The sequence below is a fragment of the Cetorhinus maximus genome, chromosome 13, assembly GCF_964194155.1.
Source record: "Cetorhinus maximus chromosome 13, sCetMax3.hap1.1, whole genome shotgun sequence".
Lineage (NCBI taxonomy): Eukaryota > Metazoa > Chordata > Chondrichthyes > Lamniformes > Cetorhinidae > Cetorhinus > Cetorhinus maximus.
Genome location: NC_135891.1, coordinates 53,958,983 through 54,103,161, shown reverse-complemented (window position 1 = coordinate 54,103,161; position 144,179 = coordinate 53,958,983).

The following is a 144,179-nucleotide window of genomic DNA, read 5'->3' as shown; positions in this document are numbered from 1 at the left end:
ATGTATTCACCATACCCCCTGACCTTCCCTTCTCTGATGCTGAATGTTCTGTACTCAGCAAAAGAGACAGTTTCATATCTTTACGCCCTCACCTCAATGAATTTTGGGCTCAGCATGATGCTGAACTCTTCTTCCGCCATCTTCATCTCCATGCTCACTTCTTTGGTCAGGAGTCCTCTCCCCATTCAACAGACCCTTTCACCTGCCTCCAGTTTTCTCCCTCCACCCAGACCCCCTCCTCCTGGCCTCTTACCTACTCTTGATAGTTTCATTGAGAACTGTTCGTGTGACATTGGCCATCTCAATTTCTCTGCTCCTCTCACCCACTCCAACCTGTCTCCTTCTGAACTTGCCGCACTCTGTTCTCTCAGGTCCAATCCTGACTTTGTTATTAAACCTGCTGACAAGGGTGGTGCTGTTGTTGTTTGGCGTACAGACACTTCTTCCTACCTCCTCCTGCACCTGACCCCACCAAGTCATTGTTTCCAGGAATGCTATTGACCTCATTTCCTCTGGAGATCTTCCCTCCACAGCTTCCAACCTCATAGTCTCCCAAACCCAGACAACCCGCTTCAACCTCCTCTCCAAAATCCACAAACGGGACTGTCCCATTAAACCGATCATGTCAGCCTGTTCCTGCCCCACGGAACTCATTTCTTCCTATCATGACTCCATCCTCTCTCCCCTTGTCCAGTCTCTTCCCACCTACATCCACGATTCCTCTGATGCCCTATGTCATATCAACAATTTTCAGCTACCCTGGCCCTAACCGCCTCCTCTTCACCATGGACATTCAAACCCTCTACACCTCCGTCCCCCACCAGGATGGTCTGAAGGCTCTTTACTTCTTCCTTGAACAGAGGCCCAAACAATCCCCATCCACCACCACTCTCCTCCATCTGGCTGAACGTGTTCTCTCACTGAACAATTTCTCCTTTATCTTGTCTCACTTCCTCCAAATAAAAGGTGTGGCTATGGGTACCCACATAGGCCCCAGTTATGTCTGTCTCTTTATGGGGTATGTGGAACAATCCTAATCAGGACCCCTCCCACAGCTCCTTTTTCAGTACATCGATGACTGTATCAGTGCCACTTCATGTTCTCATCTGAACTTGGAAAAATGTATCAATTTTGCTTCTAATTTCCAACCCTCTATCACCTTCACATGGTCCATCTCTGACACTTCCCTTCCCTTCCTTTTTTAAAAAATCAAAAAGAAACGAGGGAGCAGAGGTGCAGCACAGTGAAGAGGTGAACGATAATCAAAGTTTGACAGGAAGGGGCAGAAAATATAAGCAACAGAGTGCAGCAGAAATTAGAACTAGAATGAATAATAATGGTAAAAAGTCAAAGCTTAAGGCTCTTTATTGAATGCACACAGCATTTGTAACAAGATAGATGAGTTGACGGCACAAATAGAAATAAATGAATATGACTTGATAGCTATTACAGACACATGGTTGCAGGGTGACCAAGACTGGGGACTCAATTTTCAAGGGTATTCGATGTTCTGGAAAAATAGGCAAAAAGGAAAAGGAGGTGGGATAACTTTGTTAATAAAGGAAACTATCAGTACAGTGGTGAGTAGTGATATAGGTGCAATAGATCGTGATGTGGAATGAGTTTAGGTGGAAATAAGGAATAGCAAGGGAAAGAATTCATTGGTGGGAGTCATCTATAGGCCCCCGAAGAGTTGCCTCATTTTAGGACAATATATAAATCGGGAAATAATGGAGGTGTGTAAGAAGGGCGCTACAATTGTCGTAGGTGATTTTAATCTGCATATTGGCTGGACCAATCAGATTGGCAGGGGTAACATGGAAGACGAATTTGTACAGTGCATATGGGATTGTTTCTTAGAGCAATATGTTGCAGATACTACCCAGGAACAGGCTACTTTAGATCTAATAATGTGTAATGATGTAGGATTAATAAGAGATCTCATAGTTAAGGATGCTCTAGCGGGTAGCAATCACAACACAGTGAATTTCAAATTCAGTTTGAGGGCGAGCAACTTGGGTCTCAAACCAGTGTCCTCAACTTAAATAATGGCAATTAAAGAGGTATGAAGAAAGAGTTGGTTAAAGCAGGCTGAGAAAATAGACTAAGGGGAAGGTCAGTGGATGAGCAGTGGCAGACATTTAAGCAGGCAGTTCATAACACTCAGCAAAAAATTTATCCCGGTCAAAAATAAGGACTTCAATGAGAAGGATGAACCACCCATGGTTAACAAAGGTGGTCAAGGAGAGTATCCAATGAAAAACTAGGGCATACAGAGTGGCAAAAACAAGTGGCATGCCAGACAATTGGGATTTTTTAGGAACCAGCAGCCGATGACTAAAAAGCTAATAAAGAGGGAAAAAATTGATTATGAAGGTAATTTGACAAGAAATATAAAAACAAACAGCAAGAGCTTCTATGGGTATATAAAAAGAAAGAGAGTAGCTAAAGTTTGTGTGGGACCCTTGGAGGATGCGACTGGAGAATTGATAACAGGGAACAGGGAAATAGCACATAATTTAAACCAATATTTTGCATCGGTCTTTGTGGTGGAGGACACTATAAACATTCCAAAGATATCAGATAAGCAAGGAGCTAATGGGAGGAAAGACCTTGTAACAGTCTCTATCATGAGGGACAAAGTATTTGACAAACTGACAGGACTAAAGGCAGACAAGTCACCAGGAGCTGATGGCATGCATCCAAGGGTTTAAAGGAAGTGGCTGCAGAGATAGTGGAGGCATTGGTCAAAATACTCACTAGATTCCGGGAGGGTCCCAACCGATTGGAAAACCGCTAACGTGTCCCCCATGTTCAAGAAGGGAGGGAGACAAAAAGCAGAAAACTATAGGCCAGTCAGCCTAACACCTGTCATTGGGAAAATGCTAGAGCCCATTATTCAGGAAGAAATAGCAGGACATTTAGAAAAACTTAACAGAGTCAATGTGGTTTAGTTGAAAGAGAAATCAAGTTTGACAAATTTGCTAGAACTCTCTTAGGATATAACAAGCAGAGTTGATAAAGGGAACCAGTAGATGTAGTGTATTTGGATTTCCAGAAGGCATTTGATAAGGTGCCACATAAAAGGTTATTGCACAAGATAGGAGCTCACTGGATTGAGGATTCGTTAACACACAGAAGACAGAGAGTCATGATTAATGGGTCTTTTTCAGGTTGGAAAGACGTAACTAGTGGAGTGTCACTAGGATCAGTCCTCGGGCCTCAATTATTTACTATCTATATTAATTTGGAGGAGGGCGCAGAGTGTTATGTATCCAAATTTGTTGATGATACAAAAATAGGTGGGAGGACATTTTGCGATGAGGACATAAGGAATCTGCAAGGGGATATAGATAGGTTGAGTGAGTGGACAAAAACTTGGCAGATGGAGTTTAATGTAGGAAAGTGTGAGGTCATGTACTTTGGGAGGAAGAATCAAAAGGCAGATTATTATTTAAATGGAGAGAGACTCTAAAAAAGTGCAGCATAGAGGGATCTGGGTGTTCCTGTGCATGAAACACAAAAGGTTAGCATGCAGGTAATTATGAAGGCAAATAGAATTTTGGCCTTTATTGTTAGGGTTTTGGAGTTTAAAAATAGGGAAGTCTTGTTACAACTATATTGGTGAGGCCGCACCTGGAGTGCTGTGTACAGTTTTAGTCCCCATATTTAAGAAAGGATATACTGGCATTGGAGGCAGTTCAAAAGAGATTCACTAGGCTGATTCCTGGGATGAAGGGGTTGACTTATCAAGCACGGCTAAACAGGATAGGCCTTTATTCATTAGAGTTTAGAAGAATGAGGGGTGATCTTATTGAAATGTACAAGATTCTGAGGGGTCTTGACAGAGTAGATGTTAAGAAGATGCTTCCACTAGTGGATGAAACTCTAACTAGGGGACATAGTTACAGAATAAGGGAAAATTCATTTAAAACTGAGATGTGAAGGAATTTCTTATCTCAGAGGGTAGTGAATGTCTGGAATTCTTTACCTCAGAGAGTTGTGGAGGCTAGATCACTGAAAGTATTTAAAGAAGAGGTAGATAGAATTTTGAAATATTGGGGAGTTGAGGGCTATGAGGAGCTGGCATGAAAGAGGAGTTGAGGCCTGGGGCAGATCAGCCATGATCTTTATGAATGGCGGGCAGGCTTGAGGGGCTGAATGGCCTACTCCTGCTCCTATTTCTTATGTCCTTATGTTCTTATATTCCTTGACCTCCCTGTCTCCATTTCTGGTGACGGACTGTCCACCAATATTCATTAGAAGCCCACCGACTCCCACAGCTACCTCAGCTACAGCTCCTTACACTCTGCTTCCTGTAAGGACTCCATCACAGTCTCTCAGTTTTTTCGCCTCTGTCGCATCTTTTCTGATGATGCCACCTTCCAAAACAGTTCTTATGACATGTCTGCCTTCTTCCCCAACCGAGATTTCCCATCCACTGTGGTTGACAGGGCCCTCAATCATGTCCAACCTATCTCCAATGCCTCTGCCCTCACCCCTTACCCTCCCTTCCAGAACCATGATAGGGTCCCCCTTGTCGTCACTTTTCACCCCACCAGTCATCGCATCCAAAGGATCATCCTCTGCCAACTCCAGCATGATGCCACCAACAAACGCATCTTCTCCTCACACCCCCCCACTCCCCCAGTCAGCATTCCGTAGGGACCGTTCCCTCTGGGACACCCTTGTCCACTCCCCCATCATCCCCAACACCTCATCCCCATCCCATGGCACCTTCCCATGTAATCACAGAAAGCGCAACACCTGCCCCTTTACATCCTTCCTCCACACCATCCAAACACTCCTTTCAGGTGAAGCAGTGCTTCACTTGCATCTCCTTCAATTTGGTCTACTGCATCCGTTGCACCCAATGAGGTCTCCTCTACATTGTGGGGACCAAACGCAGACTGGGTGGCTGCTTTGCGGAACACCTTCGGTCTGTCCGCAAGCATGACCCAGGCCTTCCTGTCACTTGCCATTTCAACACACCACCCGGCTCTCATGCCCACATGTCCATCTTTAGCCTGCTGCAATGTTCCAGTGAAGCCCAACACAAATTGGAGGAACATCATCTTCCGATTAGGCACTTTACAGCCTTCCGGAATTAACACTGAGTTCAACAACTTCAGGCCATGAACTCTCCTCTATCTTCACCCCCTTTTTAAATCCCTTTTTAAAAAAATTATTTTTATTTCATTTTATTTTTGTAAATGTATTTATTTTTATTCATTTATTCATTGTTTTATCCCTTTTTTATCCCTTTTTAATTCCCTTTTCCCCAACCAATGCCCCTCACTGCACCACTTCCCCAAAAGGGCCATCTGTTACTTGTTCCATATTGTTATTTCACAGAGTACTGACCCTTGTTCTGCTGTTCACACATTCTGCTTTCTTACCTTTACGCGACTCTCAGCACATTCTTTAGCCCTTACCACTACCATTAACATTCCATTTGTCTTGTGTCCATCACACCTTTGTCAATCTCTCCTTAGCCCTCACCTATCACTGACCTTCTATCCTGTTTTAGCTGCTCCACACTCTACCTTAAACAGTATAAATTCCATCACATTTCTACGTCTCTCTAGTTCTGAAGAAGTGTCATACAGACTTGAAACGTTAACTCTGTTTCTCTCTCCGCACAACCTGTCAGACCTGCTGAGTTTTTCCAGCATTTTCTGTTTTTATTCCATTGTCCTCACACCTCTTTGAAACTTAAATCCTTCCAAATATAATATCTTTCATGTTTCTACTTTGTGTTTGCTTGCAAGTCAATAAAATATAACATACCCTCTTCTATTTACCTATGGAACTCCTGCCAGATGCAAACATGTTTCTTGGAACCTCTGACTTCTCTTTGATATTCAAACTAATTCTCAACTTATCTAAAAATGCAAATATTCGTTCCAGCCTATTCACTTGTACCTCAAACCTCTGTCCTTTTATGTTTTAAACCCCCCCAGACAATCTGTCTTCTAGTAATTTCTACCCAGCTTAATTAAATCATTTACACACACTCACAGACACACACCCCAAAAATATTTTTAAAAATAACCTCCATTTCTCACACCTCCCTTCTTGTAAAAATAGAACCATCATAATTTCAAAAGATGGTTTCATTTTTCACCCATTCCATGTTCCTTACTGCATTTATCTATACAAATAATTACACTATAATGAACATGCACTAACATGAAAATAGAGTTCTTTCGTGAAAATAGAGTTCATTCCAGTCCATTCTCCATTTGCCAATATCCAAGTTCTTTTGAATTTTAAACTCCTGACAATGTATCTGCAATTATTTTTTTTCATCCAAACACATGTATAATTTGTGAATTGAACAGTTGCAATAACAAGCTCCACTGAAACAGTCTGGAGTTTTTGTTTTGAAACTGTCCCAGAAACTTCAAAGGATTGTGGTCAGTGTATACAACTGTTTCTAAAGAATTGCTTGCAACATACACGTCAAAATGCTGCAAATCTAACACCAAACTTAGTCTCTTTCTCTGTAGTTGAATATTTCTTCTGATGTACATTCAATTTCCGTGAGAAATATCCTACCAGCTTCTCAATTCCCAGTTCATCTTCTTGTAGCAACACAGCACCAACACCCACATCTCTGGAGTCAATAGCTAATTTAAACTGCTTTGTATAATCAGGGGCAACGTTTTCCTCTCATCTGTGGGGATGTGCGGGAGTGGGCGCGGGTGGGTGGGTTCCCGATCCCGACGCGTGCGTAAGAGCGCACAGATGTCCCTGAGGCAAAGTGCCACCTCAGGGAAATCGCTAGATGTTTTAAACATTTGTGGAAGTGTGGAAAAAAAATTCCTGACATGTCCCCTTATGTGACACTCATATGAGCTGGGACATGTCAATTTCTTTTATTTCAACATTTCATTGACATTTTAAAGCCCTCATGAAACCTCATCCTGCCCACCCGAACTGAAAATCTAAATGACACGGGGTGACATTGGGACACACGTCCGACGTCACCCTGCATCATTTTACGCGTCAGTGAGCAGGCCCCGCCCCCACTCGCTGACCGGAAGATGCAAGCCCAGGTGCTGATAGAACAGATATAGTAGTTAGTACAACTTTCAAGTTGTCAAATGCATTCTGACACATCATTCCGATCTTCAGTTCAGCAGGGCACGCACTGGAGTGGGCTGCACACCTGCCGAACTGTCACAGGCCGATTAAGGCAATTTAAAAACCAATTGAGCTGATTGTCTGTGCTGCCCGTCCAACCTTAAGGTTGGCAGGCAGTTGAAGAGCCCAGGCAGCCTTCGCATTTCTTATGAAACCTCATCCACAGGCGGATGAAGGATTTATAACTTTAATAAAAAATTTTAATAAAATTCATAGACATGTCCCAGCTCATGTGACACTGTCACATGAGGGGACATGTTCGAATAATTTTTTTCAATCTTTTTTTCAGTTTTCCACAATCATCTTAATCTCCCTGAGGCAGCTCTGTGCCCTCTGGGCCTTGACTCTCCCTCCTCCCCCCACCCGCACAAGGAGCGCTGAGCGCTTCCGGGTGCGCGTCACGCTGGGTGGGCCTTAATTGTCCCCATGAAATTCTCCCCATGAAATTAGAACCCTGATCCAACTGTTTTTCTTTCAGTAATCAATTTCTTGTAAATAATTTGGTTAACCCCTCTACAATCGCCTTTGCTGTAACTTTTCTTAAAGGTAATCTCATGGACACATCCATGATTGTCTTAGGGAGAAGTCCTACACAATCAATTAGGTCCATGGTAGAAGGTTCCTCAAATGCTGGAATTAGAATTAAAGGTGCAGGTTTAATTACTGCTTGGAGTTATCCTATCACCTGACAAGTGTGACATGTTTGACAGAATTTGACTACTTCTTTATGTAGTGCAGGCCAATAGAAATGTTTTTGTATCTTAGCATGAGTTTTCCTAATTCCCAAATATACAGCCATTGGAATTTCAAGAGCCACTCTCAAAATTTCATTCCGGTACCTAGGTGGTATCACTACTTGGTGCACTATCACCAACTTTTCAGTGTTTGGAAGTCCAGCCTGCTTTATTCCAGAAATCCAGATGGTGAAGGATGGAACTAGAGCAAATTTTACACCACTTTATATTTATTTACAGAGTTAGACATTATATGCATGCACCTCCAATCCAACAATCATTGTTTTAGCCTGTGCCTATTGATACGGCTAAAGTTTGGCCCATTCATGGCCAGCACCTTCATACAATTAAGCAAATTAATATATAATTAACATAAGCCACTGCGGTATCTCCCTACTGAGGCCAACTAACACACATCTTAAGGCTTGGACATCTCACCTCATTTGGCTTCCTGACCTCCAGTTCAACATCAAATCCCAACTAGGCAACAGAAGCAGGAATGTCAACCACAGGAGGCCCAACTCTGACTCCACCCCAGGAACTGCGCTCTTGCCATTGTTTGTCATGTAAGAAGTGGACAGAGTTCCTCAGGCATTGTATTTAATGTTACACAAGATTTCCTCATTACTTCTGCCGAGTTGCAAATCTTCTGGTTTTGCTGCACACAGAAACCAGAAATAAAGACAAAAAGTGGTGCAAATACTAAGTTGACCATGCGGGCAGCATATATAGAATCAGAATCAGAGTTAACATTTTAGGTCGATGAACTCTGTGAAACCTGAAGAAAACAGATGTTGGTTGATTTCTTATTTGCTTTATCCTTATGTTCAATGATGATTTTATTCGATACTCTCTCACTTTTCACAGTAACAAGAGAACAGAAACAATAAACAGCAAGTTACCTCCTTCCCTAATTGAAAACTTTTCACCAGCTCTGAAGAAGAGTCACACGGACTCAAAACGTTAACTCTGTCTTTCTCTCCACAGGTGCTGTTAGACCTGCTGAGTTTTTCCAGCATTTTCTGTTTTTGTTTCAGATTTGCAGCATCCACAGTATTTTGCTTTTATGAAAACTTTTCTAGTTCTGCATCACTGTTCTTTAATACTATCCTATTCTTCCACTTAGTTTCAATGGCAGAAAATAAATGAAATATTATTCAACAATTAAGTGCTTGTTTGGTCTTCCACATTGACACTTCCTCAAATCAATTCATGTGCAGTGACCTGGAATTCAGATTAAACCCACCTAAACTTGAGAGGGCCAGTCTGTCATTTCTGACCCCCATAATGTCCCATGAGAGTGACCGCACGCAGGAGGCATTCATGTGCCCTCGTCACGGAGGGCTGGGCCTCCACCAGTATAGGCTAAATATGTAACTAATGGCCTGCTGGATGGTTGGTCAGGTTGCCCCGTGAAAAGTGTTGTACTTCTCCTCTGTATCTGCATGTGGGTTCCTGGCAGGCATGGGTAGCCATGTATTCAATGGATAGCCCTTGTTTCCCAGGTGAGCATATAGGTGGGGGGAGAGGGGAGCAGTAGTGGGTGCGTGGGGCCTGAAAAGCTATGGCATCTGAGACTGATGATGTATGCAGGCAGCATGGCTACTTCCCAGGAACCGGGCACGGACCTGAAGGATCCGCTTTTGGTGATCACAGACCAGTTGTACACTGATGGATGGAAGCCCTTCTTGTTGATTTCTTGTTGATGATGGCCACTGGCTGATCTGTAGGAATCTTGGTGACCACGTGTGCAGTTGATGACACCCTGCACTGGGGTAGTCCAGCGATGGCCCTGAAGCTGACAGTGATCTTCAGTGCCACTGGCATTCGGTGCCCACAAAGCCCATGTTTCAACTCGTCCTGCAGCATGATCCACAGATCAGGAACTGGCTCTCTAGGGAGCCACCATCTTCACTGACTCTATCGATTGATCATCTGGAGGTAGTGGAGCCTCGAATGGTAGATTCTCTCTTGGGGAAAGCCTTTACTGCACACAGGAGGCTGTTGGCATGTTCTTCTGCAGCCTTCTGTGGTGTGCCTAATTCAAAACTGACCCTCTTATTGGTCCTGAGATGGCTGATGTGCCTCCATGTGGCACCTGGGTTTTCTTTAGTCTTTGCTGCTTCTCCTCAATGAGGGCACCAAGGCTTCAGTATAGGAGGCCCATGGCTGGTGACCTTTCTCTTAGTGCAAGATTTTCTATCTAGATGCCCCTCCTCATCCCTTTTCCTGATTTGTTTCTTTGAAGCAAGTGCCTCTGCTCCAGTGGCACTCTGGCAGCAATCCCCTGTAGTTCTGGCACCTTTTCCCTAACTTCTGCTGTTGTTTGGCCATGTCCTCTGTGTCCTCTCACTGGCACAGCATGCTGGCTCTCTCAATGGGTGGCTGAGAGAGCCAGCACTGAATACCCACTTGCTTGCCATCTCCTTTAAGCAGGCGATGCTCTGGAGTCCCATGGTCCCCATGCAGCATTAATAAAGTCCAAAAGGTGCCATTAAATTCCAGTTAATTAGCCTTGAAATACCTTAATTACCATCCTGCCATGTCGATGTGCTAAGTCTGCCCTCCCTGCCCCCCAAAATGCCACTCACTTGTCTCAACATCACATCCCACAAAAGAATAAAAATAAAGTCAGCAAGCGAAGTTGTCAGAATTCTGATTCTGATTTTATACCTCTTCGCCCCCCCACAAACCACACTTACCTCCCACCTCCAAACCCATTCCAAGCATAAAATTCTGGCCTGTATTCGTAATGAAGTGGCCTGTTTTGGCTTATTCCCACAATCAATGGATAATGTTCTTTAGTGCACATGTGAAAACAAACTCTGTTCTCTTACTATACAATGGTGTCCAGTAAATGCAGGGTCAAGTACACTTGTTATCAATTTTCACATTATAACCAAACACCATACATGATTTTATATATATAGTGGCACTGAAGATCACTATCAGCTTTAGGGCAATCGCTGGACTACCCCAGTGCAGGGTGTCATCAACTGCACACGTGGTCACCAAGATTCCCACAGACCAGTCAGTGGCCATCATGTGCAGAAAGAGTGCCAGTTATAAATATTGCTGCACAATTCCACAATACAGATTATTTCCTAAATGTTTTATATAATTGGTCAGATTTTATATTATCATTTATTAAGAAGAGTCTTACGTTAGCAGGAGGCTTAGTATAGAGCACAGCAGATTGAAGGTGAAGACAAGAATGGCATCATTGACCCTGACAGACTGCTGACAGAGTATTTGTGGACATTTAACTCTGTTTCTGTCACTTCTGGTTTACATCTGAAGTGTAAGAAGCTTAGAATGTGGCAGATTAATGAATTAAAGTTTCGGGGGCTGAACATTTTATTTTATTAAATATAGATTTTTATTCACAAAGCACATTAAGTAGATGCTATCGTGGAGTATTTGGTTCAGTCTGTGTATTTTTAACACAGTTGTAAAGAAATGATCCTCTAATGACACAATACGCTAGAACCATAAAGTTATCTAATAAGTGTTCTACCCTATTTTAAATTCATGTAGTAATTGGAATGTCAAACCTTTATTTCTATATTTTTATGACCACAAGCAAAACCCCATCAGTATGTATTAAAGTTGACAGTTGCCTCCAGTTGGGAATGAGGGAAGCGCTGAGTATTTCAGCAGAATTGATGCTCATACTTCCTCACGCTTCAATAGTTTACCCTTCAAACTTAAAGGCCATATGCTTGCAGTGAGACAAACACTGTAACTAAGTCATGGCAATCAAATGAAAAATAGATTTTCATCGATTTAAAAGGGTGAAAGGAGCTATCTCTGTTGATGAGCTTATTTTAGGCATGGGGGTGGTTTACTGCAGCTGGAGGTATTGTGCAAGTGTGTGATTGAGGATTCACAACTAATAGGACTTGAACCCAACGCTGGCCCTGTTTATCAATGAAACCTGGCATCCAGCATAATCTCCCTCCAGCAATCATCTTGTGTGATTGTATTGTAAGATAAATGAGTTTAAATTAACAGTGTTTAATATTAAATTAACTGTATTACTTTTGTGTAATTGGTTGTTTTTGTGGTCTCTTACAGTCTGCTGCAACCATATTTGTTGAGGGTCTCGATGTAGACCACAAAGAATCTGTCTTTATGCTATCTAAGCAAGATATTAAAATTGACAAGGGTTCTGGTCGAACACAATTATATGAAGTTTATTACTTGGAATAACTATATACAGCTGTGGTAATCTGGTGTGTAAAATACCTTTAAGGATAATGTTATAATGGAAGATCACATGATCTTAGTATCCAATAGCAGAGTAGTGCGGGCTACCCCTGTAGTTACTAGTCTGTAGTCCGTAGTTAGTAGCAGCAGTAGTGTAGAGATAGAGTCTGAAGCGTAAGCACATGTTTAGTTGCTGCTGAGTAACTTTGTAAATAAACACAGAGTTTCTACCTATGAAGTGCCTGCTACTCAACTCTATTATTTGTACCAAATCGGCCACCCCTTACAAGAAGCATGCAAACAGGATCCAACAAACTGGTAACTAGGATTCAACAAACTGGCAATGAAGATTAAACAAGTTAAACAGAAACAAGCAAGAGAAACAAAATCAGCACAGCAAGTAAAAGAAGTTCCGTTCAAATCGTCAAAGTAACTCCCTCACAGCATGCCGCAATTCAGAAGAATTGATCATTTTGATTCAGCAATGGACAATTGGTCTCACTATATTGAGCGTGTCGTGTTCTTTTTCCAAGAAAATGAGATTTCAAGGAAAGAGAAGAGGTGGGTGATCCTCTTAAGTACACGTGGGAATAAGACTTATGGCTTGATTCGATGTTTTATGGCACCCAGTGCCCCAGACTGGAGAAATTTTGATGAATTAGTGGACCTGGCCATTACCAACCAAAGCCCTCAGTAATGATACAAATGTTCAAGCTTAATTCAAGAATTAGAGCCCCGGGGGAGACAGTTGCAAGCTATGTGGCAAACTCGAAGCAATTAACAGAACACTGTGATGTTGATACATCCTTAAACGATATGCTTAGAAATTGTTTAGTGTGTGGTGTGAACGAGGACATGATTCAGAAGCGATTGTTACCCGAAACAAATTTGGATTTAAATAAGGCGCTAGAGATTGCACTGGCCATGGAAAGTGCAGTTAGAGATTTGAAAGCTATACAGGGCACACAAAATGGTGCCTTCTTCCACATAGGGTGGGAAGCCCCATCCGAAAAGGACGCAAAAATGCAATACCCTACTGAGAGGCAGGAAACTGCCCCCCACTAGCAGAAAAATGAGAAAAAAATGACTCAGCAGTGAAAACAAGGAATAATATCAATAGGAGTGGAAACAAACAATGCTTTAACGATTGGCACTTTAAAAAAAATAGAATGTTTTTATTGTCACAAAAACTGTCACATAATGAGACAGTATAAGGAAAGAGTCAAGCAGACTTTTAAACAAAAGAAAAAAAACAGTGATAGCTACAATGTAGAAGAGCCTGAAGCAACAGATTCAGATATTTATTCATTGTATAACTTGAAGGTTGGAAGAACAGAACCAATCTATGTAACAGCGAAAGTGAATGGTAGACCTGTTCGAATGGAAGTGGATACAGGAGCTTCAGTACAGTAGTTGGGGAACATACCTTCAAATATCTGAGTAATGGTGAACATCAATTAAATTTAGAAGAAACAACTGCCCAATTAAAAACATACATGGGTGATAACATCCAAATCAAAGGCATAAGTAGTGTAACTGTTAATTATGGGAGCCAATGAGTAACGCTACCAGTGTTGGTTTTGAGAGGCAGCGGACCAAGCTTTCTAGGGTAAAATTGGCTAAGGGAAATCAACCTTGAGTGGCCAATAAGATCCCAAAGGAAGGTGGAAGCATTTCTGTTTTGGAAAAGGAGTGTGTAAAGACTCAGCAACCTGAAGAACTGCAGGCTGTCTTGAGCCTAAACGTGGAAGAACAGCAGGAGGAACTCGAAGAGACCATGCTTAAGGACAGAGTTTAAGACAAGATGAGCAACCTCCGAAAGGAAAAAGAAAACCTGCTGAAAGACCTTCACACACCAGAAGATTCCCTCAGGTCAAAGGTTGTACCACTGGAAAAGTATGAAGAGAAACAGAAAGAATTCAGCACCTCTCTGAATAAACTGAAGGATGAGTTGGCAGAAAAGACACAACAATGCTCAATTTTCCAGGAGGCAGCAAACAAATACAAAAAAGAAATGGAAAAGCTGAAGAATCAGTTACATGAAGCCAAAGAGACTTTGGAGGCAAAAGTTGCAGAATTTTATAAGAAGCAGACAGATGATGAAATTTTGGGAGACTCAATCACTGAGCTCACTCAAGTTGAGCTCGCACCTGAGAGTAGTCGGGCCAATATTGAAACCAAAAAGAAGGCTGAGATTAAAGTCAGTGCTAGAAAGAAGAATCACATAGAAAGAAGACACAGAAACACAAATAAGGCTTTAATCCTGGCAGCATACAAGTATACTTTCATACATAGGTCTGGTAGTCAAATTGCAAATACCGATGCACTCAGTCTTTTGCCTTTACAAGAAAAGGATGTGGAAGTCCCAGTTCCACAATAACTTATTTTGTTGTTACGTTTCTTAGATTCATCACCAGTATATGCTCAACAGATCAGAGACTGGACAAGTCTCTGGACAGACTGGACAGCCCTATCACAAGTACAAGAACAAGTACTTCATGGTTGGTCACAAGAGATTGTACCCGATGAAATGAAACCATAAAATAAATAGCCAGGATGGCATCTTATTGTGGGGAGCATGAGTGATAGTATCTCCAAAGGGTAGAGAGCCATTGCTAATTGAACTACACAGTGCCAATCCAGGAAAATCCCAAATGAAGACCATAGCAGTCTGGTGGTTTGGGTTGGATGGTGAAATAGAGAGTTTAGTGAAGAATTGTGTGTAATGTCAGCAACTGCAAAAGTTACCTTCAACCGCTCCTTTACACCCTTGGCAGTGGCTAGGAAGACCATGGGTACAATTACACATTGATTATGTGGGACCTTTCATGGGAACAATGTTTCTGCTCATTGTTGATGCCCACTCAAAATGGATGGACATATACGAGGTGAAATCACCAACATCTTCTACTACAATTGAGAAGTTATGTCAAAGTGTTGCCATTAACGGACTGCCAGAAGTAGTCATTTCTGATAACGCAAGGTATTTACAAGTGCTGAGTTTCAGCAGTTTATCAGCCTCAATTGTATCACTCATATAAAAACTTCCCCATACCACCCTTCCTCAAATGGACTGGCCAAAAGGGTGGTTCAAACATTCAAAGCTGGCATGAAGAAATTAACTGGAGATTCCTTAACAACCAAGCTAGCACGCTTTCTTTTTCATTATAGGACCACCTCTCACTCAACAACAGGTGTCACATCTGCAGAATTATTGATGAAATGCTGTCTCAGGATGAGATTGAGCTTAATAATGCCAAATTTAGGGAGTAAGTTGAAAAGGAGTCAGGGAAGTCAGAAAACTAGACATGACTGTCATAGTCGCGAGAGGACATTTACCGTGGGAGAAATGGTTTACGTGAATAACTTTGGAGAAGGACCAAATTGGTTACTGGATGAAATAAGCGCAGTGACTATCTTATCACATGGAGCTGGAAGGCCGAGTCATACGAAGACATGAAGATCATCTAAGGAAGAAAGAAACTATGCATCAAGAAATGATTCCAGCAGTGTTTGCGACCGGGTCAATTCAACCTACTACAAATGTGTCTGAAGTATCTGTTGTTTATTCAAGAGTGGAGGATACAGATCTGCAGATGTCCACCGAAGCACCTGATGTTCAGGCAACTCCGGAAAACGTGGTTCCTAACAAGGCATCTGAAGTTATCGAGCTGAGACGCTCTACATGCATAAGGAAACCCCCAGAAAGTCTGAATTTGTAAATTACTAATCAGTGTAAGTATTTTGCTATTTTGAGAAAATTCTAATTGTAAATATGAAATGTATTTCTGAGTAAAGGGGGAGGGATGTGTAATATACATGCTGAAGTGTAATATACCTTTAAGAAGAATGTTATAATGTAAGATCACATGATCTTAGTATCTAGTAGCAGAGTAGTGCAGGCTACCTCTGTAGTTAGTAGTAGTCTGTAGTCAGTAGTTAGTAGCAGCAGTAGTGTAGCGATAGAGTCTGAAGTGTAAGCACGTGTTTAGTTGCTGCAGAGTACCTTTGTAAATAAACACAGGGTCTCTACCTATGAAGTGTCTACTGCTCAACTCAATCATTAGTATCAAATCGGCTGCCCCTTACAACAAGCGTGCGAACAGGATGCAACAAACTGGTGACCAGGATCCAATAATAGGTCTGCACAGGCGTTGACCTGGCCTGGGTCCTAACAGTTACATAGGCTGATTACATGACTCATAAGGTACACATGAAGTCTTACTGATACAAAGGCTGGGATTTTCCAGCCCCATCATGGCAGAACCCACCTCGGGAGATTCAGCAGCCGAACCATAAGTCCATTGACTTTCAGCGGGATCGGATGATCGCGATGGCGGACGGGGCTGGAAAATCTTGCGCAGAGTCACAGGCATTAGTGGACATCGGCAGTAGAGATCATAGACAATAGTGAACATCTAACATGGAAGCTGTACCTTTTATCCTCCAGCCTTACACATGGTGATGTCAGAGTGATGTCACTATGCAGTTTCTTAAAGATATATGTCGTCTGCATAGGCATGCATACAATATCACAACAGTTGTGTGATTTGCTGGAATTGTTCAAGCCGGACTAGTAGGTACAGCTATCTGTGTTGTGCAGCAGTTTATTTAGCAGGGTTTCTTGATAATTAGACAAGCTCCATCACCAGCTTTAATGGTTCAGCTGTTCTGCAGCTTTTGCAGTGATGTAAGATCAGTTTTTGGCTTATTGGCATAAAAGCTTCAGTGTTACTGAGGAATGAAGCTACCAAATAGGATGGTACTGGCACTGCTGACCCACCATGTGGCCTTTGACCAGAGATTGGCTGACTTATAGAGTTGTTGCAAGAGCTGAATGCTGTGGCTGCTGGAAATCTGAAATGAAATCCAAAAATGCTTGAAGCACTAAGCAAGTCAGGCAGCATCTATGAATAAAGAAAAAGAGTCAATGGCTCTGAGAATATTCTGAGAATGTGATGGAAGCAGGGAGGATGCATTATCAGGTAGGAAACATGATCTGTTTGTGGTATTTTAACACAGCCACCTAATTATAACTTTCAGGTTTGTCATTGAATGTGCAGCGGCAGGCATGGTCTAGACTCATATAACACATTGTCAACTGAATCATTTCAAGGGCAATTTGTTGGAGTTAGGAGTTTGAACTAAGAGGACAGGTTCAGCATGGTCAAGGGCTGTGTTTCACTTTAACAATGCATTGCTTGATGCACTGCTGGGCGCAATAAGGAGTTGGAGATAGTTAGCACTTCCCCAGCAACAGGAGGAAGAAACCAGCTGCTAGAATAGGGAAGGTGTGACTGGAGGTAGCCCAGGAGGTCAGCAGCAGGAACACTGTGCTACATTTCAATACAGAAAGCACTTAATGGCCTAACCAAGTCAGGAATGGTAATACAGTTAATACAGTTGCAGTTCCACTGAAGCTTTGTTATGGGCATCATTAAACTCCACCCCCACTCTCAAACTGCCTTGCGAAGCCAACTCACAACACTCCTCACACCCACTTGCTCTGTAAGTGTATCCATTCTTCCCTTTCTGTGCACATCTGCACATTCCCATCTTTCCCTCCATCATTGTCAGTGGCCTCACCCTTTTGCAATTTGATGCCTCTCCCTGATACTTGGCCTTACCTAATGTGCTACATCCATCGGTGAACGCGTGCTATTACAATCACTCAGAGGTCTGTTCTTTCCCTGTCATGGACAAAGTGATGACAGAACACAAGGGGGAGGGAGAGAATCAGAGGTGGTCTTCCACAGATTTCCAAGTTGCCAACTGCAGAGAACAAAGCGCTGGAGATCATTGGCTTTTGAGTCTCCCTGATCATTGGAGTTGTGGACATTGGGATCTGCCAGCTATACGGTGACAGAATTAAATATCAGGAACCCAAATATCATACAACACTCCGTCATGTTGACTTGATTTCAGCAGAGTGAAATATGATCACCTTTATAATTCTACGTTACAACATTCTTACTTAGTGACCTAATTTATATTGTTTGTCTCTGTTAGGGCCTTTTTGTGTATAGGAGCAGTTAGTGGAGTCCTGAACAATGAATCCTCATGAGGAACTGATTCCTTCTGAGGGTGCTCTGTCACAGGGCTCATGCTTACCAGGTACCAGCTCAGATATTCATACTTTGGTAGATCCAGTTAAAGAGACAGTTGAGTTTTCACTTGACGTTTCAAGTGAGCAGAGTGAATAGAGGAGTCCAGCACAAGCATCAATGTATTGATGTTGCAGGGCATTGCAAGGATAGTTAAAGTGGTGAACTCTGTGGAACATCATAGTAGTCAAATGAGTCCATGCAGGCCTTGACCGCAGCTTTGCAGAATTTGGTGTCGAAGGTCTGGGCACCTTAAATAGGGTGGCATATGCCTTATCAGTGGTCTACAACACATCACTGATCTTCATCAATCTGCTCTTCAGCAGAGTGGTAAAAATGATCTGGCACCAGCCCAGGAGCAGGATGATGGTGAAAGGGAGAAGGAAGTGGGAACTCCAATCAAAGCATTCCCACTTCTCACCTGTAGCAACATCCCATCCCTCAATCCCACAGATTGTGCCCAAGGGGTTGTCTCCTGATGGCCAACTCTGTCTGTTGTGTACTTGCCAGTTTGTTGTATATTTTATACACCTGATTTACCTTAAGCAATGCAAAGATAATACTAGTTCTAAGTTTACAACAGGTTTATTTACAGTACTTTAAAATGTCTCAGCAATCATAGGATTTCAACACACATGTTCACAACTCTGGCTGCTCAGGTCAATCTCGGGAAGCTTCTACTTACTTTCGTTTTCAGAGGCTATACCCAGGCTTAATCAATCAAGCACAGTGAACATAGATCAGTCAATAGATTAACAATCAAATAATTAAACCACTGAACACTGCAATGCCTCTGCACAGTCTTTGGGCAGGGCCTTCCAGGATCCAAATCATCCTGAGGTGCTAGAGATCATTGGCTAAGTGTATTTCAGTTGTCAGAGTGGGGGGTTTAAGCAGTCTGCCAAGCCACAAAGGTTGTACCACATAAGGAGCAGTGGGAAAAGGAAGAGTAAGGCTTCATAGTTGCACCAGGATATGCACATGGGTGTACGTGAAAATGCTGTGTTGTTAAGTTTCTATTGTTTAGTACAAACATGTAAAATTTATTAGTTTGCATCAATTTTTCATGCTGCCCATTCTTGGTTGGTGGTAGCAACTGACCTTTTCAGCTGCTTGTTAATGATGGGAATTGACAGGGACTAATGGAGGATGTGCAATGGGTGGTTGTTTGGTTACAGTACTGCTTTGTGTCAATGGGATGGGGAGGATTTGGTGAGAGTGACTGTTGGGTACTATTGTATTATAGTGAAGTTAACGAACTGACTTTTACATCTTTAAGGGAATCTCTGTCATCCTAAGTAGCCACGTGAGTAGCAGGTGCCTTCAGTCAATCCTCACCTGCCTTCCCCTCTTTCTCTTTCTTTCCATATTTCTCCTTTTTCTGCTTGGATTTGACCACAGATGATCTGTGCTCAGTGCCCTGTTCCACCTGTAGCTCCAGTCCTAGCCGTTGCGCACCACATTCATTATGGAGCCTTGCTGGTGAGATTAGGGATCAGTATGACTGGAGATGCAATAATTTAGAGTTTACACATACTGTACTACCACCCTACCCATGCACCTACTAACCCTATAATCTCACTATATACAACCAAATAAAACAACACCCAAAATATTTCACAAATATACAAAGGTCCCACCTGTCACCATGTTAACAAGGGAATTTATTGTTTAACAGGGGAACTGATAGCTTTCCTGCACAGATCTCTTATTGAGTACTTCAATGCATTTATATATTTGAATACCTTTATATATGAATACCATTGAGCACCTCTATATATGAACATCATTGAATGCCATGATGTATGAATAATATAGAAAGCCTCAATGTATGCACACGTCTCGCTTTCTTATTAACCACAAAGTGGCCCAATTCCAATCACTTTGGAACATTTTTTTTACAGCCTCTTCTCTCTACTGGTGAATTAAACCCAAATCTATGGTGCATGGGAGGCAAAACATCAGTTGGTTTATCAAGGCACTTAATTAACTCTGACTTTCATAATTGAATTATTTACTCCAGTCAGGCTTCAATTAATCTTAAAATCACATTAAGATTATCTGCCTTCAGAATTCTTCTAAAATAATTAACATATTTGGGGGAAAAAGTAAATGATTCCATCTTGTATATAACGGTTTTGTTCTTTTTCTGCCAGATTTCTCAATATTCCCTGAAAAGGCATGGGCCCCTGTTGAGTTGTGATGTTTAACCTAAGTTAGGATCTTCAACTGTGAACATAGAGAGCGAGGGGGCTAAATTAGAAACGTCATGAAAATAGATGCAGGAATCATAATGTTCTCATTAGGTGTCTAGGGGTTATTGGGTTTCACTGAAGTATACAATGGGTAAGTCCTAAACAGGTCATATTTGAACATTGTGTGTATACACTGTCACAGTTGAAAATATTACAAGTAGAGGCACAATTGACAAGGACATTGAAATATGGGCATCTCCATTTATCAGTAAAAGCTTCCATTATCTGAATATTTGTAAAGAGGTGTTAAAAGAATTGACCTCATTTGAAATAATTTATTTCATAACTGCTAAGGAACTGATTCATTAATTAATCTGGCACGTGACCATTGAGCAATACAATGATGCAAGGCGGTCCCATTCAGTTCATTGGCTCACCATAATGCAATATGTGTTATCTCACCCTGTAGCAACCATTCCTCATTTCACATGTTTGATTAACTTGGTTGTGTCTGCAGAAGGAATTTCACCAAGTTTTCTCCATACAGGAAGTGGTACTTTTGTTTATTTGCATCCTTTTGTAGATTGTGACTATCCATGTGGGTATAAATTGCAAATAAATCATTGGAAGTGGCCTGAATAATCTTATCTCCTTTTACTGTTCATATTTTTTTTTCTTACAGTACTCAGAAAACAAATTACAATTTAATCTTTAATAGTCCATGTGTTTAAACCAATTCCAACACTTCTCCAAAATATAGACGATTGCAGCATTATCTACCAGTTGTGCCTAGATGGCAGCAGCCTCAATCTAAACCAGCAGAACTCCATCTGAGAAAACATTCAAATCAGTATAAATTGGATTTTTATTAATGTTTTAAATTAAAACATGAGAAACCTGGGATATAGACTAACTATTATGAATGCAAAGGTAGATGGCAGCCTTGAGGAAAATTTTAGAAGTACCTTTTGAACTAGGGTTAATTTTTAACAGCAAAGATATCCTAATTCAGCCTCTATAGGTATACTTTTGTTTTGTAGTAGATTCAATGAGCTGAATCTTAGCAACTTAGTCACTGCCATAACGACAGGATCATTTGCCAGTTGGGAACCCAACCCATTGATGTGCACACTTTGTGGTTGCTCTTTCCCACAGCAAACCAATTAGCAGTTCACCTCCAAGCTCCCTAGCCAGTCAGGGAGGGTAAGCAGGATGACGTGCCTAATGCAGCAATTTATTTACAAGGGCCCCACCAGGGGTCACAATGGCAACAGTGTCTGAAGGAACACTTCCAGCTTGAGGGAGGGAAGAACAGGATTGTGGATATGAGATATGGAAAGGCTGTGCCCCAGTTCACAGATTCATCCCTGGAGGAAATGATTCAAGCAGTGAGGGAACAGACAGAGCAAGTTTAAACAAGAGCAGACAGTGGTGACGGAAACAGCATTGGAAAGTCTGAAACAGAGGCCTAACATTGTCTGAGCTCTGCTCAGCTGGACACAGATGCTGTATCAAGGAGCGACAACTTGTGTTGCACTAGCAGGCCTTACAAGCACACCGACCTTGATTGCAGAAAGAACGGAGGAGTCTGTCTCAAACATTGATGTCGCAGGACATTGTATTGATGTGTTCTTGCAAGAATAGATTGGCCAACTATGTACACAGCTATTAACTGAGTCCATGTAGGTCTTGACGATGAGAGTAATGCAGATTCTGGATATCAACGTGTCTGGTGCCCTAAGTAGGATGACCTGAGCTGTTATCTTGCAGTGCTGTACTGATCTGCGCCACCACAGTGGGAGAAGTGAAATGTGGCTGTTCCATGAGAGGAATGATATGGAAGGGGTCATGGAAATGGGGACTGTACTCAAAGCACTTTCACTTCTCACTGGTGGCCCTGCCACTCAGTCAAGCTGCTTCATGTCCTGATGTCCAAGTCTGCTCCTGCACTACCCAACGGCTCCAAATCCCAGAGGACATCAGTTAATTGCATCTCAGTTGTCAAAGCAGAGATCAGAGCAGCCTGGGTTTAACTCTACTCAAGCCACAGCGGTTGCACCATTTAAGTGTAATAGGAAAAGGAAAAGTAGTTACACAAGAGTGTTCACATGGGTGAACAGAAAATGCTGTTGTAGCATTGTATCCAAGTCACTTTCTCCCAAGTCAAATCACAAGTCATTTTTTTTAAAGTGAAAGTCTCTATCATATCCTCTTACACTTAGGAAACAAGTCAGGTTTCAATCACTGTTGTTTGAATGCATTCGTAAATATATATCCATTCTTCACTGTGTAGCACGGTTTTTTAAATTACAAATGGGCTACTTGAAACTGATAAAATTGAACATGTATTGTAAACCACACTATTACATGAACCTTCCAAATTCTAATGTTTCCCTTGTTGAACAAAAGCACCTCTGGCAAAAGAAGCTACAAACTTAATTTTACAATATTCAACACAGCCATTTTGATCACGTAAACAATACATATTGTTTCACATTTGCACAATCGACTGAAAAATACTGTTAAAATTGAAAACCCTGTTGTATATACTGGACATATATTGAGTTTAGCTTGACAAATCATTGCACATAAGAAATATTAAATTGGACAACACCTTGTCATTAAGTTGAGCACGATGAGAGTGCACAATGATGCCACCAAGACTTTAGGTGCACTTCACTAATGGCCTGGATGCAGGAACAGCTAGAACCCTCATGGCAACTGGAAACAGTTTGGACAAGCTGTTCCTATTGACACTGTAAAAGCAAAGGCCTGCATTGGGATCACTGGCATCGAAGCCATCACACAATTCAAAGTATCTGCAAAACTGGGTCTTCACAGATGCCTTCCCATGCTTTGCTGGTGTTTCCACTCAAGCAATGCAAAAGCTTGAAAGTGCCACCAAATGCTCCAGGACTTTTTACCCCTTGGGCATAGACTGCAAATTAATGTGCATTTTATGGGGCAGCAGAGCAATTGGCTGACAGGGCAAGTTGTAGAATCCCCTTGCGAAAGGTGGCCATGGCACAGTCACTGGTGCAGGTGCTCACAGCCTCTTGCAATGTCTTTATTAAGGTTTGGACCAATATCCATTATGGTTCAAACTGAAAGGGCAGCCTTGCAGTGCAGTTTAGGAGAATTGTCACATAAGTATAATAATTTTTGTAATATTATTGTGATTTATTGTTAAAGTAGGTTAATAGTAGGGCTTGAATAGTTTGTTTGTCTGTGTGATTTAATTGAATTGAAGGCAGCTGGTCTGGAGGCTTTAACTCATCAAAAGAAGCTAGGTTTGAAATGCTAAATACGTAAACATGGCTGAAGTCTTAGAATGTGAGGTGAGGAGAATTTGCATATTTAGATAAATCAGGGTAGTTTGAATTTAAAAGAGATGGTAAGATGTTACACCTAGACAGAGAATCTAGGCCAAGCAGTGTGTTATTTTTTTCCCAAGCATTACTGATAGTATTAGCACCATGAAAAGATTTATATTATGAGAAAGATAAAGTTCCAAAGACATATGGAAACAATGGAATTTACATTAAAAGGAAGAAACATGTATAAAGGAGAATGAGGCTGTGTCAGGGAAGGCATTGTAAGCTCTAACACAAGTGTGAGAAGCCTCCAGTATTTGAGCATTAAGCTACTGTCAACAGAAACCGAAGATAGGAAAAGCCACTTTAAATTCTACTGTCCAGGGTATTGTGTTTAGCTTGCTGGTCTCTGTTTAAAATCTATTTTTTTTACCATTGCCTTAACAGGTGTGTAACTGGAAGCCAGATTAATTAGGGGTTTTAGGAGTTTTTATAGTAGTAATTTGTAGGCCTATGTTTGTGCTTGAAGTATTTTCTTTTGTTAATACATGTCTAATTTAGTTTTTAAAAAATCTCTGAGGTCTTGAAATAAAATACAAATTGCAAAACCATTGTGACCGCATGATTAAGTTTCCCTCATGGATTTGATCCACCTAGCACACACCATCTGCAGCGTCACAACAAGAATGCCTGTACCTCAGCTGAGAGTGCAGCATGCAGTCCAATGGCCAAAGCTTCCACCAATTGGTCAAGTGGAGTGGGGTGGAGGTGGGTGGGGTTTTGGACAGCCAATGAATGCAATACACACTGGCCACCCAAGTGGTGGCTAGCATTTTTCTGCATGCATTAATGGGCCTTCAGACTTAACCAAGAGAGGTTCTTAGTACACCCATGCTAACCCACATGTCTCTCTCTTTGCAGGAGGAGAACATCAGGATCATGGAGCCTGGTGATTCATCGGTATGCTTCTTGGCTTACAGGGACCAGAAAAGAAGAAGAGAGTGGCGGAGGCAACTGGCTCGACAAAGGGAGGAGCACCTCCCTCAAAATGAAGGGGCGGCAGGGCCTCCTGCGCATGCAGCTGAAGATCCGCAATGAGCTGTCGTTTTTAGGCACCTCGCTAGACCCAGGGTCTATAGATGGCATCTGTCATTCCTGCAGATGACTGAGAACCAGTGTCGCCAAAGACTGCGCATTTCTAGCGAACTGGTCAATCATATATGCCACCTCCTGCAGGATTTGGTGCCATGGGAACATGGAGGGCATCCACTGCCAGTGGCTGTGACAGTGACCATGGTGCTCAATTTTTACGCTAGTCGCTCCTTCCAGGGCCCCACAGGTGAACCGTGCAGGATATCGAAAGCCTCCACCCACAAGTGTATCCAGGAGGTCACGGACACCATCTTTGCGAAGGCACAGAACTTTGTGCACTTTGTTTGAGATCAGGAAAGCCAGGAAGCAAGAGCGCTGGGATTTGCACAGATCTCAGGTCTTCCACAGGTGCAGGTTGTCATTGACTGCACTCACATTTTGACTGCACTCACACTGTTAGGGAGGGATTTCCAGGATTTTGAACCAGTGACAGTAAAGGAAGGCGATATAGTTCCAATTCAGGATGGTGTGTGCCTTGGAGAGGGGTTTGCAGGTGGTGTTCACATGTGCCTGCTGACCTTGTCCTTCTGTGCAGTAGACTTTGTTTGTTTGGAAAGTGCTGTTGAAGAAACCTTGGCAAATGCAGGCCGTGCATCTTGCAAATGGTTACACATTGCTGTCACTGTGCACTGGTGGCAGAGTGAATGTTTAAGATCGTGGATGGGTGCCATTCAAGCGGGCTGTTTTGTCTTGGATGGTGTCGAGCTTCATGTGCGCAGTTGGAGCTGCACTGATCAGGAGGTGAGTTTTCCACTGTGGGATTCCCAGCCTTTGAACTACTCTTACATCCACAGTGTTTATATGGCTGCTCCAGTTAAGTTTCTGGTCAATTGTTACCATCAGGATGTTGATGATGTGAGATTCAGCAATGGTAATGCTGTTAAATGCCAGGCGAAGGTAGTTAAACTCACTCTAGCTGGAGAAGGCCTATGCCTGATATATGTGTGGATTGAATGTTACTTGTCACTTGTCAACCTAAGCCTGATGTTGTCTAGGTTTTGCTGCACATGGACACAGACTGCTTCATTATCTGAGGAGTTGCAAATGGAACTGAATACTAGCTAGCATCAGTGAGCATTCTCCATTCTGACCGTATAATTTGGGGAAGGTTATTACTGAAGCAGCCGAAGGTGGTTGGGTCTAGGATGTTTGAGAAACTCCTACAGCAATGTCCAGAGCTTCCAACAACTACAATTATCTTCCTTTGTGCTAGGTATGACTCCAACCAGCGGAGAGTTTTCTCCAATTCTTATTGACTTCAACTTTGTTAGGGCTGCTTGACTTAGGTTCTGATGAGACCAGGAGTTGAGTTTTCCAGCAAAATCCAGACTGTGCCTTGTTGAGTAGGTTATTGCTGAGGAAGTGTTGCTTGATAGCATTGTCAATGGCACCTTCCATTATTTGCTGATGATTGAGAGTAAACTAATGAGGCAGTAACTGACCAGATTGGATTTGTCCTTTTTTTTTGTGGAAAATTGGGCAATTTTCCAGTTTGTTGGGTAGGTGCCAATGGTGTGGCTGTAGTGGAACAGCTTTGGTAGAGATCCAGCTAGTTCTGGAACACAGGTCTTAAGTACTACATATGGGATGTTGTCAAGGTCATAGCCTTTGCTGTATCCAGTGCATTCAGCTGTTTCTTGATATCATGTAGAATGAATCGAATTGACTGAAGACAGATGTCTATGATGGTGTCAACGCAGAAGGAGGCCAACATGGATCAGTCACTCACCTCTTCTGGCTGAAGATGGTTGCAAACTCTTCAACCTTGTCTTTTTCACATGCATCCTGGACTCTGCCACTATTAACAATGTTCATGCTGCCTTCTCCTGCTCGTTGTTTAATTGTTTACCACCTTTCAAGACTGGATGTGGCAGTACTGCAGAGCTTTGATCCAATCCATTGGCTGTGAGATTGCATAGCTCTGTCTATAGCATGCTGCTTCCACAATTTAGCATGCATGTAGTCACACATTGTAGCTTCACCATGTTGGAGCATCATTTTTATGCCTGATCATCATGTATGATGCCGCTCATGACGTGGCCTTTTATACTCCTCATTGAACCAGATTTGGTCCGCTGATGGTAATTGTCGAGTGCAAAACATGCCAAGCCATGTAATTACAGATTGTGGTGGAGTACAGTTCTGCTACTGCTGGTGACCCAGCCTGCCTCATGGATACCCAGTTTTGAGCTAGATTTGTTCTGCATCCATTCCATTTGTGTAAAAGCACTATGAGGTGGTCCTTCCTACCAATGCTGTCATGCACAGATCCATCTGTGACAGGTAGATTGATGAGAATGAAGTCATATAGCTTTCTACTTTGTGTCAGCTAAAATTAAAGCTTATGGCCAGAATCTTCGGGTTGGTGGACAGGGGGCGGGCCCCGCTCACCAACGCGGTGACGTTGGGCATGCGTCCCGACATCACCGCACATCATTCAGATCTTCAGTTCGGCGGGTGCACACCGGAGTCGGCTGCACACCCGCCAAACTGTCAAAGGCCTATTAAGGCCATTTAAATAGCAACTTTAATAATTAACATAGCTGCCCATCCAACCTTAAGGTTGGTGAGCAGGCAAAGGGCCCAGGCAGCCTTCATATTTATCATGAAACCTCATCCATAGGGGGGATGAGGTTTCACGAACAATTTATAAATCAAATAAATTTTTTACGATTCATTACCATGTCCCAGCTCATTTGACACTGTCACATGAGGGGAATGTCTGAATTATTATTTTGTTCTTTGTTTAAATCTTTCACAATGAAACTAATATCCCTGAGCCAGCTGTGTGCCTCAGGGAGATTTCTGCGCTCTTTTGCATGCGTGCGCATAAGAGCGCAAGCCCCGACTCTGCCTCTTCCTCCTGCCCGCACAGGGAGCGCTCAGCGTTTCCGGGTGCGTGTCAGGCTGGGCGGGCCTTAATTGGCCCACCCACATAAAGTGGCGGCGCGCAGATAATTGCGGGCGAGCGCCCACTCCCGCTCCTGAAAATTCTCCCCTATGGAATTGAATGCAAATTATTGATCTGGTTAGGAAATTGGGTGAGGGTAGGAGACAGAGAGTAGAGATAATGCGTAAGTATTCGAATTGTTAGGATGTGATTAGTGGTGTCCCACTAAGGCCTGTTTGGGTCTCAACTATTCACTGTATTTATTAACACTTAGATGATGGGATAAAGAACTACATATGCAAGTTTGCCAATGACACAAACATTGGCGGCATAGCATAATCAGTGTAGATGGAAGCATAACATTACAAAGAGAGAATAATATATTAGGTAAATGGGCAAAATGGTGGCAAATGGATTTCTATATAGGCAAATATGAGGTCATCCTCTTTTGACCTAAGAAGAATAGATGAGCATACTTTCTAAATAGTGAAAAACAAGAAACAGTTAAGGTCCAAAGAGAATTAGGGGTCCAGGTACATAAATCATTAAAATGTCATGAACAGTGCAGAAAATAAGGCTAATGGAATGCTGGCCTTAGAGGACTAGAATATATAAGACAACTTTAAAAAGCCCTAGTTAGTTCACACCTGGAGTACTGTGTTCAGTTCTGGGCGCCACACCTCAGAAAGGATATACTGGGCATTGGCAGGAGTGCAACATAGGTTTACCAGAACGATGACTGGAATTCAAGGGTTAAACCATGAGGAGAGAATACACAAAATAGGAATTTTTAAGGTTAACGGATGATTTAGTCAAATTTTTCCACACATTAAGTGGAACTAATTGGGTAGATAGAGAGAAACTACTTTTGCTGGTTGGAGAATCTGGAACTTGGGGATAGTCCTTTCAGGCGTAAAGTTAGGAATCACTTCTATACATAAAGGGTTTAAGTGGTTAGGAGCTTTCTCTTCCACTAATGACAGTTGATGCTAGGTTAATTGTTCAGGTTAAAACTGAGAATGGTAGATACTTTCACCAAAAGTATGAAGGGATATGGTGCAAAATCAGGTGTTGGAGATCAGGCATGATATGATTGAATAGTGGAACTGGTTTGAGAGGAAAAATGGCCCACTCATGTTCCCGTAATTCTATTGCAAACCAGCTTCAAATTGATGGAATGAAACCTTGTGTTTGATGAACACTCCTGGCTGATCTGGCGTAATTTGATTGCCACACTTGTTCAGTCAATGCAGTCCTGCACCTGTAGGAAGGCAGTCAGAGCCAAGTACCCGAGCACCCATTCATTCTGACTGGCACTGCATTCTGGCAAGCATCTTAATTTAGTAAGGTTAACTGAAAATCCTGACATAGCTTTGTAGTCTGGTTATTTGTTTCGTACATATCTAGTCACTCTCCCACTATTGTGGCTTGTCTGACCATGGCTCCTTTTCAGGCTACTTGCAGCTGTCATGACCTTAGAACAATCATTCCACTAGCTTTGTTTCCAGAGAAACAAAACCTTAAACAGATTCCAATAAAACAAAACTTAAAGCACTAACTTATTCCTTTATCTATTTCAAGCTAACTTGTTTATTCTAAGCATATTTCTAATTTCTAACAATTTCCATTTGTCACAGGCTCCTTCTTGATGCAGGGATCCAGCTGGAAGCCCAACTTACATAAATAAGGATCCCCAACCCAAGAGGATAGGCTGGGGTCATTGTAACAGCTGGAAGTCCAACCCCAATGCACCTCATAATGGAAGGAGAATCATCTAGACCATTTTGTGCCAATAACTGTTGGTTTTGGTACTCTTGACAGGTATAACGTGCCACTTAAAGAGTTAGCATTACACCAAATCTTCAAACAAGTAGAAAATCATGCACTGAAATTAAAGCCTCTATATGTAGAACAGATCAATGGAAAACTAGACTATTCATAATTTATGTAAGAATCAGAGGCAATGCATTGCAATCAAATGGTCTTAGCCCTATGTCCCTGCTGTAAAAACTAGCCCTCAAGCCAATTAGCAAGACAGTGGATTCGTACATTAGTTAGTCTGCATGTGTCTATTTAAATCAGTATTTGTCTGCATCAGGGAAACAGAATCAATTTGAACTGAAAATTAGTCAAGGGGGATAAACATAAAACAAACAGAATGAGTCTATAAATTGTTTCTCGCAAAATGTCAAAGAGCCACAGAGACCAAATTAACAAGAGCTTCTCCAATGGGAAAGGTTTTTCTGCTTGCCAGCCTTTTACCCTCACGTCTCACTGCTGTCTTGTCTTGTCCTGTATTGGCCATGCTCATTTTTCAGTTCAGTTCATTTAGAATTCATAAATCTTTAATTTGACCCTGTTAAAATACAAGGGCTTGGGTTTATGAAATTTAATTAAGCACATTGTCTACATTTTAGTTGACCAGAGGTGGGATTTAGAAGGATTTGTCTGGAAGAATGAAGCAGACATATTAATGAAACATTGGAAAAGTGAGGCAGGGTTTGAAAAATGAAAATGAAGCAAATTAAATTGTGAAAGGATTTAAAGAAGAGAAGGGGAAAAAAAATGCAAAGGAATGAAAAGGAGCTGCTCAGCATGCAAGGAAGCAAAAACCTCCTGACAGCACACTTCACAAGCAAACATCATTCTGATTCAAAAAAAATAATGCGGATGCTAGAAATCTGAAATAAAACAGAAAATGCTGGAAATATTCAACAGATCTGGCAATGCCTGTGGGAAGAGACACAGTTAACCTTTCAGAACAAGAAAAGTAAACTATTTAAGTTATCTATATATAAATAAATAAAGTTATAATATTTATGTAAGTGAAAGCATGGGCTAGATTTTCACATTATCTCCCAGGTACAAAGCTGACCTGGTAGGTTGGTTGCCTGTTATAGAAAACATCCAACTTTTATTTCCATTGATTTCAATCAAAATGAAAATCAATCTTGCTTCCATAATGGGTGGTCAATCTGAATCATCAATTTACAGCTGGCACAATGAGTTGAAATGTTGTCCCTACTTCTCAAAATGAAAATTCGTACCCGCCATCTTCTCTGCTTTTTCTTTTGATACATTAATACAGGTGTTTACTGTTTCAGTTTTCCTTAAGCGGCAGCGCCACTCAGAACAATCCCGAACCTGCTGAACTGAGTTCAGCAAAATGTCACCCTGCGGCTGCTTTCATTTACAAATACACTGACCTTTCGTCATCCAGTCTCATAAAATGGCGACTTGGGTTGCGACACAGTTCCCCGGGTTCTGGAATCTTACCCAACAGTGAGAAGTGTAAGCCCAGACAACGGGTGCTGGCAAGTTATTTTACCACTGGGTACATGACAGTGGAAGCTAATTTTGGCTTCATCCAATACCCACACAGGTGTCTGTTCCATTGGGATCATCAGAAGCTGGAAGGGCCAGTTTTTCCACTTGAGTTGAGGTCATCTAACTAGGGATAGAACCCAGGAATTTGCTGGTCTGTCTGCATGAGACCCATTTACCAACTATCAAGAATGACTCCCATATCCAGTAGTAATACAATAGTAATTCCCACTATTGTTATCATCCCCCCTAGCTCTGGTATAAAAACAAGAAAGGCTCAGCTAGGAAAGTTTAACTTGCTACCACAAAGTTATGTTGAAAGGAAGTACCTTGCTAGGTCTTAGGAAAAATATAATATCCTTGAATTATTGAACTACAGATCCCCACAGTGTATTGTTCATGCTGCAACTGAAGTGTCAGTAAAAGTATGGGGTAATTTTAAAGATTAATATTTTATTTCTCCTTATTTTGTGGCACTTTTACCAATAGCAACCTAGCATTTACAGAAGAACTGTAGCATGAAACAGAGCTACTGACTCCAGAGGTATAGGGCAGAATTTTCCCAGGCCATTGGAGGTGAGTGAGGTGAAAAAGTCCCAGAAGTTGACATAAAGTTGGGATAACAACATGATTCCCCTTCTTCCAGCTTTCACCAGGACAGGATTAAAGGCAAGCAGGGAACCAATTTGGATCTGTCGGGTAATTAGTGAAGAAGTTGTTGAGGTTGTCTCACTGAGGTGAATGCATTTTCTTCAGTGAAACGTGCAAGCTAGGAAGGTTTTGATCATTTACTCTGAAGAGCTCCAGCCATTGTCATTGAGAGACTGCTGTTCAAAGCACTGCTCCTCTCAGGGAGGGCTATCACTGCTTGACAGGTCATTGTCAACTTCTTGAAAAACATTTCCCTTATCTAGCACTTCACTCACCTTCAGTTGCGTTTTCCTGCTGCCAGTCTTAACTACGGCATGGGAGTAGTTTATGTAGCTGCACCTTCCACCTCTGCTAAGGGTCAAGAGCAGGGGCCAAACCACCGCCAACAGTACTGCAGCAGCAGCAACAGCAGCAGCAGCACCAGCTGCCTTCTTCTCAACCACATGCCCCTCCACAGGACAGATGGGATGGACACTGAGATCCAGTTGGAAAGAGGCGAGACCCCCAACACAGGGTCTACAGGCCGGGGAACAGCTCTCTCGACGTGCTGAACACAATAGCCTAAAGAGGCTCAGGCTCACACAGCAGGTTATTGATGACATCTGCAGCCTCCTGCAACAAGACACCCTTCCAAGTGGAGCAGGCGATCATACATCGCCAATGGCCAGCATGGCGCTTGTGACCGAAGGGCTACCCACAAACCCCTGCATCCCTGCCTCCGGGTCTCTGCCTCACACCAATTTGTGTGCTCTCTTCCACAGCAAGGAGAGAAAGCTGAAAGATGTGAATGATCATAATGGCCTGTGTGGAGAAGAGAGAAGGCATTATTTGTGAGTGGTCACTGTGAGGTATGAGTGCCAGAGTGCAGAAGACTGTGGGTCATTGCAAGTGTTGGCTGCTTATTTGGGCATATGCGGTGGCTGCAGAGGGCGGAATGAGTGGAGCTGCAAGGTGTGTTGTTCTGAAGAATGCTGTGCAGGAGAATGTTTGGAAAGTCAGAGAGTAGGGCTTGGCACCTGAGGGTGTTACGCCAATCACTGCCATGCCATCCTGAGATCTTGCATCACCTTGGTGCCTTCAGATTGGAGGAACCACATTCCAGTTGTTGACTTCCTCAGCCATTCTATCCAGGACTGCTTGGTTACAGAGGTTGTCCTATTCCTCCCATTTTTGATGGCTCTCACCTCATGGTAGTCCCTCAGATTCCTCAGCAGGACCTGTGGGTAAGAGTGAGAGACCAGGGAGAAGCCTTCCCAGATCTCCTCCCAATTCCAGTGGTTTCTGCAACATCAAAGATCCCTGTGCTGGTAAGCCTGTGTAACACAAGCCATGGTCCCTCTAATTAGAAACCCTTCTTTTGATAAAATAGCCGCAGCATCCTGCCCACCCTCTCTAATTGGTCAGGGAGCCTGGGTGCAGGATGACAGTTGATTTGCTCTGATAAAGAGCAACTGCTGGGTGCGTGTTTCAGAGAGTCAGGTGCCAGATCTAAAAATTTCCTGCCACTCTGACAGGAACTAAACTATTAAAAATCTGCTAACAGAGAATCACCTGAAGAGATTATTTTCCATAGAAACATTCAGATCTGGCAATGCCATGGCAGCAAACGTAAACTTTGCCAGTGAGCACTGGTTGGCATATTTTTATTTACTATTTAGAGCCCCAGCATATTATAGAACTGGCTCTACTTGAAGCTGTACTATAATGTAAAGGGAACACATTAGTTATGGAGAAATAGTGACAATGATTTGGATATAGACTGAAATAATAAACTTGATGTAAGTAATAGGATTAGTGACAGTTATGACAGTGGTTGTAAACACAAGAGTATATGATTTGTCAGTAGGATCCAGAAATGTTATCCTTTCTCTCCAACTTTCATGAAATCTCTTTAAGAATGCAAGTGAAATATGAATTTTGGAATTTGCCCTCCCTCTGGCCAAGCCAGGCATCTGAAAGATCTACCTATGTGACAGACAATCTTAGCTGTTATCCTTCAAACATGCTTTTATCACTATAGAATTTAAAATGTTCATTGGGTAACTATCTAGCCTCAGACCAATGACTGTTGATAAGACATCCTTTAAAGACATCCTGTTGAACACCATTTCATTGGACATGGCTTTTCCAGCGCCCTGTATGCTTTTACAGTCCTTTGCATTTAGGTAGATTCTTTTCATTCATGGGCTGCGGGCTTTGTTGGCAAAGTTAACATTTGTTGCCCACCTCTTGAGAACAATTAAGAGTCAACCACACATTGCTGTGGGCCTGGAATCACATGTAGGCCAGACCAGATATGGATGGCAGATTTCCTTCCCTAAAGGAGATTAGTGAACCAGATGAGTTTTTATTATAATCAATAGTTTCATGGTCACTGACACCAGCTTTAAATTCCAGATGCTTTTTAAATTAAATGTATTTATTAATTGAATTTAAATTCCACCAGCTGCTGTGGTGCGATTTAAAGTATAAGTCTATTAGTAGAGAGTATTATTCTAGACCTTTGGGCTACTAATCCAGTGACATTACTATTATGCCACTGCCTCTCCATATATAGTTAGACCTGTCTCTGGAGCATTATGGTTGACTTTCACAGACAACCATGCTGAAGTTCTATAGATAGCTCGTTGTAAAAATAAAAAATGTTTTTTCACACAGGGTGGTCATTTGGAAGTGGAAATTGAACCATGAGACATGCAAACGTCACACTGAAGTAGTAAGTGGAGCCCTTTTGCGGATGCAGTTACAGGGAAACTCTCTCAATGAACATTTTCAGATTTGGAGAGGAAGGAGAGCCATGCATCATATTTGTCAAGATAACGTCACTAGCACATAACATCACGATAAATCTAATATAATTTATGCCATCACACTATGTGCCAAACATATTTTCATGAAGATAATGCTCTTTAGACATACTGTTACATTTTAGGCTCTTTTCCAACATGTTTACCTCAGATTATTTCAGTTTACATATCTTAGATCATTCTCAAGGGTGACTCTTTGAATCTTTTAGAGTGTCTATCCATGTCTTGAGTGTTAAGTAAAAAATTGCTTTTAGCTATTGGACTTATCCCATTGCTGTCATGTATTTTGAAAAGCAACAAATCATCATATCATCAATTCTACATTTAAACTACCAAGTGGATTTATTTCACAAAACATGAACAAGCAGATCGATAGTGGTTATCATTCGTATTATTTATCTACAGTCGATATCCTTCCACATATCCACGCAAGTGGACAAAATTATAAAAAGATCACAATTTAAGAATTAAGCTAGTCCTTTATAAATATCTAATGCAGAGTTTTTTGTTTTTTTCTAGAATTGCTTACCACAGTGAGACCCTTATTAACCAGAACTTTTTCTTAGAAATTCAATCCATTCTTTTTCATTTTTTTGAGTTACAAACTGATCAGTTCCTTCTGAGGTTCTTTAATTAGTAGTTTCATTTTAACAGAACAGTTCTACAGTAAACTTTATATTATCCTGCACTCTACAAACTGGAACTCTTTACCTGCCAGAATTTCTGATGTTCCCCCAACACAAATCATCATGTTACCAATCAGAAGCATGACAGCAGAGTAAAGGGTTAAAATCAGAAGCACGCATGATGCTGATGTAATAATGATGTCAGAGCGTATGACTGAGAAGTAAAAGAGATCTGGAAGGAGAATAAGCTCCAATCTTGTGTGGCAGCCCAAATGAGTAAGTACTTGCTGTAAATAAAGGGTAATGGTTTTGGGAAACTATAAACTTGAGCAGCATACTTTGAGAGAATAGAAAGTTCCTAAAACCCTATCTAGGCCCCAACCACACAATGAAACATGATGGCAATGAGTAAAAGACCCAGCAGACCATAAAAGGAAGATATAGGGCTGGCAAGAAAGAGACCCTCGTAGGAAAATGAAAGGAAAAAATTTAGGACTCACCAAGTCAGAACATTGCAGGAGCAACAGATGCAAGCTGAGGCACAGACCCAGAGACCAGACAGCAGTGAGCGCAGGCCCAAAGCAGCAAGCAGCAGCACAGAAGCAGGAACAATCCCAGGGCTCAGCAGAAGCATGGAATCCACACTACCGCTCCCAGAACCAGTTCAGAGTACAGGAGGTTCACAACAGGCCCAGAACTGGGACAAGTGGAGAAAAAGGCACAAGGCACAGAACTGCTTCAGGATTACACAAAAAGATCAAAATGACCAGGTCAGTACATTACTTTATGCAGTAGGATCTATCGCTGACAACATGATGGTAAGGCAGGGGGTTGATGAGACTTCAACTTCTTATGAAGAAGTCCTGCAAGCTTTTGCTCTTATTTCAGCATGAGTCGGAATTTAATAATGGAGGGATAAATTTAATAAAAGAAAGCAAATACCAGGCAAAAGCATGGATCTCTATAGGCTGGTAGGAAAGTGGTTACGGAATCTTATGGGATAAGATGATTCATCACAGAATCGTAGTCAGGGTAGTAGCCAAAGCATTATCAGGTTTCTTACAGACAAGAGAGGATTTAACATTAGTGAAAGTATTGCAGATTGTGTGGAAAGCAGAACTTCAGAATTGGGCATTTGGTCACAGGGAAGAAGAGGTCCTGTGGAGAAGATTGAGTGAGACCATTCAGTTTGTAGGCCATAAGAGAGAAAGCGGACCAAAACCTAAGCCTGTCAAACTGGGGAAAATCACATCAACCGCCATTTTGAAATGTCTTCGGTGTTGTGGGAACAAGCTACACAAGCAAGAAGAACATCCAGCAGAGGGGTGCAGAGTGCCACAACTGTGGAAAAATAGACTGCTTCAAAATTGTCTGTTGCTCGAAAATGCTGATAACCTGTAAAAAGAGAGCCACAAGCAAAGGAATTAACTTTCCTGGGGGAGGTAAATGATACTGAAAACAAATATTAGAGTATTAAATGCAATGTGGATGGATACCTCACTAGTTAAAACTAGATGCAGGAGCAGGGATTTCTGCTTTATCAGATAAAGTCAAATAGCTCAAACAGATTCCATTTCAGCCTTCGTCTATTAAATTACAAGGTCCTAGTGGGACAACTCTAAAAGTGAAAGGCCAAATCATGGCAAAGTTGAAATATAAGGACTGAGAAATCCTCAAATCTTCAGCTTGGTACGAAATGTTGACTCCATGATCCAGAAATTCAGTGGGAAGTCTGGGAAAGGTTAGAATTTCTATTGTTATGTAGATACGTCCTTCTTCCCAATCTGTGTCCTAGAGCCAAGGGTACATATTTAGAACAGACATTTCATGTCCTCTGCGTCAAAGTGGAAATAGCTGGAGATGCATCATATTATTCAATTTCATTAATTTGCACGATTTCATCATATTATATGCCAGCCTCCACAACACTCAGAATTCCTGATATGTGGGAAAACGAGTTGGAACACTGACATAATCAAGTCCCATCCCTCATTCTGTGCCTGACCATCAAGATAATGGATCACCCCTCATGCTCTTGGAGTTTTGTGACTCTTATGACTCAACTTCAAGAAACTAACACCAAACAAAACTAGACACAAGTCCCTCATTTCTATCAGAGTCGCGTTGTTGGAGAAGATAGGAAACTGGTGCCTTTCTACTAATCTGTGCTTTGCCTGACTTTGGTTTAGCACAAGATGATAAAATTCTTTCTTATGTTAGTCTTTAATTTGATATACAGAAGATTATTTGATGCAGTGGCAGACGAGATGAAAATTGGTGGGGTGGTAAATAGTGAGGAGGATAGCCTTAGATTACAGGAGGATATAGACAGGCTAGTCAGATGGGCTGATCAGTGGCAAACGGAGTTTAATCCAGATAAGTGTGAGATGATGCACTTGGGCAGGACAAACGAGGCACGGGAATACACGATGAATGGTAGGACCCTGGGAATTACTAAGGATCAGAGGGACCTTGGTGTGTATGTCCACGGGTCCCTTAAGGTAGCAGGACAGGTGGATAAGGTGGTTAAGAAGGCATATGGGATACTTGCTTTTATTAGCTGAGGCATAGAATATAAGAGCAGGGAGGTTATGCTGGAAATGTATAAAACGCTGGTTAGGCCACAGCTAGAGTATTGCGTGCAGTTCTGGAATCCACATTTTAGGAAGGATGTGATTGCACTAGAGAGAGTGCAGAAGAGATTTACCAGGATGTTGCCTGGGCTAGAGAGTTTTAGTTATGAGGAGAGATTGGATAGACTGGGGTTATTTTCCTTGGAGCAGAGGAGATTGAGTGGGGACAGGATTGTATAAAATTATGAGGGGCATAGATAGGGTAGACAGAAAGTAACTTTTCCCCTTGGTGGAGGGATCATTAACCAGGGGGCATAGATTTAAGGTAAGGGACAGGAGGTTTAGAGGGGATGCGAGGAAGAATTTTTTCACCCAGAGGGTGGTGGGAAACTGGAACTTACTGCCTGAAAGAGTGATAGAGGCAACTACCCTCATAACATTTAAGAAGTATTTGGATGCGCACTTGCAATGCCATGGTATACAAGGCTATGGGCCTAGTGCTGGAAAATGGGATTAGAATAGTTAGGCACTTGTTTGACCAGTGCAGACTCGATGGGCCAAAGGGCCTTTTTCTGTGCTGTGGACCTCTATGACTCTATGACACTATGACCCAACCTCATTGCCTGATTTTTTCCTTCTCAGAAAAAGGTCATATCGCTTACTCATTCCTGAGTTCAGATCATATGTTGGATGCTCTTCTGAGAGAAATTATTTGACTTAAAGGCTGAACTCGATAGGCATTAGGATAAGAGTTACTCCACCAAAAGGACAGGTACCTATTTTACAATATTGCAAGTGAGCATGGCTAAACTTACCCTTCTGGGCATACAGCAGAAAGAGTGACAAAATAGAGATTACAATGCTTTGGGCTTTTCTGGCCATAAGCAGGCATAAACATCACTTTGTACACACTATCCAGCAGCCGAAATGGCTCTCCCTACTAACCCGTTGCTGAAATTTCCTAATAGCATGGAAGGTTCAACCATCTCTGTAGGGGGTTATAGACTATTTGTTAAAACCTGGGCCTCAGGCCAAACCTGAATGCTAATCATGCAGGACATTGGATGGTTCTCACTGCTTCATGGGACTGGACTGAAATTATTGCAACCTCTTCATGCCCTGAAAGGATGGCCAAATTAATAACAGTGTACAGAATGTGGCACAGTATTGCATTGATAAGGGTATTAACAGGAGGAGGACAAGGAAAGACAATATGACTTGTCCCCTGTGGGAGAAATGGCACAGAATTACATTTATCTAATGCCTTTAACATAAAAATATGCCCCAAGATGATTTCCAGAGGCATTACCAGACTAAAATGGACGCTGAATCAAAGAAGAAGATATTACAAAGGATAGCGAAAAGTTTGGACAAAGAAATAGGTTCTAAATTGGGTTCAAGGAAGAAAGGGACAGAAAAGCAGAGGGATTTAGGGAATTAAATCCAGTGTGTGGGGCTTAGGCAAGTGGTAAGGTGAAGGGAGACCAAAGTTGGAGAAACAGAGGAAGAAGAGTGGGGCGTAGTCCTGGAGAGGTTACAGAGGAAGAGGTGAGACCATCAAATGATTTAAAAAAAAGGTTATGAATTTTTAAATTGTTGACATTGAGGACCTGGGAGCTTATGCACGTCAGCGAGCATGTGGAATGGTGAGTGAGGGGGACTAGGCAAAGGTGAGCAAAGTTTTGGAAGAGCTGAAGCATGGTCGATGTGGGTGGTGGGGCAGGGCTGGGGGGAGGTTGTGACCAGGAGGGCAATGGACTAGTTAAGTCTAGTAGTGATAAGAATATGATGAGAATTGCAGCAGCAGATGAGATGAGACAGGTGCGGTCTGGATGATTTTATGAAGCTGGAAGTAGGAGGAATTTGTGATGAAGAGTATATGAAGTCAGAAGCTCAACTCAGGGCTGAGTAAATTCTGAGCTGTAAACAGTCTGGTTCAAATGAAACAGTAGCTAGGGAGGGGAAAGAATCAGTAAGGTGGCTGGTAGTACAAGGGCAGTGGCCAAATTGATGGATGACTTTTTCCCATGAGCTGTTCCACTGAGACATTAATCTTGGGTTGGCTATAATGACATCCACCCTAATTGCTTGGCCACATTTACCCCTCAGCTTATCTGTGACTCCTCAACATGAGCAAGTGTTGATGTTCCTTGCGGTTTACAGAAAAGGCACCATAACCTATTTAGTGATGTCACGATGATGTGACTTCTGCATGAGTGGTATTAATCTTTAATTTCATCAGCTGATCAAACATATATCGAAATGTTTAAAGAGGACATTTAAAAAGAAAGAATAGACATTGATTTAAGATGGCTGTCAAAAGCCACCAGGCGTCTGGTAGTTTTTGGAAAGTTCCAACGTGAATTACAATTCAGACATGCCACAAATTCCTTCTATGAAATTCCACACCAGCTGGTGTCAAGAACCACTTCAAAGATTTACTGAAACGGTGCTGGACCTCACATATGCATTTTAATAAGGCTACCTCTCAAGTGGAGATAGAAAGTCTACCAAGGACAGAATTTTACATCCCGTGGGTGGGCACCTGCCCGATCCAATCTGGCATAAAATTGCATGCAATGACGTTGGGTGAGCATCCCGACATCATCGCGCACTCACGCGATAGTTCAGTCGGTAGGCACAGGCGGGTGCCGGAGCCACACCCACCATTAATTAAGAGGCCACTTAAGGCCATTAAAAAGCCAGCGACTTTTCGTTGCCTGTGTGATTTCACAATCGTCACACGGGCAAAATGGGCAGGCAGCCAGCCGACAATTTCAAAAACTTCGCATCCACAAGCAGGATAAAAAGGGCCAGCAGTATTGCCAGTGTGAGTAGTGAGGAGTTTGGTAGATAGTTTGCTGCTGGTGAATTATTGGTATTTGGCACTTCATCTCTCTTTGGGGCTTAATTGTTAGCATTTCCAGGCTTCATTTCGGGACTTCTTGGTGTCTCCAAGGATCCCGAAGAATTCAGACCATGTGGACCCTTCCAGGTATCACACAGCCTTCTGGGGATTGTGGTCTCTGCTGGAGGCACCTCCTCTGTGGAGGAAGAGAGGGGCAGAAGGGAGAGCAGGCCAGGAATCCCTATGCAGCTTCCAAGGGGGTGACCTGTGGGAGGAGAGGCGCAGGCACAAGGGGCGCAGGGCCAGCAGGAAGTCCAAGGCAGAAGGGGTTGCAGAAGAAGCCACTATCCTGCTGCCAGGGTATACAGGTGGCGATGCAGTTACCTCAATATGTCCGAGGTGTAATGCCAAAGGAGGCCTTGCCTATTAAGGGAAATCATGACCTCCATTTGTCAGGTGATCGGCCCTGAGATCACCTCCGACTGTGTGAGTGGACACCCCATGCCAGTAGCTCTGAAGGTCACTGTGGCCCTCAACTTCTATGCCTCGGGCTCTTTCCAGGGGTCAGTGGGGGATCTGTGTGGAGTCTCCCAATCAGCTGTCCACAGTTGCGTCATGCTGGTGACAGAAGCTCTGTTCAGAGCCAGAGGTTTTGCAACGATTGCCGGGTCCTCCCGCATCCAGGGTGCAATCAACTGCACATGTGGCCACCAAGGCGCCAGCGGGTCAGCCGTGTGCCTTCGTCAACAGGAAGGGATTCCACTCCATGAATGTGCAGATAGTGTGTGACCATAGGATGCATATTCTACATGCCTGTGCAAGGTACCCAGGCAGCTCCCATGGCACTTATATCCTGTGGTGCAGAGGCACTTCAGTGCTCCAGCCCGACTGGATGGATGGCTCCTGGGTGACAAGGGCTATCCTTTGAAAAGGTGGCACATGACACCTCTCCACCATCCAAGAACAGAGGCAGAGCAGCAGAACAACAGGAGCCATGCCTCCACAAGGGCAGCGATAGAGAGGACCATAGGTCATCTGAAGGCTCACTTCTGATGCCTGGACCATTCAGGGGAGCACTACAATATCCCCCCAGACCGGGTGTCACTGATAGTGGTTGCATGCTGCGCTCTCCACAATCTGGCATTGGCAAGGTGGGGATGCACTGGAGGAAGAGGATCTTGAAGCAGCTGTGGCACAGGCCACAGATGATGATCCAGTAGTAAATCAGAAGAGGAGCACGGTGAGGAGAACGGTGAGAGCATGGAGGCAGGAACCTCAGTAACCTCCAGGGAGGCAGGGACCCCAGGGACGCCTTGATCCAATGCTGCTTCAGCTAGGCTGCCAAGCAAGTGCTACCACCTCATGCCAGGGCTGCCTCCTACATCCCAGATGCCTGAAATGGCTCTTTCTTTTGGCCCAAAATCCACTCAGTGCCTGTGCAATAATGTTTCGAGCCACCCACGTCCGGTATTACACACTGGTGTACCCTGCACCACATTAAATAAAACAGCTGAAGCATACTCAGGCCATTACGACAAAATAAAATTTATCTCGTGTTGACAGTCAAAACAAATTAACAGAACCTTCTCTGATCTTCAACTCCAGACCAGTAAACATAAACAAAACATTGCACAACAGAAGATTACCCCTGACCAATCCCTCCTGTGCTCATGGTGCCTTAAACTTAAGTTTGCAAGTGCTACATCTTGGTGCTCCCCCCTCGCTGGCACCAGCATTGGAGTCAGCCTGCTGACTCTGCTGTCCTATTGGCCTTGATGACCCTGGCGGTCATCCTCTGGCCAGTGGAGCCTGTGCTAGCCCTGCTTAGGAGGGAGTGGCCAGTTCCACGGCTGCCATCTCCTCAATTGCCACAGCCTTATCAGATGCCATGGTCACTGGCAGAGGGGCGAAGGAGCTGCTGCCATCATCCAGAGTGCCCTGAGAGGAGTCCACAGATGCGACAGGCAGCTTGTGCGCCAACTTGAGGTTACTCTGGACCTCCCTGCTTGCCATTGATGGGCGGGCTCCGAGCTGGGATACTGGGTGCCTCATCCATCTCCTACACTGGCACTGACCACCTGAGGTCATTGCCAGTGTGAAGGCTTGCAGGTCCAAGCGCTACCCCAGGAACCCCTGATTCTGTTCCTGGAGCTGCTTCTCCATGAAAGTCACCACTCTTTCAGTGGAGGAGGCACTGCGCTTGGCCATGAGGGTCAACGCAGTTCTCATGCTCCACATGGAGTCCTCCATGACAGAGACAATGGCAACCATACCCTCATGGTTCTCCGCCAGATTCTCCCGCACATCATCCAGCATCTGCTGCCTAATGGACTACTCCAGAGGATCATCATCTGCCTTTGACTCAGCATCGTCCTGGTCTCCAGCAGTCCTATGACTGCCAGCACCCTGGGCATACTCTGCCTCCACCTGCTCCTCAAGCGAGTGTAAAGTGCTCTCACCGCTGTGCACCGACATTCTAGTCAAAGATCTAACACCCACCAACGTGCTGGTATCTGCGCTGGTGCCTGGTTCATAGAGCGGGTGTGGTGCAGATGCATGTGGAGCCTGGCAGTCCTCTGGTATCAGGGTGACTCTTCTGGGTCTTGCGGTTGAGTGCGTGGTGGCAAACCTAAGGAGAGAAGAAGGACATGTCATTAGTTTAAGTCATCACTCTGTCACTGTGCATGCCAGGCACCCTGGTGATACAATGGAGATCTGCATCATGGTGCCATCATCTTTTAGTGATCAATGGGGAATCCAGTTTTGAGACCTGCATCAATGACGAGACTACTCAAGATTGTTTACGCCATCCAAAACTCTCACCTCTGTGCACTGCACTCTTACCTTCACCTGACACCCCAGCCTCACCACAGCCGCTTGACCGAGGTACATGGCGCCTCTACAACTCCAAGGAGTCCTGCTCAAATCTGGTTAGGATTAAAAGGTTAGCAGGGCCTCCCTGGCCCGCGACCCTTCAATGTTGTTATGGGCCGTATTCTCCTGAAAGTACCGAGGAGCATGGATTAGTCCGCTCTGTACCTGCAGTGCCATTGCCGCCTGGCCAGCCCCAGCTGAGGAACACCTTGCAGGGCACATCCGAGTTGTGGCCCTCAAGCCGCAAGGCACTCAGTCCAAACAGCCAGGGCTCACCCCCTCAGCCAGCTCCGGTATCATTGATAACTGGCACTCAGATTCTCATACCTCTGAGCTCCACAGGGGGAACGGCCAGCCCTTAACACTTCTCCACACTGACCCATGCCAACGCAGTCCTCACCCTTCCTGAGTGCAGCAGGTTGTTAAACCTCTTGCGGCACTGGACCCAGGTGCGCCGCACAACATCATGGCTGCTGACCAGCACTGCCACCTCCTCCCAAGCTCTTTTTGTTAGCTATGGTGGTTTCCTCCTTCCATCCCTGAGGACAAGGGTGCCCCTCCTGGCAATGACCTTCTCCACGAGCACCACGAGGCACTCATCAGAAAACCGGGAGCCAAGTGTCCACCCGACCTGCCCTCCCGCCTGACGTCTGCAGTCTCATTGGAATCCATAATTTTTACTCTCCTGCTTACAACACAGAAGATGTCTACCATGCTGACAGCCTTCCAGGGCCTGACTGTGCCACTTTTAAACTGGACGCCTATTCACCATTGGAAATGGAAAAGGAACCCTGTTTCTTTGGAATCGAAGGACAGGGGAGTTATTTGTACAATCCTCAGGTGGCCACAACAGAAATTTGGGGGCTTGTCCAGGATTTGAATCCACAGACAACGAGATCAATTGTGAGTGGGAACTAAATTAATCCTAGGAAAAAGTCCATTCCAGACTTTCTTGTGTACAGTGCCACAGTGCTAACAAAAATGTCCACTTTTGATGCCAGTGCCTTTCTAGGACAGTTGGAAATTACTTTTGAGGATTTAAAGGTTTTGTCCGTCGAGAAGTTAAAAAGTGTAGCTAAGGAGTTGGAGAAAGAGTTACACCCAAAAGCCAAGAGATTTGGAATGTTAAACCAAGTGGCCAGAGATTTGGGCTACAAACTTGAGACAAGTGAAATAGAAAAAATAGCTTTAGTGACAGTTAGAATAGAGGCAAATAGAACTAGAACTCCAAGCACTGGAGAGGGAGAGAGAGGAAAGAGAAAAGGAGAGAGAGGATGACTTTCCAAAGAAGATAATGAGCAAGGGAGATAAGACTACGTGAGGTAGAGGCAGCTGGGGCAGGCTGGACAATGATACCCCCAAAAAGTCAAGAAAAGTCCAGAGAGTTTGAAAAGGCTGGAGAAAACCAACAGGAATCTGCTGAAATGCAGGAAATCGAGAAGGGTTCGGAACCCCGAGGGCAGCATTTTGCCCTTGGCGGGGGTGCTCAGCGGGGGTGGGTGGGGGTGGTCGAGAAGCCGACCACCACCCGCGATCAACTCCACACCATGATTTCACGCGGGCAGGCCAATTAAGGCCCGCCCTGCATGGATCGCGAGTGGCAGAGCTGAGCGCTGCCTGTGTGGGCGGGGGGAGGAGGGCGAGCAGGCCTAGCGCACAGTTCGCGCATGCACGAGAAAGAGCGTTTCAATCTCCCTGAGGGACGGAGCTGCCTCAGGGAGACTAAAGCGCTGTGTAAAAAAAACGAAGAGAATAAAAATTTAATAAAACATGTCTCCTCATGCGACTCTGTCACATGAGATGGGACATGTTTTTAATTCAAAAGTAAAGTTTTTATTTAATGTTTATTTGCTTTAAGAAACCTCACCCTGCTGGTGGATGAGGTTTCCTAAAAAAATGTAAAGGCTGCTTGGCCTTTTCACCTGCCCGTCAACCATAAGGTTGGACGGGCAGTGTAAATTTTAATTTAATTAGATTGTTAATGGCCTAAAAAGGCCTTTTAATTATCGGCGGGTGTGCAGCCGACTGCAGTGCGCGCCCACCAACGAAATATCACGAGGCTGCACGATGACATCAGAACGCACGCCCGACATCATCACGTATCATTTTATGCTCGGACGTGTCGGGCGGGTGCCCGCATGCCAAGCGTAATATTCTGCCCCTACTGTGGGTGATAGAACAGGGAGCTGCCAAAGCGCACGGAACTGAGAGAACTTCAGAAGCCCTACAGGAGGCAATAGAATCCCTGAGGGCTGGAAAGGCTAAGCGAGAGCCACTTGAATTTAACAAGGCCAAAGCCAAGCCAGTAGAAGTGAAACAGGTCAGGATAGAATCCATGAGAGTTGTGGTAGCTAAGGATCAGCTATTTGAAGTTAAAAGGGCTGAAGCCAGACCAGCAGAAGTAGTAGAGATCCATTAAAGGCTAAAAAGGATGAAGAAAGAGAGCCAGTGATCTGTTTAGCAGAAACGCTCATGGCAGATTTAAATGGGGACCAAGAAAGTTCCCAACTAGACTAAGAAAGTGTGAGGGTGATGCCCCACTCAATTGAAGAGCCACAGGGGAGTACAGCAGGAGCTGAACATCCACGTGGGGGCAGTAGTGTTCCAGGGCAAATCGAACGGGTTAAGGGAAAGCCCATTCCCAAAGTAAAAGAAGAAGAAAAAAGAACCTACCCCAAAACAGGCAATACGTGTGGCGGTCATAAGAGGAATATCAGTGAAATCCATGTCGGGTTAGCCATTGGTAAGTGAAACAAACCAGACCAAGTTTTAAACCTCAACCTGTATAGTAGATTTAATGGAAAATTCACTAAAAGGGAAGTGCCGATGCCAATCCAAAATTCCTACAGGAGGCAGAAATCAAATTATAGCCCACTAGGCTCCTAGAAAACAAATTTGTAAAAGTATCTGGGTTTGAACTCATAAATTTACAGGTTATAGAAGTGAACAGCAAGAGATTAAAACTGATCAGAACAAGCCAGGCTAGCAATCAGGAAAATTTTCATTTTCGTACTGAGAGCTTCTGTGCTAAGCAGCAAGAAAGCAGAGCCAATGGGAAGTATAGAATACCCCTACCCCTCCAGGTAACCAAGAGCAGCTTGACTGTTATCAGCAACCTGGGAGCTAACCCTTTAGACAATATTTAATCCGGGGTTACAGAAGGGAAAAGGCACAGGGTTTCAGACAATTTATCTGTCGTACCAAAAGAATAAAGCAAATTCAGAACCCTGATACAACTCTGATCTGTTCAAATAAAGACAGGTTTCATTTGTAACCATCACCTGGAAGGGGAAAGCAATGTAAGAGCATGTTACCCAGTGTCTAAACACAGTTTGGGATCATTTGGGTAGCAAAACCATGGTACAGCAGAATGGATGCAATTAGATTAAAAGTGTGAATGTGTTGTTTTAATTCTCTTAATATTTGCATATCTTTAATGAAACACTCATGGAAATTCATGTTTCATTCCTCATGAGGCGGAGGTGTCACAATGGTGAGGCTTGTGCATAATTGGTATTAATCTTTAATTTCATAGGCTGATCAAACATATATTGAACAGTTTAAAAAGGGCTTTTAAAAAGCAAGCAAAGACACTGACTTAAGATGTCTGCTACAAGTCACTTGACATCAGATATTGCAAGTTGACCATTTTCTGCAAAGTCCCAATGTGAATTACAATTCAGACATGCCACAAAATCCTTCTATGAAATTTCACACCAGCTGATGTCAAGAACCACTTCAAAAGATTTACTGAAACTGCACTGAACTTCACATTTGCATTTCTATAAGACTGCCTGTCAAGTGGAGACAGAAAGTTTCCTTGGACAATAGCTACATTGAAAGGTGTTCTTCCTACCTCATCAAGGATGATAATAGATATCCAGAAGTTAATGGCTGAGACATTATAGGCCATGGGACAATAGCCACAGTCTGCTCAGACATCAGTTAAGCAAATACCTTCTGAAATCATTATGGGGAGAGAGGTCATGTGACTAGAGTAACCAATATCTGAATGTATTTTAATACAGCAATCAAGCTACTAAAGCAGGAGGCTGGAAAAGCTGCCAATGAAGCAGTAACAAGCTCCCTCCTCTTCTCTCCCAAATTCAGGACCCTATCTCTTTACAGTTTAAAAATCCATATCAGAGATATTGAATATCCATCGAAAGGAGCCTTAGGTGCAAAACTCATCAACTTCTGGAAAAGATGTATTTCATTTTCTGAAGGAATTGTCCCTGGCAATTGCAGTTTTACATGGGTTTCAACTCCTGAAATCTCAAAGTCTGCCACAGCCACACATATCAGCCAAGGACTCCTAAACAGTGAACTATCTATTTTTTTTCCCTTTATACATTGAATTTTAATTTGGCTAAGAAAGTAACTACCTACTATATAATTTGTAATTCTGCATGTGTGTCTGTGACTATGTGTGTGTGTGTGTGTGTGTGTGTGTAGGTATGTGTGTGTGTATAGGCGTGGTGTGTGTGCGTGTTTGTGTGTGTGTTTAGGTGTGGTGTGCGTGTATAGGCATGGGTAGTGTGAAGGTCAGATGCAGGTTTACCTTTTTAAATGCTTTTACATAGTTATTTGGATGGGTTTTTAACTCAATAAAAACTAACCCCTTTTTGTCTTAAACTCACACTAGTTTCTTTACAACCAGCACAGAAATGGTTAAGCACAGACATTGAGTAAATGCCTTCATCCTTACGAATTCACAAAAAAACCCTGTTCCGGTCAGACTTGGAGTCGTAGGACAGGGGAGCCATTTGTACGATCCTCAAGTAGCCATAACAGAAATTTGGGGACTTGTCCAGGATTTGAATTCACAGATAAAAAGATCAATTGGAAATGGGAACTAAATTAATCCCTATACATAAATTTTAAAAAGTCCACTCCAGGCTTTCTTGTGTACTGTGCCACATTTGACACTAGTGCCTTTCTAGAACAGATGGAAATTACTTTTGAGGATTTAAAGATTATGTCCGTTGAGGAGTTTAAAAGGAGTTGGAGTTAGAGTTATGCCCAAAGAAGCCAGGAAATTTTGAAATGTTAAAACTAGTAACTAGAGAATTGGATTGCAAAGCTGTGACAAGTGAAAGAGAAAAAAATAGCTTTTGTGAAAATACAGCTAGAATAGAGACAAATAGAACTAGAACTCCAAGCATTCAGAGGGAAAGCAAAGAAAAAGAAATGGAGAGGAGGCTTTCCCTCCTCAGTTATTAGTGTTGACTTATCTTTGTACCTCTACATAAGTGGCTGAACAACTTTCTGACATTGCCCCATCTTTGGACAGTTAAGGATATAGTGTGCCCCCTGTTGGCAACTTCATGCCTGTTGCAGTGCCACCTGGCTTTAATGATGATAAACTTCCACACAACCGATGAATTGCTTCCCCTCTGCTGGACCATATCTGTTAGTCTGAATAGGCATCAGTCATTGAAGTGAGCTTTTCTCGTGTACAGCTGCGGCACAATAACCCTGGAACTGTGCGCTATGCGGCTGACTTAACATTGCCAGGTGTTGCACGTACTAGTTAAGTAGCTACTAAGTTGTATTACTAATGCAGGATCAGCATTACCAGAGGAAAGGCTGCGATTGGTGAAATTTCCAGTGTTAGCACAAATGTCAAAGTGAAAGACTGCTCCCAACAGAAAATAGTCTTAACACACTAAGACCCAAAAGTATAAAAATTATCTAAAGGTGAATATCACCCCACTCTAAAAATTATGTGACCTACTTTCACAATCAACCTACTTAATTTCTCCGGTGAACGCTCATTAATTTTCTTGTTCCATTAATATCTGAGACTGCCAGCAATGCGTATTACTTAACACACTGCCTCCAGCTCTGATTTGCCTCCTATCGAGGCCTTTAGGGTACATTTTACTCTTTCACAAGGGAATGGTTCTCTTCCAGGAATAGTTCAACATTTTAAGATGTACCAATCAAAATGGCAGCTGTCAAATTCCCACGAAATAGTGACAGGAAACTGGCCAATCATAACCCACCTGATACAACAAGCAAAACACTGCAGGTAGTGGAACTCTGAAGAACAGAATATGGTGCAAACACTCAGCAGGTTAGGACATATCTGAAGTGATATCCGATGGTTAAATTTCATTTAGATCCTTCATCAAAATGGAAGTTTTCTCACTCAAAACGTTAACTGTTCTGATCTCTCACTACAGCTTGACCTGCTGTTCGCTTCAGCATTTTCTCTTTGTGTTACCTGAAATGTCATTTTTGTAGTATTTAAGGCATTTTAGTATGCACCTAACCAGGCAAATTGACAAAAATGTTACTGAGCAACACTTAGTGCAAACAATTCAATGAAGATTTTGCTCAACCAAACTTAATGTCTTTTGGCTGCCTCATACTCAATCCAATTCTCTAAGTTAGCTTAAGCATCCCAATGGTCTGTTCAATGGCATCTTGTGCAGCAGAATGGATCTTGTTATTTGAATGCTGCCCAGGTGTGTGTGGTAGCACTCTGCAGTCATGAGCCACACGGTCAGCAGAAGCCAGACTGATGGTACAATAGACTGGCACAGAATAAAGGCAAAGTGACTGCTGCCAGGAAACCGAGCATTCATCTGCATGCTGCTGTGAGCATAGTAACACTCGAGCTCGATATCGAAGGAGTGGAACCCCTTCTGCTTATGGTACACCTCTGAATTTAGAGCACCCGCAAAGCAACATGCATGGAGTCAATGGCATACTGTGGGGAAGCCAACTATCCTGGGGAAGCCACATGCTCACTTTGTTTGCTTCTCTCTGCACTGTATTCACCCCTCTTTGAATACAGAGTGTCAGTGATCACTCTGATACAGCAGTGGGTGATGAATTGCAAGATGTTCGATATGTGGCCAGCTCCAACCTGGAAGGAACTCAAAGCTCAGAAGGCACTGTCTCTAAGGCACTGTTTCCTTCAGTACTGAATCGTATTAGCACTTTTATCAATGGAAAAAGTAACCTAAAGCATTTCAACACTTACACAATGCTGGATAATGTAATGGTCAATTTAACTTTGCAGGAAAGAACCCTATGATCAATCACTGCAACAAAAACACATCTAACTTATTATGCACCAACTTATAATGACATTTGAAATTGTCAGAACATTTAATGCTACCTGTCAGAAAGTTCCAGACTCCTCAGCAGCCTTCCACAAGGTCCACAAACTCTCTTACCTGGCGGGTTTTCCAAAGGCTACCAAAATCTGCCTGACCCGATGAAAATACCGGAGGACGTGAAGCACAAATTTCCCCTTGACCTGTCAATGGTGACCCCAGGTCACAGGACATTCTTGTAGTGTCGCTTCCACAGCTGACCCCGAACCTCTTTCTATGTATGGAAAATTTATTTGGCAGCCATTTGAGGGGGAAGTTCAAAGCTCTGGTCCAGCAGCCTCATTTTTGGCGATTGAACACCCATTCCCGACTTTTTGGGACACAAATATCCAGGCCTTAAGAGTTGTGTTTCTTAGCGGCGAGTTTCACCCATCAGTTGCACATATTAAGGTATGATGAATGCATTGACCGCAGTATTTCATTCATTAAAATTGGTATAAATTAGTCTGAACTGGGAAATTAATCATCTGGAGAGCTCTGCCCTCCTCACCTCACCTGACCAATGTTCTTCACTCAACCCAACTCCTGGACCAGGATTTTTCGGGTGGCAGAGCTTCCCTTCCTGCCGCCCGAGGACTCGGTGGCAAACACATTGCTGCCGATTCTTACTGCCCCGCAGCCATTTAACACTCCAAGGAGCATTAATTGGCTGGAGGTGGGACTTCCGCCCTTCATTTGGAGGACGTTCTGCGTCAGAGAGCTACCGTCCAATCTGATTGCCAACGCCAGAAGCAACAGTGGGCAGAACTAGGACTGCAAGCACCCCCCAGAGTCTAAGTCCCAGGAATCCAGGACCAGGCATGTTTTGGGGATCTCAGGGCAAGGAATGGAGCTGAGGCACGGGAATGTGGGAAAAGTGGGGTAAGGGTGTTGGTGCAAAGGACGGGTGTGTGGGTTGGTGTGTGGGAGGGGGCGTGGGGAGGAAGCACCTGCAGTGGCCAGACCTTTTGGGGTAGCACTGCTGATGGAGGTGCCCAAAGCCCTTCCTGCCCCAAGCCTGAGCAGGGTTACTTTTCAGGCTTTCCCCACCCCTAAACTCCTCCTGCCAGCCTGAAAATTGAAGCTGGGCAAGAAACGGCTCTTAAGTGGTCATTAAATGGCCACTTCAGAGCCTCAATTGGGGCAAGGTCATGGAGGGGAGCAGGGATTGCCAGCCTAGGCCTTAACCATCCCACCATAAAATTGCGGAGAGTTCGGGGCAGGCGAGACCCCAGTGGAAAGGCCATCCGAAGAATTTTACAGTCACGCCCCACCTACAAGTCTGCCAGTGGGGGCAAGCAAAATTCTGCCCCCCATTGTAGTCTCAATTTACTTACTACACCATGGTGGCAAATGCTTAATATAAGCTCATGTGTTTGAGTATATGAGCTTAGAGCAAGTGTTAGTTCCGATGAAATGGGCTTGCAGTTGAGAGTTAGGTCAGGTGATGGGAGCTGACATCAATAGTTAAGACAGGTAAATAAGGCTGACTATGAGAGGGGAACTGACATCAGCAGGTAGTTCAGTTGATGAGATTGGGCATGAAGAGTCTAGTTAACAAGAGAAACAAGGCTGCATCCCTTGTGTCACACTGAAATCCAACATTGATCATTTTTGAACAACAACTATCTGTGCTGATCTTGTCCTTCCTATCCCCCATTCTGAACGTTCTATGTATCTTCAAATCAACACAGTTCTGCAAATATATTGATTTGAAGATACAGTAGGCTTTTGCCTTCATTGCTGCTTAATAATTGATATCTGGAGGATGCCAAAATCAGACTTCTTTGTGGAACTGTATTGAAAAGGAGGAAAACAGTACTTCAGTTTTTAACCTTTTAAATTGACAGCACAGTCCAAATTTAGGTTTAAGTTTGTGGTAGGTATGATGCATGTCTTTATTAATTTAGTTTCTCCTGCATAACTCAGTTTCTGCAAGCTACAATAATAGCAGGAGACAGTGGAGTAGTGATATTGTCACTGGACTAGTAACCCAGCAATCTGGGGTAATGCTCTGGGAACCTGGGTTCAAATCCTGCCATGACAGATGATGAAATTAAGCCTAATGATGATCTTGAAACCATTGTCAATTGTTATAAAAAACCCATCTGGTTCACTAATGTCCTTTAGGGAAGGAAATTTGCTGTCCTTACCTGGTCTGACTTACATGTGACTCCAGCCCTGCTGAAATAGCCTAGTAAGCCATTCAATTCTCAAGAGCAATTAGGAATGGGCAATAAATACTGGCATAACCAGTAACACCCCCATCCCCATGAACTATTAAAAAAAACTTACTAAAAATGCATCTCACCTTGTGCTGTAATGACATTCTTTAACCAGCAGCTTAGATAGTGAGTCCTAGTGAGACAGGTATCACAGTGAAGCTCAATCCGTTGTTGCCTGCTATCCATATGTATAAGTTTTCAAATGGAGATCATAAGGTATTTATTAGGAATAAACCCTGGCTGATTATTTCTCTCGCTTAGGAATGCTGAGGCCAATTGCAGTGTTGAAAGGTCATCTTGACCTGAAATGTTATTTCTCTCCACGGATGCTGCCCAACCTGGTGAGTATTCCCAGCACTTTTTGTTTTTATTTCAGGTGCCTTGACTGAGATTAGCTGAGCCACGTACGCCTCACCTTACCCATACCGGTAGCACTGATGCATTCAATCACTAAGCCATCAGAGCTGAAGTCGTATGTATGAATCTACATGGGGGAGCTGTGGAAACGTTCCTGTATTAAACTACAATCTCTTCACATGAATTCCATCTTCTTTAAAGAATATTAATGGACACAAATTTGACACAAAGTATTCTTTAAAAAAATTAACATCTGGTAAAATAGTAACAACAAAATGCCTTCCATAATAATTAATGTTCATCCAATAGAAAATCTCAGGACATTAATAGTTCAACATGTTCTATTCTTGACTTTAAAAATCATAGTGTTTTGTTTCTGTAACTCTTTGGTTACTGGGATGGCCCAGAGAAGCAAAGAGTTGGCACAGTAACAGGCTGTGACAGAGAATGGGTTATAAGTTGGTGCAGAGTGGGACTGGTTCTAGGTATCAGCACCTGGCTCAAACTTGAATATCAGCTCGGGACATCTACTGTCAAATTTATACTCTGACTGCCTGAGAGTGCCAGCCTGGCACCAGGAGATTGCTGGCCAAATTCAATTCAATTCAATACACTTTTATTATCTATACGGAAATTTGTTTCAGGTACATGGCTCGTTCATTTAAAAAATATATATAAATGAATCATAACAATAAAAGAAAGAAAATTACCCTATCACAAAGATCTAATTTTAATTAAGTATATATTAAAAACTATTCCAATACACTAAAATAATCAGTCAGTGAATCCCGCCCTGAGTACATAACCTGATCCATATATCAAACTCCCTTATGGTGAAGGGCACAAAGGAGTTCAGGAACCGATTTATCCGGCATCTGTGGGATTATAGCCTTTTCCCTGAATGCATCCAACAGTAATACTGAGACAAGGGTGTGATTCTCATTGTTCATGACACTCTTTGCTTTTGTCAAAATTCTTTAAGAGCAGGTTTCACCAAAAGAGATCTGCTCATCAAATACCATCTGCGATGGTGAAGCTACTACATTTAAATACATGTCTCCTTTTCTTCCTTTTAATCAGTTAATCATTCATTTTAAAATTCACCAATCAAAACCATATGCCCTAAAAACATTTTCATTTCAGCAAAAAAATTTGCAAAAACACACTTCAGCAAATAAAAATACCAAGCAACTATTACAGTTCTGTTAGGTCACTACATTGCCCTAAAAATAAGAATTATCGTTTGAGTAACACAAAAAAGTCTTGCCTATCAGCTTGGCTGCACGGATCCCCATCCTGTTCACCTTACACAGACTCTGTGACACTCCCTGCAAGCATCTAAATATCCTGCGGCATACATCCCGCTCCTTTACTGCAAGATCTCAGCCAGCCAGTTAATTCCCCATTTTTGGAGACTGGTGTAATGGAATTTTGGAATTTGTATTTGGAATTGATGTAATGTAATATCTTAACGGCAACAAATAAAATCTGTAAATGCCAAAAATCATCTCTAGTACAAAAGTCTACAATTCCCAAGATTCTATGGTTCCATGGTTCTAACCACAGTATAACTACACCCTAGTACATGTAAAAAGGAACACACTTCATATTTCACTCAACCAGTGAAAGCTCCATATACGCACATTCTTGGAGTCCATCTCCAATGTACAAGCCACTGACTTTATTTAATTCAGCAGAATTGTTGGATGTAAGGACAAAATAGATCCTCTCAGTTAAGAGGCAGGGTAGGAACAGAATGATCCTAGTTGGGTAGTATGAGGGGAACAGAGAGGATGCTTGAAGTGGAGTTGGAGAGAAGTGGTCTGCTGAGAGGACCAGTACTGTTAAAAGAATGGGGAAAAGTGAAAAAGCAAGGCAAAGGAAACCTCTGACTCTGATTGGCACAAGATGAATCTGGTGTGATAAAATAGCATAAATATGAAAATCACTGGGTTAAATTCTATTGGAGATCCACTGGAACATATAAATAATAAAAACAAACAAGCTGAAGTATGTTTCAGAGGCCTGAGATATCTCCATTTCAGAGTTCAATTGACAGTAATAAACCAATTAATATTCACCATTATGGTTTACGGCATAATATGAGCCCTTTGAGGTGTTAGTATCTTGTAACACAATCCATTCAGTGGCAGTCTAGGCAAAACTTTCCTATTATAGCCCTTGTGTGCTGACTCTGGAAGACTGGGCATGTACTGATTGATGCTCTGGGCAGTTTTTCCAAAGCCAACTTGGTTTAGAAGTTTGAACTTACTCTAAGATTAATCACACCTTCTGGGTTTCATTCTTGTCCTGCTCTCCATCCTCCCCTTTCTGCTGAAGTGGAGGAGATGAGTGGGAGATTGGCACCTTCCGACATCGTTGTGGGGCTGGATGCCAGGCTCCCTGGGTACCTGCCAGCAGAGGTCATTGGCTCGGGAGGACGCCAGGCAGGGAAATTGGTCAGTCCTATGGGCCAACCCTTGGGATGAAAACTGATGCCCTCAGCAGGCTGGGGGCAGAGCCTGAAGCCCAGAATGTGGGCTGAAGTAGAAGGATGGAGCCTGAAACCTGGACCACAGGCTAAGGAAGGAGGGGAAGCCAGAAGCCTGAGAGAGAGAGAGCGAAAGAGAGAGAGAGAGAGAGAAAGAGAGCAAGAGAAAGCAGGGCCGCAGCAAGGAGCAGGAGCAGAAGTCCGAGACTGGTGATTCACAGTGTCAAGGAGTCAAGGCCAGGAGAAGGGCAGGCCAAAGCCTCTCATGGTAGCTAGAGAGCCGAGAAGCAGCAGTGGAGCGGCAGAACAGCTGCTGGAGACCTCGGTGGACCACCTGGACAGGACCCCTGGGTTTGAGAGGCCACAATGAGAGGGAGATCCCCTTCATGTCTGGGAGACATGGTAATCTGGGTCAGATAGTCATGGAAGTTAGCATTAGGAGCTCCACCAACTGAGCTCTGCTACCCAGTGTCACAACAACAGGAAATTGCGACTGAGTAAGATCTACCTACAACTCCAGCAGCTAACCACAGGCATATTGTACTGTTTAAAGAAAACCTGTTTTTAAAAAAATACAAGGAATGACACTGATCAAGAAATGGCTGCCACGAGTCACGTGATGTCCGATACTGTGAGTTGACCACTTCTCTGGAAAGTTTCTGTATGAATTGCAGTGCAGACCTGTTGTGTGGAATTTCATACTGGTCCACTGCAAACAGGGACTGTCTTGGAAGGAAGGCATTAAAAATGCAAAACGCTGGACTTTGATCAGCTGTTGTTCTATCAAGACAATGGGAATTGCTAACCAGCCATATACTCATCAGATATTCAAAGCCTCCTGTGCAGGATGAAATAACTCCAGCTCCTGTTGATTTGTACCTTGAAATATGTCAAAAGTTTTAGAACTGAAGAGCTCAAAAAATGGGATTGTGACAATGACTGCAAGACATACTAATCGAATTCCTTTCTGGAAATACACAGACAGTAGTTTTAAAAACTGGTTCTGCCAAGCAGAATCAGAGGAGGGAGAAGGATAAAGAAGCATTGCAGTGATCTAAAAAATACTGCTAGAAGAGAGCAGTAAAGATTTCTCTCTCTCTCTCTCTAAAGCTAAAAGAATGATTTCACCAAAGTGCAGACCTGAACCAAGTCAACTCCAGAATTCTACAGTAACCAATTAATTCCAAATGGCCACAACATTCAACAATCTACACCTCAAAGACAAACAAAGGACTTAATTGTATATTCTTTTAAGTTTTTTATTGGACTCTAACATTCTGATTTCTGATATCTGTGTGCGTGTGTCATCGTCTCTTTACTATTTTTTCTTGGGTTTAGTAACTAATAAACTTACTCTTCCTTTGACTCAAGAAAGCCTGGTTTGATTGGCTCCTTATTAACAAAAAAATACATTTGGATTGGAGAAGGCATTTACGATAAAAAGAAAGTTAAAAATCTTTGCTGCAACCAACTGAGGGGTCTGAATAGAAGGGGAGCCAGCTCACTCCTCCTCACCCGGTCGTAACACCAGCTGGTTAGAGGTCAGGAGTTAGGCTCCAGATGGTCTCCTGGGCCTGAATTTTACCTTTGGCAGGCGCGCCCGATTGGTGGGCCCAGGAGCGGTCCGGAAATGGACCACCATCCACAATAGGCCCCCAACCACAATTTCGAGTTGGCTGGCCAATTAACAGCCAGCCAATGTGAAACGCGTGTGAAATGATCAGCGCTGCCAGGGTGGGGGGTGGGAAGAGGGCGGGCAATGACATTTCCACTGCCTCAGGGAGCTGAAAAAAGCTGAAATAAAGGTTTCAAAAGCTGAAAAAAGTGTCCATGCATCATTATCAATCACCTGAAAATATAGCTGATGAAAATGCTACTTTTATTTTATTTCATCACGGAAATTTCATCCCACCCTTGGATGAGGTTTGATGAAAAATGCAAAGGCCGCTTGGCTGATTTGCCCATCCACCAACCATAAGGTTGGATGGACAATGAAAAATCGGAGTCATTTGTGCCATTAGTGGACTTAATTGCCCTCTTATTTGTCGGCGGGCGCGCTCCTGACTTTGGTGCGTGCCCGCCGAGCGAGATATCGCGCGAGCGCACATTGACATCAGAACATTCACCCGACGTCTTCTTGTGCAATTTTACGCCCGATCGGGTCAGGCACGCACCAGCCCACGGGATGTAAAATTCTGCCCCTGGTGAATCTGGAGCATCAGCCATGAATATCCACTGTAAATAGTCTGTTCCTCTAAGTTAAGCTTTTCCATTAATGTTTGTAAAGATTTGATACTTGTGGAATAAAGGATCCCTGTTTCATAATATTTGTGCAGTCCATGTTCTTGAATCCCACATTACGCTCTCCACCAGCATTATTCTAATGCCTAGTAGCAGTCTGTGCTGATACTGCGGATCTTGCAAATCTGAAATGAAAAACAGAAAATGCTGGAAATACTCAGCAGGTCTGGCAGCATCCGTGCAGATAGAGAAACATAGGTCAGAATTTTACGAGTCGGCGAGCGGGGGTGAGGCCCGCTCGCCAGCGTGTAAAATGACATGCGGTGACATCGGGAGGAACTCCCGACGTCACCGCGCCCGATTTAAATGTTCAGGTAGACGGTGGAGCAGCAAAATTAGCTGCACACCCGCCGACCTGTCAATGGCCAATTGAGGCTATTGACAAGGTCAATTAAGCAATTAAAGGACCTGCCCGTCCAACCTTAAGGTTGGCGGGCAGGCCAGGAGCCCCAGCGGGAACTAGAAAAACCATGAAACCTCATCCATGGGCGGGATGAGGTTTCGTGTAGGCTTTAAAAAATTTTAATAAAGATTTTGTAAAAATTATGGACATGTCCCAACTCATGTGACATTGTCACATGAGGGGACATGTAAGGGAATTTTTATTTTTCTATTTTTATCTTTTTTACACGTGCAGCCGATCTCCCTGAGGCAGCACTTAGCCTCAGGGAGATGAGTGCACTCTCTCATGTGCATGCGCGAAAGAGCGCACTCTCGGTTTTGGGATTTCCCCCTCCCCCCTTCCCGACGGCACAGGGAGCGCATAGCGCTTCTTTGCGGATGTCAAATTGGGCGGGCCTTAATTGGCCCGCCACATAAAATGGCGGCGCGTCTCCGATCAGGGGCGCCGATTGGAAGCGCACTTGTACGTGCCCGCCCATCAACTTTCCCCCTGCTGGGGGGAAAATTCAGCCCATAGTTCACATTTTAAGTCAAAAAATGAGGTCCATTAGTTCTGAAGAAAGATCTTTGACTTGAAACGTTAACTCTGATTCTCTCTCTACAGTTGCTGGCTGACCTGCTGCATATTTTCAGCACATACAGTGTGTTTCTCAAGGTAATTGCAGAGCCATAACATTAATAACTTTGGATATATACATGATAGAAGCAAACAATAAATGACATATGAAATCATAATCCATAAAGTTTAATTGTAAAAGCTTTCAATCTTGTGTCAATGATGCTGAAACTGATTGAAATGATGATTTGGAAGAAAAGGTGAACTGTTGGAAAATCAGATTGAATGATGTATCACAAAAGACAGTAGTTATGATGAAGCATAGAAATTTGAACAGTGTAGTATTAAACTTTATGAAATATGCTTTCATATGCTATTGTAGTTTGTTTCTATCATGTGTTCATGTGTTCATCCAAAGCTATTAAAGTTTAAAGTTGCACGAGGACTTTATAAGCACCCTCTATGTTCGCAGCCAGGTGATAGTGCAAATATGCAAGATTATCCTAATTCGATTCCAAAAGAGAAATGCTGTCTTGTAATTTATGTCTTTATTTGGAATTCTTTTTACCGCTATCTTACTTAAGCTATTAATTCCAAATGAGTGTGCTAAGCAATCATCTGTTGCCCCATTACAAAACTTCACAGACTATGTTTTCTCATTTGCCAGCTTTTAAGCACTCCTTGTGGATAGTTTATAAATTTAGATATGTATAATTCATTTGCAAGCAGGTTTGTGAGCTGTCAATCATAGAGAAAAGTCCTGATGACACTGTGCATTGAATAGATTGGATATGGATCACACCACACCTGTCATTGTACATGGACTAAGCCATTGAACTAAGCTGCGTTAAGGCACCTCTCCAAAGGAAAGGAGGAGGGAAATTGAAAATAGAATAGCAGTCTTGGAACCATCACAGAGTAACCTGGGAAAGGTGAGAGGTTTTCCTCCTCTTAACCAATCAGGCATGTCCTGTACAGGAACTATTTCTGAACAAAAGGGGAAATAAATATTTTTTAAAAGACATTAAAAATGCAAATTGACAATGGCACATGGAACTGGGTATGACGTAGATTAGAGAAATGCCTCCCAACATGAAAGTTACAACTCAGCATAAATCTTAAGGGCAAAAGCTGCACAAGGTGACGAGGGGAGGAGCAGATGACATTGTGTGGAACTGTGAGGCTTTTGACAGTCAAATCCACAGTTTGTTCCTGAGTGTTAATCATCCCAGTCATTCTTTTTTCATCCAGACTGAAGCGAAAATACTGTAGGCATTATACTGTGGTTAATCAGAGTAGAAAATTAAAAGATTGCAAACAAGAACCTGATCAAATTCCATTAGCAAACACTCTTTCTGTGCTGTGATTTCTTTTTTGTATTCTTATTGCAATTGGTGCTAAAATCCATGATTTATTTTTGTTCCAAGATACCATCTAAAACAAGGGTCTATCATTCTAATAGTGATGTGCTGTGTGTCAATATTGAATGATTCAGGCTTAAAACCAGTTCAATTAAGCCAGCAATAATGTATGAGTCATCTTTCCGAATTCAGACAACGTAAAGCATCCAATCAATATAAAGCCTATTTCAGATTTAATTTTTAAATCCATTTGTCCGGCTCATTATGCTTTTGCAGGTAAAATGACAGATTCTTCCAAAAAATGGTAGCAATAATATAGGCTAATAAATCATGTCACTTTGTTTCTCCATTTTGAACCTGTTATGTTAATGATGCAGTTTGATTTTTGCCTTTTCTCACACATGATCTGGCAGTGACCAATTATTCATTAGTTGCATGGTTATTACATGCCATCAGTAATTGGAGGTTCAATATTATAAAGCCCATCGATTCCACTGGGATTAGTCCAAGATTATTATTCAATTAGCTGCCTGTACCAACAAAGTCCAGTGGACAATTAAGCCTAAACATTTAAATAGTTATAAAAAAGAAGTGTTTGAAATAACTGCGTTCAAAGTAAAACAGCATCACAGAGAAAGTGTTTTCCTTGGGTTTGCAAACTTCCTTAGAGGAAAGCAAAAAATTAGATCTGTTCTCAGATTCTGCCTTAAGAACTTTGTCTGATGTATTTAATGTTTAGCAGCGAATACTAATAATCCAGATAACACAGAATGTTTCACTGTACCATCATTACATCAAGCAATGTGAAAAATTAAATCTCTTCCCTTCATTAGTATTTATCTGTAAATTAGTCTGTCATTTTAAAAGCAGGGAATACATTGAAATACACGTAGGAATCCATTTTGCCAAAGGAGGACATAAACAGCTTGAAATGCAGCAATTACACTGAATATGCAGCACTAGCTGGAGAGCTTATTATGTAGCTTCTAGTTTAAAAACTTGGCCTTTGCATTCCTTGCCCATCCTAATTGTACATTTCAGAAATAACATGGAATAATTGTGATGCCTTTTTCCTGTGAATCCCCATTACCTTTCCTGTTTGATCTTTTATTTCAGAAAGGGAATCCTTATATCAGGCATTAACCATAGTTCTGAGGCAGAATGTTGTTAGTTCAAGCCCTATTCCAGATGTTTGAGCCCAATATCTAGGCTGGCATTCCAGTGCAGCACTGAAGAAGTCCTGCACTGTCAGAGGCACTGCCTTTTAAATGAGATGTTAAGCTAAAGCCCCATCTGCCCTCCGAGGTGGACATAAAGGACCTGTTGGCAGTATTCAAGGAAAACCAGTGGTGGTCTTGTCAATGTTCATCCCTCAACCAACATCACGAAAACAGATTATTTGAACATTATCACATTGCTGTTTACGATATCTCACTCTACACAAATTGGCTGCCGTACTCCTACAGCACTACAGTGACTACACTTCAAAAAGACTTCATTGCATGTAAAGCACTTTAGGTTACCCTGGTCAAGTTAGGTGCTATATAAATGAAAGGCTTTCTTTCTTTCAGTTGTACATTTATACTGTGAACCTGGAGTCATCCAAAACTCGTTGCCCGGCTCCTAACCATATTGCTGCAGTGCTCGTTGACCTAAATTGGCTTCCAGTTAATAAATGCCTTGATATAAAAATTATTCTTTTCAAATCCCTCCTTGGCCTTGTCCCTCCTATCTCTGTAATCTATTTCAGCCCCACACCCCACCAAGATATCTGAGCTCCACTAATTCCAAATCTTAATCAATCTACCATTGATGGCCATGCCTTCAGCTGCCTAGGTCCTAAGCTCTGGAATTCCTTTGCTAAACCTCTTTGCCTTTCTTTCTTTTTCTTCACTTTTAAGATGTTCCTTAAAACCTACTTCTTTGACCAAGCTTTTGATCATCTGCCCTTTGTCTCCTTATGTGCCTCGATGTCAAATGTTTTTTGATAATGTGTCTGTGAAGTGCATTGGGATGTTTTTATTTGGAATGGGATGTGGGCACACTGGCAAGCCAGCCCATGTTATTTCCTTTGAGAAGGTGGGTGGAAATCTGCCTTCATGAACTGTTGTCCTCTAGGTGGGGTAAGTACACCCATGCTAAGGACTTCCAGGATATTGACAAAGATGAAAGGATGGCAATTTATTTCCAAGTTGGAATGATGTGTGGCTTGGAGGGGAACATATAAGTGGTGATGTTCTCATGTTGCTGCCCTGTTCTTCTAAGTGTCAGAGGTTGTTGGTTTGGAGGCGCTGTCACAGAACCTTGGCAGGTTATTGCAGTGAATCTTGTGGATGGTGCACACTGTAGCCATGGTGTGCCTGCGGTGGAAGGAGTGAATATTTAAGATAGTGCATATCGTACCAAACAGGTGGGCGGTTTTGCCCCAGATAGTGTCGAGCTTCTTGAGAATTTTTGGAGCTGCACTCATCCAGGTCCAACACACTCCTAAACTATGCCTTGCAAATGGTGGAAAGGTTTTGGGAAGACAGGAAGTAAGTTATGTGCCGCAGAATCCCCAGCCTCTGTTCTTGTCACCATAGTATTTGTTTAGCTTTTTGTAATGATTGTAAGCTGAACCATTTCTTACTGTTATGGGGATCATGTGACTGTATAAACAAATCAGCCCTAAGCATGGAGAATCTTAAGGGTGGAGCTTTTTAGCTTTGGTTTTGGAACAAACAGGCAGTCTCCTCTGAAGTCTGTTAATAAAGTTTACCGTTTCTTACAAGAAACCCGTCCTGCACTCTCCAAGTTTATTATATTTTTCCAGTTAAGTTTCTGGTCAATGGTGACCAGGCCACCACCACACTCATCCCTCCCCCACCCCACCCCACCCCCCACCCACCCACTGCCCCACCACTCCACAAAATGTTAATAGTGAGGATGCTTTAATGGCAATCCCATTGTATTTAAAGGTGATGTACTGAGATTCTCTTTTTTTGGAGGTGGTCATTGCCTGGCAGTTGTGTGTTTACAATAGTACTTGCCATTTGTCAGCCCAATGTTGTCCAAGTTATGCTACATGTGGGAACTAACTGCTTCAATACCTGAGGAGTTGCAAATGGAACTGAGCACTATCTTCAGAGAATATCCTCAATTCTGAACTTGTGATGGAGAGAAGACATTGATGAAGCAGCTGAAGATGGTTGGGCCTAGGAACCTTCCCTGAGGAACTCCTGCATTGATATTCTGGGCTGAGATGATTTATCTCCAACAGCCATAACCACCTTCCTTTCTGTTAGGTATGACTCAATTCAGTGGAGAGTTTTCTCACTGATTCCCATTGACTTCAATTTTACTAGGGCTCCTTGATGTCGCACTCAGTCAAATGCTGCCTTAATGTCAAGGGGCGGAGAGCCATGCCTCATGATTCACACCCACTCTTGCATTGAAATCCCCCAATAGGTAAAGACCTTCTGACTTAAGGATTCTGCTGATAGCAGTTTCAAGCTCCTCATTGAACTGGTGTTTCGCCTCTATAGTGATGCACACTGTTGGAACATAAATATTTATGAAGTTATCTAGCCCTGTTTGAGTTGAAAGGCAGATGGAGAGAATATGTTTTGAACCATTCCGGGATGGGGGGTGGGGCAGGGCGGTGGTATTCTATCATTGAGAATAGAGAGTTCCTTACAGTGAAGCCCACACCTTCTCACATATTTCCTCTGAACTCTTTCCCTGCCAGTTGAAAATGTAATGTTTTTCTTTCAGTGATCCACTCTCAGCAAGCCTGGTCTCTTGTAGGGATGCTATGTCAATGTTCAACCGATCGAGTTCCATGTCTTGCGGGCATTATCGACCATCCGCAAGTTGTCTGCCAATCTAGTGCACGTGGTCCTGATGTTCCAACTTGCCAATTGAAGAGTTGGCACCTTCTTCCTTTTTGTTTGTTTTATTTGTGTTCCAGGTACAATAGATTTTGTCCACTTCTTGAGCAGAGAGTTCAAGCTCCAGTTGAAGCAGATGTATTGTGGCAGGTCAGCATCTTACTAGGCGGAGGCTGCCCAGCTTGAGGTGGGTGATGGCTGACCAGTGGGACACGATGGTCCATAAGACCATAAGACTATAAGACGTAGGGGCAGAAGTAGGTCATTCGGCCCATCGAGCCTGCTCTGCTATTCAATGAGATCATGGCTGATCTGATAATCCTCAACTCCACTTTCCCCCATAACCTTGATTCCCTTACTGATTAAAATCTGCCTATCTCAGCCAAGAATACACTTAACGACCTAGCCTCTACAGCCCCCTGCGGTAAAGAATTCCACAGATTGGCTACCCTCTGAAATAAGAAATTACTCCTCATCACCGTTTTAAATGGGTGCCCTCTTATTTTGAAATTATGTCCTCTCGTTTTAGACTCTTCCACAAGGAAAAACAACCTCTCAGCATTTACTCGGTCAAGCCCCCTAAGAATCTTATATGTTTCAATAAGGTTGCCTTTCATTCTTCTAAATTCCAATGAGTACAGGCCCAACCTACTCAACCTCTCCTCATAACAAAATCCCTCCATACCCTGGATCAACCGAGTGAACCTTCTTTGGACTGCCTCCAATGCCAATATAACCTTCCTTAGATAAGGGGACCAAAATTTTTCACAGTATTCTAGGTGTGGTTTAACTAGTGCCTTATATAGTTTTAGCAAGACTTCCCTATTTTTATACACCCTTCCCTTTAAAATAAAGGCCAACATTCCATTTGCCTTCCCTATTACCTGTTGAACTTGTATGTTAGCTTTTTGGGATTCATGCACAAGGACTCCAAATCATTCAGTGCTGCAGCCTTCTGCAGTCTTTCTCCACTTAAATAATATTCAGCTCCTCTATTCTTCCTGCCAAAGTGCATAACCTCATGTTTTCCCACATTATATTCCATCTGCCAAGTTTTTGCCCACTCATTTAACGTGTCCATAACCCTTGTGTCATCCTCACCACTTTGCTTTCCCACCTATTTTTGTGTTATCCACAAACTTGGCAATAGTACATTCACTTCCCTCATCTGTGTCATTAAAATATATTGTAAATAATTGAGGCCCCAGCACTGATCCCTGTGGTGCTCCACTAGTTACAGGTTGCCATCCTGAAAATGCACCCCCTTATCCCAACTCTCTGTCTTCTATTAGTTAATCAATCCTCTATCCATGCTAATATACTACCCCCAGTACCTTATTAAGTAGCCTTATGTGTGGTACCTTATCGAACACCTTTTAGAAATCCAAACATATGACATCTACTGGTTCCCCTTTATCTATCCTGCTATCCTGCTTGTTACTTGCTAAATTTGTCAGGCATGATTACCCTTTCATGAAGCCATGCTGACTCTGCTGAATTAGATTATGTATTTCTAAATGCTCTGTTATTACATTCTTTATAATAGACTCCAATATTTTCCCAATGACAGATGTCAAGCTAACTGGCCTATATTTACCTATTTCTTGTCTCTTTCCCTTTTTGAATAAGGGTGTTACTTTGGCTGTTCTCCAGTCCTCTGGGACTTTTCCAGAATCTAAGGATTCTTGGAAGATTACTACCAGCGCATCCACTATCTCTTTAGCTACTTCCTTCAATATCCTAGGATGCAACCCATCAGGTCCAGGAGACTTTTCAGCCTTTAGCCCATTAGTTTCCCTAGTCATTTTTCTCTAGTGATAGTTATTGTATTTATTTCCTCTCCCGCCTTTGGCCCCTTGATTATTTAGTATTTTTGGAATGCTATTAGTATCTTCTACCATGAAGACTGAAGCAAAGTCTTTATTCAGCTCCTCTGCCATTTCCTGGTTCCCTATTATTATTTCCTCAGCTTCATTCTTTAAGTGGCCTATGCTCACTTTGGCCTCTCTCTTCCTTTTTACATATTTAAAGAAGATCTTACTGTCTGTTTTTTATATCACTTGCCAGTTTACCCTCAAATTTTATTTTTCCTTCATTATTTTTTGGTCATCTTTTGTTGGTTTTTAAAATTTTCCCAATCCTCTGGCTTACCACTAATCTTTGCCACATTGTATGTTTTTTCTTTTAATTTGATACTATCCTTAACCTCCCTGGTTAACCATGGTTGGTTTATCCCCTTCCTTGAATCCTTCTTCCTCACTTGGATATATCTTTGTTGAGAGTCATTAACTATTTTCTTAAACATCTGCCATTGATCATCAACCGTCTTTTCTGCTAGACTGCTTTCCCAGTCCACTCCAGCTAACTCTGCCCTCATACCATTGTTATTACCCTTCAGTGTCCATCACCATAAGTGGCTCAGTAGCAACATTGCTGACCAGGCTGGCCAAGTCTTAAATGACATCGCTGCTAGACCGGGTCTGTGGCAGGTGGTGAGGGAGCTAACAAGAGGGAAAAACATACTCGACCTCATCCTCAACAACCTGCCCGCTGCAGATGCATCTGTCCATGACAGTATCGGTAGGAGTAACCACCACACAGTCATTGTAGAGACGAAGTCCAGCCTTCACATTGAGGATACCTTCCATCGTATTGTGTGGCACTACCACCGTGCTAAATGGGATAGATTTTGAACAGATCTAGCAACTCAAGACTGGGCATCCATGAGGCGCTGTGGGCCACCAACAGCAACAGAATTGTATTCGAACACAATCTGTAACCTCATGGCCTGGCATATCCCCCTCTCTAACATTACCATCAAGCCAGGGGATCAACCCTAGCTCAATGAAGAGTGCAGGAGGGTATCCCAGGAGCAGCACCAGGCATACCTAAAATTGAGGTGTCAACCTGGTGAAGCTATAACACAGGGCTACTTACGTGCCAGACAGCATAAGAAGCAAGTGATAGACAGAGCTAAACGATCCCACAACCAACGGATCAGATCTATGCTCTACAGTCCTGCCACATCCTGTCGTGAATGGTGGTGGATAGTTAAACAATTCACTGGAAGAGGAGGCTCCACAAATATCCCTATCCTCAATGATGGAGGAGCCCAGTGCAGCAGTGCAAAAGATAAGGCTGAAGCACTCGCAACGATCTTCAGCCAGAAGTGCCATGTGGATAATCCATCTCAGCCTCCTCCCAAGGACCCTAGCATCACAGATGTCTGTCTTCAGCCAATCCGATTCACTCACGTGTTACAAGAAATGGCTGAAGACACTGGATGCTGCAAAGGCTATGGGCCCTGACAATATTCCGGCAATAGTACTGAAGACTTGTGCTCGAGAACTTGCCGTGTCCCTAGCCAAGCTGTTCCAGTACAGCTACAACACTGGCATCTACCTGGCTATGTGGAAAATTGACCAGGTATGTCCTGTACACCAAAAGCAGGCCTAATCCAACCCGGCCAATTACCGCTCCATCAGTTTACTCTCGATCATCAGTAAACTAATGGAAGGTGTCATCAACAGTGCTATCAAGTGGCACGTGCTTCGCAATAACCTGCTCACTGATGCCCAGTTTGGGTTCTGCCAGGACCGCTCAGCTCCTGACCTCATTATGGCCTTGGTTCAAACATGGACAAAAGAGCCAAACCCCCGAGGTGAGGTGAGAGTGACCGCCCCTGACATCAAGGCAGCATTTGACTGAGTATGGCATCAAGGAACCCTAGCAAAACTGGAGTCAATGGGAATCAGGGGGGAAACTTTCGGCTGGTTGGAGTCATACCTAGCACAAAGGAAAACGGTTGTGGTTGTCAGAGGTCAGTCATCTCAGCTCCAGAACATCACTGCAGGAGTTCCTCAAGGTAGTATTCTTGGCCCAACCATCTTCAGCTGCTTCATCAATGACCTTCTTTCCATCATAAGGTCTGAAGTGGGGATGTTCGCTGATGATTGATGATGCACAATGTTCAGCACCATTCAAGACTCCTTAGCCACTAAAGCAGTCCATGTCTAAATGCAGCAAGACCTGTACAATATCCAGGTTAGGCTGACAAGTGGCAACTAACATTCGTGCCACAAAAGTGTCAGGCAATGACCATCTCCAACAAGAGAGAATCCAACCATCGCCCCTTGACATTCAATGGTATTACCGTCACTAAATCCCACAATATCAACATCCTGAGGATTACCATTGGCCAGAAACTGAACTGGACTAGCCATATAAATACTGTGGCTACAAGAGCAGGTCAGAGGCTAGGAATGATGCAACGAGTAACTCACCTCCTAACTCCCTAAAGCCTATCCACCATCTACAAGGCACAAGTCAGGAGTGTGATGGAATACTCCCCAGTTGCCTGGATGAGTGCAGCTCCCACAACACTGAAAAAGCTGGACACGTCTAGAACAAAGCAGTCCGCTTGATTGGCACCACATCCACAAACATTCAGTCCCTCCACCACCGACGCACAGTTGCAGCAGTGTGTACCATCTACAAAGTGCACTGTGAGAATTCACCAAGGCTCCTTAGACAGCACCTTCCAAACCCACAACCACTACCACCTAGATGGACAAGGGCAGCAGGTAGATGGGAACGCCACTACCTGGAGGTTCCCCTTCAAGTCACTCACCATCCTGACTTGAAAATATATCACCGTTCCTTCATTTTCACTGGGTCAAAATCCTGGAACTTCCTTCCTAACAGCACTGTGGGTGTACCTACACCACATGGACTACAGCGGTTCAAGAAGGCAGCTCACCAACACCTTCTCAAGGACAACTAGGGATGGGCAATAAACACTGGCCCAGCCAGTGAAGCCCACATCTCGTGAATGAATAAAATAAATTAAAATTTAGCACAATTGTTTCCGACCCAAGTTTCTAACTCTCAAACTGTATGCTAAATTCTACCATATTATGGTCACTGTTTTCTAGGGGATCCTTACTCTGAGATCATTTATTAAAACTGCTTCATTACACATTACCAGATCCAAAATAGCCTGATCCCTGGTTAGATCCACAACATATTGTTCTAAGAAACTGTCCCGAATACACTCAATGAATTTTTGCTCGTGGCTTCCTCTGCCAATTTGATTTTCCCAATCGATATGAAGATTAAAGTCACCCATGATTAATGTATTGCCTTTTTTACATGCCCTCATTATCTCTTGATTTATTCTCTGTCCTACAGTATAGCTACAGTCAGGAGGCCTATAGACTACTCCCACCAGTGTCTTCACCTTGTTATTTCTTGCCTCCATCCACATGGATTCTACATCTTCCAATCAAAGATCCTTTCTTGCTATAGTACTTATTCCATCTCATACTAACAAAGCTACTGCACCACCCATTCGTTCCTGCTTGTCTTTTCGAAAAGTCACATACCCCTGAATATTTAGTTCCCAGTTTTGATCTCCTTGTAACCACGTCTCCATAATGGCTATAAGATCACGCCCATTAACCTCTAATTATGCCGTTAATTCATTTATTTTGTTCCAAATACTATATGCATTTAAGTAAAGAGCCATTAATTTTGGATTTTTAAAATCATTTTTTCCCCTTTTGACCCTATTTGCTGCTTTTTTTTTAATGTTTGTACACTTTGTCCCCTCCTGTCACACTCTGGGTATCATTACCTAAATAGCTGCCCTGTGATGCTGCCATATCATTTTGCTTTGTAAGCCTACCCTTTCCAGAACACTCTCCCCCCCCCCCACCATATTTAGGTTAAAGCCCTCTCTACAGCCCTAGACACTTGGTTCGCCAGGACACTGGTCCCAGCACGGTTCAAGTGAAGCCTGTCCCACCAGAACAGCTCCCTTCTACCCCAGTACTGGTGCCAGTGCCCCATGAACTGAAACCCATTCCTCACACACCAACCTTCGAGCCACACATTTAACTCCTTGACTTTATTTACCGTAGGCCAGTTTGCCCATGGCTCAGGTAGTAATCCCAAGATTATTACCTTGGAGGTTCTGCATTTTAATTTAGCTCCTAACTGTTCAAATTCTTTCAGCAGAACTTCCTTTCTAGTCCTATCACTGTCATTGGTACCAACATGGATGATGACAACTGGATCCCTCCCCTCCCACTCCAAGTTCCTCTCCAACCCTGAGGAGATGTCCTTAACCTTGGCACCAGGCAAGCAACACAGCCTTTGGGACTCACGCTCATGGCTGCAGAGAACAGTATCCATCCCCCCAATTATACTGTACCCTACCACTACTACACTCCTATTTCCTCCCCCCACTTGAATGGCTCCCTGTACCACAGTGCCGTGGTCAGTTCGCTCACCCTCCCTACGGTCCCCGCTCTTGTCCACACATCTTGCAAGAACCTTATTGCTGTTGGACAGTTGCAGGGTCTGAGACTCATCGAATGCTGCCCCTGAGTCCCCATACCTGCTTCACCTGCAGTCACACCCACCTGTTCCTGATTACAGACCAAATTTGAATTACCTAATCTGAGAGATGTGAATGCCTCCTGGAGCAAAGTGTCCAGGTAACTTTCCCCCTTCCTGATGTGGCGCAATGCTTGCAGCTCAGACTCCAGCTCCTTAACACAGATCTGAAGTTCCTCGAGCTGCAAACATTTGGCCCTCTCATCATCAGAGACAGCTGGTAGCACTCGTTCTCTTAGCCAATCAAGTTGAGGTTATCACTCGTAACTGCTGTCTCCTGTGTTGTTTTAATATTCTGCAGTGAAAGCCGAGTATCCTCTCCAGAGCACAAGCCTGAGAAAAATTTATAGAGATCCTGGGCTACCCAAATATCAGGGTTCCCCCTCTCGACCTCCCTGGTTGAGTCCAAAGGAAAGTAAAGCACTATGTTTGGCACCGGCTTGGTTGCAGGAGTTGCCAGAAAGATGACATATTTCGACATCAGTCCAACTTTGGGCTCCTCTCCAAGTTTTTTGTCAGGGTTTACCCCTGGACAGGCCCAGAATGGTTTGAGCAAAGGAAGCTGCCACATTGTTGTAGGAAGGACGATGTTGTATGTTGAAACTGAAGTACATTATTTTGCAGAGTACAAGCCTTAATTTTCCACTGGCAGTACTATACCTGACCTGGGAGTGCTTGATGTTGGTTGCTTGCAATGGAAAATTTTCTGTTCGCCAGAACTAATGGCTCTAACCTAATCGAATGGCCTCAAGTTTAGGGACAAAGTAGTCGATACAGCCAAACTGTTAAAATTCCTAATCCTTATTTTGTTGTAAAGACAGTTATTATACAGCTAGCTTAATTATATAGATGAAGTACAGAAGCTGCTGGAAATACTCAGCAGTTCAGGCAGCATCTATGGAGAGAATAGGTGAGTGAATTTTTCATGTAGTGACCCTGTGTTGAAGATCCTGCTGACTGTTTCCAGCATTTCCTGTTTTTGTTTAAGAATTCCAGCATCTGGTGTTTTTTTGTTTTTGTTATCTTTAATATTGATGCCTGGTCTTCCAAATTTACCCCTTCACTTGCTGAGGCCTCCTGAGCCCTTTGCTAAGATTACTGCCTTTTAGTCATTTGTAAAGAGGCGCAATGTTCTCTATGTATCTCTATATATAAATTATGATCAAACTGAGCCAGTAGAAGATGTTACACAATCGTAGGGTTCAGATATCTTTAAGGGTATAGTTATACAATGGGAAAAGGCTTCCCTGTATCTCACACCTTATAATGTAGAAAGATCTCAAAGTGGTTCATACAAACGCTTTGCGTATATTATGATCCCATAGATAGCAATGAGATGATCACCAGTGGTGTTGTTTGAGAGACATAAGTTCATTAAGAATCTGGGTGAACGTCCTATTTTCCTTTAGCTAGTACTGTGGAATCTTGAAGGAACAGGCAAACAGGGCTTCATTCAAAGGACAGAAACATTAGCAACGCAGCACACCCTCAGTGCACTCCTGGACTTGAGTGTCAACCTAGATTATGTGCTCAAGTACAGAAAGAGGGTTTGAATCCTCACTCTTCTAACCCAGCGGCATAGGCAAAATCAAAAGGCTCAAGCTGATATTAGATGAGACAAATACGTGCTTAGAGTGAAATGGAACCAGCAGACATGAATTACACTGGCAGCTCTACACTACCCACTGACCAATCAACTATTTATTGTTATTATAATGGCATAAAAGTGAGTTTAGACAGTTCCACAACAGACAGCTGGAAACTTTCTGAGATACGCTTTAACTGTGATTAGTTTCATTAAAGTCATGTTGGAGATCTCCTCAAGGCAGTCTTACACCGCTTGTTCAAATTCATTTTGGGTGACTGCTCATGAGAGTCAGATTACATATTTTACATGAAAATTAAACTGAAAACCTCACATTTTGACACAAAACATGAAGTAAAGCTGGCCTATAAAAATCCCAAGGTTTATTTTTGAGGCTTACAACAATTTGAACGATAGGGTACAGTTTTGGGACAAACAGCCACTGACCTGTTATTCTATTTAAACTGATATGACCTTTCAGATCACCCACAGTAATTTAGCCCCTGAAGGCCTTTAAAGAAGTATGGTCTCCATCACCCTGTTGGAGCCCATCACTGTGTATTAGAGAGCTAGAGGATACCATTTTATCAGCCTGAAAACTTTGTTCTCATGACATTTTAAAACAAAATGCACTAATGCAATTTATTCACTTATTCTTCAGTCACACTGGGACACTGCGTGTGATAAAAGATCATACATATTTTAAGAAGCCTTTATAAAATTCTCCATTTCGTTTTCCTGCAAAATGGAATAACAGATATTATCCTCTGTTTAATCAGATTGGGAAATTGGAGTAACCAGAAATGTCACTGAAATATGTATAGACCTGATTAAACTGGATAAAAAGTCATTTGCATTAGACTGGAAAGGCAGCATAACATTAGTTATGTCCATTATAATACAGGAAGGTGCTTAAATTATGCTGGAAATACTGGGGCGTAAATTTCCCTCCAGCCTGCGGAAGGTTTTATGGTAGGCGGAACCCGAAAATCTGGAGAGAGGCCAAAAATTGGAAACACGCCGGCAGGAAAACAGATTGGAAGTTTCCCCTCACCACTTTCATAGCGAGCTGATGGTGAGTCGGATTTCCCACTGATCCATGTCGGGGACGCCAATTGCATGCATTACCATGTCATGGATGCTCATTAAAAACACCACTCACCGGAATCACATAGCCCCTCCCAATTACGTGCCACGTCAGCAGGAAATTAGACCGGCCTGAAACATATCTGGATATAAGTGGCGTGCAGCTGTCCCCCTTCACTTTACTCCTGGCTTCGAGGTGAGTGCAACATGCAAAGCCTACCTACAAAAGCGCCGCTCCAGGTTCTAACCAATGTCACTGAGGCGCTACATTGTTCAGGGTGTTGGGTTGCTCCCCTCACTGGCTTCCTCTGTTCTTAGGGAAGGTGTCTTCTGCAGGGCTCAGGCAGGGCTGCATACAATAGACCAGCACTGGGGGGAGGGGAAGGGGCATTGAAGACAGAGGCATGGGGCTCAATGGGCAATGGTGGAAAGGTGGGGGAGGAAAAGAGGAAGCAGACATGAGGACAATGGCGGGGTTGGAGAGATGGCAGGGAAAGACAATGGCAGGTAGAGGGGAGACCGAAGGTGGGGAAGCTGGAGCCCAACATTAAAGATTGGAATGCAGACACAGAAAGGAGTGGAATGGTAACAGAACAGCATGAATTGGAGGGGTGCATGTAGATTGCATAATACAAGGGGGGGTGTGTCACTGTGGCTCATGAGGGTAAGGCTTGCACAGAGAATCGTGGAGGTGGGGGAGGGAAAAGGCTTGCACAAGAGGGACGGTTTGCACAGTGACTTATGGGTGGAGGGGAGGGACACGTTGTTGTCAGCAGCAGAGAAGGAATGGGAGAGAAGATTGAAAGGCAGTCATAGTCCCTGGTCTGGCGCAAAGTAGTCAGGATGCGAGAGCAAAGGCAGTCCTGGGGCTGAGTGGACCTCATAGTTAGGGTGTGAGAGTAAAGGCGGTCCTAGGGCTTTGCAGGCCATGCTACAGGGCTATACATGGTATGCACATCATGCTGCTGCTCCAGGGAGGGGCAAGGGCTTTGTGCTCAATTGGATGCAGGGCATGGTCATGATCTTACTGTCGCTGGGCATGGCCTTATTTGGCTTGGCACTGGGCTGAAGATGGGATGGTGAAGGTTAGGGGAAGCAACTGCAGCTTGTAAAGGGGGAAAATGTGATACAGAAGGGGCGTTCAAAATTTTCCAGGGGGCGGGGGAATCTCCCCTGTAAATGATTGTGCACACAGCCTCTAGCTGTAGAGGGGTGAGGTCCACAGTGGACATTGGGACATCAATAGTTGTGGGTTCAGTTGGGAGGGTTGGATTATCGACCATAATGACTATGGGATCCAGGATTACTGGGGGAGGCTGGAGAATAAAGGGAGGGAGCTCTACCTGAACACCATGGGGTTTTAGGAAGATTGGAGGGATAGTGACACTCGCAGGGAGAGAGTCGAAGCTGGCCTCATGATAAAATCTTAGCACCGCCATCTTGCAAACATGAAGTAATGGCGCAGTAACAAATCAAAAGTAGAAAAGAATCTGGACGGAAGAGGCCGGAGTCAGTATGGGAGGAGCCCAAGGCTGCATTCAGGGGCCATTCCAGGGGGCAGCTTCAACCTGTTTGCACCCAAAACATAGAAATGGAGTCAGAGCTGATAGAAAAGAGGAAGATTTCTTTGAGAAGGTTCCATTGTAGCCATTGTCTTTTTTTGCACATTAAGGAGAGACTGCAGGAGTCACTGACTTCACAATCCAGCCACTCAATTTGAGCTTCAACAGAGAGGTATGTGAGAATGCAAATGAGGGCAAGCCTTTAGGAAGCCTAGTTGCTTCATATGTGCTAGATCGTCAATGAAGACCTCTAATGTGCTACATCCAATTGGCATGGACCATGGGCCAAGGGCACCCAGTCATTGCTGAAGTGTGAGTTAAGGTTGATCAGCATACCAGGTAATAGATTGCAGGAGTGCCTTTGGTAAATGTGCCTTTGGTACATTTCATAATGTGTCCAAATCTCTCACAAGTTCTGTGAGTTGAGATGTGAACTGTCAGGGCTGGCATTGTGGCCACCTAGATAAGTGAACGTGCACCTCAGCTGCAAGGACGTATCAGCGAAAAATTATTAGCGCAGACGCAGCATGACATTGACTTTCTGTGTGTGAGTGGGAGGTCTACTATATCTACCCAGTGTTCATTAATCCGTTGCAACTATCATTCCCCAGGGAGAAGGAGGATTGAATAATGGAGTTTGTGGTCAATGCTGCCTTATTGATGGTACTGATCCGACTGAGGAGGAGGGGAAGGGCTGGCGCTGCCTAGCTCAGCTTCAAGACGAGGCCCAGCCTGAGGCCCATGGTCCTAGGGAGCCCCAGCAAGAATCAAAGGATGAGGAGGTTAGGCCTATCCCAAGGAGGCAACTCGCACGACCAATGGTTTACTGCAGAAGAATCTCCTATCTGGAGATGAGTGACAGACAATGCCGCACCCATCTGCGCTTGTCAAGAGAGATGGTAAATCACATCTGCCACGTTCTGCGGGAGGATCTAACGCCTCATGGACTGGGAGGACATCCCCTGTCAGTGCCCCTGAATGTCACTGTAGTGCTCAATTCTTTTCTTGCGAATTGTTCCAGGGGTCCACTGGAGACCTATGCAGCATCTCACAGTCCTCAGCACATAACTGTTTTAAGGACGTGACAGATGCCCTCTACCGTAAGGTTCATCATCATGTGAACTTCACACTTGATGAAGCAAGCCAGGCTACTAGATTTTGGGGGTTTACAACTATCTCAGGCTTCCCTAGAGTACAGGGTGCAATTGATTGCATACATGTGGCTTTGAGAGCTCCATGACAGCTCTCATGAACATGATGTTCACTAACAGGAAAGGGTTCCACTTCATCAATGTTCAACTGGTGTGTGATCATCAGAAGCACATCATGCACATTTGTGCCAGGTACTCTGCGAGTTCCCATGACTCATGCATCCTGAGTCACTCACATAATCAAAGAGCCTCAGTGATTATAGGGCTGGCTGCTTGGGGATAATGGATACATGGTCAAACGATGACTCATGACACCTGTGCCTCATCCTCTGAGTCACTCAGAGTAGGGATACAATGAGACACATGAGGCAATGCAATTCATCATCAAGCAGCCCATTGACATCCTGAAGATGCACTTCCAATGTTTGTACCCCCCAGGTGGGTCTCCGCAGTACTCTCCAGAGAGGGTGCCATGCATCATCATGTGGTGTTGCACCCTTCACAGCCTGGTGCTTCAAAGGGGGGATCCCTTGCCAGAGGGAGACATGGAAGAGGCTGAGGGCTCTTCAGGCAATAAAGGAACCTGAATTGGAAGATGAGGGTCTGCTTCCACATGAGGATGTCCTTAAAGAAGCACGACGTGAAGAACATGCCTGTGTCACACTGATAGCCACAAGATTCCAGGAGGAGGAAGGTGCAGGCAACAGGACACACTTGGAGTCACCTGGGCAGATGGCCCAGGGGTGTCCAGCTGCTGGTCCTCCTCCCTGTGGGTGCCTGGGGGTCCCTGCCTGCTTCCCTGAGGAGAAGGGGTACCTGGAGGGAGGTCAAGGTGCCCCGTCCCCTCTCACCTAGCCACTGATGGATCCCACCAATGCCAATAACGATGGAGTGCAGGCCCAAGTGCAAATCCGGCAGAATCTGCTGGACCAATGTCTCCAAGGTGGTCGCCATCCTTCCCATGGAAACCTCAGGTGGACCCACAACATCAGACAGAACGCAGAAGGACTCCTCCATCCTTTGCTCTAGTCTGTTGACTGCCTCTTGCAACTCAGCCACATCTCCAGCATGTGTGACATGGTCATGTCCAGAGGCGCATCATCAGACTTGGACTTGGTGGATGCCTGATCTCCAGCAGTCTTTCGAGTACCAGGGACCTGGCCTGTCATTGTCGCTGACTGCTGTGGAGACATGTCAATGAGATGTTCCCCAGAATATGACCCCGAGCCTACTCTATAACTGGAACCCACTGGGTGTGTGTCTCTCAGTTGATAGACGGTGCAGATGAATGCATTGACGGTCTTCTTCGAATGGATCTTCAGCATCCTCCTCTGAGGTGGCTAGGGGTTGGGCTTATGTTGGGTCTTGATGTGTGTGTGGACCTGCTGCTGCCCTTAAGGGAGAGGAGATAGATTTAGTCAATGAACAGGCTGAGTACAACATTGCATGTCACTCACTGAGAATGTCAGGATGTGATCAACTCATGGAGGGCTCATCCGTATTGGCTTGCTGGGAGAGGTCGATCTTTCATTCCCTGTCAACCCAGCAACATCCTCCTCAAATTTAGTGAGCTCCATGATATCGGCCCTCCCTCCTCTAGTCTGGGATCTCTCCCTCTTGTTGTGTGCAAGCTTGGCCTGGATGAAGACAAGTAGATGGAATGTGATGAGAAGAGATGGAGCAGAGGTTGGGAAGCTTGCATGCCTACTGTGTAAGTTGAACCCTCCCCAGTAAGGGTGGAGAATTGAGTTTATGCAGCATGATAGATGAGATGCTGATGACAATCAGTGGTGGTGTGCCCCTCGCTAATATTGTGTGAGATCCCTAAGCAGTTTAACTCTTTGAGTGTAATGAAAGGCAGTAGCATAGTGGTATTGTCACTGGACTAGTATTCTAGAGTACACCCTATTCTAGTGTTGTCCTGGGGGCCTGGATTTGAATCCGACCATGGCAGATGGTGAAATTTGAATTCAATAAAAATGTAGAATTAAAATTCTGATGAAGACAACAAAATCATTGCCAATTGTCAAAAAAAACCACCTAGTTTGCTAATGTCCTTTAGAGAAGAAAATCTGCCATCCTTACCTGGCCTACATGTGACCCAGACCTACAGCAATGTGGCTGACTCTTTAATGCCCTCTGAACTTGGGCAATTAGGGATGGGCAATAAATGCTGGCCTAGCCAGCGATGCCCACATCCCATGAATTAATTTTTTTAAATGCCATTATGAGAGTGTGAGCTGAGTGGAGCTGAAGGAGTGAGATGAAGATTGACTTACCCTGATGGAGTGGGTGAGATCATTCATCTCTTGGTACATTGGATGGCTTTTGTAGGGCAATTGTCTGATGCACTGACCATGCTTGCAAAGGCCTCCCAGGCCAGCAATGTGAGGTTGCTGGGCTTCCTGGAGCCATCCCAGGGGTAGAGGACATCCCTGTGTTGCTGCACATCATTTATGAGCACCTCCAGGGAGTCATTGCTGAACTTCAGAGCAGCTCTCTTCTTTGCCGCAATCATTTCTAGACATTGTCTTCTCTAAGCTGGGCCAGAGAGAGTGACAGTGGCATTTAAATATGGCACCTGGACCTTTGAACCCATTAGGTGTTGGCAGGGCGGGCAAATCAGTTCCCGATCTACTACATGATTTGGAGAGAAACTTGACTATGCATAATTAATGAGCTTCCCAGCGCAAAATCAGGCAGGATTTCCTGCCACCCCATCCAATGGGAAATATGCCATGAAAGCCACCTGCCACCACACTTAGTCTCAAAAATGGCCCAGTCCCAGTAGATATCTGGAGGTTCTCACCAACGGAGGTTCACACATGGAGGAGAATATAGAGCTGGACCAATTCTCCCTGTTTCAGATTTGCAGGTCCAAAATACAGACAGGTTACACTCAGATGAGGATGCTTTAGCTACAGGTTTATAACCACACACAGAATTTCAACCAAGGCAGAGAGAGAGAGAGAGTCAATTAGTAGTCCAGTACCATGCTGGTCAGGTGATTTATTGGAAAAGGCAAATTTGATAACAGTTTCAAGGTGAACTTAAGACCTTTTAAAAAAGAAATCCAGATCTGCATCCAAATGTCCAGATAATGCAATGTCTTTCCATATTTTAAAAGAAAAATCCAGTTCATGAAGATATGGTTTTCCCAACAATACACCTAAGCTCAATGGCCACCAGCAATCTGTCACTTGATGCTGAAATCAGCACATGCATCACAAAAGCTGCAGCTGTTATGTCCAAACTGAGTAAGAGAATGTGGAACAACAGCAATCTGACTGAGAACACCGTACGAGTCTAGCAAGTACGAGTCTAGCAAGCTGCATCCTCAACACACTCCTCTACAGTGGTAGACCTTGACGACATATTCTAGGTAAGAGTAAAGGCTAAACAGTTTCCATCTCTGCTGTCTTAGATGTATGCTTGGCATTTCTAAGGACAAGGTCACCAACTCAGATGTCCTGGGGTGTGTTAATTCCATCAGCATACAGCCAATGCTAAGCCAATGATATGTGCACTGGTTCAGCCATGTGACACCAGATGGATGATGGCCGTATACCCAAGGACCTTCTGTTCGGTGAACTGGCCACTCGGCCACAACTTCTGGGCATCTATACCTCCGCTACAAGGATGTTTTGAATGTCTACTTACAGAGAGACTGCCTCATGGCAGAAGTCACATGACTACAGCAAACCAGATGGGACATGTAGTACTATTGAATTTCAAAACCCAAACACCCCTCTTTTCATAATGAACAAAAGACACAAATAGATCACATGACTACGGCAGGCCACATAAGACATGTAGTACTGTTACATTTCAAAAACCAAACATCCCTCTTTTCATAAAGAACAAAAGTCACAAACATCTCATTTTCCTACTGAACAAAAGACAAATTTGCATGCACAATCATATGTAACTGTGAGTTCCCCAAGTTACCCACTATACTCCCACTGTTCTAATGCGTTAACAACTATTTGTTCTACCAGTCAGTTTCTGAACCTGCATTGCATACATAGTCTTTAAATCGTGCAGGTCTTTTAATAGTACGTGTGCATATTGTCATTGGCTGTTTGACTGGATGATGTTCCCTCTCCGGGTAGTGTCATTCCCCTGTCATGTGTTGCTATGGTAACTGTTGTTGTCCATTTCTGTTGTTGGGGACTAGTGGACCTCTGGGATTAATGGTAGTTCTGTATTCAGTACAGCTGGTGAGATCCCTTCTCCCTGACTGGCCAATTACTGTGAAGGAACAGCTTCGCTAGTTGTGTGTGTATGCCTGTGGTTGTGCCTGTATATTTGGTCATTCACTTCCACTACATATGATTGAGGTGACAACTTCTCTACATGTGTCCCAAGTTGCCACATGGGCTGACTCCTGTTGAGAGCGTTGAAGGTTTGCACCCTGATTGGCTCTCCAATGCTCAGCTCTGGCAATGATTTGGCAGTCTTGCCAAAATGAAATTTGGCTTTCTGCCATTTTACCTTTATTTTTTCACCCACACCTGTTATTACTTCTGGCTTCAGGAGCTTTTTTGTTATTGGAAGAGCCATTTGCGTGCAACGTGACATTACTCTTTGGATAGGACTACTTCCCATGCCTTCAGTCGATGTGGTTCTCTACTCAAGAATTGCCTTGTATAAATCAGTGCTAGATTTGTTCAATTTCTTGAAGATTTCCTTGGCGATTTTCACTGTCGCCTCATCTTTTCCATTTGGCTGGGGATAATGCGGAGATGATGTGTAATGTTGAACAATGTGAAATGGCTGGATTCTTCACTCGTGAACTGAGGGCCATTGTCACTCATCACAATGTCTGGAATGCCATTACGACTGAAGTGTGTTTTCAGGCATTCTACTATTTCTCCTGTTGTCGTTAAAGTCAGCTTGTCTAACTCCCAGTAGTCAGAATATTAATCGTCAGTGATAAGATAATAAGTTCCTTTTAAGGTGAAAAGGTCTACCCCCAGCTTCATCCATGGTCTGTCTGGGATGTCATGCGTCATCAATGGCTCTCTAGCTGGTTTACCTTGGTGCTCGTTACAAGTATCACACTGGCTTATGTGGTCTTTAATTTCATTGCTCATGTTTAGCCAGTAGAGCACCTCTCTTGCCTTTTTCAGATTCGATTCAATTCCTTGATCGTTGCATGGGTGCACTTCAGCATCTCTCCTCTCATCTCCTTAGGGATGATGACTCTATTTCCTTTGTACAAGATGCCATCTTGGGCTGTCAATTCATCCCTGTATGCCCAATGTGCTCTTGTGGCTACAGGTGTGTCCTTGATGCTCTCAGGCCATCCTTTCATCACTAATTCTTGTAGCACTTGGAGAGTTGGATCTTGTTGGGTAGTTCACTTGATTTTAGCAAGGCGCTCATCTGTCAGATTCAATGTCTCTGCTTGGTTGATGACTTCCAGATCATGTCAAGCTGCTGCTCCATATTGAATCTAGAAGATTTCACATTCTGTTGTAGTATGCTCAACTTTCTTTATGGGGACCGCTGCTCTCAACAGCATGTCTACAATGTATATCTGTGTCCCTTGCTTTATGTCAGGTCCAGGTGATATCTCTGTAAGTGAAGTAACATTCTTTGCAGAGGCTTTGGAGCAGATAGTAGCAGTTTGAGAAAAATGCTTTGAAGTGACTTGTGGTCAAACTCCACTGCTGATTTGTCTCTCCCAAGCAAGAGTATTGATGAAAATGTTCGCAAACCAAAACAATAGCTAGGCACTTTTGCTCGATCTGAGCATAGCATTGTTTTTTTTGCCCTGGATGCAAATACAACTGGTTGCCCTTGTTGCATTAGGGTTGATCCCAGACCTGTCTTGCTAGCATCACACTGCTAGATGACTTCATCATTGATGACATAGTACTTCAACATTGGCATTGTCGTCACTAGGAATTTGATTTTAAAGAACGTTGCTTCTTGTCCTGTGCCCCAATACCACAGCACCACCTTGGCAGTGATCTTGCATAAGGATTCACATTCTGACAACAAATTAGGCAAACGTTTTGCTAAATAGTTCACAAATCCAACAAATAGTTTCACTGCTTTCACATAAGTTGGTTGCTGCATCACTTCTACAGCTCTCACCTTGTCAGGATCAGGGAGAAGACCTTTTGCTGTTAGTACATGACCTATGTATTTGACTTCAGGCATCTTCAGTTGCAATTTTTTCTTGCTCAGCTCTAGATTCATCTGGCAAGCTCTCTTTAGCAGTCATATTAAATTCTGATCATGGTCAGCTATGGTTTCTTCCATTGTTTCTCCACGTCCTTAGGCAAGTAGATCATCCACTATGGCTTCCACTCTGGGAAGATCATTGACCATCTCATGCTCTCTGCATTGATTTTCTTCTGGAGCCATGGAAATGCCAAATGGCATGCGCAGCCATCTGTATCTCCCAAACGGCATGCAGAATGTAGTTAGAAAGCTGCTGCTTTCACCCAGCTTCACTTGTCAGTAACTATCCTTCGCATCTAGAGTAGTAAAAATGTTTGCCTTGACAAGTTGCGGCAAAATTCCTTTGATAGTTGGCATGGAGAAGTGAGATCTCTTCAATGCTTTATTTAGATCCTTTGTGTCTAAGCATACTCATAGCTTTCAGGTTGTTTCACTGCTATCATGCTGCTATTTCAGTCTGTTGGGGTTAAATTGATTACTCCATTCTTTTCCAGCTCTTCTATCTTGTCTTTTATGCTTGACTTGAGGGCAGCTGGAAATCTTCTCGGCAGATTCTGAATTGGTCTTACACGCTCATTTACTTCTGGATAATATTCTCCTGGTAGACATCCTAACCTAGTAAACACATCTTTGTACTCCTCCAGGATCTGTTTGGCAGTCAATGTTTTGGTGAGCTGCAACATGTTGTAAATTTCTGACACGTTTAGGGTTACCAGTCTAAGCTTTAGACTTGCTCTAGCTAAGATGAGTAGCTGTTGTGTACCATCCACGATCTGGAACTCTAGATCTTCCATCTTGCCACTGCATTGGGCTCTCAGACTAATTTGGCCTCTTGATATGAGTATCGTGCCATCTTAAACCCTCAACCTTACTTTTGAGGGCTTCATTTTCAGATCGCCATGTTGAGCCACTTTGCACAGGCTTGTGAAGGTCATGATATTTCATGACACACCAAGTCTATCTGACACTTCTTGTTCACCTGATATTCTCCATCTGTGGCCATAACTGTAACAGTCACAACCCATTCGTCGCCTATAGACTTGGCAGAACCAACCTGTTGCATGGTGTACCGTGCTTCATCAGACTTCTGCTGATATCTCTCTAGTTGCCATCTGTATAGGCTTGTTTTGCTCATTTCTATCCAAACACTGTGTGCGAAATGTTTCAGCTTCTTACAGTTAAAACATTGCTTTCCCCATGCTGGACAATCATTTTCCCTTGTATGATTTCTTCTGCAGTATTTGCATCCTGCCCTTTTTCCGCAATTGTTCTGCTCTTTCAGCCTGGAATGTCTCTCAGCATTATGTATCTCCTGGTCTGTTCTGCCATACATGTGCTGTAGCTGACGCTTTACAAACTCTGCATTTCTACAAGCATCTATCGCTTTCCCGAGCCTAGGTTTCTCCACTTTTAGTAGACCTACTCTCACTGAGGGGCCTTGTAGGCCTAAGAGAACTCTATCTTTAATCGGATCATCTTTTAGCTGCCCAAATCCAAACAATTCTGCAAGCTGTTACTGCAGTCACATACTGATCTATGAGCATGGTTGCACCTTGAGCTCTACTGTTGAATACATAGCGTCCATAAGTAACGTTCACTCAGGGTTCAAAATGTGCATTCAAGGCATTCAAAATCTCTGTCATCTGTTTCCTTTATTCGTTGGATAGATTTAGGGTGGAATATAATTTGTAGCAGTCTTTCCCCAACTATGTTAGAAGTGTGGCTACTCTTAACGGCTCCAGTTTGTTAATTAAATCTGTAGCAATTTCATAGTTTTGCCATTGCAAGTAGAAATTCTGCCAGTTCTGGCACATATAAGCTTTCATTTCGACAGGAGCTAGGAGGGGGAAGTTTACAGCCATTTTAACACACCCAGTATTTTAATTACAGCCTTTGGTTTGTGTTTGCTTTTCATTGTCCCTTTTCAGCAGCTTTTAGCAGATTTGTACATTTCTGGGTGCCTTTCTGAGATGCGGTTTTTCTGCAGAATTTCCAGGATTTTAAAACTCAATTTTAAATTCAACTTCTGACATCATGTTTCAAGTTCAATGACTGCAGTGCTTTCTCATTGCAGATCTTTACTGAACTGATGTAAAATGCCTGCTTACAGAAACCGCCCCAATCAAAGGACACCTGCAAGTAAGGTATGAAGAGACTGGACATTGACACTGACGACTGGGAGACAGTCGCTGACGGCTGTGACCTCTGGAAGTTGGCTGTTTGGAAGGACATTGGAGGAGGCAAGCATAAACACAAAGCTCAGCTGGCCCAGAAGAAGGCCCAGAGGAAACAGAGGCCAGGGAATTGTGCACATTCTCAGCCCACTGTCTTCCACTTCAGCTATCAAGCTAGAGTGGGGCTCCTAAGCCAAACTAGGATGTGATTAACTCACCACAGTGCAAAGCATTAACTCATGAGATAGGAGACTGACACCACAAAAATATGTTGCCTGATAATGCATCTCTGATACACCTTGGAATCTTAAACCACATTGAAGATGCTATATAAATCCAAGTTGTCGTTGATAGAATCTAAGTGCCAATTTAGAACTGAATTCGAGTCTGGTTTGTGTTACAGGCCCATGCAGTAACACTGGGATTTCCCAAAATAATTTCACACCAAACCTTTAAAGACAATACAGAAGATCATCCCAGTTTGGGCTGGGTTTGTTCCCATGTCCCAGAAGAAATGAAGTAGTTTCTTAACCTTTATCCAGCTAGTCTACTTGTGTATTTTTTAAAGGTGATCACATAATTATCAACTAAACCTTTTGGTTATTTCATTATCAGGTTTGATCATTATGTGACGTATAGGCTGGAATCTTGTGGAGGCAATGGGAGACGCGTTCACTGGTGAGACTCCTTCATTGCCTCTTTTCAGGAAGGTCTGCCGCATCTTGCACCACTCAGGCAGTTAACAGGCCAGCTGCAGGCCTTTGCCCGAGATCAAGGACCTTGATTGGAGACGCAAGTCCCGCCCACGCACAGCAGCCAGCCAATCAAATGCTAGCAGCAGTCTGTACTCAGCAATCCACTGCGATGACAGTGGCTGCTGTCGGTGAGACGTCCACCCGAGGCCGAGTATCTCCATTGGATCCCAGGCCAGAAGTGAGTGATGCAAGGGAAGGGTAGGGGGGGTCAGCAGCAAGTCCAGGGGTTGGCTCTCGTGGGCCCCCCTCCTTCGTAATGCTGGGTTCCTTGATCAAGCACTGAGTGCTTTTGAACAAGAGAACCCCCTCCCCACACCCTGGCAGCCCACAAGCAAACACGCCAGTGTTAATACAGAAGGTGGTGGGATGAAGCTTTTAAGTGGGTATTAATTGCCCACGGAAGGGCCTCAGTTGGCAGCGGGCAGGAAGGCCATCCACGGGCCTTCCTGCCACGGACTTAATCGGGGCGGAGTTGGGAAGGTCGTGGTATCCCCACTGTCCACCTCCCTTGCTCCCACCTGATTAGATGCCCCCTACCGCTAAACCTACCATGGGGAGGGCACAAGATTCCACCCATAGACTGGAGTATTCATTTTGGATGAGGATTGAGTGTTAGGAGTGCCTTGATGTATAGATTTGCTATGCAAATATTAGCTCCATCATCTTGAAATTTTCCTGGTCATTACCAAACTCCCTTAGAAACTCTCCCAAATTGCACTTGCTCTTATCTGGACTCATTTCTCTTGATCTCTTCTGGTTGTCCCCAGCTGCCTTCACCAGTGTTGCTTCTTTGGGCTTGTCGACCGTCTCCGTTCACAGGCAACACAATAGACTTAGAAGCATAGGCTGAGACAATAAGCAAGTCAGAGATACAAATATAAAGAAAAGATATACAATATAAATATATCAGGAATGAAAACCAATTGAAAGGAAAGAAAAAAGCAGAGACAAAGGAAAGAGAAAAGCCGTGGGACTCAAAAACACAACAAAGGAAAGCTGGAGGGAATAAAATAAGAGCAACAAAGGGAAAAGTTTGAAGAATCCATGGTAATGAAAGGAAGCACTGTGAGAAACTCAGCAATATAGACAGAAAAACACAGAGGAACAGGAAAGCGACAAGTATTCCATGTATACTGCAAAACACCGTAGATGTTATGCTGCATCTGCAACAATTTCCATTTAATGTTTATTGAAACAAAATTTGCGCTCAGTTTATGTAGTAGGCCCTGACTTTAAAAGCAGTCACAGCCTAGCCCTTGAATTAATCTGCCTGAAAGACATGAAGCATTGGGCGGAATCATCCCAGATTTGCGCTAAATGCAGTAGTGGGCGGGAAAAGGGTGTTTTATCCACCGGTTGCAGTGGTGGCTTTTTGCGCCATATCATCCCGTTCCCGGCATGTCCCACTTCATTAATTATGCATTCACAGGGATCCTGTGGTGCAGGATCCTCATGCGGGCGTTCGCCACCAACCTCACCGTCACCACAGGCACGGTCCATGTTGTCATGATGGCATGCTCCTCAAAGTGAGTGAGGGGCCTAATGTGGGCCACTCCACCCACACCGCCACCATCCCCGCCCCTGTTGCCCTCCCACCCCCTGCAACCTTCCTGGCCTGGGACCTCTCCTTGCTGTTGTGAGCCAGCTTCTCCTGCTGGAAAACAGATGGAGAGAGTAGGAGCAAGACACATGACACTGCATGGAATGTTTGTGTGGTGAGTGGAGCCCTGGATGGGATTCCATGGATGGGCAGGCTCAGATTCACCCGCCACACCATGACCTCAGTGCTTCCTCGCTCTGGGCGCCATATTTAAAGCGCACCAGAGCACAGCCTACTTGATGTCTACAGACCAGGACTGCGCCAGGGGACAGATGGGCCCAAAAGCTAAGAAGACAGCAGCCCCAAATTTAGTGACGTCTCTCTGGGCTGCCTACTGGATGCAGTGGAAGGCCGCCACAATGTCCTCTACCCCATCTGGCTGCAGGAGGTCCACCAGAGCTATCAATCCAACCTGCAAGGTGGTGGCAGTGGTGGTCAGCACCAGCAGTGCACAGAGGAGGTCAGCCATCCAGTGCAGGAAGAGGATGAATGCTCTCTTTCGTTCTGCCAGGGTAAGTCACTCTTCGCATCACTCTCAACTCACACACTCACAAACCCACCACACATCCACAGGGATCTCACACCTCAAGGGACACCACTAACTCTCACACACACCCTCACATCTCCATCAGGCTCATTTCTTCTGGAGCTCACGTCCTCGTCCCGTCCAGGGCTCCACTCACCAGGCAAACATTCCATGCAGTGCCATGTGTCTTACTCCCACTCTCTCCATCTGTTTTCCAGCAGGAGAAGCTGGCTCACAACAGCAAGGAGAGGTCCCAGACCGGGGAGGTTGCAGGGGGTTGGGACAGGGGGGTGGGGGGCAGTGGCAGTGGGGGTGGAATGGCCCACATTAGGCCCTTCACTCACTTTGAGGAGCATGCCATCGCGCTGACTGGTGACAACATGGGCCATGCCTGTGGTGATGGTGAGGTCGGTGGCGAACACCCTGGCGGATTCTGCACCACATCATCACTATCTCAATGCAACTGTGAGTGCTCTCTCTCCTGCTTGTGACTCTGCTGTCATGTACCTATTGTCTCTACTTTACTTCATGTGGAACTCTGCCAAGCGACCGATATCCTCAGCCAGCTTTCAGCTCCTTCCACAGCCTCAACTCCAGCCAAGAGGACACCTCATCCATTGAAGAGCTGGAAATAAGTAGCCTGGAAGACCTGTCACAGCGCTTACCCACACCCTCCACCAGCGCAGACACACAACTCGGTGGGACCTAGTTCTAGAGCAGACTCGGGATCACAATCTGGTGGTCACCACACAGACACGTGTCCACAGCAGCAGGAGGCAGGTTTCTGCGAGCTCCCCAGCACTCAGAGGGCAGCTGGGGAAGAGGCATCTGTGTGGTCCGAGTCAGATGACAAGCCTTTGGGTTCGGCCTTCCAAATCACAGTGGAGAGTCAGCAGAAGGCGGGGGAACATCACGCAGAGCTGTTGGAAGCCCTCAACAGAGTTGCAGGCAAGTCGGAGGAGTGCGTCCACCTGCTCTCTGATGAAGTGATGGCCTCATTTGCATGTATGGAGGTCTCCATGGGGGGATGGTGGACGCCATGGAGACCTTGGTCCAGCAGAACATGGAGATGCCTATAGACCTGCACTCCACTGCGGTAGCCATGGATGAGTTCCTGCAGTGGCAATGCGAGAGGGAAACGGGGCACCTTGACGTCCCTCCAGCTGTTCCTTCCCCTCAAGGAATCAGGCCGGGGCCCTCCAGTACCTGAAGAGCGGAGGAGTGTCAGCTGGACGCCCCTGGGTCATTCACTCAGGAATCTCAGAGGCTGTCCTCTCCCTCTGAGTCCCCTTTGCCCGTGACTCCCTCAATCTCATCCTGTCACTGCAGGGGGAGCAGCTGGCCCACAGGAGGACAGCCAAAGCAAACCGGGGCCCTCAAGTCCTCGGCTCGCCAGAGGACGCACACCGAAGTCAACAGAGCCAACCATTGCACAGGCTGTCTCCACCTTTGCTGCGAATGTCAGGGCAGCACCTAGAAGAAGTGGTAGGCCTAAAAAAGTTAAGAAATTCTGATCACAATTGGTTGCACAGGTGAACACATTTTGTCACTTTATAATCTGAATATATATTCACTTTCACTGAATAATGTGTAATGTTGTCTTTCAGCTTCATTGGCAGGCTTCGTAAATCTTCTCCGTGCATCCCCCGCCCCCCTCACTAGCAGTTCAGCTGCACACAGCTGGACCACGAGTGATTCTGGAGGGAGAAGTGTGTATGTGGCAGGGCCTTTCAGAGCCTCGTGCAAGCACTCTCCCGCTCACACTGAGCCTTCATCCAACACACTCATCTCAATATCCCAAACATTTTCAATGTTGCCTGCTGGGGTTCTCTTTCAGTTGTCCATCTGAGCTGACCTGCATCTCCGCCCACCCACTGATCACACTCCCATGCCGCACCTGTGCCCATCTGACAAGAGGCTCCGCTCACTTTCGATTTCGATAACCATGGTAGTCATTAAGTTTCTGAGCATCTCCCCCATCTTTTCCCCTCCCACAGTCATCCATGTCCTTTCCCTCTTCACTATTGACCTCCCTGACATCACCTTCCACCTCCCCACAGTCACCTACCAATCCGAATCCTTGTCATTCCAGAATGTCCAGGTGAACGTGCACGTTTCCTACCTTCCTGAGAATCCCAGCCCCATCCACATTGACCTCCCCGACTTCCTCCTTCCCACCCCCAGGGTCCACGTCTGCCTCTGAGTCCCTACCAACCACCTTCGCATCCCTTCTACCGTTACTGTTGCATCCTCACCCTCCCACCCTTCTGGCTCACTCTGCCCCCTCTCATTCTCACCGTTCACTTCTACCACATCCGCCCTGAGTTCACTCCCCAGGAGGCAGTTATTGACTCCACAGTGCACTCCCTGGCATGTTCACCTGGACATGCCCCCCTTACTCCCTCCTCCACTCTTACTTCTTCCTCTAGCCTCACTCCCTCCTCCACCCTTGCTCCCTCCTCCTCTCCCAGGACTCCTTCCTCTTCCTGGGCTCCTTCCCCCTTCCAAACTCCTTCCCCCTTCTGAACTCCTTCCCCCTTCCAGACTCCTTCCTTTATACCTCCTTCCCCCTTACAACTATCTCCCCACTTTCTGCATTCTCCCCCGTTACACCCTCCTCCCCCTGTACTCCCTCCTCCCCCATCCCAACCTCATCCCCCACCACCCCCCACCGCCTCCTGCCATCCTGGTACACTTTCCTCTTCCAGTCACACCTAGACCGTCCTCTCCCAGCCACAGCTGCACCTTCCTCTCCCCACCGCCCGCTGATGATCCATAGCAGCCCATAGCCAAGACCGTGATGACCACGGACACCATCAGATGTCCCTGCTGTGCTTTCACGATTCTTGGCCTTCTTGCCATACTGTCCCCACCCCGCCCAGCCGCCATGACGCCTGACGCCAACGGGGCTGGAAACTTGCAGTCATTGTTTCTGTGAATCTTGATGGAGCACAGTGGCTGAACAGCATTGAGTGATATCTACATGATTACCCACTCAGTCTCTTTTAGACGTCGGTGCTTGTGTTTGTTGTTAATGTTCCCTGACAATTTCAAAATACCCTGAAGACTTGCTATATTTATTCCAATAGCACCAGCTTTACTGTATGTTTGTAAGGCCTGAGTGCTGATCTGTGTAAAGCTTGTAAATAATTAATCTTATTTTATGTTTTCAAATGACACTAATTGTTATTACAGTGCTCAGCACCTGTGCTGACATAACTTCTTCCATAATTTATTACAATATTAGTTTCTTCTTCATCTTTAAAACCTAAACTAACTTCAGAGTATTGACGCAAAGATGATTTTTAAGATATTATGGGGACTAAAATAGGCCCTATGGTGCCCTTTTTTAGGCACGACAGGGCAATTTAACACACGAAAATGGGGCCCAGGATGCACAAACACTTTTGACAGGAAATGCACAGGACACCAACAATGAAAAAGGGGTTTGTTTATGCACAGCACATGACCACTAGCAGTATGCAGAACAAACAGATATTGGCTTCAATCAGTGTCCAATGCTGATTTGACTCCAAAGCTACCATTTTTGAACTCCACACCCCAGTTAACTGTTTTAGCCTCTTTCAGCTCAACATGACACTAACCTGAACTAAGGACACCTGCCAGTACTATTTAAAGGGATCATGAACTTAAGAACATAAGAACTAGGAACAGGAGTAGGCAATTCAGCCCCTTGAGCCTGCCCCGCCATTCAATACGATCATGGCTGATCTCATTTCAGCCTCAACTCCAATTTCCTACCCAATCCCCATAACCTTTCAACCCGTTACTAATTAAAAATCTGCCTATCTTCTCCTTAAATTTATTCAGCGTCCCTGCATCCACTGCACTCTGAGGGTAGTGAATTCCACAGATTCACGACCCTTTGAGAAAAGTAATTCCTCCTCATCTCTGATTTTAATATACCACCCCTTAGCCTAAAACTATGGCCTCTCTTTCTAGAATGCCCCACAAGGGGAAACATCAAATCCACATCTACTTTGTCTATCCCCTTTAACATCTTATACACCTCAATTAGATCTCCTCTCATCCTTCTAAACTCTAGCGAGTATAGGCCTAAACTGCTCAATCCTCATAAGGCAAGCCCCGCATCTCTGGAATCAATCTAGTGAACCTCCTCTGAACCGCCTCCATTGCAACGACATCCTTCCTCAAGTAAGGGGACCAAAACTCTGCACAGTACTCCAGGTTCGGTCACACCAATGCCTTGTACAGTTGCAACAACACTTCCCTATTTTTATACTCTATTCCTTTAGCAATAAATGCCAAAATTCCATTTGCCTTCCTTATTACCTGCTGTACCTGCATACTAGCTTTCAGCGATTCATGCACAAGGACACCCAGATCCCTCTGCACTGAAGCAGAATGGAAGTTTCTTTCCATTTAAATAATAAGTCGCCTTTTTATTCTTCTGACCAAAATAGATAACCTCAGACTTATCCATCTGCCAAATTTTGGCCCATTCACCTAACCTGTCCATGTCTATCTTTCTTTGTTGATCTTTAAAAGTTTCCCAATCTTCCAGCCTGCCACTGACCTTTGCAATTTGGTCTGCCTTAGTTTTTGCCTTTATGTTATCTTTAACTTCCTTGCTTAGCCATGGATGCTTTTTTCCCCCTCTTACCATCTTTCTTCCTCTTTGGAATATATTTTACTTGGGAGGAACTGAATATCTCCTCAAATATCTGCCACTGTTCATCAACAAGACTACCTTGTAGTCTTCCTGCCCAGTCCACTAGGGCCAAATCTGCCCTCATGCTTATGTAATTACCTTTGTTTAACTCCAGAACACTAGTCTGGGACTCAACTTTCTCGCTCTCAAACTGAACTTGAAATTCAAGCATGCTATGATCGCTCTTCCCTAGAGGATCCTTTACTATGAGATCATTAATTAATCCCATCTCATTACACAAAACCAAATCCAGAATAGCCTGCTCCCTGGTTGGTTCCACAATATATTGCTCCAAGAAACAATCTCTAACACACTCTATGAACTCTCCTTCGAGGCTACCCTTGCCAATTTGATAAGTCCAGTCTATATGCATATTAAAATCACCCATGATTATTGTTTTGCCTTTCTTACATGCTCCCAGTATTTCCTGGTTTATACTGTGCCCTACTGCTGAACTACTGTTTGGGGACCTATATTTACTCCTACCAGGGACTTCTTTCCCTTGCTATTTCTTATTTCTACCCAGGCTGACTCTACATCTTGCTCTCCAGTGCTTACATCATTCCTCACTATAGCACTGATCTCTTCCTTTACTAACAAAACTACACCACCTCCTTTTCCTTCCTGCCTACCCTTCCGAAACACTGAGTACCCTTGGATATTCAACTCCCAAACCTGTTCTCCCTGTAACCACTCAGTAATCACCACCAAACCATACTTACAGGTTAGTTACTGGATTATTTCTTCTGGCTGCTCGTGCAATGGTATGGATTTTTGGAGTTTTCCTATACTTGGCTAATGCTTGAATGCTGTACCCAAGTGGTCAGACTGGTGCTGAAGTACCTTTCTGTTCATTAAAAAGCTTTTTTCCTGAAACCAGTCATGGGTGGCCTGGTAGGCCTTCCTCTGGGAATTGCGCACTATTAGAAGAATGAAAAGAAGAGTGCAGAGCAGGATAAGCTGCCAGAAGAGGGAGGAGAGGAAGAAAGACTTTCAGCAGAGGCCATACTTGATGAGGATCATTAAAGAGCAATTCTCTTACCCCAGCATCAGCAACAAGCTATGCTTGAGACATCTAAGATTCACAAAGTAAGTTGTGACTGAAATCTCTGCAGCCACAACTGCAACTTCAAAGCAGGGCAAGGACAGCTTTGATTGTGGCTGTCGAGGTGACCATGGCTTTTAACATCTATGCGCCTAGCTCCTTCTGCTTCAGATATAAACAATGTCTCACAGTTTGCAGTGAATTGCTGTATTAGAGAAATCACTGAGCTTCGCCTTACAAAGAGAGAGACAGTAGAATATTAATACCACTTGCCAGATTCAAGCAAGTAGACCTACAATGAGGGTTTCTCAAATTGAACTTGAAATTCAAGCATGCTATGATCACTCTTCCCTAGGGGAACAGACTTCTCCATGGTGCAGAGTGCCATTGACTGCACAATACCTTGTGTGTGCCTCATGTAAATTTTGCCACTTCCATGAACCAAAAATGATCCCACTCCCTCAGTGTGCAGTTGATGTGCTATCATAGGCAATGTCTATTACAGCTCAATGCTCATTGTCCTGACAACAGTCCCAATTCCTTCATTCTGTGACAGCTATCTGTGCCAGCTCTAGTTGACTCACCACAGCAAGTCAAAAGCTGCCTACTGGGTGACAAGGATTGTCACTCATGATGTGGTTCAGGACTCCGCTCCAGAACTCACACGCATTCGCAGCAGGCCTCCAATGATAGTCATGCTGCCACAAGGAATATTTTGGGGTTCACCATCAGTATGGCATTCTGAAGCAGCAGTTCTGCTGCCTGAGCCACTCTAGAGGAGCCCTAGTATCTAGCTAAGTAGGTATCAAAATTGATAGCTGCAGGCTGCATAACCTCACCATTGTGAGGGAATAATCCTTGCCACTGCCTATGAAGCAAGAATCTGTAAGGCAAGTATAAATCCAAGGACTTTGGAGAGCAAAGGGATGGTTAGGTCGGAGTGGGAGTTTGCGAAGAAAGAGGGGACAAGGGGATTTTTTGAAAAGTGGGGTGTTGACAACAAATTTGTTAGCGAGGTGGAACATATCTGAGGAAAGGGAACAGCTAACAACATCAACTAAAGAACAGGCATAGAATGAAGTAGAGAAAATCACAGAGGAAAGATTCTGATTATAAAATACATGAGAGATAAAATTCAGCAGCTAAAAAGACAAGGCAGATTCCAACACAGCCTATTTATTTGGAATTCTTTTGCTATTGATATTGCCTCCCGGGGAACTATAATTTTAAAGGTGTAATTTTAGCCAAGGCTCTGTAAAAGAGCCTTGTCAATTTGCTGATGATTGTCAATGCCTCTTATATCTAAGGCTGTTTAAGGCCTTACAATACATGTTCTACATGAATTATTCTTTGTGTTTATTCATTTGAAGAGGGGAAGAAGAATGCTGGCATGAATCCAGCCATGGACACCTAGACTAGAAACAGCAGAATTGCAAAATGAGCAGGTCCAACACTTAACTGTAGGTAAAAATGTAAAGTGTGTATTAGGTGGAAGGAATGTATCCATGTCATAAGCCAAATCACAGAGGCCTTACAATGTAAACCAAAACTACAGTAGCTTCAAATCCATTCACCATGAAGGATGAGCCAGCCTGTAATGGCTTTTTCGTATTAGCAGATCAAATACTAAACCAAGATTCGAAAAGAAAACAGACAAGCACAGCAGAAACTCTAGGTGACAAGGCTGCTCCGAAAGCAGTATCATTATTTCTAGACCTGGGGTAAATTAAAGTGAAAATAAATCTGATAAGATTCGCTTCTGACTTACTGCCACAGATTCATTTTAATACATCCTGGGATTTTCACTCGGTAATCCAACCCGAATATGATCCCAAGGCCTTAAACGCAAAGGACATTGTTACATAATATCAGCACTAAACAATGGTAATCCTGCAGCCCATGAGAACAGTCAACTGCCTTGCAAAAGAAACTGTTCATGATTGTGAAAGCCTGAAGCCTCTGTAACTGAAAAGGGAACAAAATCATAATAGCTGACACAGTGAACAATGGGCTTTGTACATCACATTGATTTGGCTTCAATAGTGCACCAATAATACCTGTCACATCAATGTTCCTGATACAGTGATCGACCTCCTCCCCATGACAACATGATTAGTTTCTATTGAAAATCTCTTGGCAGCGCATGGGATAAAAGAAGGAGGTGCTGGCATTTATAAAACACACTTTATATCTTCAGGATATTACAAAGTATTTGACAGTCAATTCAGTCATTTTTGAAGTGACGTTATTCAGCTTATTGCACCAGTGAAAGAGCTATCCAATTACACCCATTCCCCTGCCTTTTCCCCACAGTCCTTAAATTTTATCTCTTCAAGTATTTATCCAATTCTCTTTAGAAAATTAGCACTGAATCTGTTAATATAGCCTGACATCTCACTGTATTTTTAAAGAGACAATTGGAGAAATATTTGACACAGATAAAAAATGCAGAGCTGCTAGGTAAGAGCTCGGCCATGAGGTTTGCTTTAGATTTCTCATGCAAAGAGATAAAATGGGTTTAATGCCCTCTTTCTGTGCGGTAAACCTCCATGGTTCCATGGCTCTCAATGTCCCAGGGGATTGGAGGTTGTCAGCTGCCTCAAATTGAGATCAACTAATCATTGCCTAACAGACTGGAAATCACCCTGGAACCTTCCTGATCTGTTTGAGGTTAGTGCTACATCAGTGCTTCCCTCACCCGCTGTGCTACCAGGGATAATTTGAGAATTTTTAAAAGATTCTGTAACCTAAAGCATCACATGAATGTCATAAACCTATTAAGTCTATCAATTGTGTCAGATCCTGCCGTGGGAGATTCAGCAGCCCAGCCAAAAGTCCATTGACATTTGGTGGGACCAAATGATACTGGCAGTGGGCGGGGCTGGAAAATCCCACCCAATGTTTCTGCCACTGACTCCATCCATCCCCCCCAGATAACCAGGTTGTTCACAACTTTAACGCTCAATCGCATGATAAGCATACAACCATTTAATGCCATCACTAAAAATGCCTATATTCACCCCTAAACATCATCTGCTGCTGAAGCCCTCATCCATGCTCTTGTTACCTCTAGATTTGACTATTCCAATGCTCCCCTTGCCCAGCCTTCCATGTTCTACCTTCCGTGAACTTGAAGGCATCGAAAACTCTGCTACCTGTGTCCTAACTCGTACTAAAGTTCCCCTCACACATCACACCTGTGCTTGCCTTTCTTTGGTATCCCATTAAGAAATGCCTCAATTTTAAAATTCTCATCCTTGTTTTCAAATCCCTCCATGTTCTCATCCCTCCCTATCTCTGCAACCTCCTCCAGCCTCATAACCCCCCAAGATATATGCATTCCTCCAATTGTAGCCTCTTGAGTATCCCTGATTTTAATCACTCAGCCATAGGCAGTTGTGCCTTCAGCTGCCGCAGTGCTAAGCTCTGGAATACCCTCCCGCACGCTCTTCACCTTGCTATCTTTCTCTCCTCCTTTAAGATGCTCTTTAAGACTTATCACTTTGACCAGGTTTTTGGCCATCTGCCCTAATATTTCTTCATGTGGCTCAGTGTCAAATTTTGATTTTGTTCCTAAGCACCTTGAAACAATTTATTGCATTCAGGGTGCTAAGTAACTACAAGTTGTCATTGTAAATGGAGGAAACACAGAACAGATTGCTTGAAAATAATACAATGTACAAAATAATTCGGAACTATGTACAGGATTTTTCAAATAAAAGTTATTTTTCAGCAATGAGATTAGTCTGACCACACCCTGTCCTGCCATTTTGATTGCTAACCAAGGAACATCCTAGCACAATTAGACACTGTTATATTGTAGCACTATATCCACCCTTCCCTCCCCTCCAGCAAAATAGTTGTCCAAAACCAATGTTCTGTGATGAATGCACACAGTGTGCAATATAAATATAAACAACTCTCTTCTGCTATCACATGTACCATATAATTTATATACAGAAGAGAAAGAGCAGCTACTATATTACATATTCACAACTTAAAGACCATTAGGGACTACAGTGAATCATCATAATGAGCAACAGAAATTGTATCATCTTTTCCAACAAAGCCTGGAGGACCTAAATTAAAATGATTTTATGCTCAGTCAAATGTAATCTTTAGAGAATGATCATTAAGCTGCTATAGTTTCTGCAGGTTTGCTTTTCCTCAGAGATGACTTTCTCATAGGTAAATGTTGTCAGTCTGTTTACAGCATAGCTAATATTTCCCCTTGCACAAATGTAAGCACATGCATAATAGAATAGACAATGCAGGGAGACTTCCTACACTAGCCTTCTAACCGGCAGCCAATATAGAGAACATGTACTGAGGGAACAGTAATAACTCTCTGCTAACCAGTGCGCTTGCAGCAACATTTTTACAGCAGGCGGAAAAATGTTACTCTGCTCCATTTTCTATGACTGCACCATAAATTTTAAAAGCGTATGTTTTTTAAATATGATTTCTGTACATTTTCAAATATTTGTTCCTATCTATAATACCTGCTCATGGGAATAATTAAACTCTATCAGCAAATATACAGTCTTTACAAACACACATTAAATTTTTGGTGCGGTTGTGGGTGGAGAGTGTGAAGAATCTGACTGGGGCAGTAGTGTAAACACATACTCCTTTCTGGAAGCTAAGCTCAAAACTAGCCCAGATTCATGGCTGTCTGGTTCCTCTCTCTGCTGGCTCTGCATCTTGTAAGGAAGCTGCATTAAATGTGTGCATGGGCTGCCTCAGTTCTGCAGCACAGAAGGTTCACATACTTCTCAGTGAGGTCTTAAAGAAGACCATTGTAGCAAGTGGAAAAATGCAATGTTGGCACAGTAATGGCTGCTGCCTGAGATTGAGGGTTAAGGTGTTTTATTGGAGCAAAGCAGATGAACCTTTACCTTAATTGCCTATGGGAACATCTAATAGTGATGCTGGATGGAAAAATGCTCCTAAACCCAACCCAACAATTTGCACAGTCTTTTTTTTTTCAAATATAATTCAAAGCCATCTATTTCCAGTAGATTCAATTCAAGCCAGGTACTTAGAAAGAGCATTTTAAAGCACAAGAACACTCCCTATTGGTGTGGAGGACAAAATGGATGAGAGGCCAATCCTCCCCTGAAAGTGCTTTCTGTATCTGAGAACATAGACAACCAATGATAATATACAGCTTAAGACTGCTTTCAACAACAAAAATATCCAAAGAGAAGAAGTGAAAGATAACATATTGTATAGAGTCATCAAAGTAGGTACTTTATAAAAGCAGAACATTCTGGAAACACACAGCAGGTCACTTTGTATCTGAAAGGAACCATATATAATAGCCTCCTTATTCTGATGAAGGATCTGACCTGAAATGTTTATTTATCTTTCTCTTTCTGATGCTGGCAAACATATTCTGCATTTTCAGTACCTTGTGTTTTTTTTTTCTTTTTTATCTCTAACATGTAACCTTTTAACTGTCAAAGGGTTAATTTAGAGGCAGAAAAGTTGTTTGTGAGGAAGCTTTGCTTCAGGAATGATGGGTAGTGCCAGTGATAGATGAGTTTGCTTTGTGCTTAATTATTTATGACCATGCATTGAATGTAATTTTAATGAGATTCACTGTGTTAAAATGTAAATGTCAGTGGCTGGACTTGAGCTGCTATTCTGCAGCTCTGTAATGCTGCCACAGGGTAGACATAAAGGTTTTACAAATTTATTAAAAACTAATGGAAAATGGAAAATAATATTATGCTGTAATAGCCACAGTGAAAAGCATTAATCATCCCAAAATCTATATGACCATGATTTAGAACAAATTATATGACAAATCTGCAATGCTCTAGGAATATCAATGCAAATTTCCTTTTTAAAATTGATTTCCCCCGACACCCCCTCCTGTTTTCTTCCATTTATCACAGTTTGCCATCAAATGCTATTTGGCCATGGAGGTTTTGGTGTTAGCACTACTCTATGGTCGCTGGTAGCTGTCTGAATGGCCAGCTGGGAGCAGAGTTTTATGGGGGCAAGCCCAATGATATCAGAGATGCAATACTTTCCCCCTGTGTACTAGCCCATTTAACAGCTCAGCCCACTGCCAAAGCTAAAGTGAGACAAGTGAGTTTGAGGAATGGCACTAAGAATTTGCTACCTTCTCTGAGGGAGTTGCATGCAACACCACTTGATCTACTCGACTGTCAACATTGCCAATACGTTGTAGGACAAAACCAGAGTAAATATAAAATGAGTTCAGACACTCTCATTTAAGTTACAAGTAGACAAGAGCTGACAGCATGAACTCTCCCAACAAATTTGTCACTAACTGGTACTAATTCACTTGTCTCAGTCTGAGAGACCGTATGCGTACAATGTAGAAGTGAAAGTAACACACTTCTGCAGCATTCTCAAGAGGAGCCATGCTCTTCTGACAGGGATTCACTCCACATCTACCCAGTACCAGACCTTATCTATCACAACTTGTGTGGACTAGGAATAATGGGCAATATGCTTTTTTATATTAGTTATTAAAGGACTTTGAATGTTAATATGAGGATGCTGTATGACAGAGAAAGTTTTGTTTTAAACTATTTTTAAAGTTGGACCAGTTTTTGTGATGAATAATAAAATGGTCAGTTCCTAGTTACTGTTTCTCACTACAATGGACAAAATAGTGGCAAGCACCCTTCTCATATTCCCAATCTGAGTTTCCAGTCAGAGAAACCCTGTGCCAGAAAGCCATATTCAAAATAGCAGCTTGTACATATGTATCTGCTAACTTCCATTAGTATGTATTCTCTCCAGTAAAGGCAAGTTTATGCAGCCCTTGTAGTAATGATGTTAGATGAGGAATTCCATGATTTTGGCCCAGAGCTAACGAAAGAACAGCAATATATGTGAGAGTAAGGATGATGTATGAGCTAGAAGGGAACTTGCAGGGGCTGGTGTTCTCGTGATATTGATGATTATTTCCTTCTTTGTGGTAGAGGTCAAAGGGGAGGAAGGTGCTGCCAAAGTAACCTTGGTGAGTTGCTGCAGTGCATCTTGTAGCTCGTTCATACCGCAGCCAGTGTACCAGTGATGGAGAGGATGGTAATCGAGCTCAGGGTCAAAGATGTCAATCAAGTGAACTGTTGTACACTACTTCTGAAAATTTGTTGGGTAAATATAGAGAGATTACAATGGATGTCAGTAGACAACTGGCACCTTACATAAGTAACCGGTTTACAACTGTGTGCCTAAATAATGAACTTTGTCAAACTCCTCAAGGGGATAAAAGCTGATCCTGATCCAGTTCCTTACTTCATATCTGCACATCCTTGCAAACAAGAACTCTGAATAATTTCCCCCAAGACAATGGGGGCGGAATTGTCCCAAATTTGTTCTAAGTGCAGTGGCGTGCGCCGGCCACAATGGCAGCTTTTCACACCGTCTCGCCCCAAACCTGTTGCATTAATGATGCATTCCTGGGAAACATGCTGTTTCTGTGGCAGACGGCCTCTCATTCACCTGCCACACCATCACCTTGCTGCTTCATCAAGCTGGGGGCTGTATTTAAAGCCCAGCCATACACACACATCTCAGTGCTTCCAGCCCCCAGGACTACTACAGGGAAGATGCCCACAAAAGGCAAAGGACTGCAGCCCCCAGGTTTAATGACGCGTCGCTGGCATGCCTTTTGGATGCCGTGGAGGCCCATCATGATGCCCTCTACCCCCAGCTATGGCCGCAGGGGCATGACCAACCAGGCTTGGAAGGCGGTGGCAGCGGTAGTCATCGCCAATGCCCTTCAAAAGAGGACAGCCACCCAGTCCCACAAGAGGATGAATGATGATCTCCGTTCTACCAGTGTAATTCACTCTTCTCATCATTGTCAAATCACACACTCACAAACCCACCACACATCCACAGGGCCCTCACACACTGCCAGTTCAAGGGATATCACCATTCACTCACACACACCTTCATTGTCCTCATCCCATCCATGGGACCACTCACCACCCACACTTGCCAGGCTTACTTATCATCTGGTTGGCAGACATCCTGCTTACATTCTCTTCATCTCTATGCATGCAGGACATGCTGGCACACAGCAAGAGGGAGATGTCACAGACTGGTGGAGGAATGCCTGAAATCAAGGTGCTTATGTCCTATGAAAACAGAGCCATCCAGCTGGCCAGTGACAATCTGGACCATTCCTGTGCTGACGGTGACGTCGGCAGTGCTCTACCAAGTTAGGATCGAGTGGTGCAACATCCATCAGACAACCATGCTGTGAGTGATGTGTCCTCTTTCACAGGCCACTGCCATGGACTAATTATCTTCACATCCTCTGCAGGTAGCCCTTGTCCCCAAGGAGTCATCCCTGCAGCTTCTTTTGCCTCTGGAAGACATCAGGGGTCTGTGGCCGACTGAGAATGTAGGAGTCGTGAACACTCCCTGAAAACCATGCGCATACCTGCAGGATGCGTTTGTGGTGGTCACACACCAGCTGCACATTCAGCGAATGGAATCTCTTGCGGTTGACATAGTTGACCATGTGTTGCGACAGAGATCAGAGCGCTACGTGAGTGCAGTCGGTGGCACCTGCACCTGTGGGAAACCCGAGATCTGGGCAAATCCAAACACCCTTGCATCATGTCTGCCCTGGTCTCAGGTGAAATGCACAAAGTTGTGTGCCCTCGCAAAGATAGCATCTGTGACCTCATGGATGCATTTGTGGGTGGAGGCTTGTGAGACCCCACAGAGGAAAACTGTGGAGCCTTGGAAGGAACCACTGGTGTGGAAATTGAGTGCCGCTGTCACTTTCACAGCCACTGGCAGTGGATGCCCTCCATGTCCCCATCGTGCCAAATCCTGCAGCAAGTGGCAGATGTGACCAACCAGTTTCCTAGACATGCGCAGTCTTCAGCGACACTGGTTCTCGGTCACCTGCAGGAATGAAAGGCGGTGTCTAGAGACCCCAGGTCCAGCTAGGCGCCGACCAGTGATGGCTCGCTATGGCTCTTCAGTGGTGTGTGTGGGATCTCCAGCTGTCCCTTCTTCCTGAGGGTGCTGCTCCTCCCTCTGTGCAGCCAGGCACCTCAGTCACTCTATTCTCTGCAGTCTTCGCTCTTTGTAAGCCACGAGGCATACAGCTAGGTCACCAGTCCCCATGAGCCTGACATACTCCTCCTGCAGGATGAAAGAGAGATGCATGGGTTAGCACGAGTGTACTGAAGACCTGTCTTGGTTAAGTCTGACGGCCCCTTAATGCATCCCAGAGAGTGCTGGCCACCATTTGGATGGCCAGAGTTTAGTGCGCTGCATGGCTGTCCGAAACCCCACCCACATCCGCCCCACTCCACCCAACCAACCGGGACAGCTTTGCCCATTGGACTGCAGGCTGTGCTCTCAGCTCAGGCACAGGCATTCTCCTAAACCGCACTGCAAGGCTGCTCTGTTAGCTTGAACCATGGGGCAGACTGGTCCAAACTGAGAAAATGACAATACAAGGAGCTGTGAGCGCCTCCACCAGTGACTACTTCATGGCCAGCTTTAGCAAGGAGATCGTGCAACGTGCCCACTCGTCCAACTGTTCTGCAGTCCACTAAAATGCTCATTAGTTTGCAGTCTGTGCCGGAGGGGTGAAAAGCTCCGGAGCACTTGGTGGCATTTTGATGCCTCTGCGTTGCTTTAGTGGACAGAGAAGCTAGAGGCCCAACTCTAATCATATGAATGTGGCTGCATCTGAACTGTCTCAGCTGCAGAGGAATGGTCACTTTATACAAGGTGTCCTTAAAGCGTAGCCGCTTCCCTCGCCCACCACCCCCCCACCCGCATGTGCTTGTGCGCTACCTTCAACACGGGGCAGTCCTTGCCTGCTCCCCCCACTCAAGTCGCCTCAACCACATGACAGCCTTTGCCTCCCCCCAGCCCCCTCAATCCCTTCAACCTCCGAGTTCCCCTCAAAGTGCAGCACGCCAAGCGCACGCCTTTTATATGCAGTTGTGAAACATGTCAGTGTGGGCGGACAATCCAGCCGGAGGGTGGGGGGTGTAACGATTCGGTCGGTCTGGCCTTATAATGATATGCTGATGTATTACAATGAGGTTCCCAATGTCCAATGGCGGGAAACATGGCCTGCCATTGGCAGGCAGAGCAAACGATCGCAAGCGGATTCCACAGCGTCATGAAACCAATTTTTGGCCTTCTCGCCATATTGTGCACTCGCGCCACAGAACATGCCTAATGCCAGCAGGCACAGAAAATCCCAGCTTGGGACTTATTATAGAACTGGAGCAGATATCAATTAACTTCACTTAGATCTTACTGGTTTATATGACTCAGTGCCATTCCAGGTGATGTACTTACCCACCAATCCATCAGAATAGCGACTGCAGCATTTTAGCTAAGGGAAATTTTGGCACAGTGAGCAGAATACATCTTTGTATTAAGGGATAATCAGTACCGATATCAACAAGATGAAGAAGCAATAAAATATTTTTACATCACCTTGCCAGAAAATAAAATAAATAAATGAATAAATCTAGCTAAGTCTAGCTAAGTAGAATACGTCTAGCTAAGTAGAAATCTTTTGGGAAATGTTATAAGATTAAATTTAACTGTGTAACTATAATCTTGTGTGTTTAAGCTTTCTTTTCTTTTGTTAATAAATGTTTTAGTTTAATATTTAACATCTCCAAAAGTGGTAGTGGAATCTTTACTTCTGATTTAAGTACACATACCTTCTCGTAATAAATACAAATTGCAAATCGTTGCGGTAGCTTGACCAAGTTTCCCTTTGATCAGCTCAGCAATTACCACCTGCCATATCATAACACTTGGAATAAAGAAGTGTGACCAATTGCAAGCGGTGACTACTGCTATTCCAGCTTGGCAAGGGATAGAAAATTGTGTCTGGCATCAAATATTGGCCCAGGAACCACATTCTAATTTCTATGTTTTAGCAAGAAGTATGTTTACAGGATTCTGTGCCACTGCATAGAACATAAAATCGAAGAATTTGCATTTTATAGTGTGTTTCACCATCTCTGGATTTCCCAAAATGATTCATATTCAGTAAAATACTTTTGAAAGGTTAGTGAAGTGAAAATGTATTATGGAGAAAAGAAACAGTATGGAATTGCAGGGAAGTAATCCCACTTAACAAATTACATCCAAATTAAACTTGGTTTCACTGATCCTTGCAACATGTCCATATATACATCAAATACCATAATTCCATTGCTCTTGTCTTTCACTATTGACCTACAGTGGTCCTTGCAGTTCATGAATATATTCTATATTTTGCAGTATAACAGCACATTTTCCACTCCGTAAACTGTAAGATGTGAAAAAAATCACAATGATGAACGCTGTATATTTGCATGAGAATAAAATGTGAAATAAATAGTTCATTAAGCTGGAGGAACAGTACCAATAACTATATCACAGAGATTGATTGGGAGAGAGATAATAAACATCATGGGTGAAGCAACATATGAATCTCATAAACTTAGCTATTTGAATTTTTGTTGCAGTTTAGGTAATATTGTTTGTTGCTTCTGTCAGTGTATTCAAATACCTTAAGCAAGCAAACACAATAAAGTGTACATTCAAAAGGATCATTTAAATGAAAGACTAAAAATTCTGGCTGTGAAATTATTGTTCATTGCAATGGCACTTCAGAATTAATTCCCAAACAGTTTAGATGTGTTCTAAGTCCAAATTTGTAAGGCAGAATCTGTTTTATCTTTCTGTACATGTTGAGGGGTTTGCATGCCTCAGAAGTGCAGATTTAATATATCTTGCTGTGCCTCTAGTGCTGCTTTAATTGACCTTTTAATTCTGTTGAAAATTGTGTTATATCTTTATAATGGTGAACAAGAAAGAAATTTCTGAATATAAATCCTGTAACTTAAAGGTATTTGGGTATTACATATTATGTTTTAGGTTATATTACAGCAGCCACTGGACTTCATAGTAATTTAATATGTAAGAAATGCCTTGAAACATTTCTGAGAGATGTGATAAGATCTTATATCAGTGCTTCCCAAACCTCTCCCCAATGTGACCCCATGTTATTGCCTCAAACTTGGTGTGACCCCAGACGGATACAAGAGTTGTTGAGTAGGGTGTGGCTGAGTCTTCAGTTCTTCAATTATTGAGCCAGCAGTGGGAAAAGGGCTTTATTTCTTGACCGGGGAGGGTAGGGAAACAGGAGTTGAGCGTGGTGGGGGGCGGGGGGAGTTGATGAAAAAGCAGGGTTTCTCCAAAGAAACAAACACCTACCTATTCACAGGCATTTTTTGCACCAGTAATTGCGCCTCAGAGAGCAGTCGATTAGGCCACGCCCACCAACAAAAAAAACACAAGTATTTAAAGAGGCCTCGTAGCTTCCAGAAATTAGCCATTGCTGCCGCAGAGCTTGTAACCCAACAATCTTGTCTACTGACAACCCAATTGGAGGTTGCAACCCACAGTTTAGGAAACCCTGATTATAGATGTTCTCCATTTACAGGGTGACCCCAATCTATTTCTAAACCACCCAATTCTGCTTTTAACAGGAGGAGGGAGGGGGTGCGCAGGGGCAGGAAACCAACCGACTGTCAGGAGATGAGCCAGTCACTGAAATGTTTGAAGGAGGCTGTGTGCCTCAATTTTAATTTCACCTTTATTTTTACCACTTGGTTTCACGGGCCTGGGAAAACCTGACAGCTGAAAGGAAGCAAAAATGGGAGGATCAGTTAATTTATTCTATCTTTTTCTATTTGGTAAATGCCTTTATTGCACTGCTAGTGTGTCAGGAGAAACAGGAGTGCTTCATCCCACCATTCCCCAGCAACCCCAGCCCTCCAAACAAACCTATTCGCCCGCCATAGTCAGAGCGCCATGATCCAAACCCTGAAACTCCTAAATGCTCCCAAAACCTCCAATATCCAAACTTTGAAGATCCCAAACACATCCTGATTTCCTCAATCAAACCATGATGATCCCAAATGCTCTGCAAACTACAGTCCTTTGAGAAATGTAGCAATATGATGACATTGGACATCCTTGCTTATTGAACAGAGGCATAGGGCCCAGCATTATCAGGGAAAAGCACTGGGAGCAGAGCGTTCTATTATTATGTGGGAAACTCAAAACTATTTTCAGTGTGTCTGTCAGTGGCTTATTAACCCAGCCATCTCATTATAATATTATTTTTGGTTTGCCATTCAACTAGTGGCAGTGGGAATGGTGGGGTTCCGCATGGCAAAATCTCGACTCCAGCACTTAAAGCGCCAATTCAAAGATGCCACTTGACGGAGTTGGGTTAGGATGAAGAGAAGAAGAAATTCCAGAAGGACTTGTGGCATTGAAAGGGCGCGCCCCAGTTCACTGATGCCTTCTTTCATGTGCTGGCTGCGGCTGTAAGGAGATGGAGGGACCATACCTTTCTCCAGCAATGGGAGGAGAAAGCCTGCGGCAGAAATAAAAGCAGCTACGATTGAAGGTTATGCAAAAGGTGTGCACCAGGAGCTCATGGATTTGGTGTAACAATTACTTTTATTGACCTAACCAGGTAAAGAAAGGCGCAGATTCACCTATGTTCTGCTGTGCGCATCGCCCACCCCCTTACTCTGCCTTCTCAAGCCTACTCCATCACGTCACTTCAAACACCATGAAGCTGCACCCATCCTTTCCTGTCTATGCACTCCCTCACATCCCTATCTACTCATCCACCATTGACACCCTTATCCTTATGCAATTTTATATCTCTCTGATACTTAAATACAGCAAATGCACTACATCAATTGGGTGAATACATGTCATTAGACTCACTCATAGGTCTCTCCCCCCCCCCCCCCCCCCCCCCCCACCCGGCTGCAGGAGAAGAGAGCATGCAATGCTAGGGAGAGGGAGAGTTCTGGAAGTGACCCTCCAAATGCATAACTGCAGAGGAGGAGGTGCTGGAGATCACTGGAGACTTGGCATGCCTGGCTGTTGGAAATGGAGAGCTCCCTGTTACCTGGTGACATAATTAAATCAAAATCACTCACGTGTCATACAGCACTTGACTTGATTGATTTCAACTCTGAGTAAAATATGATCATCTTGGTAATGATGATTTGCAACACATTGTTAGCTTTCCAAGACTAATTAATGTATTTTATCTCGCCAGGCCATTCACGCTTGCAGCAGAGGTTGGTGGAGGTTGCTGACGATGATTCCTCAGAGGAACTGAGTCCTTCAGCTCCATGAAATATCGAACCCAATTATCCATTGAGTCCACGCTGGCCTTGAACATGATTGTGTAACTCCTGGAAGGAAAGATGACAGATACCTTAGCCTTGGCTTTGCAATACCTAACCAAATGCTTCCACATCTGACAGTTACAGACCCCTGAACTGGAGGCTCGTGTTGGTGCTGGTTATTGATATGATTGAGAAAACTTCGAAATTGTGGAAAATCACCCCTCAGCAAAAGCACTGGGACAAACCCTTTCCCACCACTAGGTAAGAAAGCAGCTATGAGTACCGAGAAAAACACATCATCAGTGAGATTGGTGATTAAAAACCCCTATCATTGCACCACAGTGCAATTTAAAAAGTGCAAAAAAGTCTTAAAACTATGTACAGATTGATTCGACCCCTCAATGCCAGGTGTGTTCTGACCTTGCTTTCAGAGGGTGGGGTCACCATCCAATTAAGGACAGCGCGCAGGCTCTCGAAGCTGGAGGGCAAGGGTCTTTTAGCTTGAAAGGAGCAGCAGGCTGCGATAGAGTACGTGTAAGGAAGAGGATGTTTCAAGATGAAGGAACCCTCTCTCCAAAATAGCTTTTGCAGCCAGGGCACCACTCTGACGGTGGTGGAGGGTGGAGTGGGGGGGTGGGACCGTGGGGTGGGGGGGTTGTGTGTCTGCATCACCCAGGCAGGACTGGGAGGGCCTCTAAGCCTGCCTTGCACCTGTCACCTAAACTGACCTCACCACCTGCAGAAACTTGGAGCCAACTTAAAAATCCCAGTCGACCTCCTTTAATTGGCCTAAGTGGCCTTTAATGAGCCATATCGGCTACCTGCTCCATGTAAGCGGGTAACCCTGATGCAACTCTTCCACAACCCACCTCCATGAAAATGGCCTGGTGGTGGGATAGACCCAGGGTACAGGCCCATCGATTGGTAGGGTTATTTTTAGCTCCTGTCCATCAGCACTCCCACTTCAGACGGGGCCTCAAAATCCTGCCCTATGCGTTTCTTTATTGCCACGAAAGATACGTCTGCTGGTAACACTCTCTCTATAGGTCCAGTGTGAACTGATTTATCAGTTCACTGTGGGGAGTTAAGGGCTTGTTGTCCAATTACGTTTTGTGTTGTTGGTGTAGGGATTTTCTCCATATTCAATTCACTTGTAGTTCAACAAATTGTAGCTCCTTTCCCCTCAACTTATTTGGCTTTATTTCTTACTTAGGCAAAGATGGATGCATCATGTTAACTATGTTTATCTGGCAGTGTACTTTAAGTGTATATTTTATTGTGACCAGGTGGGAAAGGGTGAACTGGCTCCCCCCTATTCAACCTCCTTGATTAATCACAACAAAAGGTTTAAGTTTCTTTTTCACGAGGAAATGCTTTCTTCAAATCAAAGTGCATTTAACTCTTTATGCAGTGAGCAATAAGGAGCCAATCAAACAAGGTTTTGTTGAGACAAAGAAAGAGCAAATTTATTAACCATTAAACCCGAGGAAAAAAAAACAATAAAAAAGTAACGTCCCACGAACAGATATCAGAAATAAGGGAAGTTAGAGTCCAATGAAAAAAAGTTAAAAGAATATATGGTTAAGTGTCCTTGAGGCATAGATTTTTAAACATTGCGACCGATTCGGACTAGCCTGTTTCGTGGATGTGGTCAGATGTAGAAGATGCAATTATTACGAGATCTCGGTTCGCTGGTAGATCTCTAGTAACATTGGCTTCCAAACCGTGTAATACGCTTGTTCCAAAAGAGAGAGGCTTTCAGCCTGTTTCCTCTGCTGAAAACTTTCTTGCAATTTCTCTGCAGTGGCTGCAGCCTGGCGTGAAATACTTCACCCGTTGTGTATTTCCAAAGGGTTTTGGGTGGGTCTGCCATTGTTGCAATATCCAGCACTTTGCATTTCATTGTCTTTTCCTCAGACAGTGACGAGTTTCCATGGGGTCTCTGAATTTTCTTCGCAATCCCCTGAGGGTGACTTGTCTGTTGTTCACCTTCACCTTGGAAAGTGCCCTTGCATTTTTAAGCAGTTTGTTCTATCTCATTTCAAATTACAAAATTTCTAGTCAGTTGAAAGTTGAAAAATCATATTTTCAAAAACAAAGGGGCATAGCTTCATGACAGTATCTATGAGCAGGTATTTTTGTAAATAGTGAACATACTACTGACAAGATCTGGAACTCTTCTCTATTGTAAGAACAATACCTGAATGCTCCAGAACTTACATAATATATCCTTGCACTGTATGAAATTTGACAGAGTGATATCAATGAAAGTACAGGCACAGCCAGTAAACCCAGGTGCATCCCGCATTCGCTGTTACACTAGAATTTTTTATGGCTATGTTAATTTCCTTGCTCCCTGCCGGGGATATGAGGATTAGTCCAGCATCTATTTCCCAGTGTGCGGCACAAGTAACATATGTTTTGATGAAGAAAACAAGTTAACATCTGTTTTCCAAGGACCCCACAGCATCAACATGAAATTAAACATGATTTTTTTTTTGCTGGATAGAAGACTTTCCATATGTCCGCAAGGCAATCAGTTGTGTGCATGCAGATCAGAGTCCACAGTGTGCACAAGATGTGGGTCGAATGGCTTTTGTTCAATAAACATGCAGTGAATAGGTTGCACTGTTGAGTGCATAATTATCATTATCCTTCCTAACTTTTAATGGTGATAGCACGCTTCTATATTTTAACCAACTTCACTTTGGAACGTTGCTTTATCACAGATGGAATAGTTGCGCAGATTTATAATTGTTCAGATTTACAACTACTACTTGCATTTATGTAACACCTTTAACATAGTAAAATGTTCATTTCTCAGGTGTGCTAACAAATAGAATTTAACCCCGGGGCTGAACTTTACGAGGAGGGGGTAATCCCCTTGCTGACTGAAAAGTCAGGGGTGAGTCCGCCTCCATCGGCCTGAGATGCCACAATGTAATTTTACGTGGTAGAGACAGTTAATTGCCAGAGGGCATGGCTTCCGCCATCCATCAGGAAGGATGTTCTGGCTTCAAGAGCTGCCGATCAATCAGATAGCCCACAGCCTTCCAATACTGGGAGCAGCGTCCACTGCAGGAACTGCAGTCAGTTCCCAAGCAGGAGCGTTTCTGGAGGCTGGAATTGAAAGTAAATGTGGTCTTATCAGGCCAGTCAGGCAAGCTCTAGGGAGAATTACCTGGAAAAACTGAGCAGGTCTGGCAGCATCGGCGGAGAAGAAATCAGTTAACATTTCGAGCCTTCATGGCCCATGGGCCATGAAGGCTCGAAACGTTAACTGATTTCTTTTCCGCCGATGCTGCCAGACCTGCTGAGTTTTTCCAGGTAATTCTGTTTTTGTTTTGGATTTCCAGCATCCGCAGTAGCTTTTAGCTTTTTGTTTTTAAGCTCTAGGGAGGGTTGGAAGGAATGGGGGATGTGCGACAATAGGGTGGCCAGAGTCAGCCTGGGCCAGATTCAGGCTGGGCAGCCCTTTCCACTGGGGGGCCTCTGTTGGACACGGGGTGCCCGAAAAGTGCCTCCTCCAGCTCACAGCCAGGCCGCCAGGATTTACCTGACAACCTCGCAATGTGGCATCGGTACCCACCACCCTCCCCTCAACTGACACCGGTAAAATACCAATGGCAAGTGTGAGGAAACCCTTAAATGGCCATTAATTGGCAAAATACTAGCAGATGTGGATAGGCAACAGGCACGGTCCCACCCCACTATCACATCCAGTTTTACAATTACCCCCTGCCTGTCTGCCAGCGCTCTCGCAAAGGAGAAAGCAAAAATGCCAGGCTAAGTCACATAAGATCATTTTGGAATAGATGATGACCAAAGGCATGGTTAAAAAGACAAAAGCAAAATACTGTAGGTACTGGAAATTTGAAATAAACACAGAAATGCTGTAAATAAGTCAGAGAAAAACAGGCTTTAGGTCGCAACCTTTCATTAGAAGTGGGAAATGTTAGAAATGTAATCGATTTTGTGTAGGCGAAATGGGGGAGTGTGGAATAAGAGCAAAAGGAAAGATCTTTGAAAGGCCTGGGATAATGTCTCCTGTCTACTGCCCGATCACAGACTTTCCTTTTTGTTATTTGTCCACTCTCCTTCATTTCACCCACACAAAATTTATTACATTTCTAACATTTCCCACTTCTGATGAAAGGTCACGACCTGTAGTGTTAACCCAGCAGGTCAGGCAGCATCTGTGGAGAGAGAAACAGAAATTCTCATATCCCCTGCAGGATGAAAGTAGGGAATTAAACTTTCAGTGGATTGAAGGTGGATGGAGCTTCCCGGTACTAAGCAGCAAGAACCTATTTGTAATGCAGAGAAATTTTTTCTCTCAGAGGGTCATGAGTGTTTGGAACTCACTTCCTCAAAAGGCAGTGGAAGCAGAGTCTTTGAATATTCTTAAGGCAGAGGTAGATAGATTCTTGATAAGTAAGGGGGTGAAAGGTTATCCGAGGTAGGCAGGAATGTGGAGTTAAGATTAATATCGGATCGGCCACGATCTTACTGAATGGCGGAGCAGGCTCGAGGGATCAAGTAGGAACATAGGAACAGGAGAAGGCCATTCAGCCCATTGAGCCTGCTCCGCCATTCAATATGATCATGGCTGATCGAACATCTCAATGCCTTTTGACCACACTATCCCCATAACCCCTCACATTATTGTTAATCAGAAATCTATCAATCTCTAACCTAAACATACTCCATGACTGAGCTTCCATGACCCTCTGGGGTAGAGAATTCCAAAGATTCAGAACTATCTGAGTAAAGAAATTTCTCATCATCTTGGTCCTAAGTGGCTTCCTCCTTATTTTGAAATTGTGTCCCCTGGTTCTAGACTCCCTAACCAGGGGAAACATCTTATCTGCATCTATCCTGTCTATTCCTTTAAGTATTTCGTAGGTTTCAATGAGATCACTTCTCATTCTTCAAAACTCTAGAGAATACAGGCCCAGTTTCTCCAATCTCTCTTCATAAGACAGTCCCACTACCCCTGGAACAAGTCTGGTGAACCTTTGTTGCACTCCCTCTATGGCAATAATATTCTTTCTGAGGTAAGGGGACCAAAACTGCACACTGTACTCTCGGCATAATCTAACCAAGCTTCTATATAATTGATGCAAGAATTCACTGTTCCTGTACTCAAATCCTCTTGCGATAAAGGCTAACATTCCATTAACTTTCCTAATTGCCTTCTGCACCTGCATGTTAGCTTTCAGTGACTTATGCACAAGGACATCTAGGTCCCTTTGTACATCAACACTTTCTCTGCACATCTGTTCCTTCTACAAGAGTGGATAACCTCACATTTTTCCACATTATATTACATCTGCTATGTTCTTGCCCACTCACTAAGTCTGTCTAAATCCTCCTGTAGCTGCGTTACATCTTCCTCACAACATACATTCCTGCCTAGCTTTGTAACATCTGCGAACTTGGAAATATTAAATTTGGTCCCCACATCCAAATCATTGATTTGTATTGTGAACAGCTGGGGCCCAAGTACTGATCCTTGCGGCACCCCACTAGTCACAGCCTGCCAACACGAGAATGACCCATTTATTCCTACTCTCTGTTTTCTGCCTGTTAGCCAATCCTTAATCCATGCCAGTATATTACTTTCTATCCCAAGTGCTATTATTTTGCTAATCAGCCTCCTGCGGGGGACTTTATCAAAAACCTTCTGAAAATCTAAGTATACCATGTCCATCAATTCTCCTTTATCAATTTTGTTGGTAACATCCTCAAAAAACTCCAACAAGTTTGTCAAACATGATTTCCCATTCGCAAATCCATGTTGACTATGCCCAATCAGATCATGATTATCCAAGTATCCATTTATTACATCCTTTATAATAGATTCTAGCATTTTCCATACCACTGTAAGGCTAACAGGTCTGTAGTTCCCTGTTTTCTCCCACCCTCCCTTCTTAAATAGTGGAGTGACAGTTGCTACCTTCCAATCTTCAGGAACCATTCCAGAATCTAAAGTATTTTGGAAAATGATCACCAATGCATCCACTATCTCTATAGCAGCCTCTTTCAACACTCTTGGATGCAGAATGTCAGGTCCCCAGGACTTACCAACTTTCAGTCCCATTAATTTCTCCAATACAACCTCCTTACTTATACTAATGTCCTTCAACTCCTCATTCGCCCTAATCCCTTGGATCTCTAAATCTGGGAGATTTCCTGTATCTTCCTCACTGAAAACAGACACAAAGTAATCATTTAGCTTCTCTGCCATTCTTCTATTCCCACTATGAATTCTCCTGACTCTGCAATGGACCCACAATTGTCTTAGCCAAATGCTACCCCTTCACAGACTTATAGAAGCTTTTACGGTCCGTATTTATGTTTTTTGCTACATTGCGTTCATATTCTATTCTCCCTTTACCAGTTTCTTGGTCTTCCTTTGCTGTATTCCAAAAGCCTCCTAATCCTCAGATTTACTACTACTTCTGGCAACTTTATAAGCCTTTTCTTTTAATCTCATACAATCCTTAATTTACTTTGTCAGCCACGGTTGACTGACATTTTTGGGTTTTTGCACCTTGAAGGAATGTATAGGTGCTGTAAGCTGTGTAATAGTCCTTTGAAGACTATACATTGCGTATGTACAGTCATACCTTTTAATGTATTTTCCCAATCCACCTCAGCCAATTTGTCCTCATGCCTTCATAATTTCCTTTATTCAACTTTAACACCCTTGCTTCAGAGTGAACTACCTCACTTTCAAACATAAAGTAAAATTCTATCATATTGTGCTCACTCACCCCTCAAGATTCTTTTACAAAAGATTATTAATTAATCATTTCTCATTACATAATACTAGATCTAAAATAGCCTGTCCTCTAGTCGGTTCCTCAACATACTGCTCTAGAAAACTACCCCTAACACATTCTAGAAACTTGTCTTCCACAGCATTAGTGCTCAATTGGTTTACCCAGTCTATATGCAAATTGAAGTCACCCATGATTACTGTATTGCCCATGCTACATGCTTCTCTCGTCTCCTGATTAATACCATGTTCCACATTACCATTACTATTTGGTGGCCTATAAACAACTCCAACCAATATCTGCTGTGCTTTGCTGTTTCTTAGCTCCACCCAAACAGATTCCACGCATTGTTCTTCCGATCTGAGATCCTTCCTTACTAATGTGCTGATCCCATCCGTTATTATCATTGCAACTCCACCTCCTTTCCCTTCTTGTCTGTCCTTCTTAAATGTCAAATATCCTTGAATAGTCAGTTCCCAGTCTTGGTCACCATGCAGCCATGTTTTCATAATGGCAATTATATTAAACCCATTTATCGCTATTTGTGCATTCAGAACATCTACTTTATTGCCAACGCTGCGCACATTCATGTAGGGTGCCTTTAACTTTGTCTTTTTGACATCATTCCACATTCGAAGCATATTCAATGCTCTGCTTTTCTTCTTTTGCCTTCTAGTCTCACTACTACTTCCTGTTACCAACTTTACTTCCTTCCAATTTGGGCCACCTCACAGGTTCCCATCCCCTTGACAAGATAGTTTAAATCCACCCCAACAGCACTAGCAAATCTCCCTGCGAGTATATCAGTCCCAGTCCTGTTAAGATGTAAGCCATCCAGCTTGTACAGGTCCCACCTGCGCCAGAACCGATCCCAATGCCTCAGAAACCTGATGCCCTCTCTCCTACATCAGTTCTCCAGCCATGCATTTAATCAATCAATCTTCCTATTCCTATGCTCACTAGCACGTGGCACTGGGAGTAATCCTGAGATTACTCCTCTTACTGCTTTCAGGACCTAATCCCTCTTGCTACCTGTATCGTAGGTAACAATGTGGACCACAACTTCTGGCTGATCCCCCTCCCCCCTGAAGGGTGTCCTGCAGCCACTCCGTGACATCCTTGACCCTTGCACCAGGGAGTCAACACTCCATCCTGGAGTCACGTTTACTGCTGCAGAAATGCCTGTCTGATCCCCTGACTATGGAATCTCCTATCACTATTGCTCTTCCATTTTTCTTCCATTTATTGCTAAAGGAATAGAGTATAAAAATAGGGAAGTGTTGTTGCAACCGTACAAGGCATTGGTGAAACCGCACCTGGAGTACTGTGCACAGTTTTGGTCCCCTTACTTGAGCAAGGATGCAGTTGCATTGGAGGTGGTTCAGAGGAGGTTCACCAGATTGATTCCAGAGATGCGGAGCTTGTCTTAAGAGGAGAGATTGAGCAGTTTAGGCCTATACTCGCTAGAGTTTAGAAGAATGAGAGGAGATCTGATTGAGGTATATAAGATGCTAAAGGGGATAGACAAGTAGCTGTGGAGCAGATGTTTCCCCTTGTGGGGCATTATAGAATGAGAGGCCATAATTTCTGGCTAAGGGGTGGTAGATTTAAACCAGAGGTGAGGAGGAATTACTTTTCTCAAAGGGTCGTGAATCTGTGGAATTCAATATCTCAAAGTGCAGTGGATGCCAGGACGCTGAATAAATTTAAGGAGGAGATAGAAAGATTTTTAATTAGTAACGGGTTGAAAGGTTTTGGGGAGAGGGCGGGAAATTGGAATTGAGGCCGAAATTAGATCAGCCATGATCGTATTGAATGGCGGGGCAGGCTCGAGGGGCTGAATTGCCTACTCCTGCTCCTAGTTCTTATGTTCTTATGTTCTTTCTCCCCCCAGTACAGCTGAGCCACCCACAGGCTTGGCTGTGGCTGCACTTCCCTGAGGAACCATCGCCTTCATCAGCATCCAAAATGGAAAATCGATTAGCAAGCAGGATAGACTCAGGGGACTCCTGCACTACCTGCCTGGTTGTCTTAGCCTGTCTGGTGGTCACACATTCCCTCTCTGGCTGTATGCTTCTGACCTGCAGTGTGACCACCTCCCTAAACGTGCTATCCATGTAGACCTCTGCCTTGCGGGTGCACAACAGTGACTCCAGCTGCCGCTCAAGTTCCGAAACCCAGACTTCAAGCTTATGCAGCTGGTGACACTTCCTACAGATATGTTTGTCAGGGACACATGGTGCGTCCACGACATCACACATACCGCAGGGTGTACACTCCACTTGGCTGAGCTGACCTGCCATCCCGCAACTCGAAAAGCTATTTATTACACTTAGAGTAAGTAGAATGAGTAGAATAAATTACCAGTAACTTAGCTTTACTACACTTATGCTAACTTTATCTTACTTTGGTTTACTTAATTACTTTATTTCACTTTCACATGATTTAACTTTACTTCCCTATTGCTAGTGTTCCTTACTGAAATCAAGTAGCTACATCTTTATAAATGATATGTTTATCTCGTTTTAAGCTATTTAAGCACACCCCCTAACAGCAGCTTCTCACCAACCAATGAACTTAGTTTTTCTGAGATATCACTCCTGGATTTTTTTTCAAACTCAGCCCACAGCCCGAGTATACGTGTCCCTCACAGGTCCAGCTCTCTCCGCTCCCGGAAGGTGAGTGAAGACCCTGATCCTTGCCCACTATTTATCCACGGCCTAAGTAGAGGTGTCCCTCACTGGTGCAGCTGTCTCCACTTCTGGGAGGTGAGTGAAGGCCCCGAGCATCACCTTCTATTTATCCGCTGCCTGAGTAAGGGTGTCCCTCACAGGTCTGGCTGTCTCTGCTCCCAGAAGGTGAGTGGTCTACTCCTGCTCCTAATTCATATATTCGGATGCAATGCATTAGCATGTCATGCATATTCATTAAAACACCATTTCACCTAATTATGTTGTACCTTATCAATTAACTCTTCAACAAACAAGAAACACATGCTGCCAGGGCCTGTCAGTGGGGAAGACAAGCTGAAAGTTTCCTGGCAATGGCCAGAGTTCTGATTGGAGGAGCAGTGAGCGTGGGAAAGATTAAGCTACTCTTCACAGAATCACATAATTACAGAATTGTTACAGTGCAGAAAAAAGCCATTCAGCCCATCATGTCTGCACCGGCTCTCCGGATGAGCATAATGACTCAGTGCCAGTCTCCTGCTGTTTCCCCATAACCCTGCAGATTGCTTCTATTTAAATAATCATCTATTGCCCTCTTGAATGTTTCGATTGAACCAACTCCACCACACTTCCAGGTAGTGCTGTGTGAAAAAGTTTCTTCTCACACCACATTTGCTTCTTTTGCGAATCACATTATTCTGTGTCCTCTCGTTCTCAATCCTTTTACGAGCGGGAACAGTTTCTCCCTATCTACTCTGCCCAGACCACTCGTGATTTTGGACACCTCTATCGAATCTCCTCTTAGCCTTCTCTCCAAGGAGAACAGCACCAACTCCTCCAATCTATCTTCATACCTGAAGTTTCTCAACCCTGAAACCATTTTTGCAAACCTCTTCTAAAGTCTTTCCAATGCACTCTCATCCTTCCTGAATTGTGGCACCCAGACTGTACACAATACTCCAGCTGAGGTCTAACTAGTGTCCTTTTCAAGTTCAGCATAACCTCCTTGCTCTTGTACTCAAGCTCCTATTAATACAGCCTAGGAAACTGTTTATTAACTGCTCACTCAACCTGTCCTGCCCCCTTTAATGACTTATGCACGTATACACCTAGGACCCTCTGTTCCTGCACAGACTTTTAGACTTGTAACCCTTATTTTATATTGCCTCTCCATGTCCTTCCTGCCAAAATGAATCACCTTCTCTGCATTGAACTTCATCTGCCTCCTAGCTGCCCACTCCACCAACTTGTCCAAGCCCTTTTGAAAGTCTACACTGTCCTCCTCACAGTTTACAATTCTTCCAAGTTTTGTATCATCCGCAAACTTTGAAATTGTCCCCTGCACACCAAGATCTGGGTCATTAATATATATCAGAAAAAGCAAGGGTCCCAATACCGACCCCTGAGGAACTCCGCTACAAACCTTCCTCCAGCCCGAAAAATATTTATTATCTATTACTCGCTGTTTCATATTACTCAGCCAATTTTGGATCCATGCTACTGCTCATTCTATTCCAATCACTGATTTTGTCTCTCTCACACTTGTTGTTCCAGCTTCTCCAATCATAGATTCCCACTTTCCTGCATTTACTGCTCCTCCAGAAACCTGGTGCCAGCGGATTCACGACTGTTTAAAGGCGGCATGGGGCAGGCAAGGTAATCTTCTTGAGAAATTTGGAATGAGTAGGAGTTGCTATTCTGTCATGGAGAGCTTTGTTAGACCAGAGGAGAGGAGGCATTGATGCTTTGAGATTGGGTGCTAGCAATACAAGGGGGTTGGGACATGGCTGACCAAGGGAGGCAGGGTGTTGGATGTGCAAGGGTGATTGGGGCATGGTTGACCGAGGGAAGGAGGGCAAGTCGTGGCAGACCTATGAGGGCACATGGGTGACAGAGAAAGGAAAATGGCCAACAGAGGGAAGGTCAATATCTAGATATGGAAGATGAAGCATAATTGTGGGGAGATCCAGGGGGAAAAGACGAGCAGATGGTAGCCGCAGCTGACGTTTTCCAGGGGTGGGATGGTATGGGTGCAGGATGATCAGAAGGTTCTAGTAACAGCTGCTGTCTCAAGGCATCAGGGCCCAGTAGAGGTGGGCGCACCCAATTCAAAATACCGGGGCCAAGGAACTAGTGGGGGGAGGCCCAGGCTCAGTGTTGAGTTCATCCAGCAGGAGCAACAGGAAGCAGTGCTCTAGGCTGATAGTTCAGATATTTTTTAAAGCCAGTCTTTCAGGTCAGTTTCACTGAGTTGCTGTGTTGCTGCCTCCGACCCTCGGGCAACTTCTTGGTTCCGATTTTGTTTAAGCCGGTCAACAATGAAGCTGCCTGAAGGTCAAACTGACAGCAGAGCAGTGATTGGAGGAGCAGCAGGCAAGGGAAAGACAGAGATGCTCCTCCAATGACAGACCCTGCCTCTCCCACTGACTTCCAAATTCTTCTAATCACCTTCAGTGAATGTAGATTATTTATTTTTGTTAAATAAATTACTCTGGGATTTATACACTCAACTCATGGGAAAAAAGGGAAGAAGGGCGATCAGAGAAGAGGATGTGCATTTGGGGATGGTAAGGCCAGGAGAGAGAGAGGTGGGGGTGGGTGTGGAGAGAGAGAGCGAGAGGGATGGTTCAAAGTAGAGCCTTCGTCCATTATCACATCAGCCATGGTGAGCTACAGATAAATGAAGGTTAATATGGAAATGTGTGCAGGAATGGGAGGCAAAGCAGCAAAGCTTTCTTGGGCAGATTTCCTTTAGGGGGAAGGCAGTTAAAACAGCTGGAACCTAAACTATTTTGTATAAGTTTTAGATGGGTAAATAAATTGAGTCTTTGAACTTAAAAATACATTAAAGTAAAACTAATATTCTTGAGGTGAGATCCGCAGAATGGTTTTTCTGCTGGAGTAAGTAATTGTCTGTACACCTATTATAAATCATTAGAGTTTTCAGCAGCATCAAATTCACAGGCCTAAAAGGTTAAGAGATTTTACTTTGCTTTTTTTTTAGCTAAGATTTATGTAACAAAACAGAGTCACTGTCCATCTGCACACAATAGATACATTAAATTTAATAACTGTGTATCATGCCTAATGGCCTCTTCTTTTAAATTGCAGAACTTTAATCTGGCCATTTTTGCAGCTCTAACATTTACAAGAGCTTCTGCTCTACAATATTAGAACATTAATTTCTTTGGGGAAATTAAAATAATGCCCTCTGTAACAACAAAAAGAATGTTGCTGTATTCATTTGAAAGAACCAATGCTTTTAATTGTTGCATTTTTAACTCTTTTGGTTTTTCTGGCAAGCCATTTCTAACAGTATTGAACAAGAGATATTCTTGTTTCATAGACCTTGAGTCTATAGAAAACCCACTCATGCTGACATAAAAACAGAAAGTGCTGGAAAAACTCAGCAGGTCTGGCAGCATTTGTAGAAAGAGAAACAGAGTTAACGTTTCGAGTCCAATGTGACTCTTCTTCAGAACTGCGGAGTTAACTCTATTTCTCTCTTGACAGCTGCTGACAGACCTGCTGCATTTTTCCAGCACTTACTGTTTTTATTTCACCCCTGCTACTTCCTGGACTTCCTTCCCCTGCTTCAAGGCTGAAGATGCTTGCTTTAAAGGAGGGGTGTTTCAATCACCAGTTTAAAAAGCTGTGTGTGTGAACAAGTTATTGGCAAGAATTTTAGGTACTAGTAGCGGACACATGCCTGTCCCAGAAGAGCACCGAATCTCACGAGAAGGTATCGAGCGCACATCCTGACGTCATCGCGCACTCGTGTACTATTTCACTTCCGAGTCCGCTCAGGACACGCTCAGTGCCCACCGACAATTAATCAGCCACTTAAGGCAGTTAAAGTTCGAGTGAAGTAAATTTTACGCTGCCTCTGCGATTTTGCACTTGTCGCACGGACAACATGGGTGGGCGACCAACTCGCATTCCCTCATTTCTCATCTAAGGGCGGGATTAAAGCGGGGCAGAGCATTGGCTGTGTGAGTTGTTGGGAGTTCAGGTGAGAGTTTGCTGCTGCTTGTTTGCTGAGATTTTAGACCTTTTCCTGTGATTTCTTCTGAAGTTTTTGCTTTGTTAGCCTTGTTTTGAGGATTCTTTTGTTTTGTCAGCTCTCTCAGAGCATTTCTGCCGAGTGCAGCCTTCAGAGCACGGGACAGTGTCATCTGCATATCAGCAGATGGGGATTGTTCACTGTGCTGGTGGGACCCTCTAAGGACGAAGAGAGGGATAGAAGGGTGAGGAGGACAGGTGTTTGCAGGCACCATTGCAGGGACAGCCTTGTGGGAGGAGAAGCACTGACACAGGGGGTGCAGGGCCAGGAGGGAGAGCAACGCAGACAGGAGCGCAGAAGACGTCACTATCCTACTGCCAGAGTGTACAGGCAGCCATCCAGCTATCTCAATATGTCTGATGTCCAGTGCTCCAGAAGACTCCGCCTCTCTAGGGATGTTTGGTCTAGAGATCACATCCAACTGTTTGGGTGGGCATCCAATGACAGTGGCTCTGAAGGTCACAGCAGACCTCAACATTTTTGCTTCTGGATCTTTCCAGGAATCAGTGGGGGAATCTGTGTGGAGTGTCCCAATCAGCTGTCCACAGTTGTGTCAGGCTCTTCATTGATGCTCTGTTCAGACAGGTCACGACCTTCACTAATTACCGGACGGACAAGGCCAGACAGGCTGAGTGAGCCAGAGGCTTTGAAGCGGTGGCTGGGTTCCCCCACATCCAGGGTGCCATAGATTGCACACATGTGGCCATCAAGGTGCCAGTGGGTCAGCCAGAACCCTTTGTGAATATGAAGGGTTACCACTCCATGAACGTGCAGACAGTGTGCGACCACAAGACCCAGGTTCTGCAAGTCTGTGCAAGCTCAGGATAAGATAAAGTATAAATCTAGATTTTGTTTCAATGCCTTGAGTGTCTGTCATGTCTTCCACAGGTGCAGGGCTCATCATCAGGGGCAACAAGCTTTATTACAGAGGTTGTGGGGTCATGGGATTTCCTTTTCAGAGCACTTCAATTAGTTTTTAAATGGTCTCAATTGGCCGTTGACAGGTCGGTGGGCACACAGCTGATTTGGCTGCGCCCCCGCCGACCTGAAAACTGAAATGACACAGGGTGACATCAGGAGTTCCACCAGACGGCATCCCGCATTGTTTTACATGTCGGTGAGAAACTCAATATCCTGCCCTCAGATGAGGATTATCTGGCTACAGGTCGAGAACCACACACAGGCCAGGATTTTGCCCTCGGGTGGGCTCAGCACGGCAAGTGGGAGTGGTCAGGGCCCGACCGCAATTTCACGTTGACAGGCCAATTAAGGTCCTCCCAGCATGAAATGCGTGCTGCAGCACTCAGCGCTACCTGTGTGGGCTGGGGGGGAGGAGGGTGCATGCGCAGGTTCACAGTGCGTGCAGGAAAAGCTCCCCGAGGCACAGAGCTCGGGGAGATGAAGATTTTGAAAAATAAAAAAAAGGATTTTTAAAATGTAAACAACCTGTCCCCTCATGAGCAGGGACATGTTAGAAATTAGCTTGAAATTTTTTTTCAATAACAGATTGAAACGTGGGTGAGGTTTTGCAAAAAATCCAAAGGCCGGGCAGAGGAAAATTTAATTCAATTAGTTCTTTAATGGCCTTAATAGGCCTGTTAATTGTCGGTGGACACACTGCCAACTTCCACACGTGCCCACCGACCAAAATATCACGCAAGTGTACGATGAAGTCGGGACGCTCGCCCAATGTCATCGCACGTTATTTTACATTCGTTCAGGTCAGGCATTCGCCCGCCCGGTGAGTGAAAAATGCTGGTCACAAAGCAGAGAGGGAAAGAGAGCCAGTCAGGGTTCTGTTCTTAGCCTTTCCCCAAAAAGACTGAAAAAAAACCACAGGTTCAAACCTAAGGTTTTTTTCTCTGCCATGTGATTGCCTTTCTGTCTTCCAGCTTTTTAACATTTTGCAGTTCAAAACAAACAAACAACCCTCTCTCAAGTACCATATAACTCAGGTGATTTCTTGGAAGAGGCCTGCTTGATGACAATTCCAAGGTGAACTTATGACCCTTTTAAAAAAAGTTCATAGGCAGCCTCTAGATGTCCAAATACAGTAATGTCCTTTCATATTTTAAAAAGAAATATCCAGTTTAAAGAGATATGATTCTAACACTTAGATTTGGACAGCTCCTCCTCTGGAACTCCGGACACCCTTCAGGGTGCAGGCTCAGCCATTTTAAAACACCCTGCTGGGTCTCCATTGGACCTGGCACCTGCCGCGCTCCCAGCCCTGCCTGCAGCCCTTCTCCAACATGGGGGCATGTTTCATGCTGGCCAGCCCTTAATTGGCCAGCCAGCGTGAAATCACATTCTTCTGACGCTCGCAGGCAGAAACGTCAATCATGGCCGCTTCTGGGCCCACCAGTCACACACACACTACATGTGCAAAATTGAGGCCATAATGTATGAACGGATCTGCAGCTGTGACTGTACTGCTGAGGGCTTTCTTTGGAAGCTCTCATCTTATCCTCCCTTGCAGTTGCTAAGACCGGTTGAATGCAATCTATTGGGGAGCCTGATGAGAAAAGACAAGACTGTGCATTCGGTGCTCATGTCAGTCATTGCTCAGCTCCTCCAATCACAGGTTCCCCCTCTCCTAATCTTGCAACTACTCCAGAGACAGAATCTATGATTGGAGGAGCAGCAACGGTGGGAGAAAGGGAACCTGTGATTGGAGGTGCTGGAGCAGTTTTTCTGGCTGTTCCTGCTGGCCACCATGCAGGAGTCTTTCAGCTGCACTGAACGATTTTGGACAGCATCTTCTGGAGGCCAAGGAGAAGAAGCAGAAAATGAACAAAGAGGAGGGAGTATCTACCAGTTACAAGGCTGGGGCAAGCCCAGGGTAGTTGTCACTCAAGTCTTGTGCCAGGCAGATCCGGCTGCAATCCACATCTGTTGCATGAGCCACTCCCAGAGAACTGGAACTTTGCTTCTATTGATACCGAGTTATCTTGAGCGAGGTGAGTGAGTGCTGTGTAAGTGTGCCAGGGGAGAGAGGAGGGAACTTAAGTAACATCGAATGAAGAGACTGTCCCCTTCCTCCTCCTCCTCCCCTCACTCTGTCCCTCCCTCCGTCTTTCCCTTCACAACTCTCCAACAATGAAACAATGCAAGCTGCAGCATGGAGATGCTCTTTCTTTACTATACAGAACAGGCAATTGAAATATATAAAACAAAACCTGAAAGATTTTCTCGCAACTTAGGTTGCAAGTATTGAATCTTTCCCCCAAATTTGAATTTACTGTCACTGTGCACACATGTTGCAATGTACAGAACATCTTAATGAGGCAGTCACCAAAATCAGTGTTATCACCTGCACAGCATCATAAATAACAAATGGGATATTTTCCTGTCAGATTAACAATATTGCACGATGCTGATAAACTAAAATTTGTACTCTTTGGTTTGTTTAATAGTCGCGGTGAGATCACCTATCGGGCGCACACAAACTAACACTGCATCATATCATTGCTGCTCTTAATGATAATGACCCATGCTGTGTGAAGGAATATAGATATAATAATTAGGTGGAGTATAGATAATTAGGTAGAATTCAGATATAATTAGGACATAATGTTTTAGGAATAAACACTCAGTCTAATACAAATAAGTGGTCATTCTTTTGAAAAACAGAAAAGGTTTAAAGGTGTTATCAAGATATCTCTGGTACCTGACTTAAAACATAGGTAAATTAATAAAATCCATCTATGTCATTGGAATGTTTTAGAAAGCTTTTTGAACATAGGGTACCTTATACACTCTATAACAAGAAAAACAGAAAATGCAAGTTCTATTTGATAATCCTGGTAAGATCACTTTTTGCAAAAGGAATGTTAAAATGGTTTTAACAGATATTAACATCTCTTTGTGGTATAAAGCATGTCTAGTTTTGTCTACAACCTGGCGACCTTAATGGAGAAAAGAATTTGTTAAAAACTGGTACCAGATTGAACTAAGTATCACCAATGTCTTGTGAACCATTATCAATTCACATAAGATGATCAATCACAGAAATGGAACATTACACATCCCCTTTAGAATGGAACAAATGCTATAGGTATGTAGTCCCTAGTTGACCCATAAAAAAGTATATAGCCTTTAGTTGAACTAGAAGAAAGTAAATGATGAATTGACTATTCTTTGACCATTCTTTGTAAAAATTTAAAAGCCTTTTAAATATAAGATACAAATCATAAAATTAAGAAACAAATAAGCAGAAGTTATAGTAATTGTTACTGTAAGACATTACAAACATTTTTAACCATATAAAAGCTCACAACTTCATGATAAGAAAATTCTCAACAATTAAGTAATTTACTAATAACAGTGAATGATATAGCCTTATAAGAATAATGAAAAAGGGGTGAACTTACACTGAGAGGTAACACCCACATTTGCAAAAGATGAGCTAATCAGGTTAGAAACAGTATTAAAAATAGCTATTATATAGAAACATAGAAATATAGAAACAGCTATGCCTGTCTCTTTATGGGGTATGTGGAACATTCCTTGTTCCAGTCCTACTCCGGCCCCCTCCCACAACTCTTTCTCTGGTACATCGATGATTACTTCGGTGCGGCTTCATGCTCTTGTCGGGACCTGGAAAAATTTATTAATTTTGCTTCCAATCTCCACCCCTCCATCATTTTCACATGGTCCATCTCTGACACGTCCCTTCCCTTCCTTGACCTCTCTGTCTCAATTTCTAATGATAGACTGTCCACCAATATCCATTACAAGCCTACCGACTCCCACAGCTACCTCGACTACAGCTCCTCACACCCCGCTTCCTGTAAGGACTCCATCCCATTCTCTCAGTTCCTTTGACTCCGTCGCATCTGTTCTGATGATACTACCTTCAAAAATAGTTCCTCTGACATGTCCTCCTTCTTCCTTAACCGAGGTTTTCCACCCAGGTCGTTGACAGGGCCCTCAAACGTGTCCGGCCCATCTCCCATGCATCCGCCCTCACGCCTTCTCCTCCCTCCCAGAAACATAATAGGGTCCCCCTTGTCCTTACTTATCACCCCACCAGCCTCCGCATTCAAAGGATCATCCTCCGCCATTTCCGCCAACTCCAGCATGATGCCACCACCAAACACATCTTCCCTTCACCCCCCCTGGCGGCTTTCCGTAGGGATCGTTCCCTCCGGGACACCCTGGTCCACTCCTCCATCACCCCCTCCTCCTCAACCCCCACCTATGGCACCTCCCCATGCCCACGCAGAAGATGCAACACCTGCCCCTTCACTTCCTCTCTCCTCACCGTCCAAGGGCCAAACACTCCTTTCAAGTGAAGCAGCATTTCACTTGCATTTCCCCTAACTTAGTCTACTGCATTCGTTGCTCCCAATGCGGTCTCCTCTACATTAGAGAGACCAAACGCAAACTGGGCAACCGCTTTGCAGAACACCTGCGGTCTGTCCGCAAGAAAGACCCAAACCTCCCTGTCGCTTGCCATTTTAACATTCCACCCTGCTCTCTTGCCCACATGTCTGTCCTTGGCTTGCTGCATTGTTCCAGTGATGCCCAACGCAAACTGGAGGAACAGCACCTCATCTTCCGACTAGGCACTTTACAGCCTTCCGGGCTGAATATTGAATTCAACAACTTTAGATCTTAAACTCCATCCCCCATCCCCACCTCCACTTCCGTTTCTTCCCCCTCCCTTTTGTTTTTTCCAATAATTTATAGAGATTTTTCTTTTCGCACCTATTTCTATTATTTTTAAATCTTTAACTATAATACCCTGTCAGTCTTTCCACCCCACCCCCACTAGAGCTGTACTTTGAGTGTCCTGCCATCCATTCTTAATTAGCACATTCTCTTAGATAATATCACCACCTTTAACACCTCCCTGTTTCTTTGTCTGTAACATCTTTTGATCATCTGTATCACCGCTTGCTTGTCCCTACAACCACCCACCCCCAACTTCTCCCCCCCCCCCCCCCCCCCAACCACCACCACCACCACCTACCTTAAACCAGCTTATATTTCACCCCTCTCCTAACATCACTCAGTTCTGCTGAAGGGTCATGAGGACTCGAAACGTCAACTCTTTTCTTCTCCGCCGATGCTGCCAGACCTGCTGAGTTTTTCCAGGTAATTTTGTTTTTGTTTTGGATTTCCAGCATCTGCAGTAGTTTTTTGTTTTTAAAAATAGGAACTTCACCATTGAAAATTCAAAAGTACTGGAATCCTCACCAATGCTTCTCAAGGTAAAGGTGCCAAATGTATAGTCAGATACTTCTACTCTTAATTGAGGAGAGATAAATTGCTAAGCAGGTGGCGTACTACTCAGGGATTTGAAGGTAACATTTTACTTTAGATTTTGATGGATATTCTCAAATATTTGGCTGTAACATTTTGGAGGTTGAACTTTTGGATTCTATATTAGAAATAAGATTATGTTTTCCATTTTTTAATCTTTAATGTGGCGAGTGCTTAGTCACTTACAGTGTGCTACATCTTCGGTTCTTTAATAAATTTTCAAATATGTTAGTAAATATATCATCTCACGTAGTATTCTGTGTACGACTCCAAGAACCCCTCTTGTATACTCCTAATTGTGGAGATACATTATTGAAGAGAGACCCCCAGATCCTTACAATATTCAGGCTGATGCTTATAAAAGACGATGAGCTAGAAGGAGGTAATATTATTTACTGATTCCTTTCCTTAAGGGAGAGAGAGATCAGTCCTGCAGACCCAAGCAAGTGTCTGTGAGATTTGGCTAGCTTAAAGTTAAGTGAGAGTAACTATCAGGGAAATGGTTCCAATCTGGAATAGCCCCATTAAGGTTATAAAGCTGCATTTATATAGGATGATAATTGTAACCAGATGCCAAAGATGGAAGTTATCATTTTACGAGAACCTTTCTGTGATTGTTTGGTGAACTGATTAGTGAATCTTGAAAGGGAAAAAAGTAGCATGCACAATTGAGGGTGAGGGTTAAAGGGGGTGGGGGGTGTGGTGGTGGTGGAGGGGGTAAGGGGCCCAGAAACAGGAGAAGCACCAGGGTCCATGATTTCTCTCCATGCCCTGCAAGGCATCCACTCACACAGCCAGACTGATGCTGCTGGCTTGCAAGAATGCCCATTCAGATGCCCTTTAAATGTTGCACCCAGATCTTTGACCCTGTGAGGTAGCAGGAGAGTCGATGACTTCCTATCTGCCCCCGCTGTACGATTGGTGGGGAACCTCCTCGATGAATATAAAATTGGCTGGCCACTGTGTGATTGTGCATGGCATGCTGCCCCGCTTGCAAGCAGAAGTCCCATGCCTTTCCACTCCCGGTGTCGGGACACTCGACACTACAGCAAGATTCCAGCCATGGTAACCCCCTTTCTATTTTCCCTTAAAGAGACAGTTGGGCAGATCTTGACTTTCTTTAAACTATATACAATCTCCTAAGTGTTGCCCCAACAGGATCAAATACTGCCTTTCATATTACTTCTCTGAATTTATGTTATAGCTTTTGCTATGCATCCCAACATCCCTTTAGCTCTTTCAACCACTTAAGAACATTGTGCTGATGGCTTTAGTGACCTGTCCACTTAAAACCCAACATTTCTCTCCTACTCTGATTCCTGAATTCCATTCCTATGCAGTACATAATTCACATGAACCTTCCTTCTGTTATATCTCATAACGATACACTTCCCTTTATTCACTTTAGTCTTTGAACTTGAGTATTATGGTTTGTGGGCAAAATTCCATGAAAATTTTTCGGATTTCTCACTGCAACTTTGACAGGAGATTAGTGCAAATCCTGGAGAAACAGCATTAATAGCTATATTTTTAAAAATTCATTCACAAGATTTGAGCATCGCTTGCAAGGCAAACATTTATTTCCCATCCCTAATTTTGTATAACTGAGTGGCTTGCTAGGCTATTTCATGTGGCAGTTAAAAATCAAAACATTACTGTGGGCCTGTAGACATACATAGGCTAGACCAGGTAGAGACAGGCAGGTTTCCTTCCCTAAATGACATGAGTGAACCAGATGGGTTTTCAACAAAAATCCAGCAGTTACATGGTCACTGTTACTGATACTAGCTTTTCTTTTCATCTATGCCATTTTTTCTGGTTTCCGCTTGGTGGCTGATCAGGGTAAGCCACATTGAAATTTTGCCCTCGTGTTCACCATGCAGTTAATTCTGTTAAACTTCATGAGATTCAAATCAGTGACAGTCAGTGCCAGACCAAAAAAAAAAGTAAAATTAATTAATGATTTAATTGTCCCACTACTTGTTCTTGTGATTCAGTCACATAACTGGCCTGTAAATGTAGTGTAAATGCTGTGTGGAACTGTGGATCTCACAGATTTGTATACTAATAAAGGAGATGTATGTCACATCCACTGCACTGCTGTTCCAAGTAGAATTGCTAGCAACATAACAAACGTTTTCTGTATTTTTTAAAACTTAACCATAAAACAATTGTAGGAGAGGCTGCTAATGCTAGTCGACCGTAGGAAGCATGCCAACTGAGAAAATTTTACCTGCATTTCCCTGTCTATTCCCACCCTGAGTCTGACATTTATTTTCATGATAGTGTACTATTCAGCGACAGATGCTATATATTCACTGTTATCTCTGTTGCTGCATTTAAACCAGAGATGGGCTGATGTTGTATCCCTAATCAATATAATATAAGTTGTTCAAAATAATTTTTTGCCTAATACACTTAGGAGGAGTGCAATCCTTAGGAAGAATGCAATCATCTCATATATTCTTCAAAAAGGTAGCAACATTAAGGCATTTTTATGTTTCTTTTGGCTAAAGAGATTGGCAAGCTTCTCTTGGCACAACATATGGTGTGATAAATGAGTACAACACCAAAATGACAGGTATTTATTACAGGGAAAGGATTACTTCACAACTTCACTTTTTTGTTCTGTGCAGGGATCCAACCTCTTTTACTTGACTCCCAGTGATAGAAGTTAGTATCTCAGCTCCCAGTGAAGCAAAGGTAGTAGCCATCACTGAGATGTGGTTGAGGGAGGGGCAGGATTGGCAGCTCAACATTCCGGGATGTAGAATCTTCATGCGAGACAGGGGAGGGGTAAAAGAGGAGGAGGCATTGCATTATTAGTTAAGGAGTCAGCTACTGCAGTAGGGAGAGATGACATCTTGGAGGGGGCATCGAATTAAGCTTTGTGGGTCGAGCATAGGAATAAAAAAGGGGCAGCCACATTGTTAGGTGTTTGTTATAGACCCCCAGGTAGTCAGCAGGAAATTGAAGAGCAAATATGTGCACAATTTGAGGAGGTTTGTAAAAACAATAACAATAGGGTAATTATATTAGGTGATTTCAACTTTCCGAACATTAATTGGGATAGACATAGAGTTAAGGACTTGGGTGGAGTGGATTTCTTGAAATGTGTACAGGAGAACTTTTTAGGTCAATATGTAGAGGGTCCAACAAGTAACGGCGCAGTGCTGGACCTAATTCTGGGGAATGAAGCCAGACAGGTGGCTGATGTGGTGGTGGGGGAGCATTTTACTGATATTGATGACAACATGGTACAGTTTAAGTTTGTTATGGACAAAGAAATAGACAAGTTGCAAAAAAATGTTTTGGATTGGGGGACAGTGGATTTTAGTAAAATAAGGCAGGATCTGGCCAAGGTAGACTGAGAACAGCTACTTGTGGGGAAATCTACAGAGGAGCAGTGGGGGGCATTCAAATGGGAAATGGGGAGGGTACAGGCTCAACATGTTCCCGCTAGGGTGATAGAAAGGAGTAACAAGCCCACAGAACCATGGATGACCAGAGATATTCAGGTTATGATGAGAAGGAAAAGTGAGGCTTTTAGCAGGTACAAGGGAATCAAATCAGCGGAGGCATTAGTGGAGTACAGAAAGTGCAGGGTGGAGCTTAAGAAAGCAATTAGGAGAGCAAAGAGGGGATATGAGAAAGCTCTGGCTGGTAAAAGTAGGGAAAACCCCAAGATATTCTAGAAGTATATCAATGGGAAGAGGATGACCAGGGAAAGAGTAGGGCCCATAAGGGACCAAGGGGGCAATCTATGGGTGGAGCCAGAGGACATCGCTACAGTGTTGAATGAATACTTCACATCCGTCTTCACCCAAGAGAATGAGGATGAAGGTGTCGAACTCCGGAAGAGAGACTGTGAGGTTCTTGAGCAAATTGATATAGGGATTGACAAGGTATTGGAGGTGTTGGCAGGCTTAAAAGTGGACAAATCTCCAGGTCCAGATGATTTGTGTCCCAGACTGCTGAGGGAGGCAAGGGAGGGGGTTGCAGGGGCTCTGGCCCAAATTTTTAGTTCCTCTCTGGCCACGGGGTGGTGCCAGAGGACTGGAGAACAGCTAATGTGGTTCCACTATTTAAGAAGGGTTGTAGAGATAAGCCAGGGAACTACAGGCTAGTAAGTCTCACGTCAATGGTAGAGAAGCTATTGGAGAAAATTCTGGAGGAGAGAATCTATCTCCACTTGGAGAGGCAAGGTTTGATCAGGGATAGTCAGCATAACTTTGTCAGAGGGAGGTCATGCCTAACAAATTTGATTAAATTTTTCGAGAAGGTGACCAGGTGTGTAGATGAGGGTAATGCAGTTGATGTAGTTTATATGGATTTCAGCAAAGCCTTTGACAAGGTCCCACATGGGAGACTTATAAAGAAGGCAAATGCACATGGGATACAGGGTAATTTGATAAGGTGGATTCAAAATTGGCTTAGTTGTAGGAGACAGAGGGTGATGACAGAAGGATGCTTTAGTGACTGGAAGCCAGTGTCCAGTGCCGTACCACAGGGATCTGTGCTCAGTCCCCTATTACGTGTCATTTATATAAACGACATAGGTGACTATGTAGGGGTTAGGATTAGTAAGTTTGCGGCTGACACAAAGATTGGCCGGGTGGTTAATAGTGAGGTTGAGTGTCTTGGGCTACAGGAAGATATAGACAGGATGGCCAAAAGGGCAGAGAAGTGGCAGATGGAATTTAACCCTGAAAAGTGTGAGATGATACACTTTGGAAGGAGTAATTTGACAAGGAAGTATTCAATGAATGGCATGACACTAGGAAGTTCTGAGGAAGAAAGGGATCTTGGCGTGTGTGTCCATAGATCTCTGAAGGCGTAGGGATATGTTAGTGGGGTGGTGAAAAAGGCATATGGGACACTTGCCTTTATCAATCGAGGCATAGATTACAAAAGTAGGGAGGTCATGTTGGAGTTGTATAGAACCTTGGTGAGGCCACAGCTGGAGTATTGTGTGCAGTTCTGATCACCACATTATAGGAAGGATGTGATTGCACTGGAGGGGGTGCAGAGGAGATTCACCAGGTTATTGCCTGGGATGAAACATTTAAGTTATGAAAAGAGGTTGGATAGACTTGGGTTGTTTTCGTTGGAGCAGAGCAGACTGAGGGGCGACCTGTTCGAGGTGTACAAGATTATGAGGGGCATGAACAAGGTGGATAGGGAGCAGCTGTTCCCCTGAGTTGAAGGGTTAGTCACAAGGGGACATAAGTTCAAGGTGAGGGGCAGGAGGTTTAGGGGGGATGTGAGGAAAAACGTTTTGGCATCCCACACAAGAAAATATTCAGATTCTTCAAAGTTGCCACATATGATCTAAGATGGAGACATTGGCCAGGATTTTCTGGTCCCGCCATGGTGGGACCCACCAGAGGGGATGTGGCGGGCCAACCAGAAGTCCATTGACTCTCAGAGGGACCAGACGATCCCAGCAGAGGGCGGGGCTGTAAAATCCCCCCATTGGTTTGTAAATTAGAAAGCAATCCATTAACATCAATTTACTCTGACCCCAATATCTCTAAGAACAAAGCATAAGAATAATACTTTTGAGGTAATTTTGACTTTGGACGATCATGTAAAACAGGGTGACAGGGAATCCAATTTTCAAGACAATGAGAGATAAAAATTGAGAGAGATATATCGCTTGATTACACTATCGCTCAAGGTCAAATGATCTTCTTTGTCTTTCATTGGTTTCAACCTTCAACCTATAAGTCTACAACAATGTGACAGATTACTTTGGTGCACAGCACTCATCCAATACCTCATTAGCTTCTAATCTTCTGAACTGTCTACAAACATTGGCTCCCAGACAAAAGCCAATTTACCAAAATATGTCCCCTCCGGTGGTGTTATCAGAACAAATGGTAATGGCAATTGCAAAGGCTATAGCATGTCCATTTGGACTGGCTGTTAACTACACAGGTGTTAGCACATTTTGCCTGGTTATTTCAAATATTTCAGCTTGCTATTTTTACCAGCATCAATGTATTTAATCTTCTAATTAAAATAATAAATTTTCCACTGAATTGCTACATTATACTAAATGCCTGAACTATAACATCTGGATACTTGTTGGCATCTCTTATTTCCATTTGGTTTGCTGGCTACACATATTCTGGGTGCAGAAATTTTGTTTCCTTTTCAGTGACATAACAGAAACTTCCATCCTGTCCAGGAGTTTCTACCTACAATTTACTGTCCCAATTTGTGGTGTCAAACGAAAGAAAATTCAATCCAAAATGTTTGCTTTCAGGTTGGCTCTACCCACTAATTCTAAAAGTGAAAGTGAAGCAACAACAGGCGACAGAAGCAGTCATAAGAATACCTGTATTTCCATTTAGAAGACACCAGATTTATGGAGCAACTGTACATTTTGTAGCTCTAGGTGTGAAAATCAATGTAGAAAATAAAAGTTAAATTTTATAAGAGGCAACAGGTCAATTTTTCATCTGCCTAACTCACCACCAGTGCTTGGTACTGGAATGGTGGACGGAGGAAATTTAAGTAGATTTTTATTGCACCAGGTCTCCATTTCCTTTTCATGTAATGCATATGTACTGTGCTTTCCACTTTGGGCAGAAACCGCCCAGTTCATACAGGTGAAAAGCTTCATAATAATTACGTGAGAGTGTATCAAAATGCTTCCATCATCAGTTCCCAATGGTCTCCATTTGCCTGGCTGAGTGCAGCTTCAACAACACTCAAAAAACTCAAAAACATCCAGGACAAAGCAATCTGATTGGCAGCCCGTAAACATTCACCCCCTTCACCACAAGTGCGCAGCGGCAGCAGTGTGCACCATCCACAGGATGCATTGCACCAATTCTCAAAGGCATTTTGAACAGCACCTTCCAAACACACAACCTTTATCAACCTAGAAGAACAAGGGCACATGAGAACACTACCACCTGCAAGGTCTCCTCCTGGACTCGTACAAAACAACTTGTAAATATATTGCCATTCCTTTGTTGTCATCATAAACTTGGAACTCCCTTCCTAACAGCACTGTGCATCTACTTACACCACAAGGAGCACAACAGTTCAAGGAAGCAGCTCATCATTATTGATTACAATTACAATTGGGGATGGGCAATTGTTGTGACCAGGATGGGAGGAGTGCACATTTTCTCTAGCTCCACTACTCCACAGGTCACACTATAAGTGTAAATGTTTTATTCACTCATGAAACTGGCCAGTTATTTACCTTTGCTATTATTAGACCTAGAATAAAAGAGACTTTAACCAGGCTTATTTCAAAAACTCAGAATTATTGATTTATTATAAAACAAAACTTTCTTTAAAAAGTTGTAAAAATTGATTAACATACAATTTTTAATCCAGAAGTATAACTATATACCCCTTTAAATCCCAACACACACACACACACACACAGACTCACACAAGCACATATACATAAAGGACAAAACAAATAGGATCTCTGCAGAGGTTGGTGTTTAAGGGGAAAATCACCTCTGACCAATGGGAAAACATTATGAAAAAGGATAACATTTGAAGGGTTTTGATGCTGTCAATCTGGTGTTCCTGTGTGCGAAGACAGGTGGCTGGTCATAGTAGTAGTCTGGAAGTTCTTTCTAAAGGATCTTCAGCGCTGAGGAGAACAGATTGTAATCAATTTCCTTGGGAACTCTCATCTCAGCTTCTCAGGTTTCCAAATACAAATGCGTTATACTGAGATGAGAATTTCTAGCCGGATGCTGATAACTACATTGAATTTCAGTCAAGGCAAGGAGAGCATGAGTTGGGCAATCTTCTCTTTTTTTGTTTATTCCCAAAAACTGAGTCCAAAACATGAGTTCAAAACCGAAACTCGTCTCAGTCAGGTAGTTTCCAGAAAATCACCAGGGCTTCACAGCCTGAAAACAGTAGTTTTTTTTTTCTCTCCAACAATTTAATTTCAAGTAAACAAATAGTTTGTATCTCCTCAGGTGCCTTGTTCGTCATTTAGCTGAAGTCATGCGACTTCACGGAAAATGCAGTTTGCTCACAGTCCAAAGTGAACTTGTAACCTTTTAAAATAAAACCAAAGTCAGTTCCCAAGCAAGTTCCCAAATATCCTTGTCCTTCCAATTTTTACAAATCATATTGTTCATGGAGATTTGTATTTATAACACAATAAATGTTGGCCATTCCAATGATGCTCACATTGCAAGGATGAATTTAAAAATTCTCAGGTTTAGTGTCAATGGTCACTCCAGCAAATGGACCTTGCTTCCCCTACAATACAGAGTTTATTTTTTGTGTAATTTTTAGTTAAATAATAGAGAGACACAGAAATCACAATGGAGAATGTTTATTCCATACACCAGCCACTAGAATGCATTACATGCTGCCATGTGAACTCTCCTTTCTTTACAGAGAGCAGACTGGATATACACTCTTACCAATTGAGACACAGGCTTGAACCAAACAACAGGCTCAACAGGACAAGACCATAAACACCAAAGCATCACAATGGTACCTCTGAGTAACTTTAGTGCCATTTCAGACTAACCATGAGATGTTTGGGACTATAAATAACCATTCAGGTTAACTGATTAACACTTCAAATCACTATCATGTGAGCCAAAACAAACTTATACCTTAAATAAAATGTAATAGACATGCTAATTAGTTCAAGGTAATAGCTTTCTGTTAAAAAGAATCATAGTTTGAACACTTTCATGGGAGCCAGGGGGAGCAAGCCCATCAGCTGCCCAATAAATTGGTCAGATGGCCAAATCATTACCATACTTGTAGTGAGTTGTCTGTGTATTTGGGGTGAAGTTCAAAACTCTTCTGTGAAGTTGTGTCAATTGAGCTGTGATAAAGAGAGAGGGATTCTCAGGGAGGGTCATGGAGGGTCAAACATTGAGCAGGTCAATGTTGTGGGCCAGAAGACGTATTCAAAATATCACGTGATTGGAATGCAAATTCTGCAATTTGGCATCAATCTTCTAATCGATTTGTGTCAGGAGTAAAATTCTCTGTTTGGAATTTTGCATTGCCTATTAATTTTGTAATGATGTGGTTGAGTCTCTTTCATTTATGTTTAACAATGTGAACAGCAGAAAAGGGTTATCTTAAAGGGAGGAATTCGTGGAAGAATTCTGCCATCAGTCCAGCAAGAAAGAGAAGTCTGTATAAAATGTTTTGCATTTAGACATATATAAACAGGAGCTATTTAGTGTCAATGGAAAAAAACCAAGAAAAGCCACCATTTTTTTGAGTTCTACGGTGGTTATTTTCAATATAAAACTCACACTTAGATCTGATGGATCAGTCTGTTACCTAGATTTTGCGGGAAAGCTCTAAATCTGTTTATTCTCACTGAAAGATATTATAATTTAAATTAATTTTGTACCACTAAACATGTAGGAAGTACAGAAATAATTTTAAGCAGATTACTAAATATCTGTGAGTTTGGGTTTACTGAGAAGCTGCATATTTCTTGTGCTTTTTGTGATACGATCAACTTGATGAAATCACTTCAATGACAATTAAAAGTTTTTGTAATAATAGCAAACTAATTCAAGAGGCTAACTAAAATAGAGAGGATTGCTGGGATAAAATGAGGATTTTCATTTATATAGTGGTTTCCACAAACTTGAAACGTCCCAAAGTGCTTTATAGCCAATGAAGCACTTTATAAGTGTGGTCGCTGTTGTAATGTAGGAAATGTGACAGCAAGTTGACACACAGCAATCTCCAACTAAGACCAAAAGGGAAAAAAACCAGATAATCTATTTAGTGATGTTGCTTGAGGGATATATGTTGGCCAGAATACTGGAAGAACTTCCCAACTTTTCTTTCAATGGTGTCATGATATTTTTCACATCCACTCTAGCAGGCAGACTCAGTTTTACTCTTTCACTGATACCTTCTGACTTAGAGGTGAGAGTGAGCCATAGCTGACACCTAAAAAGGTAATAAATTACATAGATGTATAGAATATACGCCACAACAACAGGCCATTGGTCCAATCCGTGCATGTCAGCGTTTATGCTCCATTCAATCCTCATTCCACCCTCATCTAATTCATCTGATTCCATCAGCTTAATCCTTTATTCCCTTCTCCTTCATAGCCTCCTCTCAAATGCATCCATAATTGCCTCAACCACTCCCTGTGGTGCCTAATTCCACATTCTCACCAATTTCCATTCTTCTGAATTCTCAATTTGAATTCATGTTGACTATCTTACCCTGATGCCCTCTAATTTGGTCTTCCCTATAAATGGAAATGCCCTCTCTGTGTCTACTCAATCAAAACTTTTCATAATTTGAAAGACCTCTATTAGGTCATCCTTCAGCCTTTTTATATGAGAAAAGAGATCCAGCCTAGTCATCCCTTCCTGAGAGCTATAATTTTGCCTTTCTGGTATCATCCTTGTAAATGTTTCTGCACCCTCTCTAGTACCTCTATATCCAATATATAGTCTGGCATTCAGAACTGTGCACAGTACTCCAAGTGTGGTCTAACCGAGATTTGATACAAGTTTAACATAATTTCATTACTTTTCAAGTCTATCTCTCTAGAAATAAACCATAATGCTTGATTTGCTTTGATATGGTCTTATTAAGCTGTGTGGCTACTTTTAGTAATTTATGTATTTGTACTCCCTTGTTCCTGTACCACGCTTACATTTCATGTTCCAAGGAATATACAGCCTCCTTATTTTTCTCACTAAAATGTAATACATCAGACAGCTGTGTTGAAATTCATGTCAATTATATGCCTATGATTAATATCTTCTTGAAATTTGTTTCAATCTTCCTCAGAATTGATGATACCCATAATTTGGTGTCATCCGCAAATTTAGAAGTTTTGATTCCAAAGTCTAAACTGTTAATATAAATTGTGAACAACGGTGGTCCCAGTACTGACCCTTGTGTCTTCCACATTCTGCTGCTCTGAATAGCTCCTCTTTGTTCCTGATCTTTGTTTTCTCTGTCTCTGAGCTTTCTGTGCACAAAATGGATGTAGTGTTTCCTACAACACTGACTAGACTTCAAAAGTGCTCTATTTAATGTAAAACATTTTGGGTTGGATTTTGTAGCCCCCTGCCAGATATGTTTTCAGCAGGGGTGGGGTTACGTAAAATATGTCAGGTGATTAGCCCACTGCCTTCCAGCCCAACCCCGATCCTTTCTCCATAATACTACAGCTAACCCTCTAGCCTGCCCACCTTAAGCCTATTGAGGCCCTTAAGTGGCAAATTATTGCCCAGTTAATGCCCTAAATCAGCTTCATTACCATAATACACTGGGCAGCGGAGGGTGGGCAAGAGTGGGAATGCCTTTTTTTCACCCAAGGTGGTGTAAAGGCAGGAAGGGGAGGGTACATTCTTTGGGGGGAATGTGCCTGTAAGCACTGGGGGCACCCCTTCCAAGATTGTAACCCCACCACCCCCTTGTGCCTCCCCATCTGGCCTCCAAATCCTGCCCCCTGACCCCTGCTCACCTCCCTCCCTGGGGTGCTCGATCACCCCCATCCAAAGAACCCTGGGAAGAACCTGTCTCTCGTGTCCATGGCACTTCTTTGTGGGACTATTTGTAATCTTAGCAGTGCCCACTACTGAGTTCTGGCGCCATTGGGACTGCAAGTGCTGCCAGCCAATCAGATTGACCAGCATCTCTCGAGGGTGAGAGTTTCTGCTACAGAGAGGTGGAAGTCCAACCCTCAGCTTGTTAAGGCCACCCGCAGCGCATTATTGCTGTGGGGCAACGTTATTTAACGTTGATCTGGTTTTCAGCCCTTTGAGATATCTGACCATGAAAGGCACTAAACTAATGTAGATCTTTATTTTCTTTTCAGTTTTGTAGCCAGTTAGTTATCCATTCTGCTTGTTCCCTGATTCGGCATACTCCGAATTTATTCAGTAATCTATTATGTGGTCCCTTATCCAATGCCTTTTGAAAATCTAGATAAATTATAGGCACAAAATATTTGTTCATTGTCTCTGCCATTTCCTCATTCCCCATGATAGTTTCTCTTGATTCTGCCTGTAAGGGACCAATGTTTACTCTAGCTACTCTCCTATTGATATACTGTAATAGCTCCTATGATCTGTTTTTACATTCCTGATTAGTTTACTCCCATTACTATTTTTCATTTTTTATCAACTTTTTGTTTGTCCTTTGCTGGTTTCTAAAACACTCTCAAACCTGAGGCTTATTACAGATTCCAAATAAGGCACAGGTGGATTGTTCTTGCTGAGATTTGTTTTTTTGTAATGGAATGATTTTGAATTATTTCTTTAAATGTTTTACACTGCTTATTTACCAGCATATCTTTTTGTATATTTATCCAATCAACCTTTGCCAGTTCTCCCCTCATACCTATGTAAATAGCTTTGTTTAAGTTTAAGATTCCTGTTTGGGACTGGAGCATGTCACTCTGAAACTTAATATGGAATTCATTTGTATTATGCTTACCTTTTCCCAAGGATCTTTTACTATAAGATTATTAATTGAGCCCACCTCATTGCACAATAAGAGGTTTAACATACTTTAGTTGTTTCCACAAAATATTGTTCCAGGAAACAGTTGCAAAAATATGCTACAAACTTATCTTCCAGACTACCTTTATTAATTTGTTTGGTCCAGTCTATTAATTTGATTGTTTAAATCTATACATTTGATTGGACTTGTCTAGCTCTTTTAATAGCTCACGAAATAAACTAAATTAACAAAGTGAGGGATAAAATAAAACACAGCCCCTAAATTAGGGTCACTGCAAAACCAGAGACAAAATTTAAAGGAAACTTACAACATCAAACCAAAATGTGATTAAGAGGGTCGATGAAACACCCCAGCCCCCACGGTGCCCACCGGGCACGGAAGGCCTCGACGGTGCCGGTAGACACCGCGTGCTCCCTCTCCAGGGACACCTGGCCATGAACGTAGCCGCAGAAGAGGGGCAGACAGTTGGGTCAGTCAACCCCCTCGATCGCCCACTGCCTGGACCTGTGAATGGCTAACTTGGCCAAGCACAGGAGCAGGTTCACGAGGAGGTCCTCCTCGCCCCCCCCTCCGCTCCGGGTGCCAATAGATCAGGAGCGTGGGACTGAAGTGCAAACAATTGGACCTGCCTATATGAAGATTAAAGTCCTCCATGATTATTACAATTATTTCTTGCTTAATGCTCCGTCCAATGGTAAATGGTAATAGGGGGCCTATAAACTATTGCCACCAGCATTTTCTGACCCTGTTATTCCTAATCTCCACCCATACTGATTCATACTGATTCTACTTCCTTATCTTCTGGGCCAAGATCCTTGCGTCAAATGTGCAAGATGTGAAGTTCACCAAGGTTAACAAGCAGCCAAACATCAGACAGAATTCAGAAACAGAACATCAATTGTTTGTGTTGATAATTCAAAAATGGGCTATTTACCTCTTAATGACCAGCTGATTGAGGTGAAATGTACCAGTGGGACAGCAAAGTGCGAATTGGAAGCTAATATTTTAAACAATTAAACATATCTAGCACTTAAAGGTCAAGCAAAATAAGCTCCTTTTAAATAATTTAAACTGACTTTTTCTTCTAAGCAAAAGCAAATACGTTAGCAACGTTTAAGATAGTATTCTCAAAATCTGTATTTCATTGAACTTGAGATTTCCCCAAATTACAAACTTGCCATCAAATCTGTATTCACATATCACGTAATTTGATGAGAAATGGGCCTTGAAGTGACTTAAAATTATAGTGTCCCTGATATAGCAATCAGAGGGGATTTACCTCAGCTATAGAAAAATAAGCCTTTAAATTATTTAGTGTGTGTTACAGAGCAAAATAAAAGCAGACATGGAGGGTGAATGAGGATCCAAATTTTCAAACTAACCACAGGGGGTTTAATTTTTTCTGGCAAGAATTGTAGATTTTGTTATTAGGCTCAGCCTGGTTTCATTAATCATTCATCTATCTGCCATTAGTTATAACCATTACAATCCATCTCTCATGCCATGGTGGCTGCACCGTAGTCTGCCCTTGTTCTCTTCTGATTGCAAAAGGGGCAGCATTTGCTGGAAGAAGTGTCACTCTTTTTCTATTAAATAATTCCATGAAAAAGGTCCTGCTTTATTGCTGGTGTCACCTTGTCTTTGGTTTGTACACATTAAGGTTGACTTAAAAAGGCAATGCAATGTGACTTCCGCAAGATTTCAGTTTCATTCTGCTACCCTTGAATTATTAACATAAAAAAGTCCTTTATAAATTTTTCTGTACAAGATGTATTTCACACTTCTACAACAGCATATTATTTATCATTAATTTAGTTGCAATTGTTGATTAAAACTGAGCGGTGAGCTCCACCAGATATCTATATAACTGCAGTTTAAAGTGGTATTGTGCCACTAGCAATGGGAAAGAACTGAGCAGTTATAGAAAACAGCTAAGTAGACAATCCAGCTACAGTATATCAGGAAAAAGCAAGAATAGTGCATGCCAACATATAAAAGGCATAAAATCAAGTCTCTTCATAAGCCATGAAGAGACAGGAGGTATTCAAATAATTAAGACTTGGCAAAGCCAATGTATTTTGGTCAAGAACTATCTTGACTCATCTCAAGGAAATAATATACTACACACATGCTGAGCCAGTGTATTAATTTATTATTTTTCCTCCACTTTTTTTATCCACTCCCCCCCCCACCGGCCCCAACAAAGATGTCAGCTTTTTCGTAGGACAATACTATATAGGTGGTGGTCACCTTTTGTACCTTGTCTAAATGATTATGATTCATGTGTGAGACTTGCAGACTTAGGTTAAGCGACTGTGATGGGCATTACAATTGGCCTGATTCTACCTTCACCTGAGTTCCACAAAAGTGTTTCTGTCTGGAAACCGTGGGTGATTTTTCCCCTTCCTAACTCAAGCTCATTGTGGCCAATTGTAGAACCCTTATAGCTGTCACAGCTGAGTTCAGCTAGCCCAACAGGGAGCAGAGATAGAACATAGAACCTTTTCGGTTTGCCTGGCTCAGTAATGGTACCAATTAAGGTGATAAAAGGGAAGCATGCTCCACATTCTTGGTTTGTGGAGCCCCTGCACATGAATTCTGAATGCAGGTGATGAAATCAGGGAATTATGCCTAGAAATAGCAAAGAGCTTCCCAACACAGACACACACAAGAGAATTGTGTAGTCACAGTCCTGAGAGACAGTCAGCTGCCCACCCCCTCAGTTGCTGAACAGTGTATAGAGCAAGAAGCTTACGAGAGAGGATACAAATGATACCCAACTCCAGGACTTTCTTAGAAACTCATTAAAAAGCAGAAACATCAGGGTTCTCTGTTAATGCAGTACAGGACACTATACATCATAAAATTGTTGGGTTCAATCCTTGATCTAAGCTAAATTAGCTGATCTCAACCAAGGCAATTGTCTTCAACCTTTTGGACAAAAAAGGAATAAAAGTTGGTGCTATATCTGTTAAATCTTCAAAATAGAGCTGCATAAATGGGAAGGCAACTGAAGGACTTAAGGATAAGTATAGATTGAGATGATAAATTATTCTATGGAGCACATTGATTCTTGCGCATTCTGTCAGCCAAGAAATTTATCTAAACATTATAAAAATACAGTACATTACATGAAGGAATGCAGCTATAAGTACAGAGTTATAAGATTAAAATGAATGGTTCTCCTATAAAGTAGGAATTAAAACTTAAAAGCAGAGTTCATCTGCTGGACAAAGGTTCAGAAGTTTATAAACATGCCTCAACATAATTGTATGCTCAAGGGCACTAACATTCTGTGGCATAGGATATGGTATCTCCTCTACCATAAGGCAGTTCCTGTAAAAACAGGAATTGGCCTTTACATTACCTCAGCAAGGCATTGATACATTGTAAAATACCACAATTTAACAACCTTAAGATTGCCCCTAAATCATTTGTCAACTGAACCTTGGAAACTGAGTTTAGCAAGGATGTGACCAGCAGCTGCACCTCTCAATATCCTGTTTGCTTGAAGGATATTGACTAAAACAAAGGCTGTTGTCCAGCACGTGCGTTCAACATGCTTCCTGCTGGTTCAGCTCTTTTATGGTATAACTATTGGGACTACACAGTAGGATTTTAGATTCATTAGATTCACTCTAGCATTTTTCATAGTAAAGATATGGCTGCTGTAATGTAGCGATGATGGTTCTACTCTTAATTGGGATAGATGTATATCGCTTGACTCTGTAGCTTTCTATTTGGGGATTTAAGGTAAATACTCCTTTAAATATTGATGGCTATCTCTCTGTAACAGTATTTAGACTTCAGATTTGGATTCTCTAAAAGAAACAAGATCACAGAACTGTTACGACGCAGAAGGAGGCCATTTGGCCTATCGTGTCTGCACCAGCTCTCTGAATGAGCAACTCATCTCGTGCCATTCCCCCGCCTTCTCCCCATAACCCTGCACATTCTTCCTTTTCAGATAACAGTCTAAATCCCTTTTGAATTCTTTCAATTGAAGCTGCCTCCACCACATTCTCAGGCAGAGCGTTCCAAACCCTAACCACTTGCTGTGTAAAACATTTTCCCCTCATACCACTTTTGCTTCTTTTGCTAATTATTTTAAATCTATGCCCTTTTGTTCTCAATCCTTTCAAGAGTGGGAGCAGTTTCTCCCTAACTACTCCAGCTGAGGCAGAACTAGTGACTTATTCAAATTCAACATCACTTCCCTGCTCTTGTACTCTATTCCCCTATTAATAAAGCCCAGGATATTCTATGTTTCATTTACTGCTCTCTCAACCCGTCCTGGCACCTTTAATTATTTATGCACATATATACACAGGTCCCCCTGATCCTCCACCCCTGTAGAGTTGTGCCCTTTATTTTGTATGTCCTCTCCATGTTCTGCCTACCAAAATGAATCACCTCACACCTCTGCATTGAACTTCATCTGCCACCTGTCTGCCCATTCCACCAACATGTCTATGTCCCTTTTAGGTTCTAAATTACCCTCCTCACAGTTCACAATTCTGCCAAGTTTTGTATCATTCGCAAACTTTGAAATTGTGCCCTGTACATCAAGGTCTAGGTCATTAATATATATCAGGAAAAACAATGGTCCGAACACTGACCCCTGGGGAACTCCACTACAAACCTTCCTCCAGCAGGAAAAACATCCATTAACCACTACTTTCTGTCTCCTGTCATTCAGCCAATTTTGTATCCATGTTGCACTGCCCCTTTTATTCCATGAACTATAACTTTGGTCCCAAGTCTGTTGTGTGGCACTGTATCAAGTATCTTTTGGAAATCCATCTGCACCACATCAACAGCATTG